Source organism: Ostrea edulis, chromosome 7 (genome assembly GCF_947568905.1).
Source record: "Ostrea edulis chromosome 7, xbOstEdul1.1, whole genome shotgun sequence".
In the NCBI taxonomy this organism is placed as follows: Eukaryota; Metazoa; Mollusca; class Bivalvia; order Ostreida; family Ostreidae; genus Ostrea; species Ostrea edulis.
In genome coordinates this window covers 72435700-72557668 of record NC_079170.1, presented here as the reverse complement: position 1 = coordinate 72557668, position 121969 = coordinate 72435700, and the positions used below count along the sequence as shown (strand labels likewise).

The 121969-nt window shown below is 35.6% G+C and overlaps 4 protein-coding genes across 16 annotated transcripts; all 4 read left to right on the top strand.

Moving 5' to 3' along the window:
- Positions 1-1976: 1976 nt before the first annotated feature.
- On the top strand, positions 1977-68185 carry LOC125657166 (calcium-dependent secretion activator 1-like). 11 transcript variants are annotated; one of them, XM_048887818.2, is made up of 29 exons: positions 1977-2896; positions 23936-24016; positions 24783-24949; positions 31492-31585; positions 31901-32022; positions 34962-35073; positions 35356-35492; positions 36317-36383; positions 39986-40094; positions 40213-40413; positions 40747-40883; positions 41400-41587; positions 42162-42197; positions 46179-46280; positions 46518-46581; positions 48458-48581; positions 51407-51513; positions 54696-54722; positions 55798-55954; positions 56898-57039; positions 57722-57877; positions 58569-58680; positions 59107-59145; positions 61381-61455; positions 61629-61712; positions 62130-62237; positions 62868-62972; positions 63054-63140; positions 65047-68185. In XM_048887818.2, the coding sequence occupies exons 1-29, from the start codon at positions 2108-2110 to the stop codon at positions 65179-65181; spliced, it is 3864 nt and encodes a 1287-aa protein (XP_048743775.2). In that variant the 5' UTR covers positions 1977-2107; the 3' UTR covers positions 65182-68185. The 11 variants fall into 11 exon arrangements, 10 of the variants coding, with proteins under 10 accessions (XP_048743775.2, XP_056001256.1, XP_056001255.1 ...); XM_056145281.1 differs by lacking the exon at positions 42162-42197 and having other exon boundaries at positions 1998-2896; XM_056145280.1 differs by lacking the exon at positions 54696-54722 and having other exon boundaries at positions 1998-2896.
- A 3970-nt stretch (positions 68186-72155) lies between these two features.
- Positions 72156-97529, top strand: LOC125657168 (E3 ubiquitin-protein ligase TRIM71-like). Of its 3 annotated transcripts, none has more exons than XM_056145303.1 (2): positions 72156-72169; positions 95742-97529. In XM_056145303.1, exon 2 carries the CDS (start codon positions 95748-95750, stop codon positions 96576-96578), a length of 831 nt encoding a protein of 276 aa, XP_056001278.1. In that variant the 5' UTR covers positions 72156-72169; positions 95742-95747; the 3' UTR covers positions 96579-97529. The 3 variants fall into 3 exon arrangements, with proteins under 3 accessions (XP_056001278.1, XP_056001279.1, XP_056001280.1); XM_056145304.1 differs by having other exon boundaries at positions 72156-72173; XM_056145305.1 differs by lacking the exon at positions 72156-72169 and adding an exon at positions 93880-93923.
- LOC130048759 (tripartite motif-containing protein 2-like) lies at positions 96882-97421 on the top strand. Its single transcript, XM_056145807.1, has one exon. It carries the CDS (start codon positions 96882-96884, stop codon positions 97419-97421), a length of 540 nt encoding a protein of 179 aa, XP_056001782.1.
- A 13685-nt stretch (positions 97530-111214) lies between the features above and the next one.
- LOC125657169 (E3 ubiquitin-protein ligase TRIM71-like) lies at positions 111215-117811 on the top strand. Its single transcript, XM_048887821.2, has 2 exons — positions 111215-111271; positions 114819-117811. The coding sequence occupies exon 2, from the start codon at positions 114825-114827 to the stop codon at positions 116499-116501; it is 1677 nt and encodes a 558-aa protein (XP_048743778.2). The 5' UTR covers positions 111215-111271; positions 114819-114824; the 3' UTR covers positions 116502-117811.
- The last annotated feature ends 4158 nt before the right edge of the window (positions 117812-121969 follow it).

Here is a 121969-nt window from a genome sequence, read left to right as displayed (position 1 = left end):
TAAAATCTGTAAAATCCAGGAGTTTCCGGGGGCTTCGCCCCATGGACCCCCACCAGAGTTTTGCTCTGGACCCACTGCTTCATAAAGTGGCGCCCCCCCCCCCCCCCCCCCCCCCGTAACCAGAATTCCTGGATCCGCCCCTGACTACAGAACAGATCCCCAACCTCAGGATACTTTGCGAGATACACCTCCCAACACCAATGAAATATCTATCATGTCTTCATTGACTTCAAGAAGGCATTCGACAGGTTGTAGCATGCAGCATTCTGGGCCACCATGAGGCTGTACATCATCAATGCTAACCTAATCAACGTCATTCAGAAGCTATATGACAAGGCCACCATGCGGTGCAGATTGATTCAACGGAAGCACATGAGAGTGGTTATAGAACTATAGTCGGAGTAAGACAGGGATGTCTGATCTCACCCACCCTCTACAACATATTCCTGAAAAGAATCCTGACCGACGCACTTGAAGATCAAAAAAGGACAGTCAGCATTGGAGGCAGGACAATCAGAAATGTACATTTTGCCGATGACACAGACTGTTGCGCTCCTTGCAATTGGTCATGTCCATATGTTTGTATTAAAATTCTGGAATCAACGGAGAACGATGCAAACCACAAAGAGAAGTTTCAGACGGCTGCTCGGCATCTCACACAAAGACCTCATCATCAACGAGGAAGTGCGAAGCAAGATTCGAAATATTAACGGATCCTACGAAGAACTCTTGTCCACTGAAAAACGACGCAACTTGAAGTGGTACATTGTATGGATAGGTCACAAGATCATCAGAGCTTGTCAAGACAGTCTCTCAGGAAATTGTACATGAGGGAGAAGAAGGGGCAGACAGAGAAAACAATAGGAAGGTAATACTCTGGAGTGGACTGGTTTGGAACTGAGCGACACCGTGAGGAGGGCAGAGGAGAGAGAGGAATGACGACTGATGATTGACAGATCGTGACGACTGATGATTGACAGATCGTGTGGTGCCCCAACGGTCCCCGGTAATATGGGATAGATAGTTTAATTGATAATCGCCGAATTTTAAATTTCAGAATTTTCCAAAGGAGTTCCTTGGAATCTCTGATGTATAACTGAGCGATTACTAGTATTTCGGAGTTAAAGATATATGAACGTAAGCGGGAAAATGTTGAAGGGGTAACAGTAGGTACAGCGCCGAACTTTCGGAAGGTCGGTGGTCTCTTCTCAGGTACATAGTATCCGGGATCTCTCTTCCACCAACAAAAACTGGGCGCCACCAGATAACTGAAAAATTGTTGAGTGTGGCGGAAAACATCAAAACAAACAAACAAAAACCCAAGTGAAGTAAATAGAATTAAAGGGGCATAACACCATATCACAAATCGCATGCACTGAGAGCACAGAGGCGAGTTATCTTCTCTTATTACTGATGTTGGCACGGTAAAAAAAGAAAGAAAGCGTAATTTCATATATGATCATTTGAATTTTATTTTTAAAAAAAAAAAAGGGGTGACAGAAGGACTATTTTGGACAGGATTTTTGTCCCTGAAATCAAAACAATTTTGAATTATATAAAATAAATGTAAGTACTAAAGTAGATCTAATTTTCACGTTGAAATAATTAAGCGGGCTAAAAATTGATATTTTCTAAAAACTGATTTCTTTAATGGAATATGGATGATACAAATTTTGTTTTTCATTTTCTTATTCATTTATTAATTTGCACTATTATCAAATCGTGAGTTTCCGACGATGATGATGTCAAAATACATGTAGCAAATTTTGGTCATATAAATGAAAATGGAATGGTGGGTTTTGTGATGCAATGTATATATATGATTCATTTAAAATTAAGATTTATTTTGTGTTTTGTATATCTTACCTATTTATCACCAAAAATCTACAGTTTTGTCATTTTTGGGCCTACTCGTTTGCAAATTTCAATTTTATCCGAACAAACTTTTATTATGGATTTTAGACCGAGTTTATGTTATGTGAGAAATCAATAAAGCAATGCGCATGTGCCAATATTTTGACAGAAAGTGGCACCACTTGTAAATAAACACACAGAACGCGGAATACACCGGCAAGAGGAGCAGTGGTGTCATCGATCACGGGGGACGATGAGGGAACCTTCATCAAGCGAAGAGGAATCGGAAAATGAGACAAACGATGATGAAAACTCGGACATTCTCAGTGTTCAGAACAGCATTGATCAGAAGAGTTTGTCTGCGAGTGGGGAAAACCTGAATGTTGTCAGTCCACATGGCAGGGGTGCACCCCGCCCGGCAAGCCCATCACCCTCCCTCATCAGTGATAGGGAGAAGGCGATCGAGGACACTGAAAAGTTAGAACGGGAGGAAGAGGAGAGAAAGAAACGTCTACAGTTGTATGTGTTTGTAATGAGATGTATAGCATACCCCTTCAATGCCAAACAGCCGACAGACATGGCTAGGAGGCAAACGAAAGTCACAAAACAACAACTACAGACTATAAAGGAAAGGTTCTTGGCTTTCCTGAACGGAGAGACGAGTATTGTGGCTGACGAGGCGTTTACTAATGCTGTGCAAAGTTACTATGAAGTTTTCCTAAAGAGTGACCGGGTGGCCACTATGGTGAAAAGTGGCGGATGTTCAGCAAATGATTTTAGGGAAGTGTTCAAAAATAACATTGAAAAACGTGTGAGGAGTTTACCAGAAATAGACGGATTAAGTAAAGAAACCGTGTTAAGTTCTTGGATGACAAAATTTGATGCAATTTTTCGTGGAGAAGAAGATCCACGTAAACAGCCACAGCGGATGACAACGGCAGCCTCGGAGTTGATTCTAAGCAAGGAGCAGCTGTACGAGATGTTTCAGAATATACTTGGTGTCAAGAAATATGAGCACCAGATCTTATATAATGCTTGTCAGGTGAGGCTTATAAAAGATGCATGGGATGTATAAAAATTTCCCAGGTGTGTAATAAAATTGAAGGGACAGGGAAAGAAAATGCATGCATAAATGATTATACATGTAATTGTATTACAGTTCTTGCTATAAGAATGTGGAGCTAATTTCAATTGGCATTCATTGATTTTGAAAGTACATAAAGTACATCTGATGTATGCCATGAGAAATTCAGCGGTTTCATTCATTCCTTCTCATTTTGTTATTTGATGGTTAGGCCAAAATAAGATATATGTGTGTTTCCGGTTTCCTGACCCTCACCTACTTTTTTGCTGCCAACTCTAATTTATTTGGAAATTTCAAACTGAAATTTATTTCTTTTCATGTTCAAGTTTCTCTGATTTACAATTTGACTACTCTTGATTTTCAAAATGTTTGAAAAATAATTAATTGAAAAATAATGTATATATCCACATGTATTCAAAGTGTATCAAATATTGAGATTTCAAATGAAATATTTCAATAAAGTAAAATGTACCTACCTACCTTACTTAAAGTTTGAGGGGGTGGGGGGAGTGACATAGGAAACACAATGCATATATATTTTATTTTGGCCTTAAATGAATAAGATAAGTTGTGAACGATCTCAATGAACACTGTCAGCCCTAGATGACACCGAGAACAGGGTCTACAGTAGGTACATACAAGTCCCTGAGTAAGTAGGACACATGTTGTAGAATATATGAACATATGGTACTCGTAAGTAATGTTAAGATAAATTGATTGCCAGAGTTAAAGGGGGTGGGGGTTCAATATCATAGAGCACAGGTCAGTGTCATTTTCAGACTTTTTAATACATAGTATTACTTTTTAGTACAGAGCATGTGAAAGCAGGGTTTTTGAACAAGTTGAAAATTGTTAGTTGTTCACTAAATATTCCTTTGGACCAGCAGAATTTGTACATTTCATTATTTGAACTATAGATGGTAAAAAATTTAAGCTGGCTGACATGGAAGAACTCGGTGTAAAAAAGTACTTGGTAATCTAACAACTGTCTAAGTTCTAATATTATGTAGGGAAGGGGAATTATGTACTTTTAAGTATTCATATACATGATATAGTAGCGAGCAAAAATATCTAAAAAGAAATTCATACTGATTTTAGTACAGACTTGTTTATGATATAAGTGGGCAGGCAAATCATTAAAATGTAAGAAAGAGAAAAAGTCATCGAAGAAGACCATCTGGCATTCTGCCAATGATTATTTGTCTGCAATCAGTCTTTTCTTTTAATCCATGCATGTTTCGATAAAGTTGTCGAGGAGTCAATATTTCAAGTGAAAAAAATCCATTTTTATCCATAAACATGATGAAGATAAATTATGGATATAAAAATGTAAATTGTGGGTAGTTAATGCTATTATTGGCAGGGTCTATTCAAAGTATTGCCTTATTATTGAGAATCAGATACCAGTTAGACTTAATTAATGCGTGTTTCAATTGTTAACTCCTGTAGGAGATAGACCTAAGCTGCCTGTCTCATGTCTCAGAGCTGTTAGCATTTTGTCCATTCACAGAAACTTTACTTGGGTACGTGTATATGCATCAACTGTGTCCTTGTAAATATGACCTGATGGTCACTGTTTGTCAGCTGTATGAATATCTATATACCAGGTATTAATAGTCCATGGATCTCTTTGTTATTTGTGTTTTTGAAGCAAGGCCTATGTGTCTCTTTGTCAGCTCTCAGTGAGGCCTATATGTATCTTTTTGTCAGCTGACAGTATGGCCTATGTGTCTCTCTGTCAGCTGTCAGTATGGCCTCTGTGTCTCTGTCAGCTGTCAGTATGGCCTCTGTGTCTCTCTGTCAGCTGTCAGTATGGTCTATGTGTCTCTCTGTCAGTAAGGCCTATGTGTCTCTCTGTCAGTAAGGCCTATGTATCTCTGTCAGCTGTCAGTAAGGCCTATGTCTCTGTCAGTAAGGTCTATGTGTCTGTCAGCTGTCAGTAAGGCCTATGTATCTCTGTCAGCTGTCAGTATGACCTATGTTTCTCTGTCAGCTGTCAGTATGGCCTATGTGTCTGTCAGCTGTCAGTAAGGCCTATATGTATCTGTCAGCAGTCAGTATGGCCTATGTCTCTCTGACAGTATGGCCCATGTTTCTCACTGTCAGCTGTCAGTAAGGCCTATGTATCTCTGTCAGCTGTCAGTAAGGCCTATGTATCTCTGTCAGCTGTCAGTATGGCCTATGTCTCTGTCAGCTGTCAGTATGGCCTATGTTTCTCTGTCAGCTGACAGTATGGTCTATGTGTCTCTGTCAGCTGTCAGTATGGCCTATGTCTCTGTCAGCTGACAGTATGGCCTATGTGTCTCTCTGTCAGCTGTCAGTATGGCCTATGTTTCTCTGTCAGCTGTCAGTATGGCCTATGTCTCTCTGTCAGCTGTCAGTATGGCCTATGTTTCTCTGTCAGCTGACAGTATGGTCTATGTATCTCTGTCAGCTGTCAGTATGGCTTATGTCTCTGTCAGCTGACAGTATGGCCTATGTTTCTCTGTCAGCTGACAGTATGGCCTATGTGTCTCTCTGTCAGCTGTCAGTATGGCCTATGTTTCTCTGTCAGCTGACAGTATGGTCTATGTGTCTCTGTCAGCTGTCAGTATGGCCTATGTTTCTCTGTCAGCTGTCAGTATGGCCTGTGTTTCTCTGTCAGCTGTCAGTATGGCCTATGTGTCTCTCTGTCAGCTGTCAGTATGGCCTATATTTCTCTGTCAGCTGTCAGTATGGCCTATGTTTCTCTGTCAGCTGACAGTATGGTCTATGTGTCTCTCTGTCAGCTGTCAGTATGGCCTATGTATCTCTGTCAGCTGTCAGTAAGGCCTGTGTATCTCTGTCAGCTGTCAGTATGGCCTATGTTTCTCTGTCAGCTGTCAGTATGGCCTATGTGTATCTCTGTCAGCTGTCAGTATGGCCTATGTTTCTCTGTCAGCTGTCAGTATGGCCTATATTTCTCTGTCAGCTGTCAGTAAGGCCTATATGTGTCTGTCAGCTGTCAGTATGGTCTATGTGTCTCTCTGTCAGCTGTCAGTATGGCCTATGTGTATCTCTGTGAGCTGTCAGTATGGTCTATGTGTCTCTCTGTCAGCTGACAGTATGGCCTATGTGTATCTCTGTCAGCTGTCAGTATGGCCTATGTGTCTCTGTCAGCTGTCAGTAAGGCCTATGTTTCTCTGTCAGCTGTCAGTATGGCCTATGTTTCTCTGTCAGCTGACAGTATGGCCTATATTTCTCTGTCAGCTGTCAGTAAGGCCTATATGTGTCTGTCAGCTGTCAGTATGGTCTATGTGTCTCTCTGTCAGCTGTCAGTATGGTCTATGTGTCTCTCTGTCAGCTGTCAGTATGGCCTATGTGTATCTCTGTCAGCTGTCAGTATGGCCTATGTGTATCTCTGTCAGCTGTCAGTATGGCCTATGTGTATCTCTGTCAACTGTCAGTATGGCCTATGTTTCTCTGTCAGCTGTCAGTATGGCCTATGTGTCTGTCAGCTGTCAGTATGGTCTATGGGTCTCCCTTTGCCCTCTGTTTCGAATTATGATTTTCCTCTTTGTATGTTTCTGCTGTCTTTTTATCTGACATTGTGTACTGTATATATTCTAGCGTTACTCTGAATACAAAGCTGTTGTGAGTTGGTGTAAGCTGAATCTCCTCTGTCACTAAAGCAATAGATGGTGCATTGATTAAGTTGTGATCATACTGTGTGAGGTCATTGTGTAGTTTTCTCTCTCATCCATCTGCAAAAAGGAAATCCATAAAACTGCATCGTAACTGGCAAGATAATGAAGTAGAACCATTCCTCTGAGAAAGTAAAAAAAAAATTGACAACACAGAGTATGTTTTCAGAGATTTCAGAGCAACAAAATTGAAAGCGTTTTATGGTTGCCTGAATTGGTATAATTAAAAATGGAGATTGCACCATACTTTTGTGAGACGATGCGATATTCATGACTAATGTCTCGTTTTTCATCTCCGACTCTTTTGAAAAATAGTTTCTTTGAGACCAATATTTGTAGAATTATTTATTCATAATTATAAGAGACATATGAAAGGAAACACAAGCCAAGTGTTTGAGATGGAACAGTGAGGTTGTTACGTAATGTTGCAGTCCTTCGGGGACTGTGGGATTTAAAGATAGTGCTAGAGGCAGTAACATTGACATAAATATGACGCGCCTTCACTGAAACTTACATGCTTCAATATTCCCTCAGAGATGCCCCAGTGATAAATATACTCTACTGTATAGCATTTATTCAACATATTCCTGGTGTAAATTGCGAAAAGTCGATTAATTTTTAGCACAGCAGCCTGCATGGTGGGTCTCTGCAAAATATTAAGTTTAATGGTATACTTGTGAAGTGTGTGGTATATTTATGACTTTGTTCTGGTTGTTTTCTCTGAGAGGGAGAGAGAGAGAGAGGGGGGGGTGCCAAGAGACAGAGAGAAGAGAGGTTTTTTAAAAATAAATCTGAAGATGAAATAATGTCTAAGGTTTTGTCATACAATTTTTTATTTTAGAATTTGCTTGTTTGGACTTTTGTATGACTTGTATCAGTATTGGTTTACAACAGCAGTCTATTCATCGGGAGTGAGTGGGAGGGAAGACATTGGCAAATTGATCTCTGCTCAGAATTAAAATTTTGCATGAGACAATCAATTACTATCCATATTGCTGAATGTAATTGTGTTTTAAGTAGGGGCTTGATGCTTGTGGAAGAAACAATTATGTTAGAATACCAATAACTACATGTGGCTTAGTCAGATGGCCATTCTTAGTAGATTTAATAGGTCACTTGAGGCCACCTATGGCTATTTCTGCCCATTCATTCCATTGTTAGTTGTTTTTTACTTGGACAGTGAAGTTCATAGAAACTATGTTAATATTGGTTTGCATATTATTTTTTAAGGACATGCGTGACATTTCTGACATTTTCTCTTAACATAATTCTTTCATCACTATGTATGTCCATTCACCTCTTTGTCTGTCTTTTCCCCGTCCTTCACACTGTGTGTCTGGTCTATAATAAAAAAACATTACTAGCTGTAACCTGTCTCAAGGTTAGTTACGACTACACATTGTTCAGTAACTCTGAGTCCAGATCATTCAGGGAAGGTCATTAGTAAAAGAAAGTTTGAAGCGTTTGTCCAGAGCCACAACTGTAATTGAGAAACACCAGAAGCTCCCATGTGGTATAAACTCTAGGTTGCTATGATGTGGCCCAGCAATGTGTCTTGTCTCTAAACCAAGCAGTGACATTTCACCAGAACAAACAATTCAGGAACTTTTCTATGTGCCATAACTCTGAGACATTGGAAGTTTATTCACATTTATACACATTTATACATATTTATACACATTTATACATATTTATACACATTTATACATATTTGCATAAAACGTTGCTGATTCCTGACAATGGAATCAGTGGAGATCCGGGTTAGAATAGGTCCTCAGTACACCCCCCTCCCTGGGAGATCCGGGTTAGAATAGGTCCTCAGCATCCCCTCCCCCTCCCTGGGAGATCCGGGTTAGAATAGATCCTCAGTACACCACCACCACCACCCCCCCCCCCCCCCCCCCCACCACTCCCCAGGAGATCCGGGCTAGAATAGGTCCTCAGTATCCCCCCCCCCCCTCCCTGGGAGATCCGGGTTAGAATAGGTCCTCAGTACCCTGGGGCAGGCCTTGCTTGTAGTAAGTAGGTGATCCTTCGGATGAGGTGATTGAGACTGCAAAAGTCAAAGCCCTGTGTAACAGCAGGCATGGCACAATAAAGATTCCTGCCTGCTCAAAGGCCGCAAGCGCCGAACATAGGCCTAAATTTTGAAGCCCTTCACTGACAATGATGATGTCTCCATGAGTGAACAATTCTTGAGCTGGACATTAAACTATATATATGCAACCAACCAATCAGAGAATGTAACAAGGCCAAACCCATTGGTAAAAATGGTACAAGAGATATATTACTTCTGAGAAACAAAGAGTCATATGGCTTAATGGAACCTGACTTAAATTAATGGAACCTGACAGTCATTGCTTGTCTTGACTTTAAAAATTAGAAGTTATGATCATTCATTTTGATCACTAAAAATCATCGACATCCATTTCAAATTATAAAAGTATGTATGCGCAACACTTTTGATGACATTTTTATTTTATGATACTCAAGTGACCATTAAGGCTGACATAGGTCTCTTGTTTTACAAGTTGTCTGAGTGTACAAAGCTCCAAAATGATAGACTAAATGACATTTCTTCTACATTCAGTCAACGCATGTTATTATATCAGGCATGTTATATGTTGGTATACATGTTTAGACTTATCAGTGGCAGAGAGCTATTGAAATGATAGGCTTTCACATTGACTGTACAGACTGATATGATTTAGCCTTTAAACACAGAGCTCTTTGTTGTATTATTCATCTGTTGTCATTGATTATCATTAAGGAAGCTTCAGATCACTGCAGGAGAAGGTTACAGAGAGAAATCCTATCATCTCTCTGTGGGGGGAAACCGATGCAAATCCATGCATAGCTCCTCCTATAGTAGGATGAGTAAAAATTGCTATGACCTACGGTTATGTAATGTGATATGTACTGTTTCTAGGCTTTGATCTACTGTAGACGTGTTATAATGATACTTCTGAATTCAGATTTACCTGTAGGTATATTTTTATGCCCCGATAATTGGAGATTAGGGGGAATATCAGGTCAATCTGTCTGATGATCTGTTAGTTAGTCCACAAAAACTTTAACCTTGACCATAACTTTTGAATAGATGGTGATAGTGCCTTCATATTTCACATGTATATTTCCTTGTGATAAAACCTTTCTTAAAACGTAGCAAAACTCTCTGAGTTTTACCTACTTTTTGAAAAACTTTGACCTGTTGGTCATAACTTTTGAATGATCTGTGCTCAAACTTTCATATTTCTCATAGTATGTATTCTTTAATTGTGACAAGACCTTTCTTTTGTATCAAACTCTTTTTCCTGATGACCTTGGAGTTTGACTGACTTTCGAAAATTTAACCTTGTCCATAACTTTTGAATGGTTAGTGATAGCTGATTGCTTCCTTATTTCACATGTGTATTCCCTGTGACGAGACCTCTCTGTCGGTACCGGGATTACTTTACTGGCATACAGGGACATCAGTGTTTCACAAACAGTACATCTTGTTATTTTGAAAATTTTATAATCTATTGGTGATCAGATCGCTGAGAACAGTTTATTTGAAATCAAAGTAGCCGATTAGTGATTGAAATGTCTTTCCATGGTTATTGACAATATTTGAATTTATTTTAAACTTCCCAGTACACGTTTTAAGCACTCGGTATCAGCAAGGTATTTGTATAACCTCGTCATTGTTGTTTGTCTGTGAAGATTGGTTTGTTGTAACAGGTTTAAAATGAGTGAATCAATTTTGTTGCTCCACCAGAAGTTGCAATGACTGCTAGCTTAGCATGAGCCTGCAAATAGCATTTTCCCTACTCCAACGTGCTCTGCATGCACACTTTGTATTTCCTAGCAGGCAAGGTCATGATGCATCATTTTACAATTGCATCTATAATTATGTACTTTGATCCCGACTTTATTATAAAACATCTATAATTATGTACTTTGATCCCGACTTTATTATAAAACACTTCTCTATATCATCAGGTGTCTTCTACTATATATATATTTCTTTAACATTTCACCGCCGCGGTGGTCTAGAGGTTGGAGCATTCGCCCCGCATGCGGAAGGCTGCATGGGGTTCAAATCCCGGCCGTGACAGACCTAAGTCATTAAAACAGGTAGTGATACTTCCATCGCCAACCCTTGGCATAAGGTGTGAATGTCATGTGTCCTTGGAGATGACCTTAAAAACGGATGTGTCAGTAGGTGTGGTACACTAAAGGACCCTCAATGCAGTGTTCGAAATTGGTTTAAAACTTGGTATAGATCACGGGTCTATGCCAAAACAAGATGACATAGAACTCATCGAATTGGCAAAGACCGCAACATTGAAAAAAAAAGTAACACAAATTTAAAACATTGTCATTTACTTCTAATGTACTTAAAAAGCATATTTGCTTTACATTTCCATAACAATGTCCTCCTTTCTTCATAATGTTTATCAGACGTTGACTTTTGGGATAACTGTATTGCTTTAAACCTAGAAAATCGGCATAGACAATTTGGTCTATCTCAGTTGCAATTGGCATGGACCAGTGTCATTTGACGTAGACTCGGTTTATGGTTAATTTCGAACACTGTCAATGGCCGTAAGTGCCAAGCAAAGACCTAAATTTGAAGCCCTTCACCTGTCTTGGTGACGTCTCCATATGAGTGAAAAATTCTTGAGAGAGACGTTAATATCAATTAGATATACAATCAATCAATCTTAAATATTTCTTGTTGATAAAATTAGGTATTCAAATATTCCTAAATTTTGGAGTATATCTATAAATATGATTCAAATGTCAAGGTCACAGTAACACATACAGAAAAGCCTTGGATGACTCTCTCTTTTGTAGCGACAGTATAAAATGTTTAAAGAGGATTTTGCCCTGTTCATATTCCATTGTAATGGTAATGATGTAGTCTACATTAGCCCTCCCTCGGGAGAGAATGAAGTGAGAATCGGTGATTTTTGTCTTGATGTAATGTTACAGAGAAACACTTCCGCGTTGTCTGATAGTGGATATACATATTCTGTAACTGTGGCACCAGGCCTGCACACAGAGCATTGATTTTTACAGTATCATTTCTTTACTATACACAGAGATTAAATAGTGGTTAGCACTAAAGCTACACAGCTCTTTATTCATGAAATATTGAAAAATAAATTGATCAATATCCGGACTCGCCTATTTATAGCCCGTGTCGGATGATGGTGCACACTTTTAAATTATGCATTGTTTTTTTCATTAAACCTGGTTAATTAAGTATAAGAAGAGACTGTGATTTAACCAAGGTTTTTAATGCAGCTTTAGAGGATTGGCATTTAATTTGTGGATCATTTTTATATAATCCTGTCTGTCATTGTGTTTTGCATTTCCAATTAAATTTACTGTTAATTAAGCTATTTTTGAATATTGTGTTTATTTGATAATTAAAATCTGTAAACGTAAATTCTTTAAATTTTATTCATCACTCAAATTTTTATGCCCCCGAGATCGAAGATCGGTGGCATATTGTTGTTTTTGTCCTGTCAGTGTCATTCTGTCTGAAACTTTAACCTTGCTAATAACTTTTGAACAGTAAGTGATAGAGCTTTGATATTTCACTTGAGTATTCCTTGTGACAAGACCTTTCCGTGGGTACTAAACCTTTTGACCTTGACATTTGACCTAATTTTAATTTTTTTTTTTTTACATTGGTCATAACTTAATTCTAAATGGTAAATATTTAGAGCTTTCATATTGTACATGAGAATTTAGTCCTAATTTTCAAAATTCTAAGCCTGCTTTAATTTGGCTCAATGTATTAACATGATTGACTGGTAAATCATTCTATATTGAGTCTCACATGACATGACAATTTTTTAGTTCGCTATTGTCATGACCCCGGTGTTGGACTTGGCATCACACTTATTGTAAAAAACTTTAACCTTGCAGGCTACATCTTTTGAACCAAGGGGAATAAGGTTTTGATGTTTCACATATAGATGTCTCATCACCATGCCTTTGATATGGTATCAGAACTTTTGACCTATAGTAACATTGGACTTTGACCTATTTTTTAAAAAACTTTAACCTTTTGAACTAAAGGGATAAGGTTAAGTAGAGTCATGCTTCCCGGCGAGCAATGTTGTCTTCTGATAACTCTTGTTTACTACTTGTGGCAGGTGACAATTTTGATTGGTGTATTAATTATTAGGTATAACCTTAAAATTAAGGAGGAAAAGCACATTGTTATAATGGCTGACTTCCTTTTGAAACATGAATAAAAATGTGACATTGGCAATAGATGTACTAGCTTGTATGTTGCTTTTAAATTCAATCATTTAGCTGGGTAGCTGAGATTAGGTTAATGTGTTGATGCTGCATGATTGGTAAATCTAAGTAGCAGGGGTTTTGATTTTTTCCCCCCAGATTACTTTTTACTAAAACTGCATTTTAAAAAAATAAATGTGGTATATTCAAAAGTTTTCAATTTCAAACTGTTTTTGTATATATCCTCCACTTTCCATCTATAAGAAATTTCTCCCATGTTATTCCTCCTTAAAACTGCCCTTGACTTGCGTGGTCCTGTGTACTTTTAAGAAGGGATGTGAACACCAGAGTAATTTTCTGCAGGGTCAATATTTGTGAATTATTGCTTTATTGAGAGAGACTATTATTGAAACTTTGCTAAGAGGGATAATTTTTTTTAGATATTATTTTTAATTATAAATGGAAGTTGGATTATTATGGTTAACACAGGTAGCTGTTACACAAAACAAGATATTGTTTGAGTGAACTGGTTGAATTCATCCTCATACCCCCAGGAGAAATGTTTTGCTAGCCATATGGTGGGAAAGGATTAGTCCAATTTCATTTGATGGGAAAAAATATTAAAGTGTGAAATATGCACTGATTCAATAACACAGCTTTTGTTAACAATAGTGTTTTATAACAAAATATGATGTTCTTCTAATCCTAATCTAATGTTACAGCCGTAGTATTTTATAATGTTAGTGTAATAATGCACAAACATTGAGTAAATTACTATCGTCGTATATTACATTTATTAGTATAATCCCAGACAAGCCTGTACTAAGGATTTTTTCCCCCTTCATGTCAAAGCATGGCAATTGGCATTAGTATATAGATACAGTTTATTGTGATGGCATCAAGAACTGGAGTTTTTTTTTTTCTACCATCTTTCATCAAATGTTCCAGTGGCAAGAAAATGATTTTCAAAAATGTAAATTAAAAAGGTTTTATGTTTCGAAAGGGCATTTAAGAACAAGAGGATGGAATGGTTTATTACTAGACTATATAGTTCTGCAGGCACTGCTTTAGAGTATTCGAATAAGATTTCAGGGAGGCCACGTGATTTGTTGAGGGATCTGGTCATGTGATACTAGACACTACCAGGAAGAGCAGTGTACCAATAGTATATACGATCAAAAAAAGAAAAGAAACGTGCAGTAATTTTTCGCTGAATATTTTAAAATAATTTCTTTGTACATTTTTGAGGTCTAGAATGAATCGCCTGATTACTCCTTGTTACATCTAATGCTATAATGCTTACTGGAATTGACATTCTAAAGAATTTGAGGACAATAAAAGCATGTCTTCACAAAATCCTAAAATTGGTCTCTGTAACTCTCAAGTGTTGTAAGTTCCTGATTATATAATTATGCACATGATTCAGGCACGGTAATCTATCTAATTAATGCACAGGTTCTCAATATATGATTGTATTAAATTGTCTTTAAATGAAACCGCTTTTTGAGAAATGCAGGATCTAAATGATAAACAATGCGATTGGATGTCACTGGCCGTCAGCACTTCAAGCAGGTGACATGTCACAATTTGCAGTTGCTGCAAGAGGATTTCATTGTTGCACAAAGCACCCGATATCTCACCTTAGGAACAGATATCAACATCATGGTTCAACAAATAATCATCATAGCTAGTGCAAGTAGACCATGCATGACGTCAGTGGCACATCCTCATCTGACTGTGTCATCTTAGTTAAGGATTCAGTCACAACAGCATCATCTTCAGCATCTAACTATACCGTAGGATTCGCAGAATATCGGATCAGACTGTTTGCAATCAACTACGGGATGCTGGGATGAGAGCGTACAGACCTTTTTTGTGGGATTGTTCTGACTCTGCAACAATGCAGGAACTGACTTTAATGGTCTCATATTCCTAGAGTAAGGCCGCAGTAACGCTGGTGGACAGTTTGGTTCAGCGATGAATCTCGATTTTTATTGCAGAGGTTTGATGGAAAACTCGGATTGTATATGCGCAAAAATGAACATTTTGCGCAAAATTGCGAACAGGATCAGGCTGATTGGTTTGGAGGAGGTAGTGTTATGTAAGCAGCAATATCTATACAGTCAGGACAGCATTGATTTACGTACAATCAGTACTTTGATGGCTCAGCCGTATATTGATGAAGTCATACAGCCACACATGGTTCCAATACTGCAGCATACCCTGGAGCTGTCGAGTATTCCAACATGACAATGCCAGACCACATGACTGCTCCTCTAACATTGTTGTTCTGCAAAGACACAATACCCAGGTTCATCCTTGGCGATCCAAATGACCAGATTTGAACTGTATTAAACAATGGGACAAACTGGATACTTAGACACATTTGCGGAAGCCAGCTGCAGTCCCTAAGTGAGACTCTGCAACAACTGGCCCAAGCTCTGCAGTTATAGTGGAACATTGACATCCCTACACCGTTTTTATAGAGACTTAATTGCTTCCATGGGTATAGGTATTTTTAGGCAGTCATTGGTGCTCGGGTGGAGGGGGCACTAGATATTGAACTTGGGTGACCTACTGAACTTTTAATGACTATAATTATCATTAGTGGTTGAGTTACTCTGATTAACGGTTACTTTACGGTATTCCTTATGTCTTAAAATGAATGTGAAATTGTACTATGCTTTTCCTGTTTTGATCAGTATGATATTAGGTGTATAGGTGTCTTTTTCAATGGCTGGAAATGATTTCTGAGGTGAGAGAAGATGATTTCTGAGGTGGGAGCTAGAAGATGATTTCTGAGGTGGGAGGAGATGATTTCTGAGGTGGGAGAAGATGATTTCTGAGGTGTGAGAAGATGATTTCTGAGGTGGGAGAAGATGAATTTAGGCTGATTAATCTTACTCAGTAGTCATGTGATATGTGAGGGTTAGGATTACATACAACTATTTATTCATTTCGCACTGAAATTAATTTGTGTTCACAAGATTAATTAGTAAGGAGAATATGATCTGTTTGTGTATTCCAAAGAGTTAACATAATTAGATTTTATCATGGGTGTATTAAGATATATAACTGTATAATTTAAATCTTATTGTATTCTAATCTGTCATTGGTCAAATTCAAATTGAGGAACGCAGGTTATATTTGTATAACCTAGTTGGTTTGGTATGGGGACACAGTAACACCCCCTTGACAACCAGCTGCCGGAACTATTCCGCTTTGTGGATTATAAAGCGTAAACTGACCCAAACCACTAGGTCACAATACTTGTATAATATACACCAGAATTAAAGCCAATCCTTAAATATATAGCTCATTGCCAAAATGTTTTGTGCCAAATTATATTTTTTCAATTTTTTTTCAATACATGTATATAATGTGTTTTTTATGAGTTATTTTATTGGAGAGCTCAGATAGATGATGTATTACAATCCCGGATTTCATGTCACAGATGTGGAGGTAGTGTTCAGATTTAATAGTTATTTGCTGTCACAGCCAAGCAACTGAATTTTATGATCGAATTTCATACAGATTTTATAGCTTATATATGCAGACATATCCATGTATTAAACATACTTATTTAAATGTAGAAAGTGATTGGATTTCAGTATCCAAAGTTAATTAATAGATACAGGTAAAATAATAATTAAGATAAAAACAGTCTTATGATCATGGTGCAAAATAATTTCTTTTAATTGTCACATTTGTTTCAATTTTGGTCTGAAATTTTTAGTCATCTTAAAATGGACACTCTTAAAACCATGCAATTAATCAATTACCACTTTAAAATACAGAATCCTGCAGTTTCTTCTTTAATTTTAGTTTAATACTCTCCTTGACAAATATTTCAACATTACTATTCCACTAATTAGTTAAATGTTCACTAATCAACTTCAGCAAGGAAGCAGTGGCTTGGTCACTATTGATCTGTAAAGTAATAGCTTAAAAGTTGACATTAGGCAGACTGACAGTAAAGTAATAGCTTAAAAGCTGACATTAGGCAGACTGACAGTAAAGTAATAGCTTAATTAAAAGCTGACATTAGGCAGACTGACAGTAAAGTAATAGATTAATTAAAAGCTGACATTAGGCAGACTGACAGTAAAGTAATAGCTTAATTAAAAGCTGACATTAGGCAGACTGACAGTAAAGTAATAGCTTAAAAGCTGGCATTTAAGGCAGACTGACAGTAAAGTAATAGCTTAATTAAAAGCTGACATTAGGCAGACTGACAGTAAAGTAATAGCTTAATTAAAAGCTGACATTAGGCAGACTGACAGTAAAGTAATAGCTTAATTAAAAGCTGGCATTTAAGGCAGACTGACAGTTAGTGAAAAACCCTCCTAAGTCTATAACCCTTTTATTTCCTTGTCAATGAACTTAGTGCACTGAGCTAATTATATTGAAATATAAGTGGTACCTGTTTCAGATTCCATTGCTAATTACAGGCATTTTTAAATGCAGTGAGCTATATACTTCAATGAATTTATTGTAGATTTCTATATACAAAAAAGTCGAGTATGTGGGAGGAATTTGTTATTGCATAATTTAGGGAGAAGTATAATACCACTCACAAAATGAAATTTAATTTCATTTTGTGAGTGGTATTATACTTCTCCCTAAATTATGCAATAACAAATTCCTCCCATGTAATTGACTTTTTTGTATATAGAAATCTATAACTGGCTTTTATTTTTGTACTTCTGAAATACATGTTAAAAACTCTTGATCAACAGCCCACTTACAAACGCAGTGCTCTTGCAATTTGATTTAATTTCTCGGAGCTATGAGCTATATATATAGTCGATCATATTTCACGAACTAAGTTACTCCACGAAATAAGGAATCTATATAATTATAGTGCTGAATTGTTACATGTATGTGTTTGTAACGTGTTAGTTTAAAGTGACTTAAGTTTGACATCAGTACAGTATAATAATCAAAGATACATTAATCTCCTGATTAGAAAAAGTGATTATAAATTGTGTTTTGAACTCAAAATAGCTATTATATCCAATTGTCATAGGACGTTGTACAGCATATTGCAAAATTCATGATTGACACTGTCGAATATTGAATTAGCTGCCAAATCATAGGAATATACATATACATGCAAATTAAGGATTGGTACAAGCATGAAATCTAACAAAGGGGCGTGTTAAAAGTGATTAGCACTGAGCACAAGGAAATGAGAGGACCTCTGCACTAAACTATAGGCTGTCAGCATCATGGACATAATTGCCGCTGGTAATGACAGGGGTCACTATCCTAGAAGTGACCTCTGGTCTTCTGGACTCCCTGTCGGGACTGTCAAGCCTGTGTTTATATTACAACAGCATCTATTTCCGTAGGGAAAAACTCCCAAGAGAATCTGAGCCATGCAGGTACTTGAGGACTGTGAACATAATGGTTATAACATATCACAGTGTTGAATAACAATAATATTGACATCACAATGCTAATTTAACCCATCATGTACTAGAAAGCAGTCAGTTTACTTAGTAATTCCATTGGCTGCATGTTTAAATGTATTGACTGGGGGGGGGGGGGGGGGGGGGTAATTTTTACATAATTATTATATCCTTGAATTTTAATCCTCCATGAACAAAGAAACAGAAATATAAATTACGTAATAGTAACTCTTTAATTACAAAATTCAAACACAGCTAATTTGCATCATTGAATCAGAACACATTTACTGTACGTAAGCAACAGCTGTTGTGGGGACAGAACGCCAGCCGAGACTCCTCATCACACTCAGTCCTTTACAATGGCTGTGTTTGTTAGGTTCTGCCCACATTTGATTTGTATGAATGTTTGTATAAAAAGGTGTTACAGTGTATCATGTACAACTTAATGCATTATTTGATAATGTCGAGGAAAAAATGTGTTGTGTGCTGTAAATTAATACCGGCAATGTAAATATAAGCAATTGTCAAAGACGAAAAAAGAAAATTCTTCTCTTGTTAAAAGCGTTTTACTGTGTTCTCTGTCATCTGATATTGTAAGTTACGATATAAGTGATATACAGAAGTACATCGGATCTCTATAGTTTTGAATCGGGGTTGGGATAATTAGAATCAAAGGCAATTTACGTATTGCAATATATGACAAAATGAGAGATATATATTATATAATTAGTCTGCATTATAGACAAATTTACCTGAGTGTATTTTGTTGAATATGAAAGGTTTAAATGCAATATGGCTCATTTAATTATGATTTACAGTATGTAATTATCAAAGATTCAAAATTTGGTCTTAAATTTACTTTTCCATATATAGACATATTGTAACTCACGTTCAAAGTTGTAGTTCATGGACTCCACTTTACTAGTACATGTAATATGTGGGTGTGATACATAATTATATATACATGTAATTATCGTATATATAATTGATAATATGATTATTATTAGTCACCTACCAACAAAGTCGAAGGGGACTTTAGATTTGCGCTCCGTCCATCTATCTGTCCTTCTGTCTGTCTGTCAGTTCAGTTTTCCGCACTTTTTTCTCTGTTCTTGCAGATATTTATTTGATATTGGTATGTTGCTTTGCCATAACAAGTTATAGATCAAGTTCGAATTTCATCTTCCGGTCCATTTATTTTTCACTAAGTTATTGCCCTTGGATTTAGAAAAATAGCATGAAATAACAGTTTTCCCGTGAGACTTTTTTTGTGCTTGCAGCTAGTCTGACATTCATTTGATATTTGGTGCCTTAAATTAATTGAATTTCGTCTTGGTCCATTGATTTTTCACTAAGTTATGGGCCTTGGACTTAGAAAGATAGCATGAATCAATTTACAGTTTTCCAGACTTTTTTTGTTGTGCTTGCAGATATTCATGCTTTTGATATTTGGTACATTGTTTTAATTAATAGTCATAACAATTAGTTACAGATCAAGTTTGAATTTCGTCTCTGTCCGCTGATCTTTCATTAAGTTAAGGCCCTTGAACTTAAAAAAATAGCATGAATTGTTGGTTTACATCCATGCAAGTTTCTTATTTCTGTAGATACTATATACATTCATTAAAACTTCTAGCACAGTAATTAATACAACAAATTGCAATGTAGCTAAATTATTCATCATGATCACCTTCATTTCACAATTTATTGACTTAGTTAAAGACCTAAACCTATAATTATAGATTTGTCTTTTTTCCTGGTCAAGTCTCTACTCGAATAGTAGTTGATTTCCCACCATTCCTATCCTGGTTCCCCAATTTTCCCTTTTACCATAACCTACATAATGAACTTTGAATATTGTTGTGGTACAGTAATTTTGCAACAGGTAGGGGACTATATGTATTGCCATGTAATACTCTCAGAGTACTTGTTAATACATAATGTTTGAATCATCAGTTATCCTATATATACTATGTATGATACGATTATAATCTATCTCTCTATATATACACGAACACATTCAACTATATGTGTTCTTAGTTGTTTCGATATGCCGAAAAAAAAAAAAATAAAGATCAGATTAAACCGTTGATATTAATACATTGATTTTGTATTCTGTGATTACGATCCGCGCGCAAATATTACCATGATTAAGCCGAGTTATAATAAAACATTGCATCCATTTAAATGCAATAGGTTGTCACTGAATGCAAAATTAACCTAGAAATTCAGCTCAAGCAATAATTCTCTCCGAATTCTATGAGGTTTTATTTGATGTGTAAACTATAGGCGTACTAATTAGCATGTTAACATATTCAAAAAGAACGTGCAAACATCAGGAGATCAATGTCACTTGAAAAAAAAAAATTAATAATTTGGGGGCGGGGGAGTCGAGATGTCGGCAAGTTTTATCAACTGTCATCGATTATTGTCATCCTGATCCTGGACATCAGTTTTCATATTTTACATATTTATGAAGACCGAGAGGTGTTTCCTCACAGTGTGCCTTAATCTGCTGATGTGCTTATACTACTGGTTTAAGTATGTCGATTTTATCAAAACTTAAAATGATAGAAATTGACAGGAATTTAGATTTAAGTACTCGTATATAAACTACATTGTACAAGTGTTCAACATTCATCAAATTATTTTTCTTTCGACTACAGTTTCACAAATTTTGAGTAACAATTTACTAATTACAAGCTGTACAGGAATGGAACTGTGAATTATAATTCATATATAATCTATGCTTGAAAGTTATTCACATTGATTCCGCCCAATCTATAAATGCAATTGTTTCTGAATTAAGTTTTTAAACATTTTGATGATTATAGATATTTTTTAAAAAAAATTGATTATAACCTAAAAGAAAAAAAAAGAAATGGTATTTTAAAGATCAGTATTTTGAGGGGACCAAAGAATTAATTAAAGCTGAAAATGACAGTCAGTACGTTAACCATACATTATTTTTATGCTTACGGACACAGTGACATGGGGGGGGGGGAGGCAAGATGATGAATCAGATAATGATTGCTGTGTTTATTGAAAGCTGCTAAATCAATTGGGGGGTGCTACTGGTCCAGTCTGACCAACACAGGATGAAAGGCCCCATGTATGAAGTTGCCATGGCAATGGGTATTGATTGATCATTATTTGAGCAAGGAAGTCAAAGCTAGGTGATCAATTGGGTGGTTTTTTTCTGCATTGTTCTTTTGATTTGAAGAATCTAATGAATATTTTGGCTTTAATCACTAGAGATGATGTGGAGTTTAAGTGGTTCTTCTAGAATATAAAATTGGCAAAGGATTAGCATTCATTAGGATGCGTTGCTGAAAATGACATCAAAACACAATCCCCCCTCTAATGTAATGGGTATAATATCAGTTACAGGATTAAATTGATTAATGATTGTTTGTTTTACGTCCCGTTGAGAATGTTTTACTCATATTGAGGCATCACCAGCTGTAGGTGAAGTACCACTTTAGACCTATATGCTTTGTGCTCAGGGCTGTAGCAGTGAGGGAATTCTTTATCATAATTGCCAATGCCTGCTGTGACACGTACGGGACCTCCGTTTTTACGCTCATATCCAAAAGACCCATGATTCTCACTTCTGAATGCTGAGCGTTAGGCGAAGGAGCAATCACTACCTATGTTTATGTCCGAGGTTTGACACAGCTATCTCGAGTATTCCTCTCTGAAAATTCATCTGCTAAGGATATCCCAGGAAGTCTTGACACAAAGTCTCAGGATTGACCAGGATTGTCCTGAAAGTTCTTGCTTCATGCAGGCACGAGCAGGGCTCTAACTCACAACCTCCTGGTTATGAAGTGAACACTTTACCACTGAGCTACCACAAGCAATGGCTTCAGTGTAACCTAATAATGAAATAGTCACATCTTTTTCTTAGCTATTTTAAGTTCCTCATGTTAATTCTTAATGATTATTAATTGTTCTCTTGCTGTTTAAAAGTTATGTTTTATTTCCATTGAAGATTATAGTTAGGTTCAGCTAGAACTATACAATAACTCACTCTGATGTATTGAAAATAGTTATATTCATATAAGCTGATGGTACCCAGAAAAGGTAACAAATTGAACGAAATTGTAGGTGAAATCTAACCTATGCTAACAAATCAAATTTGTTATTACATAAACTTTTATTATAGACACATCTCTTAATAAAAGCATTTAATAAAGTATCATGATTTCCTGGCAAAGACTTTATAGACTATCAGAACCCCCCCCCCCCCCCAAAAAAAAATTAAAAATGAACTCTTCAGAAAAGGAAGTTATGAAAATTATGCAACACATTGGCCACTCATGTACACAAATTATAGTGATGACTAAATAAGATACTTAATTTCCAATACAAATGTTATATATAGATGAGTTTTTTCCCCAGAATGCTGTAAGGGAATATCAAATTACCAAAAATATGAGTTATGAGATTAAATTTCTGATGTTTGATAGTGGAAGCTAGGGAACATAAAAATTTCACAATTGAGTGATTAAGCGTGGGCATTTCTTCTGCAATATATGGATATTTACTCAATTTTCTTGAGTCATTATAACAACCGACCTCCAATGAAATCATAGAAAAATTGCATTATGCTTCGATCTCCCATTTTCACTTTTTTGACAAAGTACTTATCCAGTTATTATTAAGGAGGAATATGCTACACCAGAAATTTGATATGGATGAAAAGTGGAGGATATGTACAACAATATTTTGAAATTTCAAATTTACTTTATTAAGTCAAAAATGCAGTTTTAGTAGAAAGTAATCTGAAATAAACTTTAAAACCCCTGCTGGATTTGAACCCGCGATCTACAGTTCATCAGTCAAGGCAATAACCTACTGGAATTTTCAGCTAGGCAATGCTTTTTGAAATGCATGGATATAAATATTGGTGATATATATGTTTTCATTCATGGTTTTAAAGGAAGTCAGCCACAATGATGATGTGGAGTACCTCGATCCTTAAATGCAAAGTCTGTTATTTCTGTATATGCAAAAATTTATTTTATTGGCTGCATAGGGTGGTTACTTAAAATTGTAATGATAGTAGTGGATGGTAGGTTGAACTAATGAACTGAACTCGTGTACTAAGTGAGTATAATGAAGGATAATACTTGCCCACCCAGTGACCAACACCCATGATGGAATCGGAGAGACAAAATAATGTTTCCTGAGTATTCTGTATTGGCCCGGACATAATTTTATGTATATAAGACATCATCCTATTATCAATCTGTCTTGTGACTATTTGTGTTGTGACTGTTTGTGTATATTATAGTGACTGTGTAAGTGACTATTTGCAGAATGTGTTGTGACTATTTACAGAATATGTTGTGACTATTTACTCAATGTGTTGTGACTATTTACAGAATGTGTTGTGACTATTTACTGAATGTGTTGTGACTATATACAGAATGTGTTGTGACTATTTACTCAATGTGTTGTGACTATTCGCTGAATGTGTTGTGACTATTTACTGAATGTGTTGTGACTATTTGCTGAATGTGTTGTGACTATTTACTGAATGTGTTGTGACTATTCGCTGAATGTGTTGTGACTATTTACAGAATGTGTTGTGACTATTTACAGAATGTATAATGACCATTTGCTGAATGTGTTGTGACTAGATGCTGAATGCCTTTTCTGGTGTTTTGTAGCTGGACAGTGCAGATGAACAGGCAGCACAGGTGCGACGAGAGCTGGACAGACGACTGCAGCTTACAGAACAAATGTCACGGGTAACTCCATCATTATACAGTGACACTGCTTGTATGTTGTGCAACATATTCCTACTTGATGTTGGGATTTAAGGGGGTAACTGCCTGTAGGTCTGATTAGTTTTGTAGGGGGAGAATAATTTTGTTTAAATTTTGTTATATACAGTCTACTCCGGATATAATGAACTTCAGGAGACTGACCTGAATTTTTCATTATATGCAAAGTTCAATATAACCAATGCTGAACTACACATATATTGCTACGGGGGATTTATTTCAACTTCAATATAACAGATAGTTCAATATATAACCGACTTCAATATAAGTGGAGTGACAGGGCAGTACATGTATATGTAACAAAATTTATTCATGTGTATGGGGATTCATGTTTTTGAAATAAAGTGTATGTAATATTCATAATTCAAATGTGATAAATACAGTATGTACTTAATTTTATGGGGGTTAAATTTTTGAATTGACAAAGATTTTCCCCATACAAACATTGCATGTTTTCAATAACTCCAAAGATCAAGAGATATTGTTAGAAAATGCTAAACAAGATTGAAAGGTTTTGAGATTTCAACAACATGTTGATAGACACCAAGTTCTCTTAATTTGACAAAGAAAAATTCTATTGCATTATCTTAATGTGAATTAATCACATTCGTGTACATTTCTATTAAAGCTGAATAATTTGCCTTCTGAATGCTCAATCTCAAAAGAACTTTAGAATTTCCATTCTCCTAGAAAATTTTGTAGTAGAAAACTCTGTCCATGACTTTTGTAGATGAGGAAACACCCCAAGTTTGTGGTGAAGGAGATGGAGAGTATGTACATGGATGAGCTGAAGTCGGCCATCAACCTTCTGATGGCTAATCTGGAGAGTTTACCCGTGTCAAAGGGAAGCAACGACTCAACTATGTCACGTCTCCAGAAACTCAAACGATACAATAGGTGGGTGTGGCGTCAATTCTGTATTCCAAATGATACAATAGGTGGGTTTGTCATGACCTCTATATACCCAATCATACAATAGGTGGGCGTGTCATGACCTCTACGTATTTGAAATAATACAATAGGTGGGTGTGTCATGACCTCTATATACCCAATAATACAATAGGTGGGCGTGTCATGACCTCTATATAACCAATGATACAATAGGTGAGCGTGTCATGACCTCTATATACCAAATGATACAATAGGTGGGCGTGTCCACAGGCACTTAAATCGCTTGGGGGCCTAATTGCTATATATAAGAGTACTCCTATATATAGTAATTAGGCCCCCAAACGATATAACTGCCTGTGGGTGTGTCATGACCTGTATAGATACCAAATGATACAATAGATGGGCGTGTCATGGCTTCAATATTCCAAGTAATACAATGTTCCAAATAATGCTGTTATTGAAGTTATTATTTTGTCTCCAGACTCATTCATTATAAACACTGTAATTACTAGCGAAGGGTTTTAATATCTAACAACTGGTGGACATGTTATCCCAAAGACAGTAACAGCTGGGCATGGCAGTGAATGATATAATGAATTCGTAAAATGTCTTCCTAACTCAGATAGAAATTGTAAAGATGAACAAATTGCACAAATAAAAGCAGGTCTGGAAAATATCAAAGATATTTTACACACACTATAGGGGTGTAATTATCAACAGGTATAACCTATGTCATGTCAGTTTTAAGACAGAATAATAGTGAATCCCATTATCTAACAAATGATTTTCTATGGTAAACTTTAGTGTAGGAGATGCACACTTTGAAACGTGTTAATCGGGTTTAAAGGGCAAAGATATTTCTTGTTTCCCTAGAGTGATTAATAACCTCATATACCCTTCAAGATATGTCTCTGATGTTTACTTCTTAATCTGTCAGGTATATTCTCAAGCAACAAGTTTAGCAGTAAATAATTTCTTTTGTCACATATATAAACACACCAAAGTATATATACATAACATCAATTAAAATGTTTTAACTTCACACATGTGCATATATATACTAAAAATTCACTAAATTGGGGTCAGATACTTTGATTTGGCATAAAGGATTGACATTGTGTGAAAATGTCAACATTGACTTGATCAAAACTCAAAATGCAACTGTGAGGTCTTTGAATCTGTGAGACACAAACTTAGATCCAAAATCTTTATTGTTATAAGTGGGGACCTGTCCTCAGAAGTACTCCTGGGTTATACAGCTGGGACCAACTCATAAATCAAGTGGTAGAACAGGTGAAACTTATCATAAAACACTGGGATCTTTTAGAGAAATAATTATGTTGGCTAGGCAGGCGAGCACAACATATTAGTTTCAGCATGGAAGCTGAAATGTTATGTAACTTGGGCATCAAATATGTATGACATTGCAGGAACTGAATTATAAAATCTCAAGTTCAGGGATAGAATTTGTTTCTGTCATTAATTTATCAAATTTTCTTTGAATTGGCAATGGGCTTGAATACGACATATTCACCATTTACATGTGATATAATTAACAATGTTAATCTGCATTCCCACCTAGTAGTATCATAAAATGGAGTAGAATTCTAATCTGGTACACAAGATTAATCATTACAAGGAGACGGGACTATGCCCATGAGATTTACTGTATGTGAGGATGCTAAGAGAAATGACCTTTTTAAATGAGCAGCATTGGTTTTGGAGTGGGTGCTATTTAATAACCTTGATTTGATGGCATTCAAAGACAGAAATACTCAATGCAGTCCAGATATATAATCCGGATAGTCTCTGTAAATCTATACATAATGAGATTGATCACTGTTCATTATCTTCACCTTTTCATCTTGTTAATGATCTGATGTTGTGATATAAAAATCCTTAATGTGCATTTAGCCGATTAATTAACAAAAATAGCATTAATGATTCCTGTTATAGATGATGTTAAGTGACTGATTTAGTCGTTTACAGACATTTGAACCTCTTGATGCCACATTATCTGTGTTGCCTATTTTGGTTGTAAGTCGACATTTTTTTTCTGGTTTGGTTTCACTCCTCTCTGATTTATCTCACAAATTCTGCAGAATCCACAATCCACACCAATTAAACAATCAGAACTACTGTGTTGTTAGGCATCCTATGCTTTGCTTACTTATTCCTTAGACACACAGGAGCACTTATTTGACTGGAAATTTGTCGTGATTTCATTGAAATTTTGTGCATTTCACGGTTATTCTGTGAAGTGTTCATAACATATGAGTGAAGCAGCAGTATTTGTAAAAATGATGTAGGTGTGATTCAGGGTTAAAAAAACTCATTAAAATATGCGTTTTACGCATGTCGTACATGTTATACCTATATATTACTAATTTCACATATTGCAAAATGGTTAAATGGGGAGATAACTTTTTAAAGTACTATTATAATTTGCATTCCAATACGCAAGATCAAAAATATCCATATCCGGTGTACATATAGTTTCATTTTTTTACTTTTTACATTTCAAATCTTGACTGAGACCTGGATGTATGACAAGAATTTGGACCAATTTTTGTAAAATGCTGTCATACAATATTGAGATCATGCATTGTATGTGGTTTTAGCACTGGATGTAATCATTGATCACGGTTTCACTGCAACAGAGAGGAAGATACATAAATGTTCCAAAAATGAAAAACTTGAATAAAAACTTTCCCATTATCATCTTTCAAGGAACCGTCCAAAGAGGAGAAAGCCAAATTTAGTACATGCATTTATGAATACAATTTTGATCCCAATGATACATAATATTTTAGGAGTATTTTGAAATTCCTTTGTTTTGTTTCATGTTTGAATTAATTTGCATGTATATCAACCATGTACATTCTTTGTGGAACATACTGGTTTTGTGAAATTGGTAAAATATGGAGTTAACTTAGAGAAGTGCTAATGTTATAATCTGCATGGAACAGCAATCTAATTAAAATTAGATCCTTTGATCCGCTCATCTACTTTCGCTATATACACATAACTTATATGTGTCGCTATAGTAGATGAGCGGATTACACATAACCTATGTATTGCGATAGTAGATGAGCGGATCAAAGGATCCAATTTTATTTAGATTGCTTGGAACAGATAAATTAAATTTGAAATAAGGAGATAACTCATGCATGTACTATAAAGCAATATTGCAAAAAGTTAAAATGAGGCGATATTTCATGAAATACTGAATGACTACACATGACCGACAATGACTCACAACCTTCAGAAATTTTTTTGATAAGATATGCAGTTTCAAGATTGTTTTCAGACCTGGGTGTTCACATGCACGAGTGAATATGAAATTAATTCGCAAAACGGAGACAGAAACAAAATTCATTAAATCGTAGAAATTGATCTACACAAACATAAAGGATGCCATAATTTGATGTTAATGAAACAACGGCTCCCTATACACATTGGTAATTGGAGAATATTCTGTAGACTTTGTGTGGAAGTGATAGAGGGGAATGAAGACAATATACTAAGGCATATTAAGGCAAATTAAAGAAGGGGGATCTGAAGGGATAAAAGATATAGTTTCCTTCTCTTTATTACGCTGTATTATATTTTTCTTGGATGGGTAGAACATGTGGTGTTAAAAGCTCTAGATGAGCTAGTCTCAGCTTGTGGACTACTTTCGGAACTGTTGAAAACTCCATTCTAGATAATGTATTGCATGCCCATTCACATTTCTTTATTTCAGTTGTGATATTTTTGTCCCCTGCTTTAGTGAGGGTGTGGATATATCAATTTGGGTGGATTAGTTTTTCATGTGTTATTTCGTATGCTATTTGAGTATTAACAGTAAAACTTCACACAAAAAAGGCTATAAGATGATCACTAAGGTTTTTAAGGTTAAAATTCAAGGTCAGTAGGTCACGTAAATCATCATATAGATTTTGGATATCTTGAGAATCATTTGAGAATTATTTAATAAGTTTAATTACAACACAAGTTTAAGTGAGATGTTTAATGATACACATAGATTGTGAATCCAGATTATAAAAATTTGAGTGGTTTACTTTTTGGTATCGATCCAAGGTGTCTATTTTGCTGCTAAATATATTTTTGTCATGACTGAGTGACAATTAGTTGAGGCTTTTTGTCTCCTTTTTATGTTAGATCTGCCAAAATAAAAGATTCTTATTAAATAAGTCACATTACATAAAAGGAAAAACAACAAATCCTAAGTGGTCAAGATAAAATGCTACTTTTAGAAAAAAATTGTTTAGCACAAATTATAAGAAAATCATTGTACGATTTCTATAGGATTAAGAGTTCACATTTCATTATCCCCTCGCAATTCATTGTGAGAGGGTATGTTATAATGGGGTCATTCATGTGTGGTAATGTGTGGGTGTAACACTGAAGACACTTTACAGGCCACATTTTTTGCTCGATTGATTGTAACTTTGTTATCAAGAAAAGAAGAACTCTATTGATTTTGGAGTCAAAGGTCAAGGTCACTTCAGGACTTCATAAACAATGCTTGTAGACTCTGCAGGCCACATATTTTGCCTCATTGATTTCATACTTCGCTTGTAGCTTTGTTGTCAAGAGAGGAAGAAATCTTTTGATTTTGGGGTCAGAAGTGTCTTTAAGGGCAAGGTGACCAATTTATATATTTTAGATTTGTAGTTTTGAATCCTACAGTTAAGGTTGACTGCTGAGATCACCACATAGAAAGAAATGATTTCCATTTTATTAAAACGATGGCCTTTTTAATGTGTATGAAAACAAACTCCTTTCTACCAACGGGCAATTCAAATAGCAGGGGACATAAATGCACTGAATTTACTTGTATACATGTAGTAATATGATATAGATAAATATATCAAACTATATCTGTGAGTAGATATGTACCTTGTCTTACATCAGTCTGATTCTTTCAGTTTTCTTTGTTGCTTTTATACCTTGCCTATATACTAAATGAATACTATACATCCTTTTATTAACGATTTTCTCTGATTAAGTCACTTTTGATTTTTAGGTCACCTGACTTACTCAGGTGACCTATATTGCTATCTGTTTTTGTCCGTCGTGCATTGCCGTTCATCATATTTTAAAAATTTTAAGTTCTTTTCATGAAGGGCTGAACCAATTCAACTAATTTTGGTTTATAACATCTTTGGGTCAAGAAGAACAAACTTTGTGAATTTCATGGACCCTGCTTCCCTGGAGCCTGAGGGTTGTGACCAATACCATCGGAATTAATGCAACTTCAAAATGGGTTCAGGGTTCATGCCCTAGGATGGTGCTAAGTTGGTCGAATATATGGATCTTAACTTCTGGACATCAAGGAAGCAAAATGTTTGCATGATTATAATGGGCATTGAGCCCTCTACGAAAACTGAAATTCATGCCCCAGGGTTTTGATACCAGAGTGGTGCTCGATTTGCTATATACAACTATGTAATGAAAATACAATAGAAAATTTTCTTTACTGCTGGAAATCAAACAGACAAACTGTATGTATAATTGTAATGACCAATGAGTTCAGGTCACAGGCTAGGGAATATTTGATCATATGTTGAAATGGAATATATTTTAGAAAATTTTCACTCCTACATTTCAAGCAGATGACTGTTTGCATGCATGATTACCTTTGAGCAATTATTGCTCTTTGAAAATTGTAAAAATTCTTTTGCCATTTTAGAACTTGGATAGAAAATCACAGTTTGCTTTGATATCATCAAACTTGTACTCACCTTATAAGCATGATTTCAAATTATCAAATGTGTGTGATAGTTGTTCAAATATATAGGTCTATCATCTAAATAATACAGAGTATAGAAAAGGAGAAATGTAAAAAGCAGACAAGTAACACAATTATTTAAGACCCCAAAAATGTGTATACTCAGGTGATCGTTAAGACCCTTCATGGGCCTCTTTTTGATTATAAATTCTTTTTTCCTGTCTAACTTTCTGTTACATGAAAGGCACTTGATACGAAGTAAAAAAAAAAATTGGAGGCTTGGGTTGATGTGTATATTTTTTGACTTAGTTTGGTTGTAATATGAGTACAAACTTTTCTAAAAGATAAGGGACTTGTGAATTTTCTTTGATGTTCAAATGTTTAAATATTACCCCTCCCTACGTAACTCTATATGAATTTTCCTCCGAGTCGCTGTTCTGAACTTGATTGAGAAATCATGGAAATAAAGTTACATTCCATATGGTACAGTACATTTTACATATAAAACATAGATCATCTTTGAAAAAGGTTTGTTTGTAGCAAGTGTCGTTAACACAATATAACTAATATTCTCTCTGAACTTCATTATATTCTATATGATTTACAAAAACTTGTATTCAGTGTTTTATTCAAGATTTTCATTAACGTTTATTTTATTCTTTGTTTGACTATGTTTTAATTCTTGCTGGATACAATTTAAAATCTTTTATAATTATTAACTCTTCTCACAAGTTTTAGATGCTGCAAAAAACATTAATTACTGGTGTATATACAGGTGTAATTATGAACAGATTTTGTATGAATGTTACAGGACACAGCACTCCTCCTTGTCTAAGATGGATATAAATGATGAAACAGATTCTGGGCTTTCAAAGCTAGATGTTGTATTATCCTTCACTTTAGAGGTCAGATTTTTTTTATCTTAGGGAATGTCTACAAAAGTTTATTTATTTGTTTTCCTTAATGAAATGATTGAAAAAAAGTTTTCTCAGTATATTAAATGCTAAATTTTGCTTTAAATTGATTGTAAGTAATTTTGAGGGACAATTTAATAGAATTTACTTATAATGTCATTTAATTAACAATGGGTTTTACATTCACAAAATGTGATACATTGTGACAATAGAAAATAAATATATCACCATTTTAACCCAAATTTGAAAAGTATATCTATGCATAACAATATTTCTTTATTAGATTTTAGAGTATTTTTTTTTCAGGTTCATGTTGTTGAGGTGAAGGGACTGAAATCCCTGGCCAACAACAAGATTGTTTACTGTACAATGGAAGTTGAAGGAGGAGAAAAATTACAAACAGACCAGGCAGAGGCCTCTAAGCCAAGGTCAGTATTAAAATAAGTAGTCAGTGATTGGTTAGAACATTGGTCAAAGGTTCATCCGCGGCCATTGTTAAAATAATTAGTCAGTGATTGGTTAGTACAGGTGTCAAAGGTTCATCCACGGCCAGTGTTAAAATAATTAGTCAGTGATTGGTTAGTACAGGTGTCAAAGGTTCATCCACGGCCAGTAACACAGTGTAGTGTAAAGGATAGATAATCTAACACAGTGTAGTGTAAAGGATAGATAATCTAACACAGTGTAGTGTAAAGGATAGATAATCTAACACAGTGTAGTGTAAAGGATAGATAATCTAACACAGTCACAGTGTAGTGTAAAGGATAGATAATCTAACACAGTGTAGTGTAGGATAGATAATCTAACACAGTGTAGTGTAAAGTATAGATAATCTAACACAGTGTAGTGTAAAGGATAGATAATCTAACACAGTGTAGTGTAGGATAGATAATCTAACACAGTGTAGTGTAGGATAGATAATCTAACACAGTGTAGTGTAAAGGATAGATAATCTAACACAGTGTAGTGTAGGATAGATAATCTAACACAGTGTAGTGTAAAGGATAGATAATCTAACACAGTGTAGTGTAAAGGATAGATAATCTAACACAGTGTAGTGTAGGATAGATAATCTAACACAGTGTAGTGTAAAGTATAGATAATCTAACACAGTGTAGTGTAAAGTATAGATAATCTAACACAGTCACAGTGTAGTGTAAAGGATAGATAATCTAACACAGTGTAGTGTAAAGTATAGATAATCTAACACAGTGTAGTGTAAAGGATAGATAATCTAACACAGTGTAGTGTAAAGTATAGATAATCTAACACAGTGTAGTGTAAAGTATAGATAATCTAACACAGTATAGTGTAAAGTATAGATAATCTAACACAGTGTAGTGTAAAGTATAGATAATCTAACACAGTCACAGTGTAGTATAAAGGATAGATAATCTAACACAGTGTAGTGACAAGGGTAGATAATCTAACACAGTGTAGTGTAAAGGGTAAATAATCTAACAAAGTGTAGTGTAAAGGATAGATAATCTAACACAGTGTAGTGTAAAGGATAGATAATCTAACACAGTGTAGTGTAAAGTATAGATAATCTAACACAGTGTAGTGTAAAGTATAGATAATCTAACACAGTGTAGTGTAAAGGATAGATAATCTAACACAGTGTAGTGTAAAGTATAGATAATCTATCACAGTGTAGTGTAAAGGATAGATAATCTAACACAGTGTAGTGTAAAGTATAGATAATCTAACACAGTGTAGTGTAAAGGATAGATAATCTAACACAGTGTAGTGTAAAGGATAGATAATCTAACACAGTGTAGTGTAAAGTATAGATAATATAACACAGTGTAGTGTAAAGGATAGATAATCTAACACAGTGTAGTGTAAAGGGTAGATAATCTAACACAGTGTAGTGTAAAGTATAGATAATCTAACACAGTGTAGTGACAAGGGTAGATAATCTAACACAGTGTAGTGTAAAGGATAGATAATCTAACACAGTGTAGTGTAAAGGGTAAATAATCTAACACAGTGTAGTGACAAGGGTAGATAATCTAACACAGTGTAGTGTAAAGGATAGATAATCTAACACAGTGTAGTGTAAAGGGTAGATAATCTAACACAGTGTAGTGTAAAGTATAGATAATCTAACACAGTGTAGTGTAAAGGATAATCTAACACAGTGTAGTGTAAAGGATAGATAATCTAACACAGTGTAGTGTAAAGGGTAGATAATCTAACACAGTGTAGTGTAAAGGATAGATAATCTAACACAGTGTAGTGTAAAGTATAGATAATCTAACACAGTGTAGTGTAAAGGGTAGATAATCTAACACAGTGTAGTGTAAAGGATAGATAATCTAACATAGTGTAGTGTAAAGGGTAGATAATCTAACACAGTGTAGTGTAAAGGATAGATAATCTAACACAGTGTAGTGTAAAGGGTAGATAATATAACACAGTGTAGTGTAAAGGATAGATAATCTAACACAGTGTAGTGTAAAGGGTAGATAATCTAACACAGTGTAGTGTAAAGTATAGATAATCTAACACAGTGTAGTGTAAAGGATAGATAATCTAACACAGTGTAGTGTAAAGGGTAAATAATCTAACACAGTGTAGTGTAAAGGGTAGATAATCTAACACAGTGTAGTGTAAAGGATAGATAATCTAACACAGTGTAGTGTAAAGTATAGATAATCTAACACAGTGTAGTGTAAAGGATAGATAATCTAACACAGTATAGTGTAAAGTATAGATAATCTAACACAGTGTAGTGTAAAGGGTAGATAATCTAACACAGTGTAGTGAATGTAAATTAGGGGCAAGAGACACACTCTGGAGAGGGGCCTACTGATAATGAACAAAAATCAGAGGGCAGTTAATTATCGACATGGTTTGAGTACACCAGAAGTCAGTCATATGGATGACTTAAGCGGATATGCTGTAAATGGAGATATTCAGAGATGTTTTAAAGCAATGAACATATGAGAAACACTTTTCAGTGAGGCTAAATTGTTAATATTTGACATGTATTTTTAGACTAATACCGCGCGGTCAACCAAATGAATTTAGCACTGCATTCTCATGTGTTAGTGATATTCTTTATTTCTTTAAGTTTATACTTTTGGATGCAGACCCTATTGAATACCACATGGTATCCACTCGTGAGAATCTTCCGTAATTCTAACTTCAAGGTGTTGGTCTCCGATTTTTTACTTTGTTTGTAATACCAGAAAAGATGAATTTGTTTGAAAGGTTTCAAACTGAAATGTTTCTTATTTTGTAGTGCTGAAAGATTAGAGTTAAAGAAGATGATAATGGTAGTTGACGGATCAAAACGTAATGTTTTGTGTATTTGATGTGAAAATTCTCTGTTGTTTATGGTTATGTATGTCTGTTACAGCTGGGACACTCAGGGAGACTTTACCACCACACACCCACTTCCTGTGGTCAAGGTCAAACTCTACACAGAAAGTTCAGGCATGCTCAGTCTGGAGGACAAGGAGCTTGGGAAGGTCAGGGTTATTTTATCACTGAACACTGATACAATACACATGTTGCTGATCTGGACATTTTAGAATATTACTCTGATAAAAATGAAATTATGTTGGTATCTCTGAAGAGATTTATGTTGTAGTCCGAACTTGTTCTCATCCTTAGTGTATCCTCACTGTGTGTTCAAACAAAGAAGTGTCATTTTGTTGTCTCATTATTGGGGATATGACACTATTTGATAGACATCTTTGTTGTCTCATTATTGGGGATATGACACTATGATAAACATCATTGACTTGTAGGTGGTGATTCCAGTAACTGCCAACAGCAGCCGCCAGCCCGAGTGGTACCGTATGCACACCACCAAAAACTGTCCGGATGACCTCAAGATCAAGATCGCAGTCAGAATGGACAAGCCACAAAACATGAAGCATTGTGGGTAAGGAAGCCACTAAACATAAAGCTTTTGGGTAAGGAAATCACAAAACATAAAGCATTGTGGGTAAGGAAATCACAAAACATTAAGCATTGTGGGTAAGGAAATCACAAAACACATTGTGTGTAAGGAAATCACAAAACATGAAGCATTGTGGGTAAGGCATTCTATGTATACTGCAGCACATTGATTTTAACTTAGCAAGAAACCATCAATGTTCTAATGGTTAATAAAGTTATGACTATTCAAGATTTTTTATAGTATGTGAATACTTAATTTAATGAAATCACCACTCAACGTCAATTTGTGAGAATGTGAAATATAAAATAATGTGTGCTGTATCCTGTTTGACTTCATTCTATATCAGGATTACAGTGATGAATGACTTAGAGGAAGAATTTTGATTTCACGAAAGAGGTCTCATGCAAATTAGTGCGAATATTACGGCAGCTCACTACTTGTACGTTCTATGACACTACGTCACAAGATGTTGATCCAAATGTTTTTGTGAAATACTTGTAGGGGGTGTATTTTCTTCTCAGACTTCAAAAGAATTTCAGTGCAAATATCTTCCATATTTCAAAATCTTATTAAGAACTTTTTTATTCCTAATGATTTCTGTGTATTTCATTAGGATATCTTGTTATGGAAATAAGGTTTATGAAAAGAAAATTGTTTGATACCTAGCGATGAACAGATTAACTTTTATATAGTAACTGGTATAAGACTTCTTAAGCTTGCATCACATTAAACTTTGAAACAATGCAGTAACAGTTTCCTGGATGGTGTTAATTTTGTTTGCGAGGGTTTTTGTTTTATTTCTGTAGGTATTTATATGGCATCGGCAAGAAAGTATGGAAGAAGTACAAGAAAAGATACTTTGTGTTGGTACAGGTGAGTGTAATGGGTTGTCACTTTTCTGTACTCTATTTCCCCACTTTGTCTAATTCCCTCCTCTATTTCCCCTTTTAAAATTTTTCTTTTTCCTCTTTGTCTATTTCCCCCACCCTATCTCCCCACTTTGTCTATTTCCCCCACCCTGTCTCCCCACTTTGTCTATTTCCCCCACCCTGTCTCCCCACTTTGTCTATTTCCCCCACCCTATTTCCCCCACTGTCTCCCCACTTTGTCATTTCACCCACTCTGTCTCACCTTCTTGTCTTTTTATGCCCCCGAGATCAAAGATCGGAGGGCATATTGTTTTTGTCCTTTCTGTCATTCTGTCTGAAACTTTAACTTGCTAATAACTTTTGAACAATAAGTGACAGAGCTTTGATATTTCACATGAGTATTCCTTGTAACAAGACCTTTCCGTGGGTACCAACATTTTTGACCCCGTGACCTTGGAGTTTGACCTACTTTTTGAAAACTTTAACCTTGCTAATAACTTTTGTACAGTAAGTGATAGAGCTTTGATATTTCACATGAGTATTCCTTGTGACAAGACCTTTCCGTGAGTACCAACATTTTTGACCCCTTGACCTTGGAGTTTGACCTACTTTTTGAAAACTTTAACCTTGCTAATAACTTTTGTACAGTAAGTGATAGAGCTTTGATATTTCACATGAGTATTCCTTGTGACAAGACCTTTCCGTGGGTACCAACATTTTTTACCCCGTGACCTTGACGTTTGACCTACTTTTTGAAAACTTTAACCTTGCAAATACCTTTTGCACAGTAAGTGATAGAGCTTTGATATTTCACATGAGTATTCCCTGTGACAAGACCTTTCCGTGGGTACCAACATTTTTGACCCTTGACCTTGACATTTGACCTACTTTAATTTTTTTTTACATTGGTCATAACTTCTAAATGGTAAACAGGGCTTGAAGCTAACTTTTTATGTCACCAGTCCAGCCGGACTGATGGGGTATAATTTTAACCAGTCCGCAGAAAAAATTACCAGTCCAACAGAGTTATTTCCAGAAATAATCAAATACATTTTGTTGATATCATTAAAATGAAATTTAACTCATTATGCCTTAGACAATATTGTAACACTTAAATGTGGAATTTATATTTACGAATCAGATTCGTCCGGTTGATTAAACAGATCGAAGCATGCCAAATGTGTATGAAATTTCATATTAAGTATATTTTCCAAAATGATGCTTTAGAAAATTAACCAGTCCCATCAGACTGACTAAAACAAATGTCAGTCAGTCCGCCAGACTTTTAGCCAGTCACAGACTGACGGACATATGTTAATTTCGAGCCCTGGTAAATATTAGAGCTTTCATATTGTACATAAGCATTTCTTTTGACAAGATCTTTCTACTGGTACCAAGATATTTGCCCTTGTGACCTTGGCCATCTTCGGAATTGGCCATTATCGGGGGCATTTGTGTTTCACAAACACATCTTGTTCCATATGCTATCCATTTGACAATGCAATCTTCTCTATAAACTCTTTTCTTGGCCAGTCATTAAGTGTTTATATTTTGATCAAGCTTTATCTGATTAAGCAATGCAGATTGTTAGGTTTTTGAATACCTGGTACATGCTAATCTAAGCTGGATGACATCCATAATTATTGTTTAAAAGAGAAAAAAAAAATGGTTTTAATAGCATTCTAAGAAATGGTGCCAGTCTTATTCTAAAGGTATGTGTGCCATATTGATTGAATATTTTGAAAGAAATGAAATCATGTATTTTTTATCAAACAATTTAAATTATACACTGTAGGCAAATTATACAATTTAAATTAGCTCAATCGGATTAAAAAGTAATCAAGCTAATTTCTAATTTATTTTTTATCCTGGCAGTATAACAAACGCCCCATTTCAAAATATTCCTGATTGCATGATGTCACAAGCTGAATTAATTAAGTAAACAGTTATGGTGACGTGAAAGCGTGGATGGCCTGCAGGCTGTTGATGGAGCACAGCTTCAGTGATGAAAGACAGTTAGACAGGGAATAGGGAGAACCAGTTTAAATAATGGACCCGCGATGAGGAATTAACATCATAAAATCACTTTTAATACGACTGAATATGGTAAACGAAATCCTCATCATACATGATGTTTTTCATTCCTGCTCCATCAATCCTTCATAAATATGCATTAGGTAATCACTGTTTTGGCCTTGCATTGAACAGACCAGAACTTTGTCAATACTAATCAATAATTTGTCTAAATTATCAGATATTATTTGATATAGTTTATGTTGCTGACAAAAGTTTGGTCTGGTTTTCAACATTGAAAAAATACTGTTCAATACGGCACATATACCTTTTAACATGGACACATATATATATGATGAGATTCTGTGATTTAAATGTTCATGTATATATGATGAAATGTTGTGGTTTAAACAGGTACATATATATGATGAAATGTTGTGGTTTAAACAGGTACATATATATGATGAAATGTTGTGGTTTAAACGTGTACGTATATATGATGAAATGTTGTGGTTTAAACATGTACATTTACGTTTACTCTTTAATCCTGTGATAAAATGCATTAGAGAGTTTTGAAGTATATTTGCTTATAAATGCAAAGATTGAATCACTATAAATCTGTCAGGCGTATGGACACTGTCGAGCATGTCGTCTTCTTCTCAACCCACAGGAACTGGGGATTTTGTAATAATAATAGTAGGGGTCTATACCATACTACTTACTAATATTCTCATTACCCCTTACTAAGGGGTGGTATGGTATAGACCCCTACTATTATTATTAGAGACAAAATTACCAGTTTCTGTACTTCACCACATGTGTGCAAAAGGAAAACAAAGCTTTGTTGTCCATTCCCGTCTCAGACAACACAAGTACACCTCATTTGATGTCAGATAAGTTGATCTTACCTCTAATGTAGTTGATATCACCAAACAAACACAAGAAATTAATCCAAGTGCGGGATTTTTCTACAATTCTTCTTTCAGTAATTGTACCTTCAATATCTTGAAGTGACATGGCCGACTAGCACTTACAGGGAACTATACCTACTCTGTTTTCAATTAGATAAATTTGCAAAGATATGAACTGTTTAAACCCAGTTCAGATTGTACAATTTTGTCAAGAAGTTGATGTTTGTGATATTTTATTGAAAATCTATTCAAGATTTGGACTATTATATTTTTTCAGCATTGCACACTCTTTTCTTTTACGTTATGACATCACACTTTTGCTTTCCATGGCTGTTCTGTTAATCGCTGCTTACCCAATGAATTAGGGGTGAGATTTAAGATATAAATGAAAAATGCACACGTTAAAAAAGGTTTCAAAAATGTAAATATAACTAATGGATTATTATTTTGTGAAAGATGTAGTCTCATAATTGCAACGGTGTGTGCAAACAAATTTTCATAACGCGCGATTAAACTTACGTTATTCAATTTGTATGCACACACCGTTGCAGTTATGAAACTACATCTTTCAAAAAATAATTAATCACTGCTTAAACACATGTATATATATGATGTGATGCTGGGGTTTAAACATGTACATCTACATGAAGAGATGGTTGACTGGAATTTCTCGCTGTATCAGGTTTCCCAGTACACGTTTGCCATGTGTAGCTATAGAGAGAAAAAACCCGACCCTACAGAGATGATGCAGTTAGACGGGTTTACTGTCGACTACTGTGAACAGATTCCAGGTGAGGAGCGGATCAATTACACCCACGATAATTTAGTGCACGAGATATACAAGACATTATACCATTGGAATAAATATTTACTAAAAATAGAATTGAAAAAAAAAATTGTGAATTTCAGATGCTGAAGTATTCGGAGGGAAGCATTTCTTTAACTGTGTGAAGGAGGGTGACAACGTGACGTTTGCCACTGACGACGAGAACGAACGCACGCTGTGGGTACAGGCTATTTATAGAGCCACAGGACAAACACACAAACCAGTGCCCCCTGTTGTACAGACCAATAAAATATCTAATACTCAAATCTCACGTATGCAAGGAGGCAAGTTTCCAATAAATTCATGTAATGGTGAAAATGTTGAAGCCTGAGACACAGGATTTACATGTAAATCTAGGGTGATTTTTGCCTTCGTAATGAAAATATCAGATGATCTTGACATGAGTGTTTACATAACGTGAGCTTAAAAATGAAAAAAAAACCAGTTTATTTTTATTCATGATAATTTTATTCATGATGATTTTATTCACAAATAGTTAAAGGGATTCGGCAGCAGGCCTAGCCTATTTTAGCCCTCTCCCAAAAGCAGTTTATTCAGTTGAAAGTCAGAGAAGTTTATGTGTAGCTGACAAGAGAGATCTTTTGTTTTTACTGAAGATGCTGACAGAGCCAGAAAACATGGTCTGGATGAGTTTGTCCAGGCTAATCCTGTCATGTTTGACCACCATGATCTGTTTGCCATGCTTCAAACCCTGACGCTGGACTACCGACTCAACGATGCCTACACATGTCTTGTAAGGGCCCAGAATACTGGCGGAACTCTCCGTTAAGTTTGGATTATCATTTGACATTGGCCATTCATATATGAATTTTGATAGAAACTGAATTTTGAAAGCTAAGGACAATTTTTTTTTTATTAAAGAAAAATACTTTAACCCTTTTTGTGATTGAACTGTCCATTGAAGACTTGTTGCATGCTACCCAGGGGACCATTAAAGCCCATGAGCTTCTTGTCTTGTGGATGTTTGGAAAAGAAAAGTCACTTTTCAACTGTTCATATAAATTTATGGATCAAAATGTGTGCAGAAACCATGTTTTTCAAGTTTAATGGGCATTTGAGTTCTTCACGTATCTAGATTCATCCATGAAATTGTTGTGGTAGTAATTGGTAGTAAAATTATTATGAAAGATGTTCACCCATGATGGATGAAAATACAAGGATAAGCAGATGTGATTTTAATGAAATAATTTTTTTTCAATTTCAGTGCCCTTGAAAATACCTAACATTTTGAATTGTGGTTGCTTTGCAGGGTTGGTTTAGTCCAGGACAAGTGTTTGTTTTGGACGAGTACTGTGCACGGTATGGAGTTCGAGGCTGTCACAGACACCTGTGTTACCTGAACGACTTGTTAGAGCGAGCCGAGTCCGGAATCATGATAGACCCCACTCTCATTCACTACAGCTTTGCCTTCTGTGCTTCACATGTTCACGGAAACAGGTGAGGTGGACCAGTCTAAGTTTACCCAGAATTCCCTGACTGGAATTCGGTTTTAGGATGATGTGTGTGTTTGTGTTGTGTCAATCCCCCCCCCCCCTTTCATGATTTTATCATATCTTCATAGGAATTTTGTTTCATATGCACGTGAAATGCTAAACACTTAGTGAACGCGAGATATTAGATGATGTGTATTATAGTGATCCAAATAGATAGTACATTATTTAAACTATGGCAAATTTTGATATATATATATATATATATATATATACATGCAGCATTTTGATTTATTGATAAAACTTGTATTTACATGTAGTTGTATTGAAATTTCATATCGGTAAATGTGCAAGCATGCATATTGCAGATGTTAATTTTCCTTTTTTAATGCTTTATTTAGTAATATTTTTTCAAGCTCCTTTTTGAATTATTTGCACTGTACTGTGACAGTTGAGCTTCAGTTGTTAGTGTGTTTGGATGGTAGATTTTAGGTGTACATGTAGCTAGATGTGTTTTGTTAATTTGCTTGATTTTCCCTTTATTTTATTAGTTGTACATGTTTTATTGTTGTGTGCTTTAGTTTTGAGGCCAAAATTAAGCTAAAGCGTGGAAAGAGGTAAGAACACACAAAATAACCGAATTATTGGCTTTGGGAAATCTTCTCTCTATATCGTGATGTTGATTCTTAAGCTCCTGCATTGTGACCAATCCGGCATCACTTGTTGATACAATAAAGTGAAAAAGTGTAAGATAACTGTGCACATGAAAGGTGAAGATAACGAACAGTGATCAATCTCATAACTCCTATAAAGGAGAAGATAACAAACAGTGATCAATCTCATAACTCCTATAAAGGTGAAGATAATGAACAGTGATCAATCTCACAACTCCTATAAAGGTGAAAATAACGAACAGTGATCAATCTCCTAACTCCTATAAAGGTGAAGATAACAAACAGTGATCAATCTCTTAACTCCTATAAAGGTGAAGATAACGAACAGCGATCAATCTCCCAACTCCTATAAGCAATATAAAATTAGAGAGTTAGGCAACATTTGCACTTGTCTCGATCTAAAATTTTAAAAAGACTGCAGTATCAGAGATTGTGTGAAATGTAACCTGATTATTATTTGGTTGAGAGATATCTATTATCATTTTCCTCAGATGATTTGAATTCTCCCCAGGTAAATATAAAATAATGATAAATAAATAAGAAAATAAAAGCTATCAGATATACTTACCTGATGTGACTATCATTCAGTGGTAAATCCATTACATATTTTTACTTTAAGACTTTGTTTACAAATAACTGTTTTCAAGCATAACAGTCAAGGGCATTAACTCTCATGTAACACAAAATCATCTATAGTGCCAATATTAGTGATCAGTTTGAACTCTACGTAACTAACGAAAATCTCAAGATTTTGAATGTCCCAGAGGAAGTCCATTATGGATGCTGATCTTTCAGGGACTCGTACAATTCAGGCGGGATTAAAAGCATGTACGATGATATTTGATCTATAAATTCTATACTGACCTATCAGCAGGTCAACATCAAAATCTCCACATATTTAGCAAGTCAACATTAGATTATAAACATATTACAATATAGAGGGTCAACTTCAAATTCTACCAAAAACTTTGATATTGATCTTCGACGATCACCAATATTGGTATTATAGATTGATTTTGATTTATGCAAGAGTTAATGCCCTTGAATATTATGCTTGCATGTAAACAGTGGATGGATTGTGAACAAATCTAGCTTACCTGAAGAAACGTTTTGATAAACTTTATAGTAATTAGTTATAAATGTTAAATCATCTAAATTATGAAATGATTTGGTGATTTATTGTTCTTGTGTAATAGTTACTCGTGTGGGGCGCCATGTAACGTGTATCAAGGTCTTCAGTATTCTTCTGAAACAAATGTTATACATGTATCAGTTCTAAAACTGAAATTTAACCTTATGTAGGTTTCTGAATATCAGTGAAAGGTTTTAGCTGCAGAACTGTAGCTCTCTGAAAAAATGTTGGGATGGATCAGAGATCTCTGATCCATCCCAATATTTTTTTCAGAGAGCTACAGTTCTGCAGCTAAATTGGTTTGAATGAAACAGCTAGACCTTCACTTCTGCTGCTAGTACAGTTATATTTTTAGTGACTGTTTTGACTAATGTGCACCCTAAAATGTGCTCATGAAACTGTCATTTACTGCTTCTATTTTTTGCCCCGAAATCTACAACTGTCATAGTAAAATTTCACTTGTCTTTAATGAAAGATGAGATTTGCATTAACTTAGATTCGTAACTACAATTAGAATATTCAAATATTCATCGACGATATAGTGTGTTTACACAGGTAACCTGCACACCTGGGCTGGGTGTCAGATTATCACTCGTAGGCAAGGTTGTTTAACTTAAATGAATGTTCCTAAACCCTGCAATATTAAAGCTTCTAATGTTCATGACAGTTTCAACTCATTCATTTCAATCTTGTATCCGTGTATTTATTCACGATCGATAAATATCTATGGAGTAAGTCCATGTTGATCCAAATTAATTGTAGTATGAAGTTTCACCCGATTTCAATATTGTGCATATATTGAAGTAATAAATCACCAAAGCAGGAAGTCCTTTCCTCTCTAGTTTTTATTTACGTGTAGAACATCCATTCTAACTTCAAAGACATTCATGTACTTGATTATAAGTAAATAAATTTTATTTAGAGCCGGCACTGTATACAATACAAACCAACAACATAATTAAGCTCTGCCCTTAAAAACCGACGAACAGACTCGAACACCTAGACAACATGAACTGTATACAATACAAACCAACAACATAAGCTCTGCCCTTAAAAACCGACGAACAGACTCTAACACCTAGACAACATGAACTGTATCATAGGGGTCAGTGTTCCTTTCTGTAGAACTTCGATTTGCTGACTGTATGTATAAAACTGCAGGAAACACTGTAAATTTGAACACTTCTTCACTTCTAGTATTCTAACTTGTATGCCTTTACATTTCATTATATTCAGTAAGTTGGCATTGGTAAGGTTTAGAATAAAACAAATTCCCCACGTGAGGCCTTCAAGTTGAATTTCTTTGTTCCCCTATAGGAAAATGCCTTCACTCATAAATCGTATTGATGTCTCTGTCAAGAAAATATTTCTTATTGCAGAAATTTTGTTCTGGAATTTTCATTTGATATACTTTTACCTAAATCCATGTAAAATTTGCTGTATCTGAAGACAGATGTCCCCGTAACATAGTGGTTAACACACTCGTTTCTCATTTCTGCAACCTGAGTTCAGTTTTCAAAATTGCCAGTGGTTGTATATGTGAGAGGGTATTGCAGGTGCTTGCTTGAACAGCTCTGGATTGTCAGGTTTTCACACACCAATGTCCTGTTTTTCATTGAACCGAGAAGAAGCATTAATGCATGTTGAAGAACATTTGTTTATCAATGTAATAAATGGTTTTTAAACTTTTTAAAAGGCTATTATTTTACAATTTTTGTGCCCCTCCCCCCCAAAAATATTTATTTATAAATTGTTGTCAGAATGGTGGATCACAAAGGAGACACATGATATTTTAATCTAGGTCGGATAAAAATGATAATAAGATGATCAAAATGTCCAACATCTTCAGCTCTTACATTGCTACCATGCTCTTTTGTACGTTAAATCATTCATCACGATATGGAAAGCGAAATACAGTTAGCTTACTACTAATTCATGAATGCATGAGGATAATTAACCATTGCATGACATTGTATAAAATTGGCTGCTGGTCTGTAGCGCGAGCACTCCATCTCAAGTTTTACGACAGGAGAGCTACAGACCTACAGTTAGTATAACGTAGATTAGGATGCATCATGTCTTATAAGGTCATGTTCATGTATTTCAGTGTTTTAAGCATGTTCAAGATAATGGCATTATAATTATAATGCTTAAAGGCAGATTCTGCATTGTGTAGTGTATTTATAGATATCATGTTTCATTTAAAGCTATGAGTGCATTACAGGATAATTGTGTAAGGGGAACAATTTTGTAGATGAGATACAAATTACACTCAAACCTCGTTATCTCGAACTCAAGGGGACCGAGAAAAAACTTGTATTTAAGATATTGAGGGTAAAATACTTAAAGAATAAGTGGTTGTGACTTTTGAATAACTTGGACATATCCATGGTATTCGAGATATCGGTGTTCAAGATACCGAAGTTCAGCAGTATATTGTGTAGTATAAAGGTAAACATGTATATTGTGTAGTATAAAGGTAAACATGTTTGATAGCAGGCTGGATCTGCATCACAGCATGTTTATTCAAAGAAGACAAATTTTTCAGATGAACAGAAAGTTAATAAAAACTATGAAATGTACACAAAATATAGATACAGTCATTCTCTGTCACATACTGACAGATGTTGTTTACATTTTCATATTGCAGTTTGTTGAAGCATGAAATACATGCTTCACTCTCAGATTTAAATGCATTGATATTTAATGCTACTTTAGTTTGCTAGATCTGAAGATCATAATTGAAAACAAAAATGATATTTAAAGTGTCACTAAATATCTACTCATTGTAGACCTGATGGCATTGGAACAGTGTTGCTGAAAGAAAAATTGCAGTTTGATGAAATCAAGGAGCGACTTAGGATTTTACTAGAGAACCAAATCACACACTTTAGGTACTACTTTTCTATTCAACTAATAGGATATACCATCTTTTTATTTTCACTGTATTAAGGTGCTTAAATCACAGAAACTGAGTTGTAAATAGGGTATGCTGCATAGTGTATGTATAATGTATTTAAAATTCAATTTCCCAACATTTGATTGGATGTCATTTTATTGCAATCTCATTGGCTGTGTCTTATTTTCCACACTCCTTGCTGGGAACTCATTGGTTGTTGTCTCTATTTTAGATACTGCTTCCCATTTGGGAGACCAGAAGGTGCACTAAAGGCCACGCTGTCACTCCTAGAGAGGGTAAATAAATTCATTGTGCAGAGGTCTGAGGAAAATACAAATCACAATTCTGTACATTTGTATTTTAGACCTTAATAATGATGCAGAGCTGGATTAGCTTTCAATATCGTCCCGATGTTTGTTTTTCAGAATACAAAGTATCAAGGAAACTTGTGATCAATGTCTTTGTTCATCGTTGTCCATTTTGTGCCATATTTTCAACTTCTTTTCAGATGCTACTGGAAATTTTTGCTAAATTAGAATTAGGGCCAAAACTTTAAAATATTATGCAATTTCTAAAGCTTTTTCAGCCAAACATTTAGCATACAAACTGTTTGCATAGTCATGACTTTTGTGTTCATAGTCATAATGATCATTAAGATTGCTACCAAAAATGTGAAATTCATGTTTTCTGGGATGAAGCCTCATTGCAGGGTTACGTGTGTCATATGTATACTGAAAATGAAGTAAGTTTTGAAAATTCTTTACATCTGAACATCTAGCAGAGAGAATGGGGGTACTGCAGTTATCATAGGTATGAAAGCCTCTACCAGATTTTGTGCAACTTTTGAGCCCTATTTCACGAGTTTAGTCCACAAGGCAGCAGTCTGTCTGTCCATCTGTCTATCTGTTTGTTCATCTTCTGTCTCTTCCATCACATGCCATATTTGGATGATACTTTGCAATGGAGAAACATTAGGTCATGCTTGATCACAAAGGTTGCTTTAGACCCGACAATGTATAACCATGATTAAAACTTAGATCTGTAAGTCAGCTGGATACATTTAACTTAGATCTGTAAGTCAGCTGGATATGTTTAACCTACAGCTAGGCCATCTGGGATTTCTCAAAAAATCTCAAACTTAAGTTTGAGTTTTCTTTTATTTGAGCAAAATCTCAGACTTCAGTCCAGGTTTTGACTTAAAAGTTTCTTTCGAGAAATCCAGACCTGGAGAAAATGAAAGTAGACAGTAAAAACCTAGATTTGCCTGCATGTTCCCTACTTTGTATTGGAGAGACATCAGAAGTTCATACTTTGTATTGGAGAGACATCAGAAGTGCATACTTTGTATTGGAGAGACATCAGAAGCGTGTACTTTGTATTGGAGAGACATCAGAAGTTCATACTTTGTATTGGAGAGACATCAGAAGCGTGTACTTTGTATTGGAGAGACATCAGAAGTTCATACTTTGTATTGGAGAGACATCAGAAGCGTGTACTTTGTATTGGAGAGACATCAGAAGCGCGTACTTTAGACAAGGATTGCATTTGATCACACGTAAATCAAGGTCTTTTAACAAAGGTCAAGATAAGTAAAATCAAAAAGTTAGAAATATTTTCCTTCATCATTACTTTGTGATTGAGAGATATTGGAAGTTACTTAATTAGCACAAAGATTGCTTTGACCAGATGATGTGATATGTTTCTTACCCAATGGCAAGGTGGCTAGTAAAAGTTTGATAGAAATATACTTTTCACAAATTGTAAGTTTGTAATGGAGAGATGTTAGAAGGTCATTTTTGGCACACAGATTGCTTATGGTTAGAAAATATATCACGATCTGAACTAAAGGTTATTTGGTCAAGGTTACTATTTGTCAAGGTCATATGGTTTTTAGTGGTAATAATAAATCATTTGGTGTCACAATTACCACATAAAAACCCACTACACAACACTTGTTTCTTGACTGTGGTACCATCAATATGCAAACCAGCACTTATATTTCAGATTTCTCATTGTGTCAATACTCTGGTGATCATTACAGCTCACGTCAGCCTAAATTTTCATTGATAAATGTAATGCACTTGAAATTTATATACAATTGTGTCCCCAACCAATTAGTAAGAAGTAATGGAAGGCGTTTCAGTATCAATATTGCTCTCTTGTAAATTTCAGGTGTTAATGAAAGACATCGTAACCCCAGTACCACCCGAAGAAGTCAGGAATGTTATAAAGAAATGTCTGGAAAATGCAGCTCTTGTTAATTACACTCGCATTTCGGAATACGCCAAGATTGAAGGTAATGTCCTTCTGAGAAATATCAATATGTATTCTTTTTTTCAAATAAAGCAAAAAGTTTTAAATTAAATGTCTGATTATCTTCATATGCAAGCTTTGTCTATACCTGCAATAAATATTTTTTGTAATCATCGATGCTATTTTTTATGCTTAGGAAGGAAAGGTGAAAGAAGTTGCTTCAATTTGATTTTCTACCTAATTTTTTTTTTTAATTCTATATAATTTATCAGTTTGGGTAGTTGGTTGATAAACTTTGATATTATGTAAACTCACAAGCATGACTTTTTTGGCATAATTTTGTATGTTTTCTTTAATGGTGTTCATTTGAACTGACAGTGTTGCAGATTTACAATTCATTTGACAATATTGGACACATTCAAGTAGAATGCACGTTATCAAGATTTTTTTTTTGTAATTTATCTTAACTTTTAGACTAGATTAGAGTGGGTTGCACATGCATACATGCTTCTTATATATATGATTAATCTAATTGTTATTGTTCAATTGTGAAATAAATGTAGGGTCTTCAGGACACTCGATACAAAAGAAGAAAAACAGGGATATGTGGGTTGATATATTAATGTTCAATTTAACCCCCCCCCCCCCCTCCAATATAACCCTATACATATTTCCCTACTGTGTTTTTTTTTACTTATATTAATTTAGAAATTTTGGAAATGACATATTAATTAAGCCACACAGTAAATTGTATTCATCTTACTTATAAAAACATAAATTTTATTTTCAGTTTCATCATTTAAAAAAAGAAGTTTGTAATGAGTGTAAATCGACAGATAGTTTGTTATGGATTAATTTTCTGATTAACAGTTTAAGTTTATTACATCCAAAACCAAAACTTCTTATTGAAGGAACAGCAACCTTGTGATGTGTTATTTTGGAAAGTTTGACTATACATCTATTTACTATACAACTTTAGCACAGCATATGAATATTTTGAGTCAAGTCTACAAAATATTCCATAATGCTAGTGCCTGTATAAACTGGTGCATTGAAGTTGTGTTCTATTGGTCACAAAAAATTGTTGCTGCAAATATTTTTTGATGGTGCTACATGTACCATGGTTTTTGATTGGCTGAGACAAAATTTACTTCTCCAAAATCACTGCATGCCAAGTTGATAACCACCATTGTTTTTAAATGTAACCTTTTTTTCTCCAGAACTGCTGCAAAGTTTTCTCTTGTGAATTTTTTATGTGAGCGATTAAGGCTGTTGAACTTGAGACCCTCTTGTTTTTAATTATATTAATAAAGTCATTGCCAGTTCATAGCAATACACAGTTATAGCCCTTTGTTATACACTGGTTATTTAGATTGTCTGTGCTCACTCTCAACAAGTTTCATATGTTATACAAGTGGTTTGAATGTGTATGAAATTGAAAGTGGAATGATGAAATCAGAAAAAAAGACTAATATAGTTCCAGGGGAAATGATTTGGGCAGGGCTATTGTTGTCATGTCTTTCAAAATTTAGAAGAAAAAAAAAACCCCACCAGACATTTAGAAATGGGAAGGTAAGAGACCTGCACGTATTGGAGCTGACTAAGGTAATGTGTTGAGTATGTATTTGGAATAAACTTGACAGTTTGTCCTATCTTGTCTCTCCAGGCTCAGGAGCTACGGGTAGGTCTGATAAAAACAAAATCCCTCTTATTTCTCATTAGTAGTTATCCCGTTTCATTTTCTTACGTATGGCAAATCTAGATAAGATATTCACTGACATGGGAAAGGGACCTTATCCACGTGTCTTTTGTTGATTAAAACTCCATCACTCCCACAGACTTTCATTTTCTTTTTGATCAGATTTGTGTAATTATACCCCCCGCAAACGAAGTTTGGGGGGGTATACTGGAATCACTTTGTCCGTCCGTCTGTCCGTAGACGCAATTTGTCCAAAGTTTATTTCTAATACCGCTGGACATATTTCATTCAAACTTTATGCACATCTTCTATATATGATGTAGTTGTGCATCTCCTATTTTCATTGAAATATTTTAGCAGTTATAGAAGTTACGCACATTTTCTTTTCATTTTGGGGGTTGCGCACTTTGTCCAGAGTTTAATTCTAATACCGTTGAACAGATTTGATTCAAACTTTATTCTCATCTTATATATATAATGTAGTTGTGCATCTTCTATTTTCATTGAAATATTTTAACAGTTATGGAAGTTACGGACATATTCTGGTTTGGTTTTAAATGTGCCAAATAGTATTCATTGTTTATATTAAGCATATTTTTAATATTTCATGTACTGCTGTACTGTAGAATATACACTTCTGCATTCACATTGATTGCCCTGTAGATAATGTGAAAATATCCAATGTGCTTGCATTAAATATTTCCCATCATCTTATATGCCCCGCGGGGGGTATTAGTCCCATTAGGACAGTTCTAGTTTTGACAATTATTTTGCCTGTTTTTAAGTCTGCCCTTTACTTGTGAATTTATTTGCTATGGAAGTCATCAAATATTATTTTGTAAAAATGTTGTGGATTGAAAACTGTGAACATACATGTATATATATGTGTATTTATAACTGTAACCATACTAATGATATGTGTATGATATTCTGGAGTTTCAGAAAGTTATTCTTTATTTCTAATCATAATATTTCTGTTGATATTTTTTTTTAAGATTTAAGATTTGTGTTATGAATTACGATAATAATAAAAAAAATTTCCTGATGTACAAAAACTTTAACATAATTCTATAAAATTTTCATTGAAAAGATTATTGATATCAAAAGTTGTGAATCCTTTGAATTTAAATAGTTCAGCATTTTTTCACAGCAGTGAATTTTGGTTATAGATTCTTATAATGAAGAAGTGTCACCAAAGAAGCGTCTCGATGATGTCATTCATCTTGCCGAACTGTGCATCGAGGTTCTACAACAGAATGAGGAACATCATGCTGAGGTCAGTATTGTCATGACAACAGAGTATTTAATGTATGAATTTCCATGGCAACTAGTTTATGCTGTACTCATGAATGTTTTTCTTTGATGTCAGTGTCCTGCTTCTTTGTATAGAAATGGAGGACGAGAATGAAAATGTTGCAAGAAAAAATAACATGGAATAATTTAATGTAGGGTGCATTTCAATTCAGTTTTTCCTTCAGTTACCATGGTTACAGTAGACAATTCTGTTGATTTTGTGAGTTGTGTGGTTTACTATGTTATTGATTCTCTCGGTGTATATTACGAGGTATTTTGAATGATTTAATGATTTGATACTAGGAAATGGCGTAAGTCATTCTGCTTGCTCACCAAATACTAACAATCTAACAAAGTCGTAAGAAAGTCACAGTTTCTAACACACAGATACTGGCAATGGTTATCTGCACTGATATTCTAACACATGTAGTTATTGATATGTTGAATCGGCAGGTGTCTGGAATGTCGCACAAATATTGTGTATACAATTTCAAACTAATTTTCATTTTTCTAATGCCACTGGGTATGGGTGTGCATATTTACATCTGGTGTGATAGAGACATCACATGAAGCATGCCATGGTAGAATTAATACATAGAGTAAAGAAGTAATGAGAGGAAGATACCTATTGATTTTGGGGTCAGAAGTTCATAGTACAAAGGTCATACTCAATAAATGATGTATGTGTAGAAGGGATGCTTTGCTTTGCAGTGCTTTTGTTTAGTACTGAGTTTCAGGACATTTTGAGAGTCTTTGATTACACTTTCATTCATTGGAAAAGTAAACAAAGAATCAGCATTATGTAGGTAACTCTCTATACTGAGGAGTCAGTTCAATATTAGGGGCTACTTTTCATGGATTGCCAAGACTTTATGTTTTCGTTAGGATGTAAATGGTTTCTGTTCATGTAAATTGTTTAATCCATGAAAACCCAAGGCCCCGTAAAATTTAGATATTTCAGGGTTATTAAATGAGTTAAACGGTTATTAAATAAATCACCAGAAAAGTTTGGTATGATTGACAATTCATATCAAATTTTAAAATCTTCAGGACTAGGATGCATCGTGAACATTGGGGTGCCTTAGTTGTATGCAATAACTGAATAAGCATAGGATAGAGAATGCAGTAAAATGGTGATAAGATTGAATATTGTTTAACGTCCCTCTCAAGAATCTTTCACTCATATTGAGAGGTCACCATTGCTGTGAAGGGCTGCAAAAGTTAGGCCTATGCTCGGTGTTGATGGCCTTTGAGCAGGAAGGGATCTTTATTGTGTCATGCCTGCTTTAACACAGGACCTCAGTTTTTGGTGGTCTCATCCAAAGGACCACCCCATTTAGTTATCTTTTACGACAAGCAAGGGGTACTGAGGACTTATTCTAACCCGGATCCCCATGGGAACAGTAAGATGGTGTTGTTTTAGGGGTGCATTCATTGGTTCTCAATATGGTTAGGCATTTAATGATAAAATATCTTAGAACAAACACGAGGTGTTGGCCGTATAAAGGTGTTGGAAGTATTCTATAAATGAAAATAACCTTGATTATCAGATCTCCATGGTAATGCATATAGCAAAACTTTATAGCCAGGCTAAATGATATTCCTTTGAAATGAATGGATATGATGTGACCTGAATATGTCTGACATGTGCATGTTACTAACATTATTTTTGTGCTTTTTCCCTGCATTGTTAGGCCTTTGTGACGGTGAGTCAGTATTTGTTTGTGATTCTCAGCACAGTACAACTTTTTTTTTCATATATAGTACAAAATATGTTATTGTATGTTTGATCATTGAAATGTGCTTCATGATTAGTTTCAATAGTAACAATAAGAATAAAAATATGTTAAGTTTTTTTGTAGACTTGATGAGGTAAACAAATTCTTTTTAGTCTGTGGTACACAACTTGTACCCGATGGAGTTTTGAAATCAAAGGGTATTCACTCAACCAACAGAAGAATATTTTTTCTTGCAGCTCAAAAACTCTTTTTAAATCATCTTTTTAACGATATTTTCCCCTAAAATTCTGATAATGCATTCAATCAAACATAAACATTCACTATTCCTTCGAGTCATTCAACTTTTGAGTAGATATATAAGTAATGTTAGATGTATAAAATAGAAATTAGTTTTTTGTTTCTTCGCGATGCAGTCCTTTTATAAAGTCCAGAATACTCTCACTAATTCTAACTTTTCCTTCTCAGCATCAAATGTCAACTTTTATGTGAAACCATTGCACTAGCCTAGCATTTTTCTGTGTCATTTTCATTGCTCTCGAGATTTGCATTTTGCAGTGTCTATAAGTACATGGCCCCATTGCTCTCGAGATTTGCGTTTTGTAGTGTCTATAAATACAGTTGGGGGGGGGGGGGGGGCATTCTTAGTGAGCATTGCTCACCGTACCTCTTGTTTGAGTTACTAAACCTGGGATTGGCAAGTTGACATCAGCAGTTGGTTATATGTCTTTTAACAATGAATTTGAAACAGTTTCCAATTGGTATATAGGAATTAGGCATCTCTCTCCTCCCCCCTCCCCACCCCCACCCCCCTCATTCAACTAGTAAGAGAGGTTTCATACTGTGTCGTAATTAGCACTAAAATGTTGTGAGACCCATGCAGTAAAGCCTTTAGATGACCTAGTTCTTTGGGGTCAAAAGTTCAAAGGTCAGCAATGTAAATAGTATAAACCATTGGGGCATAAATAAGAAAACTGCATGCAGTCATGAAATTAGGACCTTACTAAATATTAAATACATGTACTATTTTAAGAACTTTTCATTCATTCTACAAGTTTAAAATTTACAAATTCTCAACTCTGCTCAAGACATCTATAGCGCAAGTCCCCGACAATCGGTAAAATTATACAAGATTAAGGTGTTTCCACTGTAGCTTGTAATAGAGGCTGTTAACCTGTGTGCAAGTTATATTTGATTTCATTTTTTTAGTTTAATTTCATTACCATGATTTTGAAAATCACGTTCAATTTTGCCTGTATGATATAAACATCTCACACAATGTATCCTTGCCTATCTATGTATGCATACTCTATAAACTGAACTTTGAACTCCAATATAAATTTTATAGTTAGTTGAATTTAGGTGGAGTAAATCGCAGTATGAAAAGTTGAATTAAATAATTGTAAGTTGAATATTTCTTTTCTTGTAGAAGAATATGGCAAACAATTTTAATCAAGTGAGAGTTTGATAATGGTGCTGATCGTTTTTTTGTTTGCTGGGAATACTTAGGAGTTGAATGTTTATTTGTCAACAATTTTGTTTTTATCGCTGGAGAATGATATTTTGAAAATAATTCTTTTTTCTCTATATTCAAAATTGTATGGTTATCATTATGCCATATTTCTCTAGTTTTTTATGCCTGGGGATTAGGGAATCCAAAGCATGAGAAATATATTTGTATCAGAATTTTTATATTACATTTATTGAAATGAGTTGGTGATGTAGGATCGGTTTTTTCTTAACTTTACAGTAAAATTTTGGTGTGCAGAATTTATAATCGAAGAAAATGTTGCACAGTTATATCGATTTTTTTTAATTCGTATCAATTTCATTGGCCTAAGGAAGATTTCGTACTTAATTTAATGCTGACAAAGCAGCGATATGAAGTTGGTTTTAGGTATATATTTTGTACTAGAAATATTTTATTTGGCTCATTGAGACTGAAATAAGATAAGAATCTCTACGGATAGGTTTTTCTTGCACTTCACTTTTCAGGGTGCTTAAACAACTGGGAATATACACCTATCATTATAATAGATTATTCTGCTGGTGTTCAGTTGATGGGTGTTTCAGATATTTTTTTTAACTTCAATGGATTTACAAACACATTGCTACCTTTCAGTAGTTTTTATGTCTTTCTATTAAATTTTCATATTTTTCATGTCCTGATGAAATTTTCACTGCTTTGTTATATCTCTTCATGTAGTTCTTGCGGTAAGGGTTTTTTTTTTTGAAAATGAATATTTAAGGAGCTTATTGGGGTGATTTTTTTTATTATCTAGTCACACTTTTTCTACAATTTCTAATAGTTTGCTAGCTGTAATTCTCATACATCTTTGCTAAGTGTTTGTATTGTTGAAGTATTTGTTTGGCTGACAATATACTAACATTTTCTGAGAAGTACTACATCATTCTATTTAATTATACCAAATCTTAGCACTCATCACTCAGTAACATCACTATATTAATCAGTCCTTAGTATCTTCATGACCTTGACCTTGGTGAACAATGTCTGGTTTTTTGTTCTTCAGGCTTTTGCTTGGTTCAGTGACTTACTAGTGGAACATGCGGAGATTTTCTGGTCACTGTTTGCCGTGGACATGGACTCCACTTTGGAAATGCAGCCGCCGGATACCTGGGATAGCTTTCCTCTGTTTCAGCTCCTAAACGATTACCTCAGAAATGATGGTGGGTACAGGGTTTGGGGGGGGGGGGGGGGGGGGGGAATTGGTGTTTTGGGGTAATTTGTCTTAAAAATGCATTAAATCATGCAAGGGCATAATGATTTACTGAAGGTCATAGGATACCTGTGATTTTGGACACATCTGTTGAAGTAGAATTTTGTTGTGTTTATATGGGATTTTCCATTACTAGATCGTGCAAACAACGATATAAATTGGTCATTGATACATGAAATGCATCAATAACAAATGTTGAAGAAGGATTTCAATCTTTGGGTAATGTTTTTTTTTTCCATCGTGAATAATGCTGAAATAAGGTGGTTTCATTGGAAACTTTTGTGGTAAATATGGGATTTTGAGCAATATTGAACATTTACAAATAATTTTACAAAATTCTGTAACAATTTTTTGGGGTATCCTAAAAGAAATAAACTTTGGAATTGGAAATAACTGACTTATACCAGATAAGCAGAAATTTTAGCGAGAGGGATGAGATTGCTGGAATTGAATATCGCTAACAATTTATTCCATATCGGAGGTAATAGTTGTCTTTCTGGAATTATGAAGTCGCTAAAATGACCTTTTGCTGAATACTGCGGAATCATCATTGGAGATTGATGTTCGTGGATTTCGTGGGTCACTCTTACCCAAGAATTTACATGTCCTCCAACATTTTTTAAACCAAGTAGAGATATCTCTCTTGGTGTCATCGTATCACTTACCCAGGAAATTACGTCCCTACGAACTAGTAATTTCTTACCCACGAACATTGGCCCCCACAAATTCAAATGATTCCACAGTGGACAGACCCATATTAAATAATTATTAAATTTTATGGAAAAATAGCTTAATTCATGTTTTGCTAAAAATTCACTTGTACGGTGTTCAATATTGATGTTTGAATGTTGTTTGATTGTGTTATGCTGGTACCTTCATTGTGTCGTTTACAGAAAACCTTTCCAGCGGAAAGTTCCATCAACATCTGCGTATTGTGTTTGCCCCACAGGTCGTCCGATACGTTGATCTGATGGAGTCATCTATCGCACAGTCCATTCACAAGGGCTTTGAGCGAGAACGCTGGGAACCCCAGGGGTAGGGTATTAATCTTTCTCATACCATAAACTGTACTCTGAAGAAGTACACAGTTAAGTGATCTCTGACTGTGATTGAGAAAATATTTATTGGATTTGTGAATGGCTGCCTCTGCACAGCTACTGTCATCATTGTGGGGCAAGATGTATTAATTTGGTTTCCTGCAAATTTCAAATAAAGGATGTCAAATGTAAATATTGGTGCACATTAGATTAAATGAATTTATGACATCTTCAACAGTGAAATATAGTAACTATGATTTTTCCATTAAATGAAAATGATATTTTCAGTGTGAAAATAACATCTGATTGTGATGTCATGTTGTTTATTACTACATGAATACATCCTTTAAGATTTTGAAATAAACATATTATGTTTCTAAAACCAAAGAAAATGTAATAAACTGAAAATTCATTGCTTTATATTTGGATATATGGAATTTATCTCTCCATAGTAAGACAGGATTTTAAAAAATATTTTCACTTGTGCTTCACACTTGACAAAATATAAAAAAAAATCCTGTCGTACTCGTAAAATGAATTCCATATCCAACTACAAAGCATTGAATATCCTCTGTATAATGAATGAAACCTATTACAAAAATGGTAGTAGGTATGAGTAAGTTTTCATTTAAAGATACAATGAAAAGATTCCTGAACATTGGGGTAATTATCTTTGGCAGGAATGGCTGTTCTACATCTGAGGACATGCTGTGGAAGCTGGATGCTCTTCAGAGCTTTATTCGAGAACTTCACTGGCCTGATGAAATGTTCGCAGATCATCTCGATCATCGCCTGAAACTGATGGCTGCTGACATGATCGAGGCTGCTGCCAAGAGGTGGGACTAATATAGGGAAAATGTCATGGTAGCTTTATGGTGTACCTGCTATTTTTAAAACTCGCAGTAGATGAAATTAGATTATCAATTAGAAAAATGACATTTCTTTGGTTTTCAGAAGTTGAAAGGTAAATATGTATTTGTAAATGTAGGCCGATTTATAGCATTTGAATTACAAGTAATCAGTTAATGATGAAGTAACTCATTTTAAAAAAGAAATTTTAAACCCAGACAAACTCATTTTCATAGGAAGTAAACTTAAGAAGTTGATGAGAATTTAAAGAAAATTTATATTTCCTCTGTATCTATGGACCTGTTCTATGTAGTATACACATGTATTTAAAGCAGTATATCCAAAAAAAAAATTAGATGCCTTTATTGGACCAAGTGAATGTTTCGCTCTAATTCAAGTTTAAAGAATTCACTTCTCAACAAGCGTTTACATGATTCTTATTGTGTATACTGATCCCGATTTTATTTGAAAACCTCACAAAATAGGTGTTCGGCGGGGATAAAAAAAATAAAAGTAAATTTTACCTCTTTTTTTTTTTTTTTTTTTTTTGGTATTTAAAAAAAATGGGGTCAGCGTTTCCCGTTAAACAGAAAATAAAAAAACTCTGGCCTAAGGATGGTAAAATTGAATGCTTATATCCTAAATGTGTGTAAGGATGGTAAAATTGAATTTTTTCAGGACCCTGAAGTCATTTGAGGCGTGGCTGAGGAAAGGAGGGAAGGGGACAGATTATCTGTTGTATCCGGAGATGGCCGTCATGATGAACGTCATTATTGACTGCAAAGCAAGGGTAGGATACACAATACTAGAGGATGAGAAGTTTTCACCCTGTCCCCCTGAAATAAGATTTATCCCCCTTGGGAAACTGCTGTACACTAGCTATTTTGCTGTACGCTAGCTATTTTGCTATGCACTAGCTATTTTGCTGCACACTAGCTATTTTGCCAGTTTAACATTCTGTTGTTTAGCATTTAACTACCCAAGAAATTGAGAAAAATGCAAATAATTTGATATGCGACTACAGGCCAAGTGGAGGCCAGTTCCTCTTGTTTTTCTTGTTGTTGAAATGACTAAACAGGATGTGTGAAAATATTAAGTTGGGGGGGGGGGGGGGTATTCAGAATGTGAGGAAGTCAGTGGTATTTTGTATTATTGTAAGAATTATATACCATAAATAAAAGAAAATTCATACTCCTTCATTCTATTTTAATTACAGGCCTTGCATTTGTGTGCTCTCGACAGTGGGGAAAATATGGTAAGTTAAGCAAATCGCTTAAGCTGTGGAATGAGAAGCAATAGTGTACTAGAATAAGTTATTTTTTATCATTTATTTTTATTTTTTTTTTTTTTTTTTGGTTACCTCCAACCAGATCTCTTTCTTTGTAGATTAGATAAAACTTGATGTGAATTTTTGCGATAATTTCACAAAATTTGGTCATAGTGATTCTTGACTTCTTTTTAAACTGTGGACCTGGGAGTTTGTAGAGGGAGGAGGGGGATTGCTTTGCCATAGCAGAAGCTCGCAGTCTCCAAACTCTCCAACTCTTCACTGTTGTGTGTATTACGTTTTTGTTTCATCGCTCACCTTTTGTTCATTTTAAAATTTCAATCAACAATTTTTTTCCTATGTTTTATTTCTTTCAGAAGGAAAATTGGGTATTGTGGTATAATTTCTTTTTTGAGCACTTCTCTTGCCTTACTTCCCAACTCAAACATTGCACTTCAGTACTAATTTACACACAGATTTTGTTAGGGTGTTAATGGCAATGTTCATGGTATTCATCCCTCACAACAGCTGTCACCAAGCTGATTCCTGTTTTAACCTGGATCAATGAGAGCATCTGTTGTCATCTTAATCATGAAAAATACTGCATTATCCTTCAGGAATGTTTGTGATTCACTGGCATGAGTACTGGTCGGGACACAGGTGTAATGAATCCTCCATCTGACTATCTGACTGATGATGGACATTGTGTGAAAATAAAAATGAAATTCTTCTATTAAGGGGACATTTCCGCAAATTTCTTTGAACAGCTTTTTGCATAGTTTTCTTATGGCAATCGTATTCCAATACACCTTTTTTACAACTAGTACGTCAAGGAAAACTTGTCATGTTGGTGTGTCGTTAAACCTGTACGCAATGTGAAGGTTTTCTAAAAGATTTGGAATAATTTTTACTTGTAACACAGACTTTTGCTTTAAAAGTGATTGATAAATAGTAGTCATGACAATGGGGGTCAAAATATTGTATATAAATCACACCCTTAAATCTGGTGACTGCAAAAAGGAATGGCTATATTTGAAATACTGCACTTAAGTATAATACTAGATTTTGAAGACAACACTTAATTTTATGTAAACAGGAACATGTTTTTGCTGGAGAGGACAAAAAAAAAATAGTTGATGGAAATGTCCCCACACTAAGATGGTTGGATGAGCATATGGAATTGATTCATTATGTATGACGCTTTGGTAGGGAACTGGTGCTTTGTTAACTAAATGCTAGCTAGCTTCCACTCCATTTACACTCTTATTCAACACCATTGTTAACCGAGAAAAGCAACAAGTCTGCTAATATTTCTCCCTTCTCTAATGGATGATTAATTCTTTTGAAAATGTTTATGAAAATTCCCTCCAGACTACAGACTATAGTCATTCTACTGCAATATTTGAGTAACATTATTAACATTGTACATCCCTAAGCAATGTTTGGTAACCCTTGCATTATGCTTGTTCCTATCATGAATTCTAGCAGCTATTGAATTCTATCAGCTACATGTATATTCTCTTAACTTCTCTACTAGCTTTATTACATGCAGCACTTCTTACATCATGATAGTAGGAAATTCAGGCTCATTGTTAAAATATAGGATATGTAACTTGGAGAAATTTGAGCGTTCAAGTCTCATCAGGGCTGCGTTCCAGGTCGTAGGGGCTAGGAATGGTGGCTGATTTGTGCCGTTTTACAATGTGTTGTCTTTTCGTTATTTTAAGATGAAAAAGTAAACTAACAGTATCATTTTTTCATTATTTCAATACGAAAAGTTGCTAAATATCGTTTTGTTGTCTTTTCGCCTCGAAATAACAAAAAGATGATAAAGTGTAAATTGGCAGGAATCAGCCACCATACCTAGCCCCTAGGCTAGTCGCTACGATTTTGAATGCAGCCCAGAGGCATGTATACTATTATTATTATTTTTTTCAATACGAGGCCAATTTGTAAGTGATCAAAATCATTTTTGAAAATTGGATAATATACAAATTAAACATGATTTTTGTTACATGTGACTAAATTACACCTTCCCTATTATAGGACATGAGGGACGACAAACATAAAAGTTGAAGATGAATAGAAAATAAAGAGACTGAGCTAAATGATATTAGAATATACCGGTAGTTTATATTTGACTATGATATGTACAGGTGCTTAGTTTGACTGGTACGCTGTCTGTGGAACGGTTGTAAAGATATCTTTCTTTTCTATTGAAAGCACCAGTATCATACAAAGATAGAGGATTTTCTGGACAGGATCCAAGTTCAGATGGTCAAATGTCTGATCGAAAAGGTATGTAATTTAAACCTGAGAATGACTGAAAGAAAAGAAAATTTTGAAAATTAGTCTTACATATGAATTGTAATAGAAATTGAAATTATAAAGGAGGGTAAATAAATGAGAAATGTATAATTTTCTAGTCATTATACATGGATAGAGATTTTGATGAGGATTATATATTGCAGTTGCTGTCTGTGCTGGAGTCGGTGTTGGGTAAACTCGCCAGATATGATGAGGGGAGCTTCTTTTCCTCTATATTATCATTAACAGTAGGTACATTCTATCACGGTATTTATCTGTGACTCACCACACCACCTGCCAGATGTTACAACGGTGTACAGGTTTCAGTCTGAAGCAGCAAGTCAAATCAATCATTTCAAATGAAAATAAAGATATGGCGTTTTAATCTGTGATCTGTTGAAAATAAAATTACTTGTACATTTTGATTTAACATATGAAATGTAAATTTAGGTTTTTTTAAATGTGAAATAAGTGAAAACAAAGCTTTATACATGTATATTAATGATATTTTTCAATTGTACTCTAATTCGTAACTATATATTTAGACACCTGTGAATGAGCTCAGCATGGCATATGTAGATTTCATGAGAAAGCTTAATTTATACATGTATAATAAAGATATAATATTGTTTAATTGTTCTTTAATTTGTTAATTGTTTATTTAGAAACCTGTGAATGAGCTGGGCAAGGCCTATGTAGATTTCATGAGAGGGAATCTGGACATATTGCGACAGAAAATCGCTGATGAATTGTTTACTCTTTCTATATTTGAGGTATAAGTATGGCTTTCGTCTATGTTTTATTTTAAAATTTCATTGATTGTCCTTCAGTTGTCATTATGTCTGTACAGCTAAACATCAGAACTTGTGTTGTTGCTGACATTATGATTTTTGACAGATACATACCATGTAACAGGTATTTTCTGCAGTTGTACATTTTTTATGGAATATTGCGGATAGGATAGGAAAAGTCCGCAGAAATTACAATCACAAAATATATACACATGCTCATAGATATCATTGGGTCAAATGCTGTCTGACTTGTTTCATACCGATTGTTAGGCCGTTCTTGGCACACTGATTTTGACTACAGATAACTCCAGTTACATGAACCTGATCAAGATATAGGGTTGACAGGGGATGCTTGCTCCTCCTAGGTACCAGATCCCATCTCTGGAATATCCAGGGGTCTGTGTTTGCCCCACTCTGTTTTGTATTGCTTATAGGAGTTATGAGATTGATCACTGTTTGTTATCTTCGCCTTTCATACATATAGGTATGATGCAACCGCAGAATATAATTTAAATGCTACCATTTACGGATCAAATAACAAAAATTTTCCAACTGCAGAAAATACCCATTATATGGTATGTATTGTTACATGACATTATTATTTGTTTGCAGCAATGGTACACAGGCCAAATGAAGATGATCTGTGATTGGTTATCAGATAGACTCGATTTAAGTCTCCACCCTTACCAGTTAACTTGTGTCATGACCATCAACAGAGTAAGCCAGCGTTTTACTTACACAGTGATGTAGACGTCAGATTCATGTCAGTCAAAATTAAAATTTTCTTCTTTGTTGTAGAAGTGCTTCTCTGACTTTGAGCTTCAGGGAGTTCCTGAGAACACACTTAATGCCAAAACCTACCAGACCATTTGCAGTAGACTCCAGGTATTGTCTGTCTGGCATCAGAATTAACTTTGTCGTAGCACACACGCACACACACACACACACGCACACACACACACACACACACACACACACACACCCCACACACACACACACACGCACACCCTCCCTTGTAAAAAAAAAAAAAAGACTTGTACTTGTAGTTTCTTGTCAGCATTGAATGCAGAATGTCATCTGAGTGTCATTATGCAAATTTGTATTGGCATGACGTTATACAATGCAATGTAAACAAGGGTAAATAATAGAAAATTAAACATTTGGGGTGTTTTAAGTGACTGCTAATTATATAATTTATCGTATTTACAAAGAACAGGTGTTGGATACTTGGAATTTTGAACAAAGATTATACAATGATGCTATGCAGATGTACAGTAAAACTTGCCTGTAAGAAATTCTTGGTGACAACTCATTTAATTCCTTATAACCAAGATTCCTTATATGTACTTCAGCAAGAGCATATACACTGTGTTCTTTTAAATAAATGATCGTTTACTATTATGAAGGATAGTTATACCCCTCGAACGAAGTTCTGGGGGGTATATAGGAATCACTCTGTCCGTCCGTCCATCTGTCTGTCTCTGCAGATTCGTGTCCGGGCCATAACTTCTGTGTTCTTTGACATAGGCATACCATATTTGGCACACAGGTGGATCATCAAGAGACAATGTGTCGAGTACCTTCATTACCTCTATATGACCTTGACCTTAAGGTCAAAATTAAAGGTTTCTTTACAATGGATTCGTGTCCGGGCCATAACTTCTTTGTTCTTTGACATAGGATACCATATTTGACACATGAGTGTATCACCATGAGACGATATGTCGGGTACCTTCATGACCTCCATATGACCTTGACCTCAAGGTCAAAATTAAAGGTTTTTACAATGGATTAGTGTCAGGGCCATGACTTCTTTGTTCTTTGACATAGGCATACCATATTTGACACATGAGTGTATCACCATGAGACAATATGTCATGTACCTTCATGACCTCTATATGACCTTGAACTTTGACCTCAAGGTCAAAATTGATTATAGGGTTTTGACATAGTCATACCATAAGACATGGGTGTATCACCATGAGACTGTGTGTCATGTACATTCATGACCTCTTTATGACCTTGACCTTTGATCTCGAGGTCAAAATTATAGGTTTATACCATGGATTTGTGTTCGGACTATATCTTCCATTTTCTTCTACAAAGGCATACCATATTTTTACACTCAGGAAAGAGGTAATTTATACCTATTAACAACACCCTTTGGGCGATTGGGGTAAGCAGAGGGTATTCTTAGTGAGCATTGCTCACAGTACCTCTTGTTTGTTTTGGTTTCCTCATTGCCACCATTACCGTAGACTTGATAGTGGCAAGTTTACGTTGATTGACAGTTCAAATTTGGTCAGTTAGACTGTGTTATGTAAACATAGAAAATATATTGTGAAATTGATAACAGGAAATAAATTTCACTAGTAACAGAGAATTCTATAATTAAACACAGAATTTTCGAAATATATTGTTTATGGTTGTCCCACTTTGTCGTTCTTGCATCATTAACCTTGCTCGTAAATTTTAAACTATACAAGACGGAGACCTCAGACTTGAATTGAAAGGTCGAAGTTATTGCTGAAGATCAAGATCATATGTCGCCTTGCTCAGGAGCACATCTCGTTTCTTAACAAATTATACGTTGGATATATTAATGGGATTTATTCTGAAATAATCTCCCATAACCAAGGTTTATAGATATCGGCTATTTGTAAACTAGTTCGACATTTGAATTAACCGCTTAACTGTACATTATTTATTAGGGTCTTGGGTTTTTTTTCTGGTGTAAGAGGCCACTCAATCTGTACATTATTTATTTAGGTCATTTTTTTTTTAATTTCAGGTGGAAGAGGCCACTCAATCTGTCACACAATCAGAGAACAGCAAGACATCGCGATTTCTTGGGGGTGGGGGAAGTTCTATGGGTGGTGCCAGCAGTGGGACAGGCAGCCAGGCCAGTGGGGAGGAGTCAGACTGAGAGAGAGGGGGGTAGATGTCTAAATTCTTGACCAGACGTCTGAAATCTGTGATCTGCTGTTTATCAGCCAGGTAGTTTTCATTGTGAAATGAAAGCATACCTGCATAATTGCTTTGAAGAAATCTAGAAATGATAGTATAGCAATGCGTAAATATGGAGAACTAGATTGTGTAGGTACATTTTGTATTTGAATTTGTTTATAATGTGTGGTAGATGCCAAATCCATGATTATCAGGAGACAAGGTAAATAAGTTATAATTTCACCAGGAGTTACCAGTAACAAGTTTATTCACCAGAAGAAAAATGCATCAAGGTTTATCAAATGACAAACTAGACAAAGAAAAATGCATCAAGGTTTATCAAATGACAAACTAGACAAACAGGATTAGAAAGACTCCAGTTCCAGCAAGTTCACCAGCATAAACAAAAGCATAGAAACATTGCGATGGGTGATGAGAGGTTGTAGACCTGGAGACATTGAAACATTGCGATGGGTGATGAGAGGTTGTAGACCTGGAGGCATTTATGCATGTGATATTATCTTGACAATGCTGTAGGTCATTGGAAATCTGCTGCTGTGTTCTTACAATATACAATGTTGTGTATTGTACAGTCTCATTATTATAGGTCCTTATGAGGACTAGTATTCAGTGGTAGGGAACCGACACTCAAGTAGACTTGTGCTATTTATATACTGCCATTTAATCTCATTCAATCGCTAGTGATATTTGTCATAGGCTTTATGCTTTGTAATCATTTTTATCCCCCCTCCCCTACGAGTCAAAGATTAGGGAACATATTGGTTTTGTCTTGTCTGTCATTCTGTCCAAAACTTTAACCGTGCTCATAACTTTTAAATGGTGAGTAGTGTGTCTCTCACATTCTTTGTGACAAGACCTTTCTTTTGGTACCAAAGTTTTTTTACCCTGGAGTTTGACCTACTTTTAAGAAACATTAATGTAGGCAATAGCTCAGGAACTATATTAGGAAGGGCTTTTATATTTTGTATATATAGATTCCTTATGGCAAGACCTTTCATTTGGTTAATTTTTTTTGTTCCCACTTGGGGCATAGTGTTTTTCAAACACAGCTTGTTTTCAAACTGGGTATCATTTAGTCTTCTTAATTATGCTTGGTTACCAGTATTTTAAAACATTGTGAAGAGTATTTTTGGTCTGAAATTGAAGGCTACAAAAATCATTTAATACAGTGATGAAAATTGGACTTCATTATATTTTTTTTAACTTTGAATTAAAATTGAGAAGCTATGCTGATATATATCTTTTTCATTCCCATCACTGTTGCTGTCTTTTGTGTTATGTTCATATTTTTTAATTCATTTGAACTGTATTGTTTTTTGTATGCTATCCTGATTGTATTTTGTGAAGTACTGCCATATTGAAAGTTAACTTTACAGGGATGATCGATTTCTTGTTTAGAGTGAAAATAGGATCTGAGAAAAATTGTCGGCATCTCCAGTGATTGATGACTGATGTGACCATTCTGTGTTATTGAAACATTCCACTTATACCAGGTTTGAAGATCAGACAATTGTTTTAATACTCCACAAATCACAACTTCTACATTCCTCAAATTTTCTGTGGTGAGGTATGGGTAATGATATCAAGCACTATTTAGGAAATATCAAATTATAATTTAAAACTTGCTCCTGCAGGTCTGTAAGGAAATAAACCGATTCTTTATTACGTTTTTCTATTTAAAATGCATTCCTCAAGAAGTCATTCCTAGTAATGCAAATATTATCACTAAAGATAGCTTGGGTTATACAAGGTTGTTTTGAAATGGACAATTGCTCCATTAAGAGGTTGTGTTCTTTGAATTCTGTTGATCTCATATATACCGCTCTTTGCATTCAATTTCTATTTGGTCTGTGAATTCCTATTTTGAGTATTGTTTACATTATATATAGAGTTTTTTTATTTACAGTTTTGTGAAATCCATGTCTTGCTATATATATATAGTTATAGTTATAGGTAACTAAGCTAAAGTGATATTTACAAGTACCTGTTTGTAGACTGTTTGGATTGTGCAATTATCTGTCATCTGTGTTGATTAAGGGAATCTTAAACAATATGTACATGTATTTGTAATGAATCCATTTTCCCACTTCATATCTACATAATGAATTGTACAGGGATTCCGTTCTCTTTCTGTACAGTGTTAGGCATGTTCTAGGTGTACAGAACTGTACAGTGTTGGGCGTGTTCTAGATGTACAGAACTATACAGCTAGGCATCTTTTAGGTGTACAGAACTGTACAATGCTACACATGTTCTTGGTGTACAGTTTTACATGTGTTCTAGATGTACAGAACTGTACAGTGTTGGGCGTGTTTTAGGTGTACAGAACTGTACAGTGTTAGGCATGTTCTAGATGTACAGAACTGTACAGTGTTAGGCGTGTTCTAGATGTACAGAACTGTACAATGTTAGGCGTGTTCTAGATGTACAGAACAGTACAGTGTTAGTCATGTTCTAGATGTACAGAACTGTACAGTGTTAGTCATGTTCTAGATGTACAGAACTGTACAGTGTTAGGCGTGTTCTAGATGTACAGAACTGTACAGTGTTTTAGGTATACAGAACTGTACAGTGTTAGGTGTGTTCTAGATGTACAGAACTGTACAGTGTTAGTCATGTTCTAGATATACAGAACTGTACAGTGTTAGGCGTGTTCTAGATGTACAGAACTGTACAGTGTTAGGCATGTTCTAGATGTACAGAACAGTACAGTGTTAGTCATGTTCTAGATGTACAGAACTGTACAGTGTTAGGCGTGTTCTAGATGTACAGAACTGTACAGTGTTAGGCATGTTCTAGATGTACAGAACTGTACAGTGTTTTAGGTATTCAGAACACCAGCTAGAGTAGGTCTCTATGGAGATATCAGTTTGTGTTGTTTCTTACTGTTAATGAGAATTATGCAATTTGCGTGCAATATTTATTAAAGTCTGACGATCTGTATTAAACTGTAGAATATTGAGTGTTTGTCTTTTTTATAAGTTTTTGTAGATAGATAGATAGATAGATTAGCTTTAGTATGTTTGTCTGTCCGTTAGGGCTTTCAATATTTCACGTGTGTTCATTATACCCCCCGAACGAAGTTCTGGGGGGTATATAGGAATCACTCTGTCTGTCTGTCCGTCCGTCCGTCTGTCTGTCTGTGCAGATTCATGTCCGGGCCATAACTTCTTTGTTCTTTGACATAGGCATACCATATTTGACACATGAGTGTACCACCATGAGACGATGTGTCATGTACATTCATGACCTTGACCTTTGATCTCAAGGTCAAAATTATAGGTTTATGCCATGGATTTGTGTTCGGACTATATCTTCCATTTTCTTCTACAAATGCATACCATATTTTTACACTCAGGAAAGAGGTAATTTATACCTATTAACAACACCCTTTGGGAGATTGGGGTAAGCGGGGGGTATTCTTAGTGAGCATTGCTCACAGTACATCTTGTTTGGTACTAAATTCTACCTCATGACCTTCACCTTACAGTTTGATCTACTTTTGAGAAACTTTAACCTTAGCCATAAGTTTTGAACGTTTAGTGATGGGACTTTTATATTTCACGTCTGCATTCTTTGTGGCAAGTTGGTCCCAGGATTATTTTGCTGCCGTACGGGGGTATCAATGTTTCGGAAACACTTTTTATTTTAACTGCCTTGCAAATATATTGCATCGAGATTATATATCCATTTACATGATGTTTGCTCCTCCTAGGCACCTGATCCCACCTCTGGTATTTCCAGGGGTCCGTGTTTGCCTAACTCTCTATTTTGTATTGCTTATAGGAGTTATGAGATTGATCTCTGTTCGTTATCTTCACCTTTCATTTGACTCCTACAATTGGTTATCTCGGATAACGTCCCTACGCCCATTACGTAATATATCTTTGACCAATATAAAATACGATAAAAATAGAATACAACAAGAACCAATATATGTATATTGGTATGGTAACACAGACAAAAGGATCGCAGCTGAACCTATGCTTTGTCTCCTTTTTGTAGAGATGAAAATTGATGGGAAGCTGTCCTAATGCCATAATAGGTTATCTCGGATAACGTCCCTACTCTCCTTACCTAAGTTGTATCTTTGACCTATGTATGAAATATGATAAAATTAGAATACAACAAGAACCAATATATTTGTATGGTAACAGACAGGTCGCAGCTGAACCTATGCTTTGTCTTGTAGAGTTAAGAATTGATGGGAAACCGTCCTAATGACAGGGAGACAAATTAATAAAAAAAAAAAAAAAGTTGCCTCCAAAACTACAGCAGTTGTAGAGATCGAAAATAAATTGTTTCTGGAATGAAATACGTTCCATGCATTGATAATTGATTGCTCAGGGACTTAGTTTTTGCGAACCAGTCCAGCTTGGGGGAAATGACCATTTCATTGAGACGATCGTTTGTGATTAATTTAGAATGTTCTCAATCTAGTCGGGATAGTGATTAACACCCAGAGTGGTAAAACAGAAAATATGCAGTTAGGGATATATATAGCGAGCACACAAAATGGAACCCACTGTTATAAAGTGTTGTAAAACAATACCAGAGTGAATATATTACATGTAAACCCGACAGTTCAGGGGCTTTACCCTTTGGGCCCTTCATCAGGGTCAGAACCCTTTGGGAGCCTAATACCACCTGCATTTTCTGTTCGATATTTTTTCACTGGTTTTAAAGAGATGTCACCTCCGATATCTTATGTGAAATGTGAAAAGTCGGCAATTATTTGCTTAGCTATAGTGAAAGTTTAAAATCATTACCACCATGGTTTTGGTGCTGTAGATTATCTTGATGATAATGCTCAGGCATATGACATTGTTTTTCAAGGGGTGGGTGGAGTAGTCATTGGAGTTGATTTCACAATTGTTACGCAAATACGAAAAAGGTACTAAAAATATATAGATTTAATTTAAGATGTTCTTTTGCCCCCCCCCCCCCCCCAAATCCTAAATCGTGGGGGAGAGAGGTGATACCCGCGCTTTGATGGTATAAGTTAAGTAATTTATAGCCAATTTTGGGCCCAGAGGGCATATAAAAAATTGCATATGCATAAATCATAAAAGAGTGATTATCAAGAATATAGATGAAGAAATAAAAATTATAAGTTCATGATAATTAAATAAACTTTTCTTAATATTGAACAGCTATATATGTAATTCGCAATTTTTCAATAATATTGTTACATTCGTTGCTCATAAGCCAGATAAACTTAATTTTCTCTATTACTCAGGTTTATAAAATTATTGCACAAAACGTCCGTGAATCGTTTTCTTAGCTACCTGTCACAGGTACTCGATGTTTTAAATATCTATGATAAAAAAAAATTGTCTTCCTGTTAACATAATATTCACAAATTATGTCTACAGGAAGACAATTTTATTATAGATATTCAAAACGTCGAGTGCCTGTGAATATCATGTCTACAGGTAGACAATTTTTTTTTATTATTAGATATTTAAAACGTCGAGTGCCAGTGGTGCCTGTGTGCTTTGCAGTATTGCTCTTGTTAATTACAGCCAATCTATATAGCATGGCGAGTCTACGACGACGTTTTAACGGTGTCCAGTTGAGATGTTCTTTGATTTCTTTAAAACTTTGTTGTCCTTTCTTCTGTCGTTTGTATAACCTAGCTGTCTTTTTTACGAATAAACTTTTTCAAACCTGTTGATATCCATGGGGGTTATCCTTAATCTTACAAAATACAATCTGAAAATTTTCATCTCAGATCGTGTCCATACCCCCTTTAAGGTCGATCGATCCTCATGTGACTTATCAATAATAATGGTTAAAAGTGCAAAAACTGTATTAATTTCCATTCAATATAGTTAAATTTAAACAATAACCATAGAAAATGTGTATGTTGCCACATTTTTAAAGATGTCAGACATAAAAAAAAAACAACAACCCAGAAGTATATGTTAACATCAGAAAATCACACATTTTCGTTGTACAGAATAATTAAAATAGATAAAATCTTGTTGAAATGACAAATTTTAAATGTCAACAGTTTAAGAAAACTTAATTTTTAAATATGTATAAATTAATTGTGGATATTAGGGAAATCATGCATAATAGACATGCAGTAGAAGAAATACCAGCATAGGAGTTATTGCCCTTGACAACATTTTTTAATTATAAAGAAATGATTATCTATAGAAAATATACACTTTTTCGATATCAATAGTTTACCAAATTTTTTATTTTATGTAGTAAATAAAATTCTTCTGAAGATATATTTCTTTCATGTGCAAAGTTTAATTTGATAAATATTTTTGCAAAAACCTATGACATCACAAGAGGATCGATTAACCTTAAAGGGGCATGGACACGATTTGAGCAGGTATTTTTCAAATTTTATTTTTCCAGTTATAATGTTTAGAATGCTTAATTAAGATATTTCTAATGGTCAGCAAAAAAATTAAATATCAGTTGTCGAGGTGCAATGGAGATACAGAGCTGAATTCTTTTTTTACATGTACATGTATGTAAACAGGGCTCGTGCCATGCTTTTGTTTGTACATGTGTTAAATATACTACTAAACGTTCGTTTAAAGCAGCCTTTTTTAATTTACAAGTTATTCTGATCACAATTAAATAGTTTCTTGTGTTTAGCACAAATCATTTTGTTTTCTATTAAGCAATCTAGGACCTATATGTAAACAAAAACATTGCACGAGCCTTGTTTACATAACCAAAGCTGTATCTCACTTGTAACTAAAAAATTGATATTAAAATTTTGGTTGACTATCAGAAATAACTATAGTTAAGCATTGTAAATAACAAAAATAGATTTAAATAAAATCTTCGGCTCAGCCGTGTCCATGCACCTTTTACGATACCCTTTCAAGACCGATTCAAATACTCTGTTCCACTCCATTCTCCATTCCGTCTTTTTGTATATGCCATTTCACAAACGTGGAGCCCGTGCAAGGTGACTAGTGAGTATCAATTCTCTCACCAGGGGGCGTGTTACGCAAGCTCACATACGTGTGCAACCTCCTTGACGAGGCCTCATTACGTCACCTACGTACTGACGCGGTAAAATAGGCCCCTATATAGCTATGACGTCACAGCCTACTGCACTACATTATAGTCTGGTCCCCACCCCGCCACTCCTTGATCACCCAAAACGAGTGATCAAGGAGTGGCGGGGACCAGACTAACTGCGTTACAGATTTGTACATTATGAGTCCAAGATTATCTGAAATTAAGAACACAAATATAAAAGTATATGGATTATATTGGCGGAAGTTTGATACACTCGAAGCTCGCCGCTTCGTACTTCACCGCATATCAACAAACTTCCACCAGAGTTCGTTTGCTCACAAACCAAATTCGTAGGTGACGTAATGAGGCCTCGACGGGGAGTTTGCGCATATCAAGTGCAGTAGACTGTGACGTCATAGCTAGTGCAGTAGGCTGTGACGTCATAGCTAGTAACAGTGCGACATTTAACTCTGGACACGACAAAAGCAAAAGTCCGGAGTTTCGCCAACCCTTTTATTAAGGATACAAATAAACCCTTCACAAAAAAAGATGGGATTTTATGTTCACAAGACATGCACCAACATTTACACTTGCACCTATTGTAGTTTTTAAGATATTTCACCTGAAATCAAAAAATCCCATGGGATTTTGGAGGGATTTTTAATCCCACTTGGGGGATTTTCACTCCCACAAAAAATCCTATGGGAGAAAAAATATAATTTCTCCCATAGGATTTTAACTCCCATATTTAAACTTAATATGGGATACAATGTCCCATAGGAGGAAATGTCCCATAATGAACATGAAATGGCAGTAAATATCCTATTTGAGCATGAATGGGAATAGATATCCCAAATAAAACACAGGATGGGATTTTTATTCCATGAATATAACAATAAAACAGAAAATTGTATCTTAAAAAGTGTTGTTTGTCATGATTCTTAAAATGTACTTAAAAGCCAAGGCATGGCATTAATTTTTAAATATATATATAGTAATTATAAACTCTTATGTGTAGGCCTATGTGTTTGTGAATAAATGTCTAAAAAACATGAGAGATAATAAAAGATATTAGAGCTCTGCATTACTAAACTTTTCCCCATGCAATTTTAATTGTATACATATAACCCTTGCACAAAAATATCCATATAAAATTGGACGGGACTATATTATTGCAACAAGCAGACAAGAACACTATGAAATACTCATTCACACACGGGCACTGTAAGTTAATGTAAATATATAGTATGTGCATGTATAAATATATATACATGCACATACTACATGTATCTATTTACATCAACTTCCATTGCCCGTGCATTCACATGCAGTTGCTCACATTCACTATTCACAACCCTTCATATGTCGTCAGGTACTAAAATATGTTCACAGGAACCGGTAATTTTGTCTGTATTAATAATAGTGTGGGTATATACCATATACCGTACCATCCCCTAATCAGCTGCTATTGGGGGGGGGGGGGGGGGGGGGGGGGGGGCTACAAGGGCTGATACTTCACTCAAAACTTCGTTTCAAAATAGTTCTTAAAATTATCGTCACCCACCATCCTTGTGGTTTTAGAAAGGGTAGCAGTATTATTACTACAGATTAAATTACCAGTTCCTGTGATATGTTGTTGAATTACGGAATAGGCCTAGCTTACAACTTGTTTACATATTCTAAAATTAGTGTTAAGTGCTTACGGTGAAACATGAACTCTGCTAGGTGATGCTAAGTTGTTTAGTGAACCGAATCAGACATCTCAAATAAGATTCTCGATTATTTAACAACACAAGAATCATTTTACAAAATGCATGCTTCGGTCCATCTTTCCCTCCCTTCTACAATCGTATTCATTCTCAAGTCAAAGTACTTTCTCCGATTGCTACCTTTACATTAAGCGTCGAAAAGACTTTGACAGGCGTGTCCGAATAAACGGTTAACAGACGTCTCGACTCTAGGGAAGTTCGGCTCTAAGTGTTCTAAACATCTCGAGCGATTTTATAGTGATAAACTTATATGATTTTCGACATTTGTGTATCAATGTTTTATTAATATTGTAGACTTTTTTTACTCATAAAGCAAAGCAATGTTATCGCAAATTTTTAGGTCTACTTACAAATGTATTAACCCCGAGATCCGCCACTAATTAGTTACACAAGTTGTGTGGATACAACAGTCTTCACTTATCATTTTAATTTCATTGGATGATAAAATAGATGACGTTAATATTTTGAATACCTTGTATACGCAAATTCAAAAGAATTTAACTATACGATGTTTATTTTTCAAATAATAACTTCAGTGGCGAATGGGCGGATCCCCCGTCCCATTCCCATCCCTCACGCATAGTACTAATTATTTCCCCAGCCACTTAATGACCAGATATACACGACTATTGAATGTAAAGCACTGTTCAGTCATTGTGTACTCCCAATTAATTAACAATCTACCCTCGTAAATCATAATCGTTACGCTTCGTTGGACATGAAACCTTAAATCAATCCATTGACACTACTTAGTCAACGATTTTGTATTGTGATACATTTCTATGATTTCGGACATTTATATATCAGGATTATCTGATTTATTTATCAGTGTTCAAAAATCAAAGTACATGTACCGTTACAACGATTTTATACCTACTTCTTATAATACCCCCCTGGATACGCCACTAGCTAAATTAATTCTGGTGATGCCTATAACAGCGGTACATGTACTCACCTATCATTCTAACTTATTGAAAGTTAAAATAAATGTAGATATAATCTAATGTAAACATTTTGAATACTTTATATATATATATATATATATATATATATATATATATATATATATATATAAAGGCATGCCTTCATCATATGATGTTATGTTTATTAACTTTAGTGGTAGATAACCGAGAACGACACTCCACCCCTACTTCGCACAATTCAATTTCTAATATTGACAAGCGGCCCATTTTGACCAGATAGACATTACCCTTGAACGTAAAACACTGGTCAGTCATTGTGTATTTCTAATTATACAAACTTCATCATTGAATACAGCCACTGACACTAGTCGTGAGTTGATTTTGTACGTGATAAATTCCTAATGATCTTTACTCGTGTGTTTCATTGCTTATTTGGAGTTTTTATTTGTTTGGTTTTTCCCCCTTCTTCTTCTTCTTCAAGAGCAAAGTATTGATATTGCAGTTTAACCCCCTGGAACCGCCAGTTATTAGGTAGACGTATTGTGTTGATCTACTAATTAGGTAAATGAAGTCAATGGATATCTGCGGTAATATTTAGCGTTATTCACTTAATATTAGCTTCCTAACTATATTGAAAGTTGAAATAAACAACGTTAACATTTCGAATACTTTAAATATCTAGGATACATAATCATACGAGGATTATTTTTTAATATTTTGAAATTAGAAAAACAACTTTAGAGGCGGAGGAGCGGAAGCCATCCCTCTTCCTGCAGGATTTATGGTCCAAAATTGACAAAAGGCTCGTTTTGACCAGATAGAAATGGCACTTTCAAACGGAAAATATTGGTCAGTCATTGTGTACTTCCAATTAAAAAAACTACTCCCATTGTAACTCTACTTAGTCCCTGGTATTCTACAATGTACAATTTGAATATTTCATATTTGTATGGTATAAACAGTCACACGATGTTTAGTTCGGAAATTAAAAAAAAATGTAGTGGGGACACTGGTCAGTCATTGTGTATTCCCAATTAACAAACTACCCTTTTAAATCCTACTCGTTACGGTTCGTCAGACACGACAACATCTTGTGGGTGTACTTGTTTATTGTAATTAAGGTCTGCTTCGCAATGAAAACCTGTTATCATTGACAATTAATTGTTATTCCACTTAGTCATCGATTTTTTATGTGATACATTTCTATGATCACGGACATTTATATATATATATCAGGGTTGTCTTGTCAGGGTTTATTTATCATTATTCCAAAAGCAAAGTACTGTTATCACGATTTTATGCCTACTTCTTACCCCTCTGGATCCGCCACTAGCTAGATAATTTTGGTGATGCCTATAACAGCGGTACTCATCTATCATTGTAACATTATTGGAAGTTAAAATACAAGTAAATTTAATGTTAACATTTTGAATACTTTACATATATACATGTTAAGGAATTCATCATATGATGTTTATTAACTTTAGTGGTGGATGACCGAGAGCGAACATCCCCCTCTCCCTCGCACAGTTCAATTTCTAGAATTGACAAGTGGCCCATTTTTACCCTTGAACGTAAAGCACTGGTCAGTCATTGTGTAATTCCAATTAACGAACTTCACCATTGAGTTCTGGCCGTTACGCTTCGTCAGACACTAACCCACTAATACTACCTAGATACTGATTTTGTACGTGATAAATTCCTGTGATCTTTACTAGTATGTTTCATTGTTTATTTGGAGTTTCTATCTGTTTGGGTTTTCTATTTTTTCTTTCTTCAAAAGTAAAGTATTCATATTGCAAATTTAACCCCCTGGATCCGCCACTTTTTAAAAGTACACATATAAATATAATTGTGTTGATCTATAATAATCAGGTAAATGAAGTCAATGGATATCTGCGGTAAAATTCAGCGTTATTCACTTAGCTTCCTAACTATATTGAAAGTTGAAATAGACAACGTTAACATTTTGAATAATTTGAATATTTAGAATAGATAATCGTGCGGTGTTTATTTATGAATATTTTGAAATTTAAAAAAAACCAAAACTTTAGCGGCGGAGGAGCAGAAGCCACCCCTCCTCCTGCAGAATTTATGGTCCAAAATTGACAAAAGGCTCGTTTTGACCAGATAGAAATGGCACTTGAACGGAAAATACTGTTCAATCACTCTACTTAGTCCCTGATATTCTATACAATGTACAATTTGAATACTTCATATATGTACAGGAAATAATCACACGATGTTTAGTTCGGATATAAAAAAAAATATAGTGGCCCAACTGGTCAGTCATTGTGTATTCCCAATTAACAAACTATCCTTTTAAATCCTAGTCGTTACGCTTCGTCGGACACGACAACATAACACATTGACCCTAACCGAACAAGTCTTGTAGTTAAGGTCTTCTGCTCCCAAATGGAAACCTGAATAAGATATCATTAAGGTCTTCCGTTTCCAACGGAAGATTTCGTTGTTCTTGACACTACTTAAATAAAAAAAAAAAATAGTGGTCCCACTAGTCAGTCATTTTGTATTCCCAATTAACAATCTACCCTATTATATTCTACACGTTACGCTTCGTCAGACACGAGATCATAAGCCATTGACCCTAACCTATCTAGTCTAGTATAAATGGGTTTTTTGTTTACTGTAATTCAGGTCCTCCGCTTCCAACTGAAGACCTCATTGTTATCTCTGTTATCATTATGGTCTTCCGCTTCCAAAGAAAGATTTCGTTGTTATTTTTGACACTACCTAGAGACATAATCTCGAACATTTATGTATCGATGATTTGTTGTTTGTTGTAATTTTTTGGTGGAAGCTTTACTGGAGTTGAAATAGTTACGGTTGATATTGGAAATAGATTTTACAATGAAGAACTAATACTGTCTTCATTACTAGGAAAACTTTAGTAGCGGACTGATCAAAGCACCCACCCTTTCCCCAACCCCTCGACCAGCCATCACGTATAGTTCATTTTCCAAAATATATAGATGCAACACTTGATCGTAAAATAGTGATCAATCAATGCATATTCCTAATCAACAAAATACCTTTAAAAGTGCGACATTTAACTCTGGACACGATAAAAGTGCGGAGTTTTTTGTCTATGACAACCACATATTTTCTTCAATAAAAACACTAAAATTTCACTCTGTCATTAAATGTACGTATACGACGCGATCTAATCAAGCCGGCATAGAGGCGCCCCATGCGAAAATTACCCTTATCAAATGTTACGTACTTCGGATTTTTATTGAGCTTAATCCTAAATATTGCACATCTAGATAATTTTCCAAAAATATATGAAACTTTTTACTTGTATCAAAATTCTTTCTGTTTTATATCTTCTAAATTTTATCATAGCGTTAACTAACAGTCTCACTTGCAGAATTAAGGGGTGTGGAGATGGAACCCCCCCCCCCCCCCCCCCCATCATTTCAAAGATAAGAATTTAATGTGCTTGCAATTGATCATTACCTGTAATGCTTCAATATTTTCTCCCGTAAGGGAGGGGGACAACCCCTCCCGAACCACCCTAACCGTGATTTGGTTAGTCCTCAATTGCAAAGCCCTTGTAGTCCAATATCCAGTATCCAGTTAATGTAGGGCTTTTACATGTAATATGTATATCAGATATGTTTCATCCCGTGGGGATCCGGTGTTGTATCATAGACCCCCCCCCCCCCGGAAAAACGGGCCCGGAATTGCGCCCCAGGATATAATTTCCCCCTATGTACAAAATCAGTATAGAGTCTCCCCTTTGGCGGAAAAATCGCCCTGGTATATATATAACAACCCCCCCCCCCCCCCCTGTTTCCGGATTTCATTTGTTATAATAGTTTAAGGAAATAGATATGCGCTCATTAATATTACGATATTCATAAAACAAACAAATATTTTTATTGTAAATACAATATGCTTACCAAAAGACTTTAACGATGGTCAATATAAGTAGGATTTTTCGTAAAAAATCGACTCACTAAGCGCACGGTACTGGTGTCACTTTACGTTACACTTATAACGTCATAAATTGTGGCAAAATATAATCACGAAAGCAACGTCACATTTTAAACAAATTCATTATCTCCAAGCTGTAATATCATAACTAAAGCACATGCATGATTTAATGTTTAAAAATTGAAAATAAATCTTTGTACGTGTATAGTGTACATTCATAAAAATTATGAATTCTTAGAAATACTCCAAAGTATACGTACTGTATTTATTTCACCGTGCCTACAACAGCAGGCATGTCGTATGAAATAAGGGTACCCGTTTCGGTAGGTTTCGTTTTGCTTCGGTAGATTTCGTTTCCTTTCGATTTCGTTTCGCATTTTACAGGTAACCATCCCATGAAATAAGGCTTGCAATTCTTATGAATATGACCTCTGAAAATTTTGAACACAGTAAAAAAAATCAGTTTTGGTTTTTTCTAGGATATATATAGACTTGTTCAAGTCTCTATGTTTAATAATCATTGCTCTCTTTAATACTTTTTATTAATGCCAAACACGGAAGGGGGGGGGGGGGGGTTAAAAACTCCCGTACGTTTCTGTCATCGATCTACATCGATCACGCTCTAGTGGAAAAAAAACAACAACCAGCGCATAGAAAGTATATGTAGTTTTGCGCTTTATAAATGAATAATAATAATAACCACGGTGAGTTGAAGTGAGAGATAAAAACTTCCAAATAATATTACATTTTAACGTTTTAATGTTCACTTTCATTTCTGAATAAACAGTAGAAAAGGTATACAGAGTGTTATTTATACTCGTATGTTTTACTTGCGAATCGGTTAGTTTCAATATATATCATATTTAGTTTTGAAGGGGTGGTCTCGTGAAAACCGTGTGACTTTAGATTTTTTTGTCAGATGTTGAACTTTTGATCTAATGATATTGTTATTCATATGCGGAAATCTTGATTTGTATTCGATAATCTTGATATCTATATGTGGACGGAAATTTTGATTTATATGTGAGAAATCTTGATATCTATATGCGGACGGAAATTTTGATTTATATGTGAGAAATCTTGATATCTATATGCGGACGGAAATTTTGATTTATATGTGAGAAATCTTGATATTCATATGCGAATTTTTTTTATTTTACTCTACGAGAGAGAGAGAGAGAGAGAGAGAGAGAGAGAGGGGCTTCCTCTACTCTTCTGGAGTACCAACGCATGTGGGCGAAATATTCCAGGGGCAATCGCTCACACCCGCCAGAGATCACCTGGGTCCTAAATACAACAGTGAGGTTGTTCAACACGTCACTGATACTCTAACAAGATTTTGACATTCAATTCATTTAATATGTGACTTATGTATATATCTTTCATTCATTGGAAGGGGGGGGGGGGGGTACATAAGATCTAACACGCTATATATATCCACCGTTCTGGTGCCTGTGCTCACATCCAACTCCTAGGGAATGCTACTGGCTGGTGCATGTTGGAAACTGTAGGAGGGTCCACAGTTTGCTCTGTACTTGCTCTTTAAACCAGGTAGCACGCAGGAGACAGCTGAGATGCGCAGAGATCTCTTCCCCCTTAGATGATCACCCGTTCAGGTCCAGGCACTCATGTCCACATAAGGCCCCCTGTGTTGCCCCTACGTTGGTAGTCAAACTGGCCGCCTCCCCAGTTCCCCACAAAAAATTGCACGCGACCCTTTCCGCCATATATGTAAATTTGCACCCTGTTTCTGATTACGATTAATACATATTCAAATTTGTATCACACTTGTTAATCCAGCTAGGTAAGCAGCCTATGGGGGATTACAGGGCAGCCACCCAAGCTTCGACATAGCTACTGGTTTTATTCAGCATATTAGGGCAAGGTCAACTATTCAATTCAGGCAGTAGGCCAAATGTCTCACGGCTGGTAGTGCTGTATATTTATTAAAGTTTAATTTTAGCAGAGTAGCTCCTCTAGTTAAATTTAAGACATCCGAGGTCAGGTCATGGTCAATGAAGTTAATTCTTTTATCAATTTTTGAAATTATGCATTTCACCTACAATCAATATGACTAAATTCATGCGTACATCTAGCATGTGTACATCAACATTATCAAATACGAATCAAATATTATGGAATATAAATCGAGATTTATATAATTATCGAATATAAATAACAAGGTTACCAAATGTAAATAAATAACAAGATTATCGAATATAAATCAAAATTTTCGCATATAAATATTAAGATTATCGAATATAATTAAAATTTTGTCATATATGAATAACAAGATTATCGAATATGATTAAAGAGTTTCGTATATAAATCAAGATTTGTATAATATTGCAACGTTTTACACACCGTAAGTGTATCTGTTCAATGCTGAATTTTTATATGCATACATACAGTACATCGTCGCAAACCACGGGTTATTGTTTCATTCTATTTCACAAACGTATGTGAAATAGAATGAAACAATAACCCGTGGTTTGCGACGATGACATACAGTAGTACATGCAACAAAATGTAGTCTGTACAATTGTCATTTGATAAAGTCAATTAAAGTATATGTACCAGATCTAGAGTAAAACATATCTATGAGATACACATGCAATAGCTTAAATACCTTGTATACTATTTTTAAAAATCATTTTAATTTAGATAATTCAAAAATAATAAAAGCAACATTTTACGTTTTAGCTAGACGTAGGTTGTGTACATTGACGTCGCGTCATTGCGCGACAAAATCACATGGGACATTTATTTGGACATTAAGTATCTTTTCGTTTTCCTAAATGGACGCGGGATAAAATGAAATGTTGTATATTCTATATAGTAAATTTTATGTACTTTCTGTAAGTTATATTCATTAAAATATTCGCGTTGGAATAATGCTTAGAAATAAGACATAAAATGGTAGAATTGTTTAAAAAGCGCGGTATTTGTAGAAAAAGGACATTTCACTGGACACCGATAAAATCAATCTACTTCATGGATATACTCAGAATTTTATAATACTGGTATACATTGTGCTCCACGATACATGTACATTATAAATGTAACAAGGATAGTCAACTTCCCCCTGTATTAGGCGTGCTACTGGTCATGATGATTTGCATTTGCAGTCTATCTACAAACACGGGACACCACTGACAGGCACTGTCTTTGCCATTTTTAAGGTCGCTATATCAATTCTATGAACTAAATGTTTAAAGTAATTGGTTTATGGTTTTTAGATAAGGACGTCACAATCATACACCAATTCTTACGTTATTTGGGACAAAATCAATCATTTTATTAATCTGTGGATAAAGCGTATGCGTATTTCATGTAACGCGGGACAACGAAAAATGACGACATCTGCGTGTATATAACTCCGTTATTGATAATATAATGCGTGTAAATTATATTTTATATAAGCTATTATTATTATTTATATATTTTCCTTGCCATTGATGTATAAGACTTTAATAATCCACAAAATATACAACTGTGTAAACATAGCGGAAACATTTTCTAATGCACGTATGAAAGTAACACCAGTACCGTGCGCGACGTGACTATAAGATGTATAATTAAAATATCTGAAAAGTGAAATAGATGAACTGTATAAATAAAAGTAATTCAATTTTCTCGTTTATTTAAATTAAAAAAATCATTTAAGTTCTTCCCAACTTTACTAATTCAAATGTTAGATACTAGTAAATAACGATAAAGACTTAAGATGTCTGAATGAATTTTGATATACCATTACACGATTTGAGCAATTTCCTTTTTATAAAAAATCATAAGATGATGATTGTTCACGATACACACACACAAAAATAATCAGAAGAATTACTGGGTCTAAATAAGCAAGAGAATTCTAGTAATAGAAATGGAAACAGATACATAGCTAAAATGTAAGAATGGGGGTGTACTGTCATTTAGGGGGAATTTCTATACTGGGACGGTTTTTCTTAGGGGGTTGGGGTTGGACCCGGGTTAATTCTTCGTAAGGGGAAATTCTATTCCAGGCCCATCTTTCCGGGGGGAATGTCTATCCCGGGCCCGTTTTTTCGGAGGAAAAGTCTATGCGGGAGGGGGGGGGGATTTTATGCTTTACAACACCGGGTAGAATAGGTCCTCAGTACTCCTTGCCTGTCGTAAGAGACGACCCAATGGGACAGTCCTTCGGATGAGAACGCAAAAAACCGAGGCCCATTGTCTCAACTTCTGTGGCACGATAAATTCCCTCCCTGCTCTAAGGCCGTAAGCACCGAGCATAGGCCTATGTTTTAGCCCTTCACCGGCAATGGTGACGTCTTCATATGAGTGAAAAATTCTCGAGAGGAAACTTAAACAATATCCTATCAATCAAATCTGAGTGTCTGTTTTCATATCCATGTAACGTGTGTCTCTAGTACTTAATACATTCTAAGGAACTAAAGATCATACACCCAATGTTGGGAATGAACTAAGTAAACTTAATTTGTACACTTTTAATGCGATATAGTTTTAGATTTTTTTTTCATTAATGTATATTAAATATGCGCATGCCAAATATACAGCTTTTAAGAATAAAGATATGCAATCAAAATACTTTAGAGAGTACTGGTGCTAGTTTTCGCAATAAAAAGAAGAAAGAAAAAAGCGGGAGCTTTCATAGGCTTTGTCCCCTGGAACCACCCAGGACTTTGTCCTGGACTTACTGAGGTCTAAAGGCGGTCTTTAGACCCACCCACCCAGCAATTTCTCCGGGCCCCAAACTGAAATATTGCACCCGCCTCTGAATACAATACATAATTCATGGTTATCTTGCCTTAAAATCAACAAATGTAAATTCATGTAATACTACACAATTGTCTATTACTTAAATGTGGCCATTTGCACGGATCTTGAGAGATAATTCAATTATCCCCTAGATTATAACGCGAGAGTCGGAAGGATAGAGCCAGTCAGACAGCAGAAAGGCATGCGCATTTGCACGCGTGTAGATTCTTCTTTTCCAATATAATTTCATACTAGAGCATTACACACCCGTTTTTATTTGTCAAACTGCGTTTTGGAAATCTTAAAATCTTCAATTCAAAATACCCAGTCTAAGCTTCGATGATTCGGGCTGTATGAACTTCGTAATATCAGGGGCGGGTCCAGGAAATGCGGTTACAGGGAGGGGGCGCCACTTTATGAGGCAGGGGGTCCGGGGGCCGCCTTGAGGCCCACAGTGGACCCAGAGCAAAGTGCTGGTGGTGTTCAGGGGGGCGAAGCCCCTGGAAGCTCCGGGATTTTACAGGGCTTGAAATATGTCTCCTATTTAGTCATTTGTGAAATTAATAAAATGACTCAAATTTTATGGGTTTTAGAACAAAATTAAGTTCTCCCAATAAAGTAATGCAAGAAATCAAAAGATTTTGTCATTTATTTCTCCGGGAGTGGAAGAAATTATTGCTTCTTTTATCGTTTAGTACATTTTTTTAAACAAGATACCGCGATTTACCTTAAATTTGAAAATTTTAGGTGGGGGGTTGCACTGAATATAGGTGTATGGAAATGTATAGATCTATGTGCGTGCATTTTAATAACCAATTGGGACTTCGCTTCAGAGTAACACAAACTGGGACTAAAGCATGCAATTCCTAACACTAAAAGCTGGTCTGAATCCCCCCCCCCCCACTCGCTTATATACCCTACAAAATTTACCTGCAATATTACATAGTATTTACTAATGTCAATTTATATACATGTAAGTTCTTTTCATTAAAAACATGGAATTTACAAATGGATGAAAAATACAAATTTCACTACATAGACTTAGGTGTACAAGTGGTTTTCGTCAAGTTTCCGCACTCATTTTTCATCTTGAAAGCTTTCTCCCTGCAAAAACTTGGTGTGTCCTGCTGAAACTTGACATATCTACGTTGTTTTCAAGTAGTTTCCGCAACGAAAATTTGCTGAAAGCTGATCAAGTTTGCGTAAATTTCGGTTTGCAGAAACTGTTCTGTTTTAGTATGCACATTGCTATATTGATAGTCTACCGCAAAGTTTTGATAAGTTTCCGCAATATTTTAGTTCTGTATCAGTTTGTACAATATGGTGTATACCAATTTTCAGCTTTGTGGAAACTTACTGAGACTTTATCATCGCCATGTAATTATAATAGGATGTTTGTGTTGCAATCAATATATAGAATTTTTAAAAAGATAACTGAAAACACTCGGACTAAATGCAAAGACAGCCTGTTACATGTATATTATAATTTGCGGAATGTGTTTTTCCCCTTTCGTTGTTAGTCTCACCCCCTCCGTTTGGAGGGATGGTGGTGGTGGTGGTGTCCATTTGTACTAATGAAGTATCACCTATAAGGTGTCAGTATATTCTGGTAGATTATTGCAATATACATCAGTGGCGGACTTAGAGGTGGCGCAGGCAGAGAAATAAATGACAAAATCTTTTAATTTTTTTAATTACTTTATTGGGAGAACTTAATATTTTCCCAAAAAACCCTTAAAATTTGGGTCATTTTGTTAATTTCACCTTATTAAAATGATAGAAAATACATGTAATACAAATGACTAAATAGGAGAAATATTTCAAGCCCCATAAAATTTGTAAAACCCAGGAGTTTCCGGGGGCTTCGCCCCCTGGGCCCCAACCAGGGCTTCGCCATGGACCCACTGCCTCATAAAGTGGCGCCCCGTAACCACAATTCCTGGACCCGCCCCTGTACATGTAGATATGAGGAGATACTGTCTGTATAAGTTGATAGCTCATCAAACGCACCTCCTGCGATGTGAAAGTGAAAATAGCTGCAATCCTCGCCGGCGGAATTATGGTAAGGTTCAATTTCAGCAACTATTTGCGATAATGTGCTCCACGAAGATTTCCTTAAAGATTACAATTATTCTAAATGAACCCTGTGCTTCCTAATCCCCGTAATGTAGTTCTTGTTCATCAGTGGCGGATCGAGAGGGTTGTAGTCACTCCACTTTACTTCCATAGTTTTAAACAAAACTTGTCATTTTACCAGTTTGAGATATTCACCCATCTTTGGGGCCGGGGCGGAATAGGCACAAACTTGGGTCGCAATCCGCTCATCCTTTAAACAATTCCTGGATGCGCCCTTGCCTGCACAGGCACCTTAAATATGGATATTACTACTCCCCCCCCCCCTTTTTTTCATATTATTTTTGGTGGGAATAATTTCTCTGAAATGTATGAATTCGTAGTCTATTTCATCCCTCTTTCGATTCATGTAATCGTTTCACGCTTTTTTGTAAGCTTTAGAGATTGGCCTTCTACCGGTATAGAGATTGGCCTTCTACCGGTACAATAAAATTCATTTTATTATATACCAGTAGAAGGCCAATCTCTAAATACATGTATCCGTACTTCCGGTGCCTGTCCCCTTGCCCGTGGAGAACAATACGTAGAGTGCACTTGTAAATATATTACCATTTTGTCTGTAATGATATTTACGGGTGTATTCAATACCACCTCTTAATAAAAACACGGGGGGGGGGGGGGGGGGGTGGTATCGTATAGACTCTCATTATTATCATTACAGACAAAATTACCGGTTCCTGTGATTAGACAAATATTGATTTATGTTCACAAAATAAAAATTAAACCAAAATCGGAACCAGGAAAGCTTAATTGATTCCCAACTACATGGAAATGGACATAAGATTTTAATAGTGATATTGTTTAGCTACAGTTCATAATGCATAAGATATAATTGCAAAAGTCTATCTGTTAGTTGGATAATATCTTGTATACAATATAAGAATTTCATAAGTTAACATCATAGCTATATACTAACTAGTATATAGGTCCCTGTTAACATCAACACTGTTCCAAGTATCTGATTTAAATCATTACTTCTTTTTACTGGCTAACAATTTATATTTCTATTAATTTGTCTTGAAAATGAAAAATCCATCGTACCACTGGACCTGTTCATAAAATGAAATTGATCCAACTTCGCCCCAAAATCACAGATTAAACAGTGGCGGATCTAGACCTCACTGTGTGTGTGTGGAGGGGGGGGGGCTTTTTTGGTCAAGAAAAGGAGATATGGTTTTGGTATTAAATGTTAATGAAAATTGAAACATCCATACTTCTTCATTATACTAGCCCGAATATTTAGAAATAATTGTCAAAGTGCACAAATGATCTTACAAAGATTTGGCCTAAAAGCAAAATATGCTTGACCTGGACCATTTAAATTGGCTTTAAAAGTGTTTCAGGTGTTTTCCCCCAAAAAGTCACTAAAATGATTTTAAAAGATTTGAGATGACCTTATAGAAATTAACAAATTTTGCACTAATCAAAATTTATAATCCATAGTTTTGAAATGTTTGAGTGGTATGAATGGTTGGTATGAGTGATTATATATCAATTGTACATCTTACCTTTAAAAGTATATATTATGATGCACTTAATTTCTATTTGTACAAATAAATAAAAAAAAAATTAAGCCTAAAAAAAAATAATTTAAAAAAATTATTATAATTCGAGGATTAATGTGCATTAAATTATACTTTGTTGTACAATATGAAAAAGGTACAAATTAAACAAATATTAGAAAGAGATTACATATCTTAATGATAGTATAAGTTAACCACATTCACTAGCTGCAGAATTGTAGCTCTCTGAGAAAATATTGGGACAGATCTGTACCAATTAATATTTTCTCAGAGAGCTACAGTTCTGCAGCTATGCATTCACATGATTATGAATTTCACAATATTTCATATGAATTTAAACGTAAAAATTAAAATGTATCCTTTGCCTTTGTATTGGGTGATGTACATGTATATTGCAACATAATTTTCAATGTTCATGCTGAGAATTGCTTTGCCATTATTTTCCAAATATTACCATATAAGCCTACAATATTACATATTATGTGTCAAATGAATTATTTATAATATTGACTGAAATAGCATGACATGTTGATCATGATATGAAATGCTTATGAAAGTATTAGATGGCAAATTACAACCTCACAAAGTCATTCACCCAGTAATTGTAGATAAGGAACAATGAGAAACAAAGCCAGGGGCTTGCTGAGCTGTAAAGAACATCCCATGTGTATTATACACAGAGGGATTAGTTGGGGTAAAAGTCACAAGACAAAACCTGGGTACAGATATAAAAAAAAAAATGGACAAAGTGACCATGCAAGGACAAAGTCAATATTAGAAGTTTATTAAAGCATAATAACAAAATGTCACAGGACATAATACTGATTTTTATATAAATTCAGGGGGGAAATCTGTTCCTTTTGTAAAGTTTACAAAAATGCATGTGTAAAATATATGTTATATTTTTTATGAGATTGTTTTTCAATTTTAAACTAAAGATTTTGATAATTATTATTAAATGCTTATTCCTTTTATCATATCTATTGCAAAATATGAATTAAAATAGGATTTTCTTTTACTGATATAGAATACTAATAGGCTTTGTAATCATTGGGTTTACAAATTGCTACACAAGATCTGACATTTTTCACATAGCTTCTGCGTGCATGCATGTCATTTGATTCCATATCAACATATCAATTAATAAGCAAGATTCAAAATGTGAAATTACTTTGAACAAAAAAAAAAAAAAAACACAACAAAAATCTTGATGACTGATAATCTGTAATATGCATGATAGTTCAAATTTTCTTATGAATATATATGTATATCAAATGATATGTCAGAACAATCAATTTGCTATTATTGTACGTACATGTATATGCTTTCATAATTTTGCTGTTGTGTGATAATGAAATATTGTCAAATTAAAAAAAAAATGTGAAATTACAATTTAGTGTCCTTAGGTTTGTAATCAAGAATGAAGGAGTAAATGATAACCCAGTGGTGGATCCAGAAGGGGTGCTGGTTCAGGAAATTTTGCTAAAATAAAGTAAAAATAACACATTTTGAGGGTGGACCCCCTCCCTTGATAACCAAAATTAATGGTAAAATTCCCCTCTCTCAAAAATTCCTGGATCCATCCCTGTAAGCATTAGACAATCATTAATTTGTGATTCCATTATTCATAATTTCTTCATTGGACACATGGAGGCCAACTCTCACATGTATGTATATAGACATAATTCCAATTATTTTGAAAATAAAGAGGTCAAAGTACCAAATTGAATTCAATATAAAATATATAAAGAATATCTTATCATGGATATAAAGATTAAAACATTTCAATCATGTTAATTGATAGATTTTTAGGTCAATTGATTCTCTCATGTGACCTATTGCTAGTGGTCAGCTTCTGTTGTGACAGTAAACAAAACATCAAGCTTGTAAATATCATGATTCCTAGGGTAGAAATTCTGACTCCAGGAGGAACCAAACTTGATATATAGTGTTTATGTGTAAAACATTTAAATTTAGATAACATCTTCCTTAATGCTATTGATGCTTTTAGGTAGAACAGGTAATTGTAAATTTCATGACCTCGATCAGTGATAATAATAATAAAATTTATATACATGCAGCCTTATATAAAACAGTTTATTACTCTAAGGTGTTTTACAAGGGCAAGAAGAGGAAATGCAACAATAAAATAGAATTAAATGACATTATGACAACTTATACATGTATCTGTAAATTAAATTATCAAAATAAAACACTATGATTAAGATCAATAGCTAAAAGTTGGTTGGTTTTTGGGTGGGTTTTTTTTTTTTTTTTTGGTATTTGATAATTAAAAACGCAGTTTATATATACATGTTAGAATCTAAAGGTTTTGATACTAGCTTTAAAATAGATGGAACCAAAATGGTCATAGTAATTACATGTCTTTATGATTTAAAAGAATCCTTCTTTAATTTTGTTGACACTAGAATATTATAAATGATGGATGCATTGTCAAGAAAAACAGAAAGAGATGTACAAAAATTGTGACACTTGCAACTCCAGGGTTCTGATTCAAGGTCAGATCCAAATAGTGTTAAAAGTGTATATCAAGTTTATAATTGTAAAATGTTTCATCAGTATAGATGATTTTGGGGGAATGAATTACACCTTATATTATACTTCTACTGAATATTAGAATTTAGCATATAAATGCATGCCTAGAGCAAGAAAAGTTACTGTATTATATAGATTTCATTCATATTGAGGTTAGTAATACTTTTAACTAAATAACTCAGGTGACTGGTAAGGTCAGTGTCTTGTTGATATTTTTGATGTGTGTATGCATGTACGTGTATGTGTGCGTGTGTGTGTGAAATACAAAAAAATCCAGAAAGATTTGTTTCAGAGTTTTGAGTAGTGATCAGTTTTAGCAATCATCAACAGCTAGGGTATGAATCTGTACACTCATCTTTGTTAATTTCTAAAAAGACTTAAATTGCATTTCAAAAGTAGTCAAGTGTTATGTGAAGAAGATTTGAGGAACAGATGTTCCTGCTGAATGTGTGTGATCATACATTTGGGGTGTCAATGGATGGAAAATCATCTGAAGATTGAAGTTTTGAAGAAATTGAAATACTTTTTTGAATATTAATCAATCTTATTTTCATTCTAAAATCATGTACTCAAAGGAATTTTCTTTCAATTACATATGTAAGTGCAATAAATTGAATTATTTTTCTATTTCTGACTTACATTTAAAACAGTTATGTTTGTCATTTTGTTTCTCAAAGTAGAAAATATTTTCATGTAGATTTTTCTTCCAAGATTATTATTCCTTAGATTTCAATTTAGAACATTCAAGTAAAAGAAAATAAGACTCTAAAAAAGGAGGTCTCCATGTGAATTGAGAGAAAGAAACGGAAATTATAAATTCTGTGGTGACATTAAATTTCATTTCATAATTTTGCCAGCTATAAAATAAGGTACATGTATGATATGAGATTCAGGGTGGTACATTTATGTGCATACATGTACCTTGTATCTCCAATTGAAAATTGATTGCTTTAAATCAATTTCAACATTATGAATATCCTACAAAAGTAAAACATAATGAGATTTAAAGTTTAAAAAACACATTGTTTCACTCCTGAAACCTTGACCTCACATGCATATATATTGGTATTTAGTGTTGGTAGGTTTTGGTTCTTTTGGGGTGGATTTTGGATAATGTAGTGAATTTCAGTTAGTTGTAGCACAGTAACATGGAGTGAGCTTGCTTGCTTCCTGATATCTAGTCAATCACTTTTTAAGACATACATATTTTCAAACTCGCATTGCACATATTTGTTTACATTTTTGTTAGAAGTGTTTTATATCCTCATTATATATCTCATCTTCATATATAGATGTGTATATTGTTTGCAAAAAGAGGAGACATCTAAATTCCTAATAAAAATGATAATTACATTTAAATCATAATTGTGCACTTCATGTACTTTTTACATGCAAATTCATTTCATATAATTATATGGTTTTTGTACTTTCTGTCCATATCTGTAAGTCTGTCTGTCACAAAGTCTTAAATTGTGCATTAAAATGCTTCTCCTCCTGTATGGATTATCTGATAAACTTGAAACTTTGTACAATGCTTCATTGCCATTTGCAGATGTGCACATTGTTGGGAGAGGATTTATTGTTATCCTAAAAGTTATAGTGGTTCGATCCAAGAGGGATGCGGGTGTAAAATAGCTTGTGACCATTTCTCCTAGTTGCAAACAATATTGGAGAGTCTTGAATTTTTTTTTTTACAATACTTCATTATCATTTAATGATGTCTAGATTTCTCTGACCCAGGAATCTAATATTTTCCTAAAATCTACAGTGGATCAAAAACAAGTATTTTTAAGTGTTGTTTTTTTTTACCCTTTATTGAATAATCTTTGTAAAATTGCATGTGCAAAAGTAAAGATGCTTTGAAAATTCAATTACAAAATTAAACATTTCACTGGTTTGTTAAGGTACTCACTACACTAAAGCTTTATGACACTATGTTACAAGATGGCGATTTAAATGTTTTGGGAAAGTATTTGTATCGATCGATTTATTCGTCTATAACACGGTAGCTAAGTGGTTAATTAATAAAGCATTGGACAAGAGACAGACAGACAGAGAGAGAGAGAGAGAGAGAGAGAGAGAGAGCATTGGGCTGGTGAACTACAGATCTTGAGCTCAAATCCACCAGTCTTTTGTTCATGTGTTGAAATACACACTTATTGTATATCTTCTGGATCTTTTTTAAAATATTAAATCAATTTGTACTGATTTGAGAAACTATTTCCCGGTGTAGTGAGCCACCTTAAATGTAAACATAAAAAGACTCCAGTCTTTGTTTACATAACGCAGAATGAAGGCTAAAATATTGCTTTTATTCCTGCATCCAGAAGGTTAAAATTTTGGCTGTCAACACAGATTTAGTCATACTTTTCATGTTTAACATTAAAAAAAAAATGAAAACAAAATTTTCAAAAGAAAAAACAAAAACGTAAACGTCCTGCTTGAGAATTTTTCACTTGTATGGAGACGTCACCATTGCCAGTGAAGGGCTGCAAAATTTAGGTCTATGCTCGGTGCTTATGCCCCTTTGAGCAGGTGTGGATTAATATTGTGTCACACATTTAGGTAATGTCATATAACTGTAAACAATGTCTCTAGAGGATTTGGGTGTTGCTCAACCGGAAATTTAATAAATTAATGCATAAGATTGGGTCATACTTCTTTTTGGACTAGAACATCCAGGACTGAACTTTCTTAAGGTCGAGATGTCTGTTAACCGTTTATTCGTATTTACCTGTCAAAGTCTTTTTGACGCTTAAGGTATAGGAGAAAGTACTTTGACTTCAGAATGAATGTGATTGTCAGAGGGAGAATGATGGACCGAAGCATGCATTTTGTAAAATGATTCTTGTGTTGTTAAATCTTCGAGAATCTTGTTGGAGATGTCTGATTCGGTTCACGAAACAACTAAGCATCATCTAGCAGTAGCAGATTTCACCGTAAGCACTTAATTAACACTAATTTTAATATATTGTAAACAAATTGTAACTGTAAGCTAGGCTATTCCAAAATTCCACAACATATCAGAGGAACCGATAATTTAGCCTGTACATAATGATAAGAGTAGGGGTATATACCACACACCCCTAATAAAAGCACTGGGATTACTGAATCAGAATGACAATTGGGGTGGGTGACGATAAAAGCAGAATTTTCGAATTATTCCTTTTGGGTTATTTTTTTCATTGGGGATGGTACCATAAGGCGTACTATTATTATTACAGACAAAAATACCGGTTCCTGTGAATATTCACACCTGACGACCTGTAAAGGGTTGTCAATAGTGAATATGAACAGCTGCATGTAAATAAGTTAGTGTTCTAACTGCATAATTTAATACCGTTCAATTTTATTCTGATATTTTTGTGATAGGGTTATATGTATACATTTAAAATTGCATGGGAAAGAGTTTAGTAATGCAGAGCTCTAATATAATTTAATTTCTCATGTTGTTTAGACATTTATCCATTAACACATGTATAGGTCTACATAATTTAGGAGTGTAATTACTAGATATAAAGTTAATGTCATTCCTTAGCTTGCAAGTACATTCTTAAGAATCATGACAAACAACACTCTTTAAGATACAATTTTCTGCTTTATTACTGTATTCATGGGATAAAAGTCCCCATCCTGTGTTTTATTTGGGATATTTATTCCCATTCATGCTCAAATAGGATATTCACTGCCATTTCATGTTCATTATGGGACATTTCCTCCTATGGGACATTGTATCCCATTTTAAATTTAAATACGGGAGTTAAAATCCTATGGGAGAAATTATATTTTTTCTCCCATGGGATTTTTGGTGGGAGTGAAAATCCCCCAAGTGGGATTAAAAATCCCTCCAAAATCCCATGGGATTTTTTGATTTCAGGTGAAATATCTTAAAAACTACAATAGTTACAAGTGTAAATGTTGGTGCATGTCTTGTGGACATAAAATCCCATCTTTTTTTGTAAAGGGTTTATTTGTATCCTTAATAAAAGGGTTGGCGAAAGTCCGGACTTTTGTCGTGTCCGGAGTTAAATGTCGCACTGTTTAGTGTAGTGCGAGGAGCACACGAAAGTCTGGGAGGAGAATGTAGTGAGTATATTCGTTGTTTTCTTTCTGTCACGTCTTTAATCTAAATATCAAGCATTATAAATTGTCCATGATGAATTCATAACTATTCAGGTTTGATTTCTTCTATATCCTACAATAGGCATATACAATATCCGACCATATAGGCTAGCTGGTGGGATTTCGAAGTATTCAAACCGAAAGTAGATTTTGAATTATGTTTGTGTTGTGCACCGGTCATATCAATCTCTCATACAGAGTTGTCGATCCTTACAGTGCATTGTGAGCACTGTAAGGGTCGACAACTCTGTATGAGAGATTGCGGTCATATGTAACCGTGTTGCATGCCTTCCCCTTTAAGTATTTAGTTTGTATTATTTATTTACAAGTATTTAATTGTTTTATCAATACTTAATTTTAGATTATTTTAAGTTTAAAAACACTTCAAAGTAGATCTAACACATTATCACACATATATTCAGCATATGTATATGATTGGATTTATTTACGAATTATGGGCAGACAATGGGCAATATTAATGTACAAATTTTATGATTTGAGACATATACAAAAGACATACATGTATGCAACATCGTTTTGTTAATGAAATCCAGTTTAGATTGATTGTGAGTGGAGGGGATATAGGGGTCAAAACGAAACAAAAATTATGAATTCCGTGGACCCTGCCTCTCTGGGAATTGAGGGGTGTGGTCAAAACCATCAAAATATATGTAATTTTCATTACTTCTGGACATGAAGCAGTCAAACTGGGCGTGGTTATAATGAGCAATGAGCTCTGTACGAAAAACTGTGAAATTTTGACCCCTAAGTGGATATAAGTTGGTCATATATCAGTATACTGAAAATGAATTATATCGTAGAGAATCTTATGAGAAATTTAGTGTTCTTGGGTGCAGACCCTGGGTAGGGCTTAGTTAATTATTTGTTGAAAATGTAATAATAATTTAGAAATGATCTCTACTCCTAGACACCAAGCAGGCCAACTGTTTGCATTATTAGCTATAATGAACATGAACAATAAGCCCTCTTTGAGAACTATAAAAAATAATATTCCTTTTAGAAATCCTTGATGAAACCATATACATATGTCAATTTGATATATCCCTGTGAGCTCGAAATAAAGGACACCACAGAGTCGTCCACTTCTGCTTCATACTTAGATATTTTATTGAAAGTAGACATTAACGGCAAACTGACATCTTAACTATATGACAAACGGGATGGTTTCAGCTTCTCGATCATCAACTTCCCATATTTATGTAGCAATATTCCATTATCACCTGCATATGTGTTTATATATATCTCAACTGATTCGATATGCAAGAGCTTGTTCTGCGTATAGTCAGTTTTTAAATCGAGGCAAGCTACTGACAAACAAGTTGATAGTACAGGGGTTTCAACAGTCTCGATTGAAGTCAGCATTTCGTAAATTCTATAGTCGGTATGACGATCTTGTTCGTCAATACAACCTATCATTGGATCAAATGATGCCTGACGTGTTTCATACCGATTATTAAGTCGTTCTTGGCACACTGATTTTGACCACGGATAACTCCGTTTACTTGATCAGGATATAGGGCTCACCGCGGATGTGACCGGTCGACAGGGGATGCATACTCCTCCTGGGCACCTGATCCCACCTCTGGTATTTCCAGGGGTCCGTGTTTGCCCAACTGTCTATTTTGTGTTGCTTGTGGGGGTTGTAAGATTGATCGCTGTTCGTTATATTCGCCTTTCATATACGAGTTAAAGCATTAAAGTTTAATTCAAATTAGTGCATGCTAAGTTTGAAGTATTCATTTTCTTTTTTTAATTTTGTAGAATAACATGGCACAGGCGCAAGCACAAGATGTCATCCGCTGTCAGTATTGTGAAGACGAGCCCGCTCTCTTCCAATGTCTTCCTTGTGGAGATGAACTTTGCTCCAAATGTAAAGTCTTCCATCTTAAAAGCAAAGTTCCTTCTGGACATAAAATAATTTCTTTCTCAGAGAGTCTTCATGCATCCAACATTATGAAGATGTGTGAACAACACCCAACAAAACCGTACGAGGTTTGCTGTGAGGATTGCCAAGTCCCTGTCTGTGTAATCTGTATTGAGGAAACGCATGGAAAACACAACATAGGAAAGATGGAGAACCTGTATGAAGAGCAGAAGGCCAGCATGGTAAAAGAACTACATCAAATAAAGAACCAGTTCAAATTGCAAGTCGTTCAAACTCTGACAGTAGCAAAATCTGGGAAATCCATGTTAAAGAAAAGCCATGAGACGTTGAGATCAAGAATGAGTGAAGAAGCGAAACAACTCATCGACCAAATTACTGCCATGTTGAACAAAACCCTCCAAGAATCCAAAGATGATGAGGAAAAAGAGGAAGCCGAGATATCGCAATATGAAACAAAATTGGAAGAGTTCCTTCAACAGCTCGAGGAGATCATTGAGAAATACATAAATCTCACAGAAAATGGCAACCCCGCGGATTTAATCTTATACCGGCAGCAAAATCCACACACAGTTCAGAATTTAACAATTCCTGACAGAATTGAAATAACACCTCCCTCTTTTAAATCTGGGAAATTGCTGGATATGACACAAATCAGATTTTTTCAAGACAAAGATAGCATATCAGAAAGTGGGAATACCTGCTATCACAGATGATAGGGCTCAGTCGTTGAAACAAAAGCAACTAAACAAAAAGTTGCTTGTAACACCAGAGCTATTGCATAAGGTAGATATCAAGAACAAAAGGAATGAATTATATCACGTGGAGTGCATTGATGAAAAAAAGCTTATATTAGTGGAAGTGGTCGTGGTATACTCTTGATTGACACTTTAGGAAAAGAGCTTGAAAACGTCATCACTGAGGTTCAACCTCGGGGTCTTGCTGTAATGATTGATGACAGTTTGATATTTTCCACTGGAAGTAAAAGAACCATCCTTAAAGTATCTCATGATAAAAAGATGTCGACGCTTGTGAAGGACAAATATGATCTAAGAGGACTGTGCTGTACAAAATCAGGAGACATCCTGGCCTGCACAGGCCCTGGTGATACAGCTAGAGTTGTCCGATACAGAAGCAGCGGAGAGAAGATTCAGGAGATCATGTACGACCACAACGGTAAGAAGCTTTATAGTAATTCACGGTGTGTCTGTGAGAACATTAACGGGGATGTATGTGTGGCTGACTTGTCAGGTCCTGATAAACTGGTAGTGGTCAACATGGATGGAGAATTCCGATTTCACTATGACGGGAAAACTGGGCATCTGAGAAAGAAGACCTTTACGCCGTGTGAGATAGCCACTGACAGTCTGGGACACATCTTGATCTCGGATTATATGAATAATGTCCTGCATCTAATCAGCAAGGACGGGGAATTCATCTCTTTCCTTTTTATACCGGATGTTCTCGGTCCATATGGACTATCCATCGACAAGTCGGACAACCTGTGGTTAGGGGAAAGCCAAAAATCTTGTGTCAAAATATATAAGTTTTTAGGCTGAAGAATTAGATTTTAAAAAAATCTCACCAGACATCAGTGGTTGCATCCGGGACATTATTATTGCCTTTGATATCTTTACAAATTGTATTAAATGATAGTCATTTCCTCATGCATGTGTTGTAGTTGAATACAGTTGTTGCTAAAATACGGATCGGAACACGAGACGGAACGGAACGGAAAATATTGTATGCAATAATGTTATGAGGAGGTCAGCATTTTGCAAAATAAAAGGTTTATCATAACACGGGAGGCAGACATTACAGAGAGAGAGAGAGAGAGAGAGAGAGAGAGAGAGAGAGAGAGAGCGGAAAGTCACCCACAGAATCCACCGATTCATATACTTCATACTAATGCATATGTATTTTAAAATCATTAACGTACCAAGAAAAATATTAATAAAGAAAAAAAAAAATTAAGCATCCTGAAAAAGACTTGAATTTTCTAATTTTATACGCAAAAAATACCAAAACATAGTCTTCTTATACCGAACTTGCTTATATTTGTAATTTAGTTCTACACCTGGTGTAATACATGTACATGTATGTATTCATGTATAATGTCAAATTTTAAAGCGAACGAGTCGGAGTCCGGTGTGTATAAAAGTTTTGTCTCATTTTGGATGAATTTATGTGAAAGTTCGTACATTGAGCCTACCGATATCCTGCGGATTAGTGTTGAACCCGAAGAGATACAGCGGGAAAGAAAGATTGAAACAGAACCAATGAAAACTAAGGCGAAGTTTACCATCCATAGTATGAGGAATTAACAGATATGAAATAGCTAAAAGACTAACAGATAATTTATGGTTATAAGATAAAATTGTTTTACCGCTTGTCAATTCCCAATATTTTTATTTTAATCAAAACAAAGTATTTTCTTCCGATGTTTGGTGTTATCTTAGCTACATTAATGATTCTAATTCTGTTCCGTTCCGTCTTCCGTTCTGTTTTCTGTTCCGCCTTTTAGCAACACCCCATGAATACAGGTAAATATAGTTCGTCTATTATATTGACTGGGAATTCTAATAGAATAAAAAGAAAAGAAAATGTTTGTAAATTCATCCTGATGAACAACGCCTTCAACGTTTATAAGTACGTGCACGGACTAGAATAAATTCATCATGGACATTGAGCAAGTAAATCCAGAATAAATTCATCATGGACATTGAGCAAGTAAATCCAGAATAAATTCATCATGGACATTGAGCAAGTAAATCCAGAATAAATTCATCATGGACATTGAGCAAGTAAATCCAGAATAAATTCATCATGGACATTGAGCAAGTAAATCCAGAATAAATTCATCATGGACATTGAGCAAGTAAATCCAGAATAAATTCATCATGGACATTGAGCAAGTAAATCCGTCCAATTTGGGAATTTACTAGGCAGTGTCTCAGACAATTCTTTCGTGAGGACTGATTTAGATATCAAGTTTTCATGAAGAATTTGAAGCACGATACATGAATGAATTTTTTTTTACTGAAAATGATCACAAAATATATGCGTCCATCCCCGCGGATTAAAATTTAAAATCGATAACAAATTGAGATGTTAAAATCAATTATTTTCCCATTAAACCTTTCGGTAGTAAATGTGGGCGTCACCGAAGTTTGTCTATGTAACAGATGCTAGACACAGGGTTATTAAACATGACTGGATGAAATTAAAATATATATTTACTCCTAAATTAGATTGCAGCATGTGTACTTGGAAATTCTACTAGTTTTACTCTGGATTTCATTATCAAAATAGAGTAAAGCACTGGATTTTTCGGGGTTTTGTCCATGGGACTTACCTAGGCCCAACCCTAAAATCGGCCCAGTTTCTCAGATTTTGTAAACGTCCCTCAGATTTTGTCCACGTCCCTCTGAACTGAAATCCTAGATCCATAAAATGTTGACGTACAATCATGATGGTATGTAAATGAAACTAGTTAACAGGAATGCTAATAGATTCTGAGTTTCAATAAATTGGAGAAATGTGGTTAAAGCCGACATGGATTAATGAATATAGCAGAATTTTCTGTGTCCGCCATTTTTTCTGCCTATTACAGCAAACCAGAGAAAGAATTACACAGTTTTTGGGGATAGTCCATCATTACACTTCGTCGATGAAGTGTCAATACTGGGTATGGCCTCCCCTTGCATCAATACCGGCTTGACAACGTTGAGCCATGCTGTCAATAAGCACCCGGATGTTTCCGATGGGAAGGTTGTTCCACTCTTCCACGAGGGCGTTTCCGAGCTCTGCCAAAGTCGTGGGTTGTGCTCTACGGCGTGAAATGGCAACCTGCAGCATGTTCCATACATGCTCAATCGGGTTCAAGTCCGGCGAGCGCGCTGGCCAGTCCATACGGACAATTGTCTCCTGCTGAAGGTACTGCTCCACCACCCTGGCGCGATGAGGATGGGCGTTATCATCCATCAGGATGAACTCAGGGCCAACAGCACCAGCGTAGGGTCTGACGTAAACATCGAGGATCTCATTCCGGTACTGCACCCCCGTCATTGTTCCTCTCTCCAGGACATGAAGATCTGTTCTTCCATCCCTGCTGATTCCACCCCAGACCATGATGGAACCACCACTATAACGGTCATGTTCACTGATGTTGGCATTATGGAAACGTTCACGTTGTCGTCGCCACACTCGGTGCCTCCTGTCTGTAAAGTCCAAACAATATCTGGAATCATCGGTGAACAGAACTTGAACCCAATCGTTCTGTGTCCAAGTGACATGATCTTCAGCCCAGTCCAATCGCTTCCGCCGGTGTCGAACAGTCAGAGGGACTAGAACACATGCCCTTCTCGAGTTGAGACCTGCATTGTGAAGCCGATTCCGTATCGTCTGAGTAGACACATTCACCCCGAGGCGTTCAGGAGGTCGTTACGTAGGCTGGTTGCTGTCCAGAAGGGATGGCGTCGTGCCTGAAGAGCCACAAAATGGTCTTGGCCTTGGGTTGTCGACCTCTGACGACCACCTCCATGTCGGTGTGCTACTGTACCAAAAGTTTGCTGTCGGTTCCAGGCCCTGTTTACAACGCTCTGGCTGACGTTTAGTGCATTTGCAACGTCACGTTGTGAATAGCCAGCGTCAAGCATTCCAATACATCTGCCCAGTTGTTCTATCGTCAGACGACGCCTTACACATTAAGGGGGCATTGTGTTGATAAACGTAGTGTAAACAGTCAAGTGAGTTTGAAATTTTAGAAAGAATCAGACACCGATGCCTGAGTGAAAATGTTGCAATGGTAGCAAAAGCATAAACTGTGATGAGAAACGCATATCCCATGGCATGAAATGCACGTGCAAGTTTGTTGAAGACGTTTTTGATTTCACTTGGACACAATATTGCCAATTTGCAGTTATAATTTTTTAAACAGAAAAATATCTATGATCCTTATTTTGAGTAGTATATTATCTCTTGATAGAATGCAAGGTGAAGATAACGAACAGTGATCAATCTCACAACTCCCACAAGCAATACAAAATAGATAGTTGGGCAAACACGGACCCCCTGGACACACCAGAGATGGGATCAGGTGCCTAGGAGGAGTAAGCATCCCCTGTTGACCGTTCACACCCGCCGTGAGCCCCATATCCTAATAGAATGTAATGAGCAAAGGACATAAAATTTATACCATTCACACTCAATTCAAGCAAAATGCAAATACATAAATACTACTGTACTTTATCCACATGACGTGTATGCCCGCCAAGAAAACACATCGAATGTGGATGACTATTTACCTGTGTCTACTCGTAATATCTGTAAAGGACTGAAGATGTACGTGTACACTTGTCTAAAATACTCTGAGTAGTAGTAAAATTCCCTTTATTTGCATGATCCAATTTCTACTGTAAACACTATTGTATAGACCGCGTAGTAGTCACCCTATATAATATTGTTGGTTATGTGCAGATACCCGATGGGCGTGGTTATTATGACCACGCCCATCGGGTATCTGGACATAATCAACAATATTATATAGGGTAAGTCACTTGTACCATAGTTTACTATTCTTCATTATATTTTAATTTAGCTTTCGGAAGCGCGGTCACCTGTTAATAATATGGTGCCGATTTTTTGTCTGTACATTACACTTTGAACACTATATATTTCTATTGAAATGACTTTGTATGAACGGTAACTATTCTTTTTAAAAACCATGTTTTTCAAATGCATCTAAATGTTTGGACTGTTGGTTTTTAATATTTTTATTTCATATTTACTCATTTCCCGACTACTAGTACCGGTATTTGCTTTAAAGAATTGGAAATAAATACAATTAAAATTCTAAGAAACCATATTTGTGCATTTTTCTGTTTAAAAATTTAGCAACATATTTAATTGATGATGGTAGTTACTCTTAATTTAAAAATCATATTTGATAGTCTTCTATGTAATAAATATTCCGAATAATTTGGCTGATAAACATTTACATGCATATACAATGAAATAAAAAAAAATCGGTGAAACATAAGCGAAACAAAAAACAATTGAAACCTTAAAAGAAACACGACTAGTCTATCACGTGTGACTGGGTCTTTTATAAAAATCTTCATAAATGATACCCGTATTTCTACTTACACGTGTTTCTCGACTTGCTCGCACACATGAAGGATAATAGGGAAGTAGAGTCTTTGGGACGAAACCATTGACGATATTATCTTGTCTCAAGCTACAAATGAGATTGAGTGCGAATATTTATTTGGAGAACTTAGTCCGAATCAGTTATCCGTGTGGGCAATTTTGATCTTGAGGAACCTCATACAGTGGTCTGGACAGAGATTTTTTTTTCTCGAGTATGTGGGCGGGGTTTGAAGAAAAGTGTGGGTTCTGTACAGATAACCCACACTTTTAACAAAAGAAAGCACGCCAAACTATGGTACAAGATACACTTAGCCCGTGCCGACCAACCATCTTTAATCAGGGGAAGTATCAGAGAATAATATTTACCCTGTATTGTGCATGAATCCTTATACCGTATGATTTACTGATCAGATTGTTACAGATTTCTAAATCGGAAAATCATGTAAGTAAACTGAGCATGTATTTATAATTTACCTATACAATACTGTACGAGTGTATGAGATTAAAGAGAGAGAGAGAGAGAGAGAGAGAGAGAGAGAGAGGGATTCATACGATGATCTTGTTGACTGATATATTACTTATTTCTCAGTATTTGGTCCCCTCTGAACAAGGCTATAGCGATATAAACGTGAATATAGAATATAATTCAAAGTAATGATCTCCAAGCATATCAGATAAACTATCCATTTTATCATAAATCAAACTTTCTATCCAGAAACACATGCCTAACACACAATGTGTTTGACCTTATACAAATTAGCATTGCGATTAGAAAAATGTAACAAATAAAAATTTCATACTCAACTGTACAGTGTTAGTCATGTTCTAGATGTACAGAACTGTACAGTGTTAGGCGTGTCCTAGATGTACAGAACTGTACAATGTTAGACGTGTTCTAGATGTACAGAACTGTACAGTGTTGGGCGTGTTCTAGATGTACAGAACTGTACAGTGTTGGGCGTGTTCTAGGTGTACAGAACTGTACAGTGTTGGGCGTGTTCTAGGTGTACAGAACTGTACAGTGTTAGTCATGTTCTAGGTGTACAGAACTGTACAGTGTTAGGTGTGTTCTAAATGTACAGAACTGTACAGTGTTAGGCATGTTCTAGATGTACAGAACTGTACAGTATTAGGCGTGTTCTAGATGTACAGAACTGTACAGTGTTAGGCATGTTCTAGATGTACAGAACTGTACAGTGTTAGGCATGTTCTAGATGTACAGAACTATACAGCTAGGCATCTTTTAGGTGTACAGAACTGTACAATGCTACACATGTTCTTGGTGTACAGTTTTACGTGTGTTCTAGATGTACAGAACTATACAGTGTTAGACATGTTGTAGATGTACAGAACTGTACAGTGTTAGGCATGTTCTAGATGTACAGAACTGTACAGTGTTAGGCATGTTCTAGATGTACAGAACTGTACAGTGTTAGGCGTGTTCTAGGTGTACAGAACTGTACAGTGTTAGGCATGTTCTAGATGTACAGAACTGTACAGTGTTAGGCATGTTCTAGATGTACAGAACTGTACAGTGTTAGTCATGTTCTAGGTGTACAGAACTGTACAGTGTTAGTCATGTTCTAGATGTACAGAACTGTACAGTGTTAGGTGTGTTCTAGATGTACAGAACTGTACAGTGTTAGGCATGTTCTAGATGTACAGAACTGTACAGTGTTAGGCGTGTTCTAGGTGTACAGAACTGTACAGTGTTAGTCATGTTCTAGATGTACAGAACTGTACAGTGTTAGTCATGTTCTAGGTGTACAGAACTGTACAGTGTTAGTCATGTTCTAGGTGTACAGAACTGTACAGTGTTAGGCATGTTCTAGGTGTACAGAACTGTACAGTGTTAGACATGTTCTAGATGTACAGAACTGTACAGTGTTAGGCATGTTCTAGGTGTACAGAACTGTACAGTGTTAGGTGTGTTCTAGATGTACAGAACTGTACAGTGTTAGGTGTGTTCTAGATGTACAGAACTGTACAGTGTTAGGTGTGTTCTAGGTGTACAGAACTGTACAGTGTTAGGCATGTTCTAGATGTACAGAACTGTACAGTGTTAGACATGTTCTAGATGTACAGAACTGTACAGTGTTAGGCGTCTTCTAGGTATACAGAACACCAGCTAGAGTAGGTCTCTATGGATATATCAGTTTGTGTTGTTTCTTACTGTTAATGAGAATTATGCAATTTTTGTACAATATTTATGAAAGTCTGACGATCTTTATTAAACTGTAGAATATTGAGTGTTCGTCTTTTTTATTATTTTTTGTAGATAGATAGATATAGTTTTAGTCTGTTTGTCTGTCTGTCTTTTAGTTTAGTGTTAGGGTTTTCAATATTTCACGTGTGTTCTTTTGGTACTAAATTTTACCTCATGACCTTCGCTCAGTTTGATCTACTTTTGAGACATTTTAACCTGAGCCATAACTTTCGAATGCTTTGTGATGTGACTTACTTATTTCACGTCTGCATTCTTTGTGGCAAGTTGGTCCCAGAATTATTTTGCTGCCGTACGGGGGCATCAATGTTTCAGAAACACTTTTTGTTTTAACTTTGCCTTGCAAATATATTACATCGAGATTATATATGATGGTTACATACTCTCAAAACATAATAATTGTTTTTAAGATCCGAACTAGGAAGCGTGGGGATAGAATAATCCTCTCTAAAATACCTGGATTGATTTGCAGGGTACTGACAAAGAAGTTGATGTTACGAGGGGTTTCAACAGTCTACTTTCAGGCCCGTATGAAGCAATTTCAATTTGGGGGGGGGGGCACCACACCAAAGTAATTTACGACAAAAAAGGGATATCTACAAAACCATTAGTAAAAAGATAACTGCATAGATATGTTCAAGCATTGAGGTGTATGTCATGTACATAAATCTAATTATATACATATAATCTGATTAGTTTCCCAGAAAAACCCCCAACTTTAATTTTAAGTTTTGTTTGTTGTTTGTTTTTGTTTTTTTTTTTGGAGGGAGGTGCTAAGGATTTGTTTAATTTTCTTTTTTTGGTTTTGTTTATATCTTTATCATTTTGTTATCAATCATTTCTGAGTCATAAGGTATTTAGTACTCGGTAAATTTTCCAAAAATCCCCAGTCTGTGTTCACTTTCACTTACGAACTCGTCAACTATTTTTTCTGGATTCAGTTCATCAGTGACATTTTTATGAACATGCAATAAAAGCAAATTGTTTGTTCGTATTTGGCTCATTCTTGATCTCAGTGATGTTTTCAATCTTTTCAAGGCGCTGAATGAGCGCTCACTGGTAGCGTTAGTTGCAGAAAGTACCAAAATTAGTTTGAGAATTTTTTGAGGATCTCGGCAAACAGACTTTTTTCATTTGAATGTCTGAAAAATTCAACCACACTTGGTATATCTGGCGTAAAGTCTTTTGGCAAAACAGTCTTTAACATTATAAGCTGGCAGTGAAGATCATTTGGCTTCAAATCTGTATCATATAGGGTCGTGACAAAATTGAATTCTTCTTCAAACGTTTGACCTGTGCAAGCCTTAATTACGAAGTTTTCAAGATTAACATAAGCTTTGTAACCTGGTTGGTCAAATCTAGATTTTATGCCAGCTAAAAGCAGATCTAATGCCTCGTAGAAATCTTTCCTATACATATCTGCACACGATGAAAAAGTATGTGCTGCTGTCCCATCATCAAGTTTACGAGGAATTTTGCGTTTTCTAGGAAGAACAGGATCATCGATGTTCATCTGTTTTGCTTTTTCAACAACTTCCTCGTAAAACTGAGTGAAGATTGTCTCATCTCGGAGACTTTTCAAAGCACTCATTGTCGTTGATGTCATTGTTTGACCATCACTCGCCGAGAGATTTGGAGTTTGCAGAGCCCTTGCCAAATTATCACTATAACGTAAAAGTTTTTCACTCAGTAAACACCCAAAGAAGAAATCAAACCTGCACATATAAGCAGCCATTCCCCTAATTCTGTTTCTCATTTCTACCTCACGCACGTATTGGAGGCTTTCATCCCAAACATTTCTTAGCATTTCATAGTTTGACAAAATGCTCAAAAATGTGTCGGCTTTTATTGTCCATCCTGTGGGACACAAAACCCTTATTCCCGCTGACGTTTTCTCTAGATTTTGCGCATTTTATGATGTATTGAAAATCATCTTCCTTCTTGGAGATTTGTTAATCAACTTTGTTATATCCTTTGCAATGTCCAGGGTGTCTCTAAGCAACTTACATCCCTTAATAGAGTCACTGCAAGCTAGGTTAAGAGCATGACCATAACAGTGTATGTAAAGGGCTCTGGGTTCAAGTCCATGAATTTGTGTTGCAACACCTGCCTTTGAACCAGCCATAGAAGCAGCCATGTCATAACACTGGCCTCGTACTTTGTTGATAGGCAGATCGAACCTCAAAAGGGCATCTTTAATTGCTAGGGCTATTGAATTAGCCCCAATGTCAGAAAGACAGTACATCCCTAATAAATCTTCATGAGCGGTAAAATTTTGATCAACCCATCGAATGCATAAAACAAGTTGCTCTTTGTTGGAAATATCTTGTGTTTCGTCTACCATTAGTGAAAAGAATTCAGACGATTTGATGAAAGCAACAATTTGTCGCAAAACTTGCAACCCCATCACCTGCAAAATTTCATTTTGTATATCTGGAGCAACATACTTATTTGTCTTGCGTTGTAGCCATTCCTGAAGCTGGGGATCGCGTTTAGCCTCTAGCATGAGAAGTTGATTAAAGTTCGAGTTTTTCTCGTCTTTGTCACCCGAAGAGCAATTCCTTGTCGAGCAAGAAACTTCAAAATGTTTGTGATTTTAAGCAAATTCTCTCTATTGGACGTCTTCTCGACTTCGTGCGTCTTTGAAAGGGATTCTCCAACATCTTTAACCCCCTCCTTTATCGTAAACCCCCTTTCCATTGCCTCTTTATGGCAATCACTTTTCTCGTGTGCGGCGAATTTTGTGGTTGCTTATTTCCAGTTTTTAAAACCACTTGATATGAAAACTTTTTCTTTCTTGTGACAACTGAGAGTCTTCTTCTGAAATGATTTTATGCAAGGAAAACAGAATACAACATCTTTGATTTCTACATAATGTAACCAAGACCACCGATCAAACCAGGAGGCATTGAAAGATCTCATCTTTTTACCAAACTTTTTTGCTGGAAAGAAAATATTCCGTGGCAGATTTGGGGTACTATCGATCTCTGGTGTATGCAATTTTTCATGTACAACATGGGCCTTTTGAACTGGTATTTCTGAGATATCAAGAAGAATCAATAATGGAAGCAACCTTAACATGTTTGTCTGTTTCTTTGTTTGCAGTTTCCCCCAATTTACCTGTTTCAATAGACCCCTCATTTGTGTTAGACTCCAAGAGTGGGGAAGGACTATCTTGTGATTGTTTTGGTTCAAATGAGCGATGAGATTCAAAATCCTCAAAGGATGACCTCGAACGCTTTGAAAGAGGTTCCTCATGCTTGTGAATACAGCCAACAATATGATTAGGTGTCCAACCATCTATTTTTATAGCAATTGTTTGAGTCCACATGATGTGGATAGCATCCTGGTATTCATTAGCATCAGCACGGTCAAGAGGAACAATAAGCTGATTATGATCTTGTCTGTTTACACCAGGTTTTTGCACCTCCGGGAAAATCGACATGATTGGTTTCTGCAAAACGTTAGAAGCTACGAACATATGTAAAAGGCTTGAATAGTAACCGTTCTGGGTTGTTTTTATTGTTTCTTTTTGAGAATTTTTGTTTGTGGACATGGTCACAAAAGTGTTTTCATTCGTGTAACGCTTCAGGTTTGAAACAAGCTCAAACACAATTCGTACCCTCATTTCCTTAAAATTGTCCTCATGTCCAAACACAAAAAAGAGAGAGTTCTGAATAAACAATTCCCATCACCATATATCTGAATTGGGATAAGCTCAGAAGGAGCATCATTTGGATAAAGCTCTGAGGAAACAGCATCTTTTCGAATATTCGAAATTGGGATATTATGTATGCTTGTTGGAAGAGGATATTTCTTAAAAATTGCCCTTTGGGTCTAACAAGAAAACTTAGTGTTCCCCATCCCTTTTTTTCCTGCATTCCTTGCTTCTTCGTGTACTTTTTCGAAAAATGCCTTTCTTTCGTCCGTCTGGGCATACATTGTGAAATATAATCAAAGTTAAATCTGTGCGGAAGGTTGATCTTACACTGATACGATAGTGTCTACTCTTGGACCAAGAATGAAACAGGTCTTGACAGCCTGATACTTTACAAGCTTTGAAAAAGTTGTTACACGTCATGACGTACGTCACATTGGGGGTGTTACGTCACTGATAAATAGTACTTCACACATTGTCGGGTTTACCTTTACCATAAAAACTGTGATGATAAAAAAGTCAACAATTCATCATACTAGCTTTACAAAAAGATTTTAAATATATACAAACGTTGAACTGGTATTAGGGCACTTGGGCATGGACATTTTTGTATCAAGACGAAGTTTCTATGAACAAGCTATCTAATGAATTATTAGACCTTGAAAATTAGTCAAGGTCACACTTATTAGATACCTTTTGATCAGTCGTCCCTTGCGAGATTTTTTCACTCGTATGAGTCGTCAATAAATACCAGTAAATGACTTTGAACGACACTAGTGCCGGGCACTTGGCAAAGGAACAGTCACTACCTATCATAGGTTTGACGCCAGATGCGGAGCTGGGAAGGAGAACCGAACCATCACCTCATGATTACGACCTTTTGGATGATGCCCAAAGAAATGTTAAGGCATTAAGTGCTTTTCATAATATTTTTTTTTTATTTAAGCTAAAGGACAGTCACAGTGACTGACTCTGAGTCTCATTGAATTAAATGAACTTTCTGCTTAAAAATAATTATACATTACACTATATGTGAATTTTACTATATGAATGTTGTTGGTTGTTTTTTGGAAAAATATTGGGGGGGAGGCACGTCCCCCCCGTGCCCCCGGTTCCTACGGCCATGACTTTAGAGTCACCATTTAGCAAATTCCATGGTCGTTATAATAATCTAGTTTGCCAATGCAAAATATCATTGGGTCAAATGCTGTCTGACGTGTTTCATACCGATTGTTGGACCGTTATTGGCACACTGATTTTGACTACGGATTACTTCATTTACATGGTCAAGACATGGGGCTCACGGCGGGTGTGACCGGTCGACAGGAGATGTTGACTCCTAGACACCTGATTCCACCTCTGGTGTGTCCAGGGCTCCGTGTTTGCCAACTATCTATTTTGTATTGCTTATAAGAGTTATGAGATCGATCAGTGTTCGTTATCTTCACCTTTCATTTGACTCCTACAATTGGTTATCTCGGATAACGTCCCTACGCTCATTACGTAATATATCTTTGACCTATATTTTCAGGAGCTTAACACCCAGTGTGTACCAGGTTATCTGTACAGAAAGTATGCAGTTAGGGATAGATATAGCGAGCACACAAAATGGAACCCACTGTTATAAAGTGTTGTAAAACAATATTGGAGTGAACATATTAAACCAGAGCTAGACCCTTCACCAGGACAGGACCCTTTTGGGGCCCAACATCACCCATACCACCTGCACGTTATTCTCTTAGATATCTTTTTCACTCGCTTAGAGTCCCGTGGGAATCCGGGTTAGAAAAGGTTCTCAGTACTTCGGATGATACCATAAAACCGAGGCCCCGTGTCACTGCAGTTGCGGTACGATAAAGGCCATAAGCGCCAAGCATAGGCCTAAATTTTGCAGTCCTTCATCGGCAATGATTACGTCTCCATCTGAGGGAAAAATTCTCGAGAGGGATGTTAACCAGTATAAAACCAACCAAACTACTCGCTTAGAGATGTCACCTCCGACGGCTTCTGTGAAATGTCTTAAAGTTTTGCTCCGTTATATAAAAATTAAAAATTAATGATATAGAATGCAAGTGATTTATACCTGAAAATGTTTATTCGGTATATACATTCATATAAACATACATACATTGATACCAAGGATAACTCATGAAAGCTCGAAAGCTTATTCCCAATGGGGTCCTTTGATGCACGGCTGTTTGCGCTAGGGGGTCATTTATAGCGGAATGTTAAAATCATTACTACCAGCTTGCTAGTGTGGTTTTAGTGCTGTGGATTATCCTAATGTCAATGCTCAGGCATATAGCATTGTTTTTCAAGGGGGTGGGTGGAGAGCAGTTTTTGGATAGATTTCCCCCCACAATTTAGTTTAAAATTCTTGACACGCAAATACAAAATCACTCTAAATATATAGATGTGATCTGAAATGCCCAAATTTCAAAATCCTACCTCGTAGGGAGGGGGTGGGGGTGGTTCATTCTTCACTACATAGAGTTGATCAGTTAAAGTCAAGAGTCTCAGAGTCTCTCTCTCTCTCTCTCTCTCTCTCTCTCTCTCTCTCTCTCTCTCTCTCTCTCTCTGACTTTCGGAAATGTGTACCCAACTGTATACTTGCGTATAGGCAGCTGCGCGCCTGCCAGTTGAGATGTGCTTTGGTTTCTTTGAAACGTTGGTTGTCCTTTGTGTTACCAGACGTTTTTGTCAAACCTGGTGATATCCATGGAAGGTAATTCTACTGAATTTAAAATAATTCCACAAATTGTTTACTTTCTTAAAGCTTTATCTATATCAATGATGGTGCTGTATACAATTTTCCTTTTCTCATGTAATATATCCCAATTGCAGAATGATTCGGGGTTTCTGCTCTTGAGTCCATCAGTGTCTTAATTTGAGTGTTTGTAATAGCGCATCGTGATGTCGCGCGCACACCACAGGTTGGCTGCAATAATGTAGCCCTCTGCGTTTTTTTTATTCTGACGTTTTCAGGATAGGATGGTTAGAATGATCGAAAATGTTGCGGGAATGAATCACTCCCGCCTTTGCACCATTACGGAGACTCTGGTAAGGAGTTGAGCCCCCTCACCCCACCTACCCACACCCAAGAAAAGAAAATCGGAGAGGGCTACATTAAATTGCAGATAATCACATGTGCTTGAGCCTTCATATTTAAATAGTGGATACATATATGTTAGTTGATCTACATGTGTATAATACATATACCCAATTAAGAATTGATAAACTGCGACAAACGAGATTCAAATATTGTTCAAATACTGATTCAAATACAAATCTACTCCACTCTCCATTCTGTCTTTTAGTACATGCCATTTCACAAACATGGCGGAAGTGACGGAGGCAGAACGAGGTGACTAGATCTAGTGAGTATATTTGTTGTTTTCTTTCTGTCATATCAAGTATTGCAAATTGTCCATGATGAATAATTGTACATGTAATTCTAAATATTCATAACTACCAGTATTCAGGTTTGATTCATCCAATATTCTACAATAGGCAATACAATATCCGACAATAAACCGAAATTAGATTTCTAACAAATAATGACATATTTAATAGGTGACCTTATTGCAGTCTGTGTTTTCCCTCGTTGTGTGCCGGTTGTCAGTTTAATGCCATTGCTGTTACGAACAGTTTTCCAGACATTTTTTCGGGTGTTGCTAAAACGCGGAATGGAGAACGGATCCGAAGACGAAACGGAACAGAATTTGAGAATGATTAATGTAGATAAGATAACGCCAAAAATCGGTGGAAAATGATTCATTTTGATTAAAATAAACAATTTGGGTATTGTTTATAAGCGATAAAACAACTCATAAAATTTTGCATCATAAATTGCTTAAACGAATTAAGTTAAACGTTTGTATAAAAATTTACAAAGCGTTTTACAAGAATTTTGAAATTTCGGCATTGATAGAGGTGTTAGCTGTCTGTGTTTGTCCCTCGTTGAAAGAACTTATATTTTGTATGCAAATGTATATTGATGAGTTACAGAGTTTTCGTTCCTGTTCGGGGATTATTGATGGCGTTGTATTTATTTTATGGCTGTTAAAACATTTAAAGGATCCATTGTGAAGTTCAGTTCTTCATTGTACTAAAATTACTAAATCCGTGCAACAAACCATCTGAATACCACATTCGATGCTATACTTCAATAGATTTCCTTTATTTGACTTTACTAGAGAAAAAAGTCAGGAAACCTGGTCGTAACTGTAATTTTTCTACGTTAAAGGGGCACAACTCCATCAAAAATCAACGAAGTGGAAGAAAACTCAAACTTGATCTGTCACTCATCAATATACACCTGCTACAAAAAATAAATTCAGTATCTCTAGGCATTAAGAAAACAAGTCCAGGAAACTGGTCGTAACATTAATTCTTCTACACTAAAGGGGCACAACTCCATCAAAAAGCAAACGAACCGGAACAAAACTTAACTCGTTCTTTAATTCATCAATATATGCAAGGTGAAGATAACGAACAGTGATCAATCTCATAACTCCTACAAGCAATACAAAATAGATAGTTGGGCAAACACGGACCCCTGGACACACCAGTATACAAAATCTCAAGGCGCTTAGAAAAAAGTCCGGAGAACTGATCGTAACTAAAAAATTTCTACGTTAAATTAAAACTCGATTTGCAACTCAGCAATAGCCTATACATCTATATGTAAAAAAAAAAATCAGTTCAATATCTTAAGGCGTTTAGAAAACAAATGTCTGAAAAACTGTTCGTAACATCAGCTTATATGTATATAACTTGTAAGGGGCAATAATTTACAAAGAACATTTATATAAAGATTAAAGCCATGCACAAAAAATGCATGTATAACATAGATTTGTTAATTTAGATTAATTGTGAGTGGAGGGGATATAGGGGTTAAAGGAAACAAAAATTGTGAATTCCGTGGACCCTGCCTCTCTGGGAATTGAGGGGCGTGGCTAATACCATAAAAATTCATGTAATCTTCAAAAATCTTCATTGCTACTGGGGGCGTCCGTGGCTGAGTGGTTAGAGCATCGCGCTCAAAATCACACGGCCTATCACCTCTGTCGACGCGGGTTCGAATCCGGCTCGCGCCGGTAAGTGTAAAAGTTTCCCAGTTTACTTTGGGAAGGTCGGTGGTCTCTTCCCAGGTACATTGTATCTGGGTTCTCTCTTCCACAAATAAAAACTGGGAGCCACCAGATAACTGAAAAATTGTTGAGTATGGCGGAAAACATCAACTAATCTTTACTACTGGACATTAAGGAGGTAAAAATGTTTGCATGATTGTAATTACCATTGAGCCCATTACCAAAACTGAAATTCAGGACCCCTGGTCTGAGTGTGGAATAAATAAATATTTATTCGGTATATATATACATACAAACTTACATACATAAATACCAAGGATACCAAGGATAACCCATGAAAGCTCGAAAGGTTATTTCCAATTGGGTCCTTTGATGCACGGATGTTTGCGCTAGGGGTCATTTATTTGGGCCGAAACCGGAGTACCCGGAGGAAACCCACGTGTCCGAGTGGGCGACCACCATACCCTATCACAGACAACCACTGCTGATCACTGGGATCGAACTCGGGTCGCAGCGGTGAGAAGCGAGAACGCTACCTCTGCGCTACCCAGACACCCTAACTAGAACTAGTCCGAACTACATTGGACATGTATTGAAAATGCATACTATCGTACAAAGTGTAAAAAAAAATAGATAAAATAAAACAACCAATTTTTTACTTCTGGACACGAAGAAGGCAAAATGTTTGCATGTTTATAACTAGCATTTAGACCTCTCCCAAAACTGTTAAATTCATGACACTAGAGTTCAGATACCAGGGTAGATTTGCATTATACATTTATTACATGATAGTGAGGGAGATATGAAGATTTATTCACCCAAGAAAAATCATATTCCCCGAGGGCAACGCCCGAGGGGAATATGGTTTTTCTTGGGTGAATAAATCTTCATATCTCCTGAACATTCATGCAACAACTTGTTTATTATACCGAAACAAAGCAAGACTACAAAAGTACGTTTGAAATTGGAGTCCGCTCATCTATACATTGTGTGTAGCTGAGATTGTCCTAACGGTAACACCGCGCCGTCAACGTATTACGGTAGAAGGTACAAACAAAGAAATACAGTGATATGATAACCAGTTTTTGTATTTCCATTCTCCTTGAAAGATGATTTACTTGCTTGTTTTTGTATCAACCAAAACCATGCGATTCAACTGTGTATCAGAGACCCGCATATTTTGTGCCTTACGAACTATGAAAGAAGAATGACTCGGACTTATTGCGACGTCACAATATACTTCGTCTACCTTGACGTTAAATTTATGGTAATTGCACGAGGATGCCCAAGGGGTAAATATGATAGGGAGATATGAAGTTTTGTCATCCCTTGCACGTGACCGTCTACACCAATCAGATTACGCGTTGCATAGAATTCTCATACGGAGGTATAATAATAATGTATTGTAAATACATTAGAAAATCTTTACTGCTGGAAATCAAACAGACAAACTGAATGTGTGATTATAATGAGCAATGTGAAATTTGCTGCCTCTACGTTCAGACCCCAAGATAGCCCTGGCTTAGTTGATGACATGTTGAAAATGCAACATAATTTAGAAATAATCTCTACTCCTGGACATCACATCAAGCAGGCAAACTGTTTGCATGGTTACCTATAATGAGCAATGAGTCCTCTTTGAGAACTATAGAAATGAATTTTGTCATTCTACAACTCCTGAATGAAACCATCATATATATGATATATAACAATTGCACAATCTTTTGAAATAAGCAAACTGATTAACTCGTCTCATAATTTGCATGAATCTGAGTAAAAGCATTAAGTGTATGTTGACTTTAGATATTCACCATTTTCTTTTATTCTGTAGAGGAACATGGCACTGGCGCAAGCACAGGATGTCATCCGCTGTCAGTATTGTGAAGACGAGCCTGCTCTCTTCCAATGTTTTCCTTGTGGAGATGAACTTTGCTCCAAATGTAAAGTCTTCCATCTTAAAAGCAAAGTTCCCTCTGGACATAAAATCATTTCTTTCTCAGAGAATCTTGATCCATCCAATATGATAAAGATGTGTGAAAAACACCCAACAAAACCGTACGAGGTTTGCTGTGAAGATTGCCAAGTCCCTGTCTGTGTAATCTGCATTGAGGAAACCCATGGAAAACACACCATAGGAAAGATGAAGAACCTGTATGAAGAGCAGAAGACCAGTATGGTGAAAGAACTACATCAAATGAAGAACCAGTTCAAATTGCAAGTCACCCAAACTCTGGCAGAAACAAAATCTGGGAAATCCAAATTAAAGAAAACCCATGAGACGATGAGATCACGGATGAGTGAAGAAGCGAAACAACTCATCGACCAAATTACTGCCATGTTGAACAAAACCCTCCAAGAATCCAAAGATGACGAGGAAAAAGAGGAAGCTGAGATATCACAATATGAGACAAAATTGGAAGAGTTCCAACAACAGCTCGAGAAGATCATTGAGAAATACGAAAATCTCACACAGAATGGCCATCCAGTGGATTTAATCTTGTACCGGAAGGAAAGTCCACACACAGTTAAGAATTTAACACTTCCTGACAGAATTGAAATAACACCTCCCTCTTTTAAATCTGGGAAATTGCAGGATATGACACAATTTGGGGATCTTCTCAAGACAAAGATAACATATCAGAAAGTGGGAATACCTGCTATCACAGATGACGGAGATCAGTCGTGGAAACCAGACGAATCAAACAAAAAGTTGCTTGTAAAACCAGAGTTGTTGCATAAGGTCGATATCAAGAACAAACGGAGTGAATTATATTTGATAGAGTGCGTTGATGAAACAAAAGCTTATGTTAGTGGAAGTGGTCCTGGAATACTCTTAATTGACACTTTAGGGAAAGAACTTGAAAACGTCATCACTGAGGTTGAACCACAGGGTCTTGCTGTAATGATTGATGGCAGTTTGATATTTTCCACGGGAAATAAAAGAACCATCGTTAAAGTATCTCATGATAAACAGATCTCCACGCTTGTAAAGGACAAATATGATCTAAGAGGACTGTGTTGTACAAAATCAGGAGACATCCTGGCCTATACAGGTTCTGATGACACAGCTAGAGTTGTCCGATACAGAAGCAGTGGAGAGAAGATCCAGGAGATCATGTGCGACCACAACGGTAAGAAGCTTTATAGCAATCCATGGTTTGTGTGTGAGAACATAAACGGGGATGTATGTGTGGCTGACTGGTCAGGTCCTGATAAACTGGTAGTGGTCAACATGGATGGAGAATTTCGATTCAATTATCACGGGAAAACTGGACATCAGAGAACGAAATTTTTTTCGCCGCGTGAGATAGCCACTGACAGTCTGGGACACATCGTGATCTCGGATATTATGAATAATGTCCTGCATCTAATCAGCAAGGACGGGGAATTCATCTCTTTCCTTTTAACACAGAAGGTTCGCCATCCACATGGACTATCCATTGACAAGTCGGACAACCTGTGGTTAGGGGAATGCGAAAACTCTTGTGTCAAAATATACAAGTTTTTAGGCTAAAGAGTTAAATGTAACAAAATCTCAACGGATGTTAGTGGTAACATTCGGGACATTTTATTAACTTTTATACGCCCGTCTTTAGACGAGACGTATTATGGTACAGCGATGTATGTACGTCCGTCCGTCCGTCAGTCTGTCCGTCCGTTCGGAGTTTTCTCTTTATTATTTCATTTCCCTTTCACATATCATGCTGAAAATTGCTGTGTAGGTTCTTTGTGGGTCACTCTGGATCATACTGCAATTTTGATTAATTTCGACCTTTTTCCCAGGAATTTTGCCTCTTTATTTGGAAATAATTATTATATGGAGGGTACATAATTTGTCCGCCCTACTCCTCCCCCAGTTTTCAAGTGAGAGCCTTCCTTTTTGTGGAGTGTTTGTATGGGTATTGAAGATATGCATGTGGGATGGATTTTGAATTTCTCTAATTTTTGAGAAAATTACTAGTTGTTGAACTTAGTCTATTTAGAAATTAATATTCTATAAAGGGTACATAATTTGTCTGCCTAACTCCTCCCACAGTTTTCAAGTGAGGACCTTCTTATTTTGTGGAGTGTTTGTAGAGGTACTGAAGATGTGCATCTGGTGAAGAATTTTGATTTTCTTCCATTTTTGAAAAAAATGCAGGTTGTTGAACTTAGTCCATTTTGAGGAAATTTCAATTTTTAAGCTAAGATCCTTTGTTCATATGAAAGTTTGTCACAGCCTCATGATAGCTGATACTACCTGATGCAAAGTTATACAAATTATAGCACAAGAAAAACACGCTATGTAAGCATTTCACGGGCGTATTATGTACCGTTTGCGGTACTCTTGTTACAATGTTTGTGCCATCGATTTCTTTACAAATTGTAAACCCATTTTCTCATGTATGTGTTGCAATTTAAACAATTAATATGCGTATGAATACAGGTCAATATAGTACGTCTATTTTGACAGCTTCGAATTCCGACAGAAAAAAAGAGAGAGAAAAAAATGTGTTGTAAATTCATCCTGATGAACCATGCCTTCAATGTTTATAAATACGTGTGTATTCTATTTACGGGCTACAAATTCGCGATGGGCATTGATTGATTAAGTAAATCTGTGAAACAACTAGTCCTACTTGTTATTGTTTCAGATACGATTCTGTGAAGAATGATTTAAATATTAATTTTGAATCATGGTTCCTGACTGAATAAATTAATGAATGTGATCCCAAAATGTGTGCGTCCATCCCCGATTAACACTGTATTCGATATCTTATTGAGATGTTTTATTGTGATTTTTGTGTTATCAATTATTTTGCCATTAAACCTCTCAGTAGTAAATGTGGGCGTCACCGAAGTTTGTCTATGTAAAAGATGCTAGACACAGGGAGCCAGCAGAGCTATTAAACATGACTGGATGAAATCAAAATATATATTTACTCCTAAATTAGATTGCAGCATGTGTACTTGGAAATTCTTCTGGTTTTATGTCAGATTTCTTTATCAAAATAGAGTGAAACACGGGACTTTCCCGGAATTTTGTCCCCTGGGACTTACTATGGCCCACCCTAAAATTGACCCACAGTCTCTCAGATTTTTCCACGTCCCTCTGAACTGAAATCCTAGATCTGTCGATGCTTATAAGGAAATTTGCATTTAAGAAGCCAAATTGATTTATAAGATGTTGACATACAAGCATGAATGAAACACGGGTCTTTCTTTTTCTTAGACTTACCAGGGCCCACCTATAATCGCCCCACAGTCTCTCAGATTTTCCCCTCTGAACTGAAATCCTAGATCCGCCCATGCTTATAACGAAAACCAAATTGATTTATAAAATGTTGACGTAGCTAGAGGCATGATGGTATGCAAATGAAGCGAACATGAATATTTGATATTGGAGTTTGAGTTTCAATAAATTGCAGAAACCAAATATACTGCAAAAATGTGGTTGATATACCATATTATAAATAGGATACAATGGCAAGATATACTACCCCCCCCCCCCGGTCTATGTCACCTGATGATGGCGATTTTAACATATCAATGATATGTCTATTTAATTGATCTACGTGTGTGAGTTACAGACAGTATGTGGGAACTTCTATTGTCTTCCTAGTGCGCTACATGTAGTTTTTCAAGTAATTGCTAGAATCCCTCTCTTGATGACGCAAGTGAAGCAATGGCGAACGTGTTCAGACTGTTGCAAGATACAAAATGGTTACAACGTAGTGACTGGTGTTTGGTGGGAGTCCTGCTTCACTGGTATTAAACTGATGATAGTAACGATCGTTACTATCATCCCAAGATGGCGGAAGGAAATTCCGAAAAAACCACGTTTACTTATATCTATTTGTATTGTTTATTTGCGAATGATATGTAGGTAAGAAATATCATACACTAGCAACAATTACGATCAGGTGTTATTTTATCTTTTATACAGCTCATATGAACAGAAAATTCGTCGTTGAAAAAACAGCGAGGATGATAGTAACGAAAGTTCTTACGTTACTATCATCATTCATTAATACCAGTGTGCTTGAGGTAGAGTCTGTTCGGAGCTCTGAGACTCTGTGTTATATCCATGTATGGACGTGGTTGTCGTGAACGATGGATGCCGTTGCTGAAGAGGTGCCAAACAATAAGAAAGAAACCATGTTAAGCTTCGGGACGCAGCTTCCCATGTGCGGGGGAAGTGTACCACTAGGAAACACTAGTGCCATCAAGGAGTAAGCGGCCCCTGTTGACCAGTCACACCTACCTTGAGCTTAATCTCGGCTGAGATTCGGCTGGATATTTGGACTGACACCCAATATCAGAGCAGTCCTTCATAACTCATGTCTGGAAATTTACATTCAACTTCAGTCTAGCAATTAAATGTACAACCTACATGTAAGTGACATTGCCTCTCGTTTCGTATAAGTAATTTCATTATTAACTCTTTATATGTATTAATGCTGTATTACGTACCGTTTAGGTATATAAATTCCACAATAAAAACTATAGTCGTTTTATTAAATTACTGATATATAAGTATATCCACATATATCGCATACATTCATACCAAAGAGGGTGTTGCACCGAAGCGGGAACTTTACCTAATCGGAGCTCCGTGCCAGCACTCGTGACGAAGAACTGACCTTCATTCATATTTATACTCATTGTGTATTTGCCATTTAAATACCTGTAGGATTCCCCAGTTCTAGGACAAACCTAATGCATTTCACGTGTCAATATATTATACATGTACATAGTTTACAGTCTAAACATAATTTTTGAAATCGTGAAAATTAAATTGTCTTCTTTTTTCCTGAGTATCAGATACAATGTATACGGTTACATGTAACGAGTGTATCAAATATTTAATATTCTATACTACTACAGTCCAAAAGCTCTTCTACTCGTATGTATTATTTTCTGCATCCAACAATTGGCAATTGTACATGACTCTGACCACAAAACCAATTGTGGGAAGTTTAATACGCATTAATATAGTTCAACATTATTCAAAGTACATGGACCTGTAAAAATTGATTAAACATAGCAATTTGCTACTGGAAAACATATAATCTTCTCCACTTAAACTGTTTAACGGTTATTTACCTTGTCTGGCCTTTAAATTTTTCTTCCAATGCTTTGCAAAGTTCATAACGGTTTTTCGTAAAAGACACCATGCCTTGGTCGACAACTTTCATTCAGAAAAACATACAAGTTCTGGTTAGCAGCCTTGACTATTAAAACACAGGTATTGCATGGAAGGTGAAGATAACGAACAGTGATCAATCTCATAACTCCTACAAGCAATACAAAATAGATAGTTGGGCAAACACGGACCCCTGGACACACCAAAGGTGGGATCAGGTGCCCAGGAGGAGTAAGCATCCCCTGTTGACCGGTCACACCCGCCGTGAGCCCCATATCCCGATCAGGTAAACGGAGTTATCCGCAGTCTATGCTATATTTGGCGTATTTGCTGAGAGTCCTATTCACAAACTAAGCAGTGTCCAGGTTGGAAGCTTATTTCAAACTCGACACATAGTAATAAACAGAGAGTTTACAAGAAACATTCATAAAAACTAGAAGTGTTTCAATTGAGAAAAAAAAATCTAGATGGAAAACGTAATATAAAAATAAATGTGCTCGTGAGGGATTCGAACCCGGTCGATTAAAAAAAAGAAAACATCTTCACATATAAGAGTCGTAGACCTTACCCGCTGAGCCACGCAGTAGACCATACATTAATAAGGAAAATTAACGTACAGGTGAAGTTGAAAATAATACCAGTGAAGTCGTTTCGATTTTTTTGAAATGTACACAAAATGCCCCCGTGAAACAAAATTTCAAGGCGACAGTTTTTTTTAGAGGAAACTTTGCCTATTTTTGTCAATATACGTCTATTAAACTAATTTTCAAAAATTATTAAATCAAAACATACGTTCCAATTGGTTTTATCATATATTTGAATAACTTAATTTTTTTTTATCTTTCATGCAACACCTTTAGGGAAATTAACATGAGACATGAAGCACTTCCTTTAAAAAGAATTGGAATGGTAATCATCAAGAAGTTAAAAAATTCCCAAATGGTAACGCACGACAACCAATTGCAATAGGTCACCCGAGTTTACTCAGGTGACCTAAAAGTAGCTCACTAGCGAGACAGTTTAAATTCACTACATTTACGTTCTAAATAATCTTCTCAATGTTTTCTTTTACATGCAAATAGGAAAGTTATTAACTTCAAACACTAATTAATCTGCTTGAAAGTAATTATGTAAAAAACAATAATACATGAACATCAGATCATACAGCTGTCTGGCGTGTTTATGACGATGTTCTAACGGAGTCAAGTTGAGATGTGTTTTTTTCCTTTGAAACGTTGGATTGTCCTGTGATTTACCGGACTTTTTCTGTCTTTAATAAGATATTGAATGTCGAACATGGCTAGTGATGCAAATGCATGCATTTCATCTAAAGTTGAGTACTGTGCCATGATTCGGTACTTGTATTTAAAAGGTAAAATCAGGCAAGGAAATACACGGCGAGTTAGCCGATGTTTATAGGTCTTCTGCATCGTATTATGCTCAGGTTAAATTTTGGGTAGAGGAATTCAATCGCGGTAGAACGTCTTTAGAAGATGAAGCCAGGTCTGGACGCCCACTGGATGCCACCGACGAAGAAATGTGTAAGAAAGTTCGGAATCTGGTATACTCTGATAGGCGAATTCAGGTGGAAGAAATAGCGCAGGCATTAGGCATTTCACATGGTAGCGTTTCAACCATTTTTCATGATCGTTTAGGTATGCGCAAGCTAACAGCCCGTTGGGTTCCCAAATCCCCTAGCGATAAGCAAATGGCAGCCAGAGCATCAGTATGCAGCGCCTTGTTGAAGCGTTTGAGGTCAAAATATGATTTTCTGTTGCGTCTCGTGACTGTAGCTGAGACTTAAGTTCATTATTATGATCCAGAGAATAAAGCTCAGAGTCGCCAGTGGGTAGGGC

Bases quoted from the DNA above. Each gene is read 5' to 3' on its own strand.
- LOC125657168 (XM_056145303.1), top strand. From the start codon at position 95,748: ATGGCACAGGCGCAAGCACAAGATGTCATCCGCTGTCAGTATTGTGAA.
- LOC125657166 (XM_048887818.2), top strand. From the start codon at position 2,108: ATGAGGGAACCTTCATCAAGCGAAGAGGAATCGGAAAATGAGACAAAC. The intron at 51,514-54,695 runs GTCAGTATTGTC...CTTTTCTTGTAG, and splicing joins ATGAGGAACATCATGCTGAG to AAGAATATGGCAAACAATTT. The intron at 55,955-56,897 runs GTGGGTACAGGG...TGTCGTTTACAG, and splicing joins CGATTACCTCAGAAATGATG to AAAACCTTTCCAGCGGAAAG.
- LOC125657169 (XM_048887821.2), top strand. From the start codon at position 114,825: ATGGCACTGGCGCAAGCACAGGATGTCATCCGCTGTCAGTATTGTGAA.
- LOC130048759 (XM_056145807.1), top strand. From the start codon at position 96,882: ATGTCGACGCTTGTGAAGGACAAATATGATCTAAGAGGACTGTGCTGT.